This window comes from Petaurus breviceps, unplaced genomic scaffold (genome assembly GCF_028583685.1).
Source record: "Petaurus breviceps papuanus isolate PSGF00001 unplaced genomic scaffold, PetGlider_PUasm1.0 91041, whole genome shotgun sequence".
Taxonomy (NCBI): domain Eukaryota; kingdom Metazoa; phylum Chordata; class Mammalia; order Diprotodontia; family Petauridae; genus Petaurus; species Petaurus breviceps.
In genome coordinates this window covers 33,316,331-33,438,769 of record NW_027187400.1, presented here as the reverse complement: position 1 = coordinate 33,438,769, position 122,439 = coordinate 33,316,331, and the positions used below count along the sequence as shown (strand labels likewise).

Sequence of the window (122,439 nt, the reverse complement as noted above, 5' to 3'; positions counted from 1 at the left end):
AGAGAGAGACAGAGAGACAGAGAGACAGAGAGAGAGACACAGAGAGAGAGACAGAGAGAGAGACAGAGAGAAAGAGAGAGATTGGGGAGGAGCTGGAAGGGAAGAGTTGATGTTCACATCCTGTTGACCCAGTTGCTGCGCAGAGGGAAACAACAAAACTTTCTACAAGGCTCCCTAATTCCTGTCTACATACATCATCATGAGTGCCTTTGGTTTTAACAGTGCTTCACTGATAGCATTGTTCCTCAGCATTTCTTCCTGTGAGGAGCTAGTTGGCTTTGGGAAATTGATTGTGTTTGTTCTTCATTCTCAAAGAGGACCATAACACCAGGGAGATGATGATACAACTTGCAGTTGACTTTGATCTGAGTGAAGCAGGGCTGGGCAAGGTCACCAGCCTCACTTTTTCCTCCAGAGCCATGTGGGTCCAGTGACCAGATGTCCATCAGGATGACTGGAGATGGCCCAGGATGCAGTGAGAGCCCCTGGGCCATTGTTGTTGGGAAGTAGATATTGGAAGTGTTTTTTTAGCTAGTGCAGTCTCCTTGTTTTATATTGCTTTTCTGTCATAAGTAAATTGTCCTTTTCCACCTCTAGATATGCATATGAATGAACACAACTGGCTGGTCTGAGGGGAAGGAGATTCAGAGAGAGAGGGCTATGTTTAGTAGATGTGAATGCCAGGTAGGGTGTGAGAACTCAGATGTAGTGCTGGGCTTTTATAGACGTCTGTAGAGTCGATTACCTCCTTTAGAGGATCTTGAAAAGATTTGAGTCACCCCCCTCCCCAAGTTTCTGAGCTCATACATTGGTAACCTTTCAAATACTTCTGTGAGTTTAGTTAAAACAGGAAGGAAATGCTGATGAGTCCACAAACCAGTGGCCAGTCTCTAGGCTAACAAGATTAGTCAATTCTATGAAAATGCACCCTAGGAATCTGCTTGTTATAAGACTCTTTTGCCCAGTCAGTAAGGTTAACAAAGGGGACTTCTCTCAGAAGGGAAGTTTCTCTTTTATTCTCTCTGAAATCTAGACCTTCTACTCCCAGAGTTAGAATCTGCATTACTAGACTGGAAGACTTCACTTTCAAACAGCTCAATAGCCAGTGTGAGTTGTAGTGAAATATAAAATGAATCTGGATTCAGACAATGAGAGTTCAAATCCTGCCTCTTTGATATGTGTGACCTTAGGCAAGTCATTTCACCTCTGGGCCTCAATTTTCTCATCTATAAAATGAAAGGGTTGGATTTTATAATCTTGGGGTTTCCTTCCACCTCTGAATGTAGGATTCCATGAATCAGGGGGAAATACTGATGAAGTCACATAGTTGCAAGACTCCAAACTGTCATGATTAACAAAATTAACAAAGTTTGCGAAAATCTTCATTGAGAACCCACTTGTGACAAGGTTCATTTTCAGGCTGACCAGTGGGCAATACACAAATTCAAACAAGCAAACAAAAAAAAGAGGGAGGCCTCTAGCCTCTGACATTCTAGTTCATTGTAGAATTATAACCCTAGGATGCTAGAAGACCACAAAGTTCTCCTTCATTTTTAAATCTGTGATTCTATTGTAACCCATGCCCATGACTTGCCTTTTTATTTTTCTGAATGATGATTTCCCTTGTAGTCTTGGAATGATAGTTAATGTGGGGGAAGGAGGCTAGCAAAGCATTTTCTGATGATCCTGACACATGGGAGAGGCTGATTACCTTTCTCCTCCCACCTTGGGGAGTGCATCCTTGTGAGAGACAGTAAAATTAATGAGCTGCTGACTTCTTCCTTTTGTTGCCCTTGAGATAGATCTCCTGATTGCCCTCCTGGCCTGTGTCTGTGAGTGAATGGCAGCAGACATTGGACTGTGACTTTAGGACTTCCATGGGGTAAACTGGGACGCTTGGACTCTGGCTGTAGCAGAGCCTTCTGACATGGCTTCTGCCATCCAGAGCTCTTTTGGGTGAAGATTGAGGCTGCCAGAGACTAAATGTGGCAGAGCAGATTTTGAGCCTGGAACAGGAAGAGGAGGAACCCTACAGTAATAGGGAATGCCATGTGCCAGTTTTGTAAGTCTAGTTGGGCTGATGAGTGAGAACGGGAGATGGATTTCTGATGCTCTCTCCTCATCTCTCCCCTGTCACATTTTCTGCTGTGCTGTGCCATACCATACCATACTAATGTCGTGCCATGCTATGTGTAGCACCAATGCAATATTTACAGCTCCCATGATCACGATAAAGACCATGACTATAACTATCACATGACATTCGATGGCAAAATATACCAAACTCTCCAGACAGAGGATAGAACTGAAGCATTTATTTAGACACTAGAAAACCCAATCCCAAAACCAGTAAGTCGATTCCATCATAGTACCAAAGATATTCAGAAGTCATAATAACGCTGAGAGCCACAGCATCCTTCAGCCTTCCCACAAACCAACACAAGATCAATATTTACTCACAAATCTCTCTATCTCCTTAATGAGCTTCCTCTCTCCCCCAACAGTCTGGCTAGCTCTGACCAGCTTCCTGTAGACTCTACTTCCCTTCAGCAAACTTCTCCCATCACAGGTTCCACGTGGGAGCACCTGATTTATTACATTCAGCCTATTAGGGGAGCAAAGTTTATCTTCACAGCAGGGAAGCTTCCTGTGGGCACTGCTTCCCTTCAGCAAATTCTCTCCACCACAGGCTCCATGTGACCACATTCAGCCTATTAGGAGGCAGAGTTTACTTTCAAAGCAGAGGAGGTCTTCAAATTGCCCCCTAGGTCTATTAAAGGGCAGGGAAGATCTTCAAATTCCCATTCCCATTACACCATGCCATACCATACCATACTACTCTCTCCCACCCCCACTCTTATTCCACCCCCTGGTTTTTACTTCTTTCCATGAGCAGTAGAGTGAGTGGTTTGGGTATTTCCCTCACAGCTCAGAAGATCTGGGTGGACAAGTGGAAAATGGTTTATGAGATGGTTAAAGGTGGCTAGCTCCATGTGGGAGCATCTGATTATTTCCTTTCATTATTTCATTTCATTCAGTAAACCATGTGATCACAGTGTAAGGGTGGGGCTGGGTAATTTCTGCAGCCCCTTCCCATTTAACATAAGTGATAAGATGTGAAATCAGTCTCACTCATTGGCCTTGGACTAAATAGGAAAAGACTTTCATTTTGGAAGGATATCGCACAAGACTCATGTTCTAATAAGCTGAAGAAACTTGGTGGCTTCCCAGGGGTTGTCTGTCTATGAGGCAACTCGGGGGCACGGTGACCAGTGTCAGACTCAGGGTCAGGGAGACATGAGTTTGATTCTTGACTCAGACACTCACTAGTTCTGTGTCACATGTCTTCCTGTGAAATGGGAATAGTAATAGCAATTACCTCACAGGGTGGCTGTAAGGATCAAGTGAGACAAAGCATAGGATGCTTTGTAGATCTTAAGAGTACTACATAGGAGGGGTGGGATACTTGTGGAGAGGGTAACGGGTGGGGTGGATGGGGAGCTGGGAGACTAAGGGGTAGAGCTGTGCAGGGCGGGGATGCCACGGGGGAGCGGGGGCCAGGGACTGATCTCAGCCTGGAGTGGGACGGCGGCGGGGAGATGCCGGATTTGGGTGTCTGCGCTGGAGGAGCCCCGAGGGGCCTCGATGCTTCTCTGGAGCCAGGGGTCAGGCGGGGGGAGTCCGGGGAGGAGCAGCCCGGGCCAGAAGCCGGGGGTCAGGGTGGGCGTGTGCGGACTTCCCTCTAGCCGGGGTCCGGTGGAGCGGAAGGTCACTTAGCTGCTCTGGTCAGTGCTTGCCAAGCCCCCGCCTAGCGCACGGAAGGTGCCTAGTTAGGCTGATGAGTGAGAACCGGAGATGGTCTGCAGGGGGACCTTTGGAAGAAGGCGGGCTGTCCTGGGCCCTGAATCTGCCCCTGCTCGACCAGGCGATCGAGTCCGGGAACTGCCAGGAGCTGGGCGCGGGGGTCTATACGGCGTGAGTGATGTCCTTGGTGATGTCCTTGCTTTACCCATTTTTAAACAAGAAAAGTTAAGTTCGCACCTGCCAATGAGCATAAAATCCTACTTTTCAAACAGTACGTGCCTCATGCTGCTACCTCTCCTGCAGTACAGCTCCATGATGAAACACTCACATATCTCAATCAAGGACAGTTTGATGAAATCCGAGTGCTGGCCAACAGGAAACTTTGAGACCTTTCAGGGGTATTTCCAGCGGCGTTTCCGTGCCAGGCACATTCAGGATACTGAGCACCAGCAGCTTGAGGGCTGGAGATGGAACCAGCCAGGGGACAGAATCCTTGCTATTAGATACGCCAATGTTTGTAGACCAACTACAACTTCAACACAACTGAATCCTGTGGAGTTCCTTTGGGACCCTGCAAACAGGTCGTCTGGGTTTATTCAGGTACATTGTATCAACACAAAGTTCACTATGAGAAAACATGGTGGAGAAAAGGCTGGGCCATTCCCAGTTCAGATGACACTTTTGAGGAGAACGAGAATGGAACCCTTGCATTCAGCCAGCTGCCAGGATCAAAGTTTTCAAGCTCAAAGGTGCAGACAGCAAGCGAAAAACAGACAGGAAGAAAACGGAGAAGGAAGCCCTCATGGAAAGGAAAAATACTGACCTTCCTATGAGATAACTCCACTCATGGGTGTTCTCATGGCCTGAGATCACCTATGTCAGTCATTCCCCATCACCTGGCTTTAACCATTCCCATAGCAATTTTTCAGTTGAAGAAGGGAATGTTTCCCCAAGTCACCAGCCAGAACCACTTCATCCAATTGCAGATAACCTTCTGCCAACAATTAGCCCTCAGGAAACTCAACAGTGGTTACATCAAAACCCGTTCTTCCCCTCCTCATGGCTTCTCACAAACTTCTCAGGTGCAGATTTATTGATGTTAAACCAGAGACAACATTAACCAAATTTTTGACCCTACTGATGGAGTCTGACTCTTTTAATACCTCAGAAGGGTAGATGGTGAGGTCCAGGCTGACAATTCATTTTGGCTAGGAATCCTTAAGTTGAGGGAGTAACAGCAGCAAAAACATGGGAATGAATTCTTTCTTTGTGTGCCGTGCCATCTCTCTGGAAAAACTAACAACCATTGAGCTGACAGAGAAAATCACTCAGCTTTTCAGTATTTCCCCTTTTCAGATCAGTCAGATCTAGAAACAGGAATCCATGGGCTCATCAGTGATGAGATGATTCAGAATTTTCAGGAGGAAACTTGTTTTGTTCTGAACGCAATGAAAGATGAGATCAGTGATAGCTGCCCCACATTGAAATAGGAGGAGAGCGTCCCATGCTGGGGAGCTGCTGCTTCCTTTACCCCTTGGACACTCCCCCTCTTGTAGAGAGATATGGATAGAGAGTTGGAGGTCTTTTTTTGTTGTAGTTGTTTTTGGAGAGCAATTGGGGTTAAGTGACTTGCCCAAGGTCACATGGCTCATTTTTGTGTTAAGTGTCTGAGGCTGGATTTGAACTCAGGTCCTCCTGACTCCAGGGTTGGTGCTCTATTCACTGCACCACCTAGCCGCCCCCAGAGAGTTGGAGATCTTCAGGAACTTGCCTGATGGAGAGTGGGATGTGGGATGGTGCTATACTCCAGAGATGGAATACCAGCCTTATGTTCCTTGTCCCAGCTCTCTTACCACACAGATTCCTGTCTGGCATGAAAGTTCTGCAGCTATCTCTCAGTTACAATTTCTGAAATGTGTTGTTGTTGAATACTGATAGAAATGTCTTATCATTTATGTTTTATGTAGGGCATAATGATTATAGGAATTGTGTGACATTTAATTGAAAGATTAAATTTTATGATAATCTGAAGTCATGTAATTTGTTTCTAATATAGATAGAGCAAACAACTACCCAAAGTCAGAGATACAAACAATGAAATGTAAGTGCTCACTCACTCTTTTTATTTGGGGGGGGGGGCTTAGCTTTATTACATAATAATAAAGTTGGTGGGATTTGAGCACTGACTGTACTTCCCAAAGTTAAGTTTTTCCAGTGAAGTTATCACACCTTTCTTTTAACATCTTGGACTTTTTCCTCTTTCTACCCTGTGTCCTCATTCCTAGCGTAAGAGGAATTTTTGTTTATTTAGTGTTTTTGATTGCGTACATTTTCTTTGAGGCAATTTCGGTTAAATGACTTGCCCAGAGTCACACAGCTAGTAAATGTCAAGTATTTGAAGTTATATTTGCACTCAGGTCCTCCTGACTCCAGAGTCTGGGCTCTATCCATTGTACTGAATAGCCGCCCCTGACTTGGTAATTCCCACTTGAGTAGGAGCCCTAGACCTGGGTCAAGACTTGGGTTCTAATCCTTAGCTCAGCAGTAATTCACTCTGTTATGCTGGGCAACTTAATCCTTTTGGACCTTTCTTTCCTCATCTATAAAGTAAAGAATGTGAATAAAGTGATCTCCAAGGTCCTTTTTAGCTCCAAAATCTAGAATTCTATGATCCTATTTGTATTCACACCCTTCTCATATGTTCTTTTCCTACTTAAAAAATTATTGTGTCTGTGACTATGGGTATTCCTTCCTTGTTTTACATGTATGTTGTCAAGAATTCCCTTTAACAGATTGAGTTAGGGCTGAAGAAGACAACATTCAAAGATTCTGTATGGGTTTGGATTTGCATTTTTTTAAGCACTTGATAAAGCTTAATTGGTTTTTATGCAAAGGAAATTTTGTCCATTAAAGTTATCCTGCAACATAGTCTAATTCCTTTTAGTTTAAAACACATTGAAAATCTTTAAGGTAGAAGATTAAAAATGGTTTCTTGAGTAAAAACAAAACAAAACAAAAAGCAGCTATATAAAATGCTTATACAGGATGTCCCAAAAGTTTTAGTGTAGTTTTAAGGAATTAAAGCTTAATTTCTGTAGACCTCTATCTATCCATCCATCCATCCATCCATCCATCCATCCATCCATCAGAGGGGGTGCTTGGGGTGTCTATGTTTGTAACATCAGTTTGTAAAATCAATTTGTAAAACCAGTTTGTAAAATCACTTTCCCCCTCCCCCTAGCCTCAGAACATTAACTGTCCCTTCCCCCACCAGCACTCTGCCTAGCAACAATTCATGAACTGTTTATCTCCCCTTAGTATAATGGCCAGCTGCACCTATGAATCCTTAACGCATTATCTGTAAGTTAACTCCTCAGCCAATTAGACACATCCTGAATCCCCATTAGCCTTGGGTCCCAACATCCATCTTGTCAAACATGACACTGATGGGTGGCAGACTAGGCCAGACTAGGTCAGTCAGCCCTGACTGCTACCGTGTTTCCCCGATAATAAGACCTATCCCGAAAATAAGCCCTCCCCTTACTGTGTAAGATTCCTCTAAAATAAGCCCTCCCCCGAAAATAAGCCCTATTGAGATTGCTACTATAGTGAAGGTGATCCCCTGCTATACGCTACATTACGGTACCCTCTGTATGCACCGTCCCCCCCCCCCTTAAACGCACGCTGCGCTCCAAGCTGCATCCAATCAGAGCTGCAGCAGTGAGTGTGTCATCCTGTTCTTCCCCAGCGATTTGCTTGCTGGCGCCATTGAGAGCAGTGCCTCGGAGGAGAGCTGAGGCAGGACAACATAAGCCCTCTCCTGAAAATAAGCCCTCTGGTGTTTTTCTTTCCAAAAAAAATAAGACAGTGTCTTATTATCGGGGAAACACGGTAGCTGGCTTAGTGATGCTTCAGGCCTAAGGCCACACTTACAGGTAGCCCCTCCTTGGGCTATTTCCCAGTGAATCATGAGCAATATGCCTGCATAGTAGATAATTAAAGTGAATGTTCCTTTAAGCACTGACCACTCCCTAACTCCTCCCTAATCTCACCCTTACTCACCTAGTTAGCATAATTGACATCTGATTTACTATTGTAATATAAACTATACCTATGACTTCTTTAAGGTTGCAGGTTCCATAAGAACTCATGCCCTCTGTAAAGCGTAACAATAAACTTTTACCAACTTGACTCAGAATGCTTGAGCCTATGAATTCATTCCAGACTGCCCACTCAGGGACTCTGGTCATTGGAGCCCCTGTAACACTTATTCTTCCCTCGTCACATCCATCCATCCATCCATCCACCCATCCATCCACCCATCCATCCACCCATCCATCCACCCATCCATCCATCTATCCATCCATCTATCCATCCATCCATCTATCTATCTATCTATCTATCTATCTATCTATCTATCTATCTATCTATCTATCTATCTATCTATCTATCCATCCATCCATCCATCCATCCATCCATCCATCCATCTATCTATCTATCTGTCATATATGTAAATATAGGTAAATGCCTGTAATGGTAAGGAAAGTAATACTTTACTACTTGTTTTAGCTATTTGAATGCTTTTGAGCATCCTCTTTGATTGTATCAGTCGTTGTTGGAAACAATATACATTGTGTTGCCCTTAATAGGCCTAAGCTCACAGTGGGAGGAGCTTGCCAAAAGAGCAGAACAGGAAGGCTTCGACAGGAAAGAACCGAGCAGGTAAAAACTCGAGCTTAATCTGTGACCAAGCAGAACTGAGAGGGAGAATGTTTGTGATATCTGTGTGTGATATCTGGATCTGTGTTGCTTTCTCAAACAGAAGCTCTGTCTGTTCTGTATTGGTTTCTCAGACAGAAAGTGAATTGAGATGATCATGTTGGCAATGTGTGCAACTATTGTTGTAACTCTGTTAAGCTTAATGTGAGTAAATGTTGTGGCTCTGTTAAGCTTTGTCTTCCCAGAAACAGAAACTGCAAAGGGCTTGGAGTGGAATAGTTCCTGTGGGCTGAGATATATGGAACATAGAGCTGCCTTAGTGTGAATGCAGGCAAGAATCCAGACATGAGCTGGGATCGTGGAAGAGGATCCATGGGGTTTGGATGTTAGCCTTGAGTTAAGATGAAAGAAGACTTTACTTGGTTACTCAGTATTGACTGATGATATTGTAACTTGCTGTGGCCTGTGGATGATATTTGTACTTTCTGCTACCCTTTAAGGATGATTACCCCTTAAAGATGATTGGTTTAAGGATGATTGGAAGCCAGTCTTGAGTCAAGATGAAAGAAGACTTTACTTGGGTACTCTATATTGATTGAGGAGATTGTGACTTACTGAATGATATGTTTTGTTTAAGACTATGTAGCTACCTCAGTAATAAGTTATTATGTTATATTGTTGTGAATGTTGTGCTTTAGTTTCTTGAATATTTTGCTTTAGTTTTTTGCTGAATAAATAGAGAGTTCACTATACTATTCGATTAGATCCTTAAAGTTATTCACAGCAGCAGTCCTTAGGAGAGCTGCTCATGATTGGTTTTACAATGCCACAGTGTGATAAAAACAGTTTGGGGTCACCTTTCTTCATCTAATAGAATAACAGTCACTTAAACTTTCATGAACATCAATGGAGGATTATTTTCCCCAAACAACTCAATTCCTTTTTGACCCAAGCTATACATACCTAACCAGTTGACATTGAGCCTTTGTTTAAAGCTTTCCAGAAGGGGGAACCCCAGCCTCTCTTTGGACTCCCCAACACTTCTTTGCACTTCTTTGCAACTTCTTTGATCCAACTAAAGATCATGAGTTTTGCTACATTACCTGCCTTCTCTTTAATTCAGGTTGACAGACTATATATAGATTTAATATTTCATATTTGGATTCCATTTCATTCCCTAGATAAAATTTCAGCTCAATTTGAAGATGTGGATATGGTTATTATAACTGACGGTTGGAGGAGTGGGAATTAGTCTTTTAGAAAGGCTATCCTGTGCACACAACAAAGAGGTTCTGAAGAAATCACGGGGCTGCTGGCTCAAGTGGAGGACTATGATGGGTAACTGAGATATGGCATTTCATTGCTGGATAATCAGCATAGTGACACGCTGCCATCCTGTAGATTTAAGACAAACAGTAGATTGCTTGATTTTTGACTGCTTAGATGCCACAAGTGTCATAAGTGTCATGCTATGATTCTAAGTATTTGAGGAATTGACATAGAAGATGGTCAGACTTGTTCTGCTTGGACCCAGAGGGTAGAATTAGGGGAAGTAGATTGTAGAGAAATTGACAATAAGGGGAAAAAACCCTATCTCTTAATTAGAACTACCCAAAAGAAGAATGTATTGCTTTGAGAGGCATTGGGTTCCCCCTTACTGGAAGCCTTCCAGCAAAGGCTGGATGGCCACTTTGGGAGATAGTGTAGGGGAGATTCTTGTTCAAGCCGGCTGGAGTTGATGGTCTTTGAGGTCCCTGCAACTCAGAGATTCTCTGAATTAAGATGTTTCCAACAGAGGCAGTAGTAATCCAATTTGATTACTGGTGTCATAGAACCATAGATTTAGAAAGGAACCTTTGAGTCCTAATTTTATTGAATTTGCAGAACAAAAACTGAGGCCCAGAGAAATTAAGTAATTTGCTCAGGATCCATTGATTTAGTGTAATAGGTCTGAGTCTGGGAGCAATTTGAGATTGGCAGAAACACCTGCAGGAGGGGCCCCACATTAGTTGATCAACAAATCTTTGCTGGGTATCTACTATGTTATGTAAATCAGAGCTAGGTTTTCTGGGAGGTACAGGAAGAGAAGCATAAAATGAAACCCTTGCTTTCTTGGAGTTGACAGTTTCTCTTGGCAACACTATGAAACAATTAGAAAACAAGACATTTAGACTATAAATTCTTGGAAAACAGGAACTGTCTTACTTAATTTTATATCCTACTCAGCACTTACCCCAGAGCCCTACTTACTGAAGGCAGTCAACAAATGTTTTTTATTGAATAAATGAATGGGTTCCTGGCTTACTGGGGTACAGGTGGACCTCAGTTTCCTCTGTAAGAAAAGAGGGCTCAGGGGTGGCTAGGTGGCTAAGTGAATAGAGCACTGGCCCTGGAGTCAAGAGGACCTGAGCTCATATCTGACCTCAGACACTTGATACACTTACTAGTCATGTGACTTTGGGCAAGTCACTTAACCCCAATTGCCCTCCAAAAAAAAAAAGAGAAAAGAAAAGAGGGCTGGACTAGTTCTTTATGGTCCCTTCCAGCTCTGAGTGCTATGATCATTTTAAATTCTAGATAGAGGATGCCTTTAAGGCAGCTGGGGGAAAAAGTCAATCTCAATCTCAGACTTGGATCTTTTAACCTATGCCAGGGGTTATAGCCATGAGGAGGAAGGCCCTGTCAAGAGTGGGCTAGAGGCGGGGTAGCTAGGTGGTGCAGGGGATAGAGCACAGACTCTGGAGTCAGGAAGATCTGAGTTCAAATATAACTGCCGACCCTTACTTAATTGTGTGACTCTGGGCAAAGTCACTTAACCCCACTGTGGACTTCCTCCCCCCAAAAAAGATTGTGTTAGAGGAGTAGGGAGAACAATTAGAGTGCAAAGTGTTCCGGATTTGGAATCAGGAGACCAGGGTTTGGTTACTTGCTCTGGCTCTTCTACTTACTGTCTGTGTGACCGTGGGAAAAATAGCATTTCTAAGTTTGGAGATCATCCATCTCATCCAAATTCCTCATTTTACAGATGAGGAAACCGAGGCAGAGAGGTGACTGACCCAAGACTATTTTACTTTTATCTATTTAAGCCACATCGTTGCGAGAAAAGCACATTAATATAAAAATTTCTACAGAATTTCTACATAATTTTATTATATTATTATGAATGAATTACTATTATTATTAAACTTATGGAGAGGCCACGAGTCAAAACGCAATCCAAGAGTCTTCCCCTGGCTCATACTTATAGGCTGTGTTACCCTGGGCAAGTCATTTAATCTTTCCCTGCCCCAGGTTTCTCTAGAGACTGAAAGTTGCAGAGCAGATGGGCTGAGAGATTTTCTTTGACAGAGCTTCCCTAAACCAAAGAAATCGCAGGTCCAGTATGGAAATTTCAAAGGAAGAAAGGTGCCCAGGTCACTTAGCCATTTGCAGAGGTGAGACTAGCACCCTAGGCTCCGGACCCCAAAGCTGCCGGGCCTGCATTTATTTGTAATCTTGAAGAGGGAAGCTTTAGTTCTTTTCTACTGTTCATCCCCCAGAACCTTGGCCATCTGACTCTGCATGTGCAGAACCAGCGTAATTCTTCTCAAGGCAGGGGTGATTCGTCTTGGGAAGGGGAGGAGTGTGTCTTTTGCTTTCTGGATGATTCCTCAGAAGTGCTAACACAGCCACAGAGCCCTGAAAACAGCTGGGGACTTCCCGCACCGCCCCTTCGGGCTGCTGAGAGGGATCTATTTCGGTGAGGGGCGATCTACAGAAACTCTCGGCTGGTCTGGGAGAGATGGGTTAGCAGCTCCGCCTCTGAGTCCTCGGTGCATCGCTATGACGCGGCTCAGAGAGGTGCAGGGGAGATCCGCAAAGTGCAGGGAAGTTGACCTGCTGGGTCTCCAGGCTTTCGAAAGTTCCGGGACCTCTACGCTCTGCGGCACTTCTCCCCTTCCTCAACCATAGCGCCGGGACGGTGGGTCTTGCTGACACAAGGTGGGGGCGGGTGGCCCCTTGGTTAGCTTCTTTGCCGAGGCACCTGTACTCTCCTCGGGGTGGAGTCTCAAACCCGCCAGTGGCTGGGGATAGCTCAGCTTTGGTCAGAGGCAAGCTGGGGCGGACCGTGGCCGGGACAAAGAAAGGGCACACTAACCAAGCGAGCTCGGTGCTATGTCACCGTGTTATGTGCGGTGGTGGCCCGTGCCCAGCGGCCCGGGCAGGAGGCGGTGCGCCCTAGGGGCAGCGCTGTTAGCCTTGTTAGCGCTGCCGTGGCTGGGTGTCGCGCGCCCCAAGCTCGCTCGCCTGACCCAGGGACTCCGCCAGCTTGCTGGTACCAACGCATCCGTGCGCCCTGCCTCTAGTCTGGAGCTGGAGGGTGGCGACGACGGAGAGGCCATGAGGACCGTGTGGTGCGCCTCAGCGCAGCCCCAGGTCCTTCCTCAGCAGCCCAAAGAGCCACGCTTTCGCACCTTCCTCCGACACCGTCATTGTCGCTATTTCCCCCTGCTCAGAGACCACCCGGACAAATGTGGAGGTCGGGTGCGGCTGCTGCTGGCCGTCAAGTCGGCACCGGAGCACGGCGATCGGAGAGAGGCTGTAAGGCGCACGTGGGGCCGAGAGCTGACGGGCTCCGGCTCGGGCTCGGACGCTGCAGCCGTGCGCACCGTGTTCTTGCTGGGTAGAGGAGCGGCAGAAGAGGGGCCCAGCGGGGAGGCGCTTCGCCAGAGGCTGGAGCAGGAGGACCGGGCTCACGGGGATCTGCTGCGCTGGGACTTCGATGACACCTTCTATAACCTCACACTCAAGGCTGTCAACTTCCTGCGCTGGTTCCGGCGTCGCTGCCCCAGTGTGGAATTCGTATTCCAGGTAAGGGAGGGATCCCCATAGCGCCAGACAAGGGGCAGGCAGAAACTGGGCACTTGCCACCTGTTTGCTCTGCTCACAGTCCATTCCTCTGCCAGAGTGAGAGCCAGAATGAGGGAGGGGCTCGTCTTAGGGAGGGCCCGGGACTGGATTGGCAAAGGGCTGGGAAGGGATGGACAGGTGGACTGGGCATTAAAGATTACAGCCATATTAGCCTAGAGCAAGAATAGATGTTGGGAGATCATCTTGTCCATCCTCCTCGTTTTACAGAGAGGAAAATTGAAGACTGGAAGGACTTGTTCAAGGTCCTATGGCAAATTAGTGACGGAGCCAGTACTAAGACTCAGGTGGTGAAGAGTGGGGTGGAAGGGGTGGAACATCCAAGAGTTGAGAATGGATCAGGACTTGGGGAGGTTAGTGTCTGAGAGCTGGTGGAATGAGAGGAATAAACCGGTTGGAATACAGGGCAGAAAACTGAAGGATAACTCCTAATTTACAGAACTATGGGGATAATAGCAGGGCATAATGGAAAGAGAGGGATGAGGAACTAAGTGAGAGAGTGCTGTGCCCATTGGAGTCACGAAGGGGAGTTCAAATCCTGTCCCAGACACCTTTTAACTCTGTGAACCTGGGGATGTCCCTTAACCTCTCTCATGCTCGGTTTCCTCATTTGTAAAATGGAGAGGTAGGTGCTAATAATAATAGCAACTAACCCCCCAGGGTTGTTGTAAGGATCAAATGGGAAAATATATATTTGGTGCTTGGCAAACCTTAAGCAATGATCTATTAGGAGACTTGGATTTTGATGGCCTTACTGCCCTGTCCTACTTTTGTGATCTTCAAGTCACTTCTCTGTTGCCTCAGCTGTAAAATGAGGGAGTTTGGCTAGATTCCCTTTTAACATTGCTTCCAGTCCTCAGTTCTATGAACTCACGGAGTTCTGACTTTGTTCCATTTACTTGTCCCCTTCTCAGCTTCAATTTCCTTAGCTTTAGGAATTGGGATCATAATATTTTCTCTATTTCATAAAGATAGTGTGAGATGCACTTTACACTATACTATGTAGCCAACAAGCATTTATTAGGTATCTGCTGTGTGCCAACCACTGTGCTAAGTGCTGAAGATACAAAGGCAAAAGACAGTCCTTGCTCTCAAGGAACCCACAGACTAATAGGGGAGATGTGTAAATAACTAGCTTTATGCAAGATATCCACAAGGTAAGTGAAGGGTAATTTCAGAGAGAAGGTATTAGCTTCTGGAGGACCAGGAAAGACCTCTTGTGGAAGGTGGGATTTGAGCTGAGGCTTGAAGGAAGCCAGATTATTATTATTCTGATATATTATTTTTATTTTCATCTCATGTAATGCTCACAGCAACCCTTTGAGGTACCATAGAATGTCAGAGCTGGAAGGAATCTGAAAAATCCTCCAGGATAATCTACTCATTTTTTTAGGTGAAGTTAAAGCATAGACCAAGAGAATAGAAATTACTTGTTGTTGGTCTCCTGGCTGAGGGCAAATATTGGTATTCCCATTTGAATGGAAAGAAACTGAGGCTCTAAACAGCTCAACCAACAGCTGGAGTGACCCAGCTGGGACTTTAATCTGGATTTCTGATCCCCAGTCCAGCACCCCCCTACCCACTATATCATGCTGCAGGCACCATAGATTGAGAAGAAGAGGGAGAATGAAATAATAATAATAGATATTTGTATAGCTAATAATAATAATTTCTATTTGAATAGCACTTTAAGGTTTGCAAAATGTTTTACACATATTCTCCCATATGATTCTGCTGACCACCCTCATGTACAAAGATCAAGGGACCTCAAGTTTTGTAGGGTCAGGGGACAGCACAGTGTCTGGCACATTTGTTAATGTTGCACAGTCATTTCATTTGTGTCTGACTTTGTGACCCTATTTTGGGGGTCTTCTTGGCAAAGATAGTGGAGTGATTTGCCATTTCTTTCTCCAGCTCATTTTACAGAGGAGGAACTGAGACAAACAGGGATAAGTGACTTGTCCAGGGTCACACATGTAGTATGGGTCTGAGGCTGGATTTGAACTCATGAATATGTCTTCCTGATTCCAAGTCCACTGCTCTATGCACTGTTCCACATATGCCTGCCATATAGTAAATACTTAACTGGTTAAATAATTGCTTGATTAGAAGATCCTAAGGTGTTTTGTATTAATGGGGTGGCAGGGGAGAAGCCAGTATTGTTCTATGTTGAGATGAGCTGGGTCTATCCCCAGGGTGACGATGATGTGTTTGTACATCCTGCCAATTTGCTGGAATTTCTACGCTCCCGACAGGGCGACCCTAGGCTGCCTCAGCTCTTTGTTGGGGACGTGATTCGCCGGGCCTGGCCCATTCGCAACCAGCGCAGCAAGTATTACATCCCACCTGAGCTATTCAATCAGCCTTACCCGCCCTATGCTGGAGGTGGAGGCATCCTCATGGCAGCCTCGCTGGTTCGGCGCCTGCTGCCAGTCTCAGAGTATCTCCCCCTGTTCCCCATAGATGACGTCTTCCTGGGCATGTGCCTGAAGAGGCTTGGGGTGGTGCCTCAGGCTCACCCAGGCTTCCGTACTTTTGGCATTCACCGGGCGCGCACCAATCCCATGAACTGGGATCCCTGCTTCTACCGGGAATTGCTCATGGTGCACCAGCTGGGGCCCCCTGCCCTCATCAACATGTGGGAGGCCGTGCATAGCAAGGACCTGCATTGTGCCAAGACTGTCAGCTTCCTCTGAGTCTCTTCCCCCCCTCCCCAAAGGGAAGTCTCTCCATCCTACTTTGTCTCTACCTCAGTTCTTTGCAGGTCGAGTGTGACAACCAGTAGAATTACCGACTTCGGTGTCAGAGGATCTGGATTCCAAATCTCCCCTCTGATTTCTCCTGTGGGCCTGTGTTTCCACCAATAAGGGCTTGGACTAGAGTCTAGATCTGGGATCAAGGATCCTTTGATGCTGGCCCATTCTCCGGCCAGCTCTGATCCCAGCCCTTAAACGCCATAGACTAGGAAATACTTGCTTTGTAAAATCGTGCTTTGAAGGAGGAAGTGAATGTTTGTGACTCTGCCTCAGCACGGCTTTTTTCAGGATCTGGAAAAGACCAGGGCAGGATTAAATAGCAGATTAAATAGACCCTTCTATTAGGAAGCAGCATTGGGTAGCTGAATGAAAACTCTGTTTGGAAACTGAGGACCTGGTTTCCAATCTAGCTCTGCCACATACCTGCTGTGAGACTTTGGGAAAGTCCTTTTTTTCTGAGCCTCAGTTTCTGAGACACTAAATGGGATAGCAATATTTCCTCTGCCTACCTCATAGGAATTGAGAGGATCGAATGAGGTCATTGCGTGAGAAGTACTTTGATGCACAGAATGGATTATAAAGTCTTTCCTAGGCCCATGCCAAAAGGGCAGGGACTGAGATGCCCAAAACGCGATAGAAGATATCTATTGAGAACCTTCTCTTCAAACAGATGGATGAGACAGTTCTTCATCAGCCTGGCTTCCTTCCGCTCTAACTGGGGAGGTGTTCTTCCTCCAGGTTGCTATGGGCAGATAGAAAGTGGGCAGTTTTTCAATCACAGTAAAGCTGTCCTTTTGGTAGAAAAAGCTTAAAGGTACACCTGACATAGCTAACAGTCATTTCCCTCAGACAAGAACAGGCTATGTGCCCAGAGGGGAAGAGAGTTTGAATTCACTAGCACAGTTTGGTGATGCTGTCACAAATTGGTGATGGCTGAGTCTTTGTCTTAGGGCATGGCGCAGGATATCAAGAGTTAATCTTCTCCTCCCTTTCAACTGAAAAATCTAAACCGCAGTCTGCCAGAATTGTACAATAAATCAGGTTCTAGCCACTGATCTTATTTGCTTGGAGAATTCCCTGTCACCATGGTGGCAGGCATCCTGTGGTTTCAAACACACCCACTCCTGTGTTAGAAGCAGAGTTCTGGTGGCTATACCACAGGGTTGAAGAGAAAGCAGAAAATACACAAGAACGAATTCAACTTCCCCAAGTCCTCAGTGCCCTGCATTGTGCTTCGAGGCCTTCCTTAGTTGATTGGTTTTTAAAATGTTTTTTGTGGCTACCTTTTGTTTTTACAATACCCATTTTCTCAATGTATTCCTTCCTCATTTCTTTCCTAGAGACCTGTCCTTTATGACAAAGAATGAGAGAGGGGAAGTAGTTTGACAAAAGACACAAACAGAGCAACTGAGTCCTGTTATATACAGGACTGAAATCCTCCACCTTTACCAAGTATTTACATAGGGTTTCCCATGAAATTGTCTATGCCTTGGAGTTCGGACATTGGTTACAGTTCATACATTGAGAGACTCAGAGAGGGATCTTAAATTTAGTCCAGTCCCTTCAATTTCCAAATAGGGAAAGTGAGGTCTAGAGAAGTTAACAGCTTCCTGTTGCTGCCCCCTTTGCCTGAGAAGAGAGAACTAAGGTAAGTTTACAGCGGTGGCCTTTCTCCAAACCCCAGTCTTCCTAGCATCTCTCAGGCAGTTAGAAATGGAGGCAGGGAACAGCTTTATGGTCTTGAGGCAGAAGGGTCTTTAACATTTTTGTTTTATTTTCTCTTCTCTCTGGGTTTGAGTTTCCACATCTGAAAAACCAGGGTGTCTGAGGTGTCTTTTCACTTGCTATGATGCTGTCATCTCTAGTGCTTACTAATTGCTTGGTTATGGTCATCACCTCTGAATCTGAGTTCCCTTTTCTCTAAAATGAGGAAGTTGACTTTGATGACCTATAAAGTCTTTTCCCGATTCAAGTCTAGGATCCTATAAATAACTTCACCTTTCATGTGATTTTAATTCTTTAAGTGGGCTGGAAGAGCCAGATGGTTTCTCCCTAATTCTTCTGTAAGAGTACCCTGCTCCACAGGGATGGAGCCTGGGACTTTCTAAAGGACTGTGTCTCTCACCTGGGCAGTCCCAGGCAAAGAGCTGATGGAGGAATATTGCACAATTTTTGAGGCGGTCTTGATGGACTTTGGGGACTCTGTTTCCCCTTCAATCCCCAAACTGGAACAGAAGTAGAAGAGGTTTCCCAACTTGCCGCTAGTTGCAAAGGACCCGAGGAGCCCTTTTCTTGCAGTGGGTGCCATTTCTGAGAACCCAGCAACCCTGGGCCAAGAAGCCTGAAGAGAAACTTCTTGAATTTATGGTCATGCGAGAGAGGAAGGAAGCCCACATGAGGGACTGAGAAGAGTTTGGTCAGTTTTCTTTCCACTTGTAGTTAATGTCACCCATATAGCAAAGCAATATTTGCACCAGGCAGCTTTCATGACCTTTTAAGGTACTGAGAAAAAGAAGGGTGTTCATTCAGCAAGTGTTCCTCTTTTCTACTGATCTGGAACACTTTTGCAGAGTAAATGAATACAGACAGCTTTTAAATTAGCCATAAATTGGAATTTTAAAAAGCTGTTTTATAATTAGTTCAACTGGTTAGTAATTTTTATAGCTTCTTGGTTTCTTATGAGACTGTAAATTATGGGAGTAATAGGTCATGATTAAATTTAAAATTCATTATTTAACATTTGCCTTGCCTATTTTCATTGATTACATATTTGTGTGTTTTTCCTGTTGTTCAGTTCTATCTCTAACAAGGTATCATGATAAAGAGGGAGGCCTGGAAACCCCAGAGGCAGATTTGGCAGGTGGGTTGATGGTGAACGTTGGAAACTAATGGCCACTACCAACGTACAGATCTACAGGGAGATGTGTTGGTTAAGCAGAAGCAGCTGTCACACCTCACTTGCCAACCGTTGGTCTTCCAGGCATGTGAGGAGATGGCCCTTGTGAAAACAATGCCTTCTTCCTAAAAAAACATAGACCATCTGAAAATAAGATTGGGAAGGTGGGTTCACAGCCATCTTCAGCCACAAGGCTGAAGTTTCTGTGGATAAATAACTAAATACCAAGAGACTAAGTGACTTGGTTAAGTCCCAGGCATCTCCTCTGAGAATATGGTGGGACCTCAGAGTTGGGGAAGACCTTGGGGGCCCATCTAGTCTGATCTGCACCTGACTCTACAACCAAAAATACCCACCTTCTACAAGGAACCTTTCTCAGACTCCCTCAGGGCCAGTATCTTTCCTCTATTGATTATCTGAAGTTTATCTTGTCTCTAGCTTACTGTATGAGGTTTTTTGCATGTTGTCTCACACATTAGACTGTGAACTCCCCCACAGTAGGGATTATATTTTTGTCTTTCTTTGTATCGCTGCTTAGCATAGTGGTTGACACATAGTAGGTAGCTGTTGATAAATGCTTGTTGCCCTGACTTGACAGTATTTCCAATGACCCATTCCATTCTGCATAGCTCTGCTGGTTAGTAAGTTTTTCCTTTTAAAAAATCTGAATTTGAGATCTTTTCGACTTCTCCTTGTGCCTCATTCTGCCCTTTGAAGCTTGGGAGAGCAAATCTAAGTAAACCCTGTTTATTTTCATATCAAGTTTTCTCTTCCCCATGTCCCTCCCCCCACAAATATATGTAAACATAAACACGTAAATATATAAACATCTACATAATAGTAGTATAATAATTAAATTATATTAGCAATTGAATTAATATAATATTTTATATTTATAATATATAACATTTGCATATACAAAAGAGAACATAAGGAAATTTGAAAAAACAGATAAGGACAGCTTTAAAAGTAATCTGGTGAATTTATTACATACTTATTAAAAGCAAATTATACATAGTTTTGTTATTGTACAGTAAGTAGTATCTGACTCTTCCTGACCCCATTTATATACAAATACTATGAAAATATTATGTGTATCTATACACATATATACACATACACATACATACATACATAGTCTTACCACCCTATCAGAATATCAGCTTCTTTAAAAAAATAATATATTTTTAGTTTTCAACATTCACTTTTATAAGATTTTGAGTTTTACATTTTCTCCCTCTCCTCCTCCTCCCCCCTCCCAAGACAGCGTACAATCTGATATAGGCTCTACTCATACACTCACATTAAACGTTTCCACATTAGTCACGATGTAAAGACGATTAGAACTAATGGGAGGAACCACAAGAAAGAAGAAACAAAACAAAACAACCAAAGAAAAGGAGAGCAAATTGTGTGCTTCCATCTGCATCCAGACTCCAAAGTTCTTTCTCAGCCCGTGATTAGCATGTTCCATTGTGAGTCTTTTGGAATTGTCTCAGATCCTTGCATGGCTGAGAAGGGCCAAGTCTACCCAAGTCAGTCATGCACAATGTAGTGGCTGTTACCGGGTATAGTGCTCTCCTGGTTCTGCTCAGAATATAAGCTTCTCCAGGAATCAGGAAGTTGTTTCTTATTTTACATTTGCATCCTGCCCCCCCAGCACTTACCATTGACTTTTCAAGCTTTCTCACCATACCCAACCTGTTGCCCAGGTCTGGCGATTTTACCTTTGTAACATTTCCCCCAAACAACCCTTCTGACACTGATCCCTCCAGTACCCCCTCCTACCACAGGCCCTCATTATCTCTAATCTGGACTTTTTTTAAAAGGCAATCAGGGTTAAGTGACTTGTGCAGGGTGACACAACTAGTAGTGTCTGAGATTGGATTTGAACTCGGGTACTCCTGATTTCAGTATTGGTGCTCTATCCACTGAGCTGCCTAGCTGTCCCTCGACTCTGAACTATTGCAGTAGGCTGCTGGTTGGTTTGCCTGCCACAAATATCTTCCTGCTCTAGTCTATCTTCCATTCATTTGTCAAAATGATTTTCTTGCAGCTCAGTGACCATGTCACCCCCTTTCCCCTGACTCACTCAGTTATCTCCTGAGGCTCCCTATTACCTTGAGAATCAAATATAAACTCCTCCATTCCAAGCCCTTCATGACCTGCCCCCTACCTTTTCTAGTGTTCTTAAACTTTACACCCCCTTTCCCCCAATGAGCTTTGATCCAGTGACATCGACCCTTTTGGTGTTTCTCAAAGTAGACACTCCATCTCTAGGCACTGGGCATTTTTGCTGGCCTCCCCATGTCTTCAATGCTCTCTCTTCTCTGCCTATTGTCTTCTCTGGCTTCCTTCAAGTCCCAGATGAAACCCCACCTTGTATGAGAAGCCTTTCCCCTTTCCCAATCCTTCTTAATTCTAATGCCTTCCCTCTGTTATTCTACAGTGTACAGTGCACTGGGCCTGGAATCAGGAAGACCTGAGTTCAAATCTAGCTGCAGACACTTCCTAGCTGTGTGACCCTGGGCAAGTCACTTAACCCTGTTTACCTCAGTTTTCCCATCTGTAAAATGAGCTGGAGAAGGAAATGGCAAATCACTCTAGTCTTTGCTGGAAGTCCTGGATTTTGGCCTTGATGTTCCAAGGGGCTTTTATCTTGAGGTTTCTTTCAGGAAGTGACTGGTGGATTCTTTCTTTTTCCACTTTGACCCCTAGTTGCCAAGAAAATCTCAAATGGGGTCATGAACAGGCTGGGAACCTGCAAACTTTCAGTGCTCCCAAAGTATCTGATCGGGGCCATCTTTTTGTTGCCCCCTTGCACTCCAATCTGGGCTCTGCAAGTTCTGGGGTTTGGGTCTGAGCAAGTCCAGCGACTGAAGCATCGGCTCCTTTGGTCTGGGATTGCCGCCTGGATGGAGCTGAGATTTCACTACCGTGTTTCCCCGATAATAAGACCTATCCCGAAAATAAGCCCTCCCCTTACTGTGTAAGATTCCTCTAAAATAAGCCCTCCCCCGAAAATAAGCCCTATTGAGATTGCTACTGTAGTGAAGGTGATCCCCTGCGCTACACGCTACATTACAGTACCCTCTGTATGCACCGTCCCCGTCCCCCCCCCCCGCGAAACGCACGCTGCGCTCCGAGCTGCATCCAATCAGAGCTGCAGCAGTGAGCGCGTCATCCTGTTCTTCCCCAGTGATTTGCTTATTGAATAAAGGTACATTTTTTGGTTCACATTTACCTGTTTATTAAAATTGCTGTCAATGTTCATTAAAATAAGCCCTCCCTTGAAAATAAGCCCTCTGGTGTTTTTCTGTCCAAAAAAAATAATAAGACAGTGTCTTATTATCGGGGAAACACAGTATATTCTTATGGTCCCAGCGACACCGCTTCCTCCTTCTCAACTTCCTTCTTTCTCGGTTCCCCGCCTGGGCTTGTCTCCTTTTTACTCATCCCCGAATTGGTGACCCAGCAGTGGGCAGTGTTGGGCAGAGCCTGTTGTTGTTGTGGTGCCTGGCATGCAGCCCTTCCTCCCGGTGCTTTAGACTCCATCCACGTGTCCATATAGCTCCCCGCTCTCTCTGTGGGTCTGGGTTGGAGAGAAGACTATGACTTTTTCGGGACTTCCCCACCAGGATTTGGTTGTGTGTTTTCTAGGTCTGTTTGGGGGAGTTTTGTGGAAGGGAGCTTGGGTCTGTTGTGCCTCCAGGAAAACAACAGCGCAACGTACAACTCTCAAAGTTCTCCTGCGTGTGTGTGTGTTTTCCTAGTCTTCAGTTGGTTCTCTTCTTCGAACCTAAATATTTCAGTGAGTCTTTTATTTTGGCAACCCTATTGCTAGACCACTTTCCCAACCCTTCTCCACCCTCTAAAAAAAGGGGGGGGCAGCTAGGTGGCACAGTGAATAGGAGGACCTGAGTTCAAATGCAGCCTCAGACACTTGACACACTTACTAGCTGTGTGACCTTGGGCAAGTCACAACCCCAATTGCCTTGCCTTCCCCCCTCCAAAAAAAAACCAACCCCCAAAATAAAAACTTTTGTAATATAGTCAAGCAAAACAAATCGCCACACTGGCTGTCTGAAAATGCACGTCTCATTCTGAATCTTGAGTCCATTACCTGTCAGGAGTTGAGTAACATGCTTCATTACACAGAGGCAGTTTGTGGTGCAGTGGACAGAGTCCTAGGTCTGGAGTCAGAAAGACCTGAGTGAAATGCCCATGGCCTCATATACTAAGCCCCTGTATGTAATGTTTGGAAAATTACTGAATTCTTCCTGAACTCGTATGTGCCTAGCCAGGGGCCCCTCTCTTGTGATACAATAGTAAGACCAATCTTGCTGTATTTCCTGATAAGATGTCAGAATGACCCTGGGCAGAACATGGACGTCTGGGTCCCTCGATAAATCAGGGTAAGGCTATACAACTGTCCAGACCAAGGCCTGGCTGTAACAGACATGTTTATCTGCCATTGTCAAATTAACTTTACTCCCCACACCTGTTTTGTTATTTTTGGCTTTATATATTCCTCCCCTCCAATGGTCGAGGCAGCTCTCCTAAGGTTTCTTTGGGAGACTGTCGCTGGCCAGCTCAATAAACTGATGCTCAGAACAATTGACTGGGCTTGGGTCATTTCTCTCTATCGGTCTATTTCATGAGTTCCAGTCCAGAGTCAGACATTTCTGGCCATGGGACCTTGGGCAAATGACAACCTCTGGATGCCTATTTCCTCAACCCAAACTTGCAGATTATAATAGCACTGAACTCTCAGGGTTATTAAAGGACTGAGACATTTGTAAAAAAAAAAAAAAGTACTTAGCCCCAATGCCTGTTACAGAAAAGGTACTGTAACTATTCATTCCCCTCCCTCTTAATGCCTGGTCCTCTGGAGCCCCTGATGGTCATTATGTTATTCAGTTCTTCAGTCTTTCAAAGTTGTTTTTCTTTACATTGTTACTATATAAATTGTTCTCCTGTCTCTGCTCATTGTCCTTGGCCTTGGTGCATACGTTCCCCAAAACTATCCGTTTCTTATAATGACATGGTTACATCCATATTAATTTGTTCAGTTATTCCCCATTTCATGGATACTTCCCTAGTTTTATGGTGTTAACCCGGCTAGGCATCTCATTGGAAAGGTCAAGTGAATTTGGCATGTCATCTCAGTTAAGTGCCTTAAAGACATGCTTTCTGGGAAGCTTGGAGGCAATGCTTGTATTGAATACGTATTGTCACAGGCTCTCCATCAACATGAACCACCGACTGTGGCCCATGGGAAAAGGCAACTGTCTTGGGGTCGGGACGCGCAAGCTCGAGATTTGGCTCCAATGCATGCAATAGGCATTTCTTGGAACTCGGGAAACTCACTCTGTAAAATAGGTACTTGCACTCATGCCCTGGTAGGGTTTCGAGAAAAGCATTTTGTAAGCCTTAAAACCCTAAACAATTGTGATTAACATGGATAACCAGGGACAAGTTACTCTCTATTACTGCTTCCCTAGATCTATAAAATGGGGATAACTACAGGGTTGTGAAAACACAATTCTGGAGTTGCAGAGTGTTAGGCAAGAAGTGGTGTCCAATTTCTCTGTAGCAGGAGCTGTCTGCAGAATCTTTGATGATCTGGGTGGCTGGGAGGACGGCAGGGACTCAACTGGCCCCTTGTGACTAGGGCTGAGCTGAAATTGAGTAAGGAGTGGGGCAGAGGGTGGGGCTTGGGGACTCAAGTACTAGAATGGTGTTTCTCTGTAGTCTTTAAGAGGAAAGGAGGAAACATGGCTCCCACTCTCCTTTGGGTGATCTTTCCCCCCCAGTGCTTTTCCTCCTTCGGCCAAAAAGGAGAACAGTATCTTGCTCCCTCCTCAACCCCACCACCTCTCAATGGTATCTGGAGCACAAGCACATTCTGCATGAAAAAACAGAACAGTCTAGGTAGAACTGAGACTGGACTGTGGATTCCTGGCTGCCTTTTTATTTCCTGAGTACCAGTCAGTGACTAGCAATCCTAAGAAACGGGTATCTGCAGCTCTGGGCATCAGCCAGCTGGAGGGAGATTTATGTAACAGAGCAATTCTTGGGGATGACCTGTACCAGGACGATTTCACAGCTGAAGGACTGAAGAAAGTTGGTCCCTGACTGGACAGATCAGGACCTTGCTGAGTTGCTTGGCTAGGTATCCAAGGTAAATATGAAATATCTGCTCAGCAGTGCCACAAAGTGCCTTTGCATTCCAGGGGAAGTAGAATGAGTTATTTGAGATGTCTTATTTTCAGTATTAATGTTCTCTTGCAAGTCCTAGATCTTTATGTAGCTCATCTGTGGTGGAGGAAATAAAGTTGTCCCAGACCTGATTCTCACACTGTACCAAGGGTGCCTCTTCTGGAGGGAATCCTGTTACTCATGTTTTGATGGGACCATAGACACAAACATAAAACAATTTTGTTTTAGAGATTTCTATGGAGGGAATCAGGGATGGAGGCCAAGCTAGACAGAAAAACCTGGCCCTTTTCTTTGAGATTAACTTCTCTTCCTCCCCAACACAGAACTCCATTATATCTGAGACCAATTCCTTTGGGCATCCCCCCGGGCCATGAGGTACATTTCTTAAAAGAACAAATACATCATTTAATAAAAGAGCTGTATCAGACTTAACATAAATCAACCAGTCTTTCATGTTCAAAATGCATATAATGCTCAGGATTTATTTGCACTGGGATTTCCAACATTGTTCAAAGACAGCTGTTTCCCTGCTGAAGTCCTATAGGAAAATCTACACGTGATGTTTCTTTTAGTTACTGTGTCACTGATGGGCCATCTAAAACCTTGGCGAGGACATAGGAGAGTCAGTGCTGCAAACCCACCATCTTTTATTTTGCCTACCCACAGCCTCCTCATTCCCTTCACAGGATTTCTGCCCCTGGCCATAAGGCAGTGAGAGATCAACCCTCAAATTTGGTGGAATTTGTGTTAAAGACACATGAAAGAGAAACAAGAATATTTTTAAGAAACACCTAAATAGTATGGATTTAAAAGTGCCCAATAAGAGGAGACGGGCTGTTCTTTGAATTGATTTATTTCTTTTTGAAAGTAAATTGCATTTGCAAAAAAATGAGAACCTAATTCAGAACATCATGCTGAAGAACTCTTTTATAGGTAAGACTCTTTACCAAATGGGAAAGAGCTTAAATCCACTTTAATTTACAGCTTATATAGCACTATCTCTGCCTCTGTCTCTCTCATACATACATACACATATATACATACAAGTGTATATATAATATGTATATACACACACACATACATACTCTCACAATGTGTGATGGGGTGACATTTACCATAAGAACATTTCTAAAGCAAATTTTGTTAACTAAATAACTATAATCTAGCAATTTAAAATAAATACATTTCTGTATAAAGATTTAAACAATATGGTTTCAAAATGGAAACATAATTACAAAATCATATACAGTGCTAATATTAAGGTAACAAAACTGTACACTACAATTCTTATAAAGTGATGCATCTTTATATAAAAAACAAAGAGATTAATAGGCCAGTTATATTTCCTATTGGCGAACCCCAACTGAAGGTGAGAAGATGCTATAATTGATTATGCAAAAGATAAGTCTTTATAATGTACAATTCCTACATATGCAAACAGATGACTTTGTACAACATTGAGCTGATGTTGCTTGTACATTTGGTCAGTTATTTCTTGCCTTAGCAAAGATCTGAAGTTTTTGGAGGTTCTGCAGGAAAAGCCTGGGCTCATCTGAAGGTGCAAACTTTCTGTAGCAACACTAGCACTAATTTCTTCTTTTCCTAAGAAATTTTCATCTAATTTTTTAGGGTATTAGTGCTGAGTTAGGATAGATGTTATTCAACTGGAACAGGTCTAATTTAAGTGTAGTTTTTAATAACATAATTATTTTCTTAAACTCTTAGAATAAAAATATAAAACTTTATGAGGTGATCAATTAGTAAATAAATATGCTTAAGATGGGGAGAGATTGATCTTTAAATAGTCAAACAAAATTATAAATTGGTTATCATAACCATTTCCCTAAAATAAAAGCAAACAGAAAATTAGGATATTAAAAAGTTGCAAAATTACATTCAAAATTGCTACATCAAACTGTACTTAAAAGCTCTGTTGCAGAAAACTCAGAGGTATCATTCTCTGAAGAGTCAGTTACATGGAAAGAACCATATGCCTTCAAAGATACTATGATGGAGACACAACTTTTTCATGGATGAAAATCCATTTATGAAGCTAACATTTCCCGTTTGGATGTTTCACTTCTGAATGACATGACAGTTTATAGGGTTGCTTGACTCTTCTTCTGCTCCTTCAAAAACACAATTTCTGTAGGGAATCCTAAGAGGTGACCCAGGGCTCTGGCCGGAATCAACCATTACCAAGCAGTCCTTCCTGCCTAATGGCCGAACAGTTCAACTTCAGCCCAGCGGCCTGCTGATAACTTTTACCTGAATCTCCCTTGTTCCTCCCCACCAAAAAGAAAGTCATTCTTTGGGGAATGGAACTACTTAACTGTACTGTGAACACACAAGAGAACAGCTGCAAAACTCATCTGGGTGAAGGGTAAATGTTTCCTTCACTGAACCAAGATGAGACAGCTTAAAGAACAATTTGAAAGAACTTTAAAATATTAGAAAAAGCCAGCTGTCCTCTCTCTTTGAGACTAAAGTGATCACCACTAGAGTTGTGAAGACTCTGATACTACGATCTTGTTATAGACTGTTCAGTCTCATGTCTTATTTTTACACAAAATAAAATACCTTTATTTTAATGGAAAGCTTTGTGGTAATTTTTGCTTTCATGGTCTTATAATGAGTCAGTTTTAAAAGGTGTTACTTTACCAAAGAGGGGATTTACAAAGTTTCACAATTACTAAGGTAGTCAGAAGAAGAACGCCTCCCCCTGAGGCTCATGACTTTCCTTGTTTCATAGAAGCAAACCAAACCAAAAATGTTTGCTGTCATAGTATGTAAACTCATTCTTAATTAGCAATTTAAAAATCTCCAACAGGCTGCCACTGGTGATGAATTCATTTTGCCATTCTTTTCGGAAAGAATGAGTGTCATTTCCAGGGAAAAGCATGATTCTTTGATCTTACTATAGGATCTGGTGATGGCTTCTTTCTAGGTTCTTAATCTGTCAGACAGAAGATTGTCTATTTAAGAAACAGCTGTTTAAAAAAATGTCCAGGCAGAATACCCAGTCAGAAAAGTTACTTTAGTCAAATACTGGCTGGTTTTTTGTGGCTATTCCTTTATAAAGAAAGGGTCTCTGGCAATAGCCACTGAGAGGAAACCTGCTAGTTTACTGAGCTACTGTCAGAGGAGCGTGTCTGACAAATGAGTCACAGCACGTCAATTTGGAAAGCTTTTCCCTTCTTGTATTCAGCACATCTCGAAATAAATGTTTTAGTAATTAAAGAAAAGGGCTTCTGTCCTTGAGAGGTAAACTTCCTCTTAGAACTAGGGTACAGACATCAAGGGCATGGGATGACGGTCCCAAATTACTGTGTGTTAGGCTGCTTCATGAATACCAGATACATGTTTGTGTATGTCAGAACATCTTAGGGAAGACATTCTGTGACACGTTAGGACGTAACCAGCCCCAAATTTTACTTAATGTTTTCTAAAGAAGAGTCAGTTTGATTTAAATGTAGTCAGATGATCACATGATATCAACTAGAAAGCACTTTCATTATTTTTAAAAAAGGAATATTTACATATGTGATGACCTCAGAACTCCTCCTCCAAAAAGGGCATAATATGGATACAAGTCTTGTCCTAATATTTACATTTGGGGGACTGACTGTGCAGTCAGGACCAGGCATAACTCCGTTACCCACAGAGTATCACAGGTAGAAAGCTACTTGCAGAGTGATGCCCAGTTATGGGGTGCACTGATAGGTCCACTGATGGATCCTTGGTGGTTTTCTCCTGGTGATTTTCTTTCTTACTTTCACTTTCTGTGACAGCGAGAAATGTGTTGGTGGGTCACCCCACCTCACTACATCTGGCAGAAGATGAACAGACAAAGCCACAATAAAGAAAAAAGCACAACAGAATAAGTAGAAAGCATGGCTCTAATCTGACTCCGTCACCAACGCCATGCTGGGCCAGGGTCGGGAGGCAGCAAGGCTCTAATGCGCAAACAATGTCACTTTGGTTGTACCACACAGAGAGAAGCAGGTTTTGGTGGAGATCGGTTGGCAAAATGCACGTCATTTACTGTTAAGATTCTGAGAGCAACTAAAAAAGGATGTTGTTGTGACCCCATCCCTCTTTGGCTCCCTGTCCTACTGGTCAGCTGCTGCTAATGCCTTCACTTAAATGGCTGCTGATTCTGTTCTAAGACAATGGCAGAGGATTGGCCATCGGGAAAGTTGGGAGGCCACCAGGCCTCCGATGCTCTATATGTGAGACAGCTCCTCTGGGCAAGCACAGACACATCTCTACATAAGGACTGACCGAGGGATCGTAACTCAGGGGAGGCTACTTCTGCCATTCAGGAAGGAAGGACTGGATAGGGCCATGGCCACAAGGTGGATTTACAAGAAATGCTATGGAATCAGAAAACTTCCTCAGTCACTTATGGAGACAAGGGAAACAAAATACTTGTCATATGTCATCGTTTTGTATATGCCCTGCTAGTGCTTTTATTCAGGCCTCCTTTTGGGGTAGGGATCTTGCTTCCAAATTTGGATCCTGAAGTGCTCGATTTGGCCAGCACTGAGTCTACTGCTTTCCCTGCAGTGAAAACACACAGAAACGTTAAATACAGGCATAGGATTAAAATGGAGACTCTTATGCATGAACTGTATCCCAAAAAAGGCTGTAACTGCATACAATCTGACCAACTGAACCAATCACATGTAGGGCTGGGCAGGGCGCACTGAGATTTGTATGGATGGACAGAATCAGTCCAACAGGCCTGAATCCAAGTTGTGCCAATCATGTCAGAAGAGGGCTCCCCAGTCATCTGGCTGGCTGATTGGTGGGTAATGAGAAATGGAGAGCAGTCTGCATAAGCATCCAAACTGCTGGCAACAGGAATGGAAAGACCAAAGACTGAACAAACCAGGAGACAATAGAATTGAGTCACATTTGTCTTGTCATTAGGATTAAAAAACCAGCAGCCACAATTATATAAATAAATAATCACACTCTTCAGGCCTCCAATACCTGAATCATGAATTATGTTCATTCTAGGTATAATAAAAGGGCATCATCAAAGGTTTTCCTGCTCAGAAGAAATTAAAAACAAAACAAAACATTTCTTTAAATGGGTCACTTTGAACCAGCACATGCAAAAGCCATAATGAGGGCTATAAATTATGGAGCAGGCTTGTAAAAGGGTACTCCATGAATTCATGTTTTTAAATACACCTGCATAAGGACTCTACACACCCACACAAAGTCAAACATATTCAACCGAAACTGGTTCTGTAGGCCTTTAAAATGGCCATCACAGCCAGGCTGGCATACAGCCATTCACTCACACACTCTCCCAGGATGACTAAATGCCCCCATGCCTGGCCAGCCCCATGCTAAGAGTTGTAGAGAAGACAATGATACATAAGACATGGTCCCCTGCCCTCATGAAGTTTATGTAGAAAAGTACTGTATCATTGAGGAGCAGCTTGCTTTACAAAGCAGATTCTGATGAAAAAAAAAAAGAAAAAATCTGCTTGGTCCACACTCCCTTGGCAGAAATACCCTACCCAGCTGTGTGGCTTGTGTCTTCTGTAGGTAGTAGGCTTTGCGAAGATTCATTGTGCAGCCCGCCGGCCCTGTCAGGTGAGATTTCCAGGCCTGAAAATCACAGAAGATGGGAGAAATGAGTCACAGGGGCAGCAGAGCCCCGGGCTGCTGGGGGTAGTGCTCAGGGAGGCCCCAGTGTCACCAGGCTGAGGAGGGACAGCTTGTCCACAGCCCAACATGACAGTTGAGCACCTATGGAAAGTCTCCTTCACTAAGACCCCTCTATTATGAAACCCTCTTATGTCCTTGGTTTCAGAACACAGTGAAAAGAAACCGTTTCTTTCTGAGCAGTTCTTGTCCACATGTCATCCCATGAGCACTGGTGCTATATTATGGCGCTGCTTCACTGGGAGGCCAACACAGTCCTACCTGCTTTTGGCTGAGTGGTATGCACAATTCCAAACAAACAACCAATCAGTTTGAAAAGAAAACAGCTACTGTGAGCCATGATTGGTTGGTGAAGCAGAGAGGGTGTCCATGCAAAGTGAGCTAGACCTGGAGCTGGAGAACCTGGGCTAGACTAGACTCCGGCCACTGGTTAAGTCATTTCTACTCTCTGGGCCTTGGGGCTAACAGTCAAAGAGACCCCAAATCAAACAACTCAGAGGCACCACCCTGCACTTACTGAAATGGAAAAAAGTCACCAGAACCAATGTGAGTCAGCAGTACTGTGTCACAATGAAACAGGAACAAACTATTCTAGTAACAATTCAGGTGGATCTTAAAGAATTTGGGTCCTTTTGAATAGCACAATTCAGGTTACTGTATATACTTTAAAGTACTAAAACGCCATTTCCTTTAAAATGTTGCATCACTGGGGGCGGCTTGGTGGCAGGCACAGTGAATAGAGCACCAGCCCTGGAGTCAGGAGGACCTGAGTTCAAATCCGGCCTCAGACACTTGACACAATTACTAGCCTTGTGATTTTGGGCAAGTCACTTAACCCCAATTGCCCTCAAAAAAAAAACAACAAAAAAAGATTTTGGGGGTGGCTAGGTGGCACAGTGAATAGAACACCAGACAGGACCTGAGTTCAAATCCAGCCTCAGACAGTTAACACAAAAACTAGCCATGTGACCTTAGGCAAATCACTTAACCCCAACTGCCCTCCAAAAAAAAAAAAGCAAAAAAACCCCAACAAAATGTTGCATCACTGAGGCTTTTTCTAGCCTACCACAAATTTTGTAAAACTGTCAGGCACAGCTGCAAAATATATGTGCTTTTAAATTCCCATTCAGTAAACAACAGGGATTTTTTTTTTTTTGCCTTTTGGAAGGCAATTGGGGTTAAGTAACTTGCCCAAGGTTACATGGCTAGTTTTTTTTTTGTGTGTGTGGGTGTTAAGTGTCTGAGGCCAGAACCGAACTTGGGTCCTCCTGACTCTGGGGCTGGCGCTTTACTCGGTGTGCCACCTGGCCGCCCCCCCCGCCCTTTTCTAAGAGCTCCTTCTTTAAAAGAAGATTAAAAAACATTTAACTTAAAAAAAAAAGATAAAAAAACATTTAACTTTTCTAAAATTCAACTCAAGTCCTTAGCTTCTTTGTTATCTTTTTCTTAGATCTGTCTAGGTCTGAAAGGGGCATATTGACATCCTCAACTATTACAGTTTTGCTGTCTTATTTTCCTCTATAATTTAATTAGCTTTTCCTTTTAAGTACTTAGAAGTTATGTCATCTAGTGCATATATATGGATATATTCCACTACTTATATTTCCTTTAAGCATAATGTAGTTTCCCTGCTCATCTCTGTACTGTTGGCTTGAGATCAGGACTGCCACCTCTACTTTTCTGAATGTTCTTGAAGCAACACAAACTCTGCTCCAGTCTTTCATTTTAACTACATGAATTTTTATATTTCAAGTGTTTTTGCAAACAATATATCTTTGTATTTCATTCAGAAATTTAAGAAATTTACTCTGATATGTTCAATCAAAAGAACAGGAGTAATAGAGGTCATCAGGGAAATGTATAATAAGAAAACGTGAGTGGCAAGGCCCCAGAATAAAAGGTGGACAATTGGAGTGACTCACTCAAATTCTTGCGATGTCAAGAGAAATTAAAGAAGGGTCAGTATTGGGTGGGGTCCCTGTGGTGAACTCACAGGTCGACACAGACAAGAGTGGAATAGAAGAGACAGGCATGGAGGGGCTACCTTCTCATCAATGAAGATGCAGAAGTCCCTAAGATTACAGATCTAATTGAGTATTTGGGAGCTTCTCAATTATTCTGAATTAGTGAGGCATGATGGTACGGCAAACAGGCAGGTAATTCAGATGTACAATTCTGGAACCTTATTTCCAAGATTAAGTTTAGTTCTAGTGAGTAAGACCTTATCAGGATATAGGATTACTTTAGGGTTGAATGGAATAACTGTTCTTAAAGTCTAGATAAATTTATTCTGATTGGTCGGAGGCAAACTTTATACTATAATCATTCAGACTGTTTTTCAGACTGGTTACCTTAATTTCATTTAAAAATTAAGTATCATAAAGGCCAGAATTTGCTAGACTAATACTTAGACTCCTTACCTCCTCTCCTGGTGTAAAATTCTCATGACACAACGGACACCGGTTTGCAAGTTTTTCTGATCTGGCAGCTAAAATGACATAAAGTAAAATACTATTGAGTTAACTAGACAGAATGTTATCAGTTATATAGAGATAGCAATGGAAAGAAAGGCTAGGTAACCTCAGGCATTAACCCTCTCAGGAGTAGAGAAGACCTCTGTTTCCCAATCATACGTTCATTTTCCCAAGCACACTAAGCCCAGAGGAAAGACCACCATTACACCTTGCAAAGGACATGTGGATGTTACACAGGACTATCATCAAATAGAACGTTCAGGGCTGGTACGCAGGAGACAATAAATGCCTGCTGCATTTCGGACTGTATGAGATCTTGAGAGTGCACTGACTCTGTTTATTCTATGTTCATCACAGAACTTTTGAGGGAGCAGGGACATCAGAGAGGGGCCAAGATGCCTAGGGACACTGGTTACATACGGTTGCAAGCTTTGATTTTTATGTGTCTGGGCAGCTCTTCCTTTAAGACAGCTTCACTGCAGCGATGACACTTTCCAAACTCGTTTCTTCTGTCACACTCCGTTAGCAGGTGCTCTGTCAGGCTGGCTATCTCCACCACCTAGATACCAACAGAATCTGTCAGGAATCAGGGACAAGGACAAGGCCCTGCTGGGTTTAAGCTATTTCAGATCGAGTCAGGACCACCCTCTTGGCTTACATATGTGAGTGTATGAAGACACATGAACACATTATCTCTACATGTGTAACACATATAAATGAATGTGAGAAGGAAGCTCATCTTCTCTAACAACTAGTTATTCCTTCCATGTTCATGCTTAGACTCAGCCAACAAATACAAAGGATAAAAATCTCTCACCTTTTTTCATGCTGAAGAGTTATATATAAAAGGACATTTCAAAGGGGTGAGAAACAGAGAATGTAGGCTAGTGAGCACTTAGGGAATTCTTGAATGAAAAGGTGATTCTCAGATCCTTCTTTGGTTTGACATTATATTAGTAATATGTTGAATGTATACAAAGCTAAGTACGGCTTTCCATTTAGGATTTTTAAAGACTAAAACCATAGTAAATTTACACATTTCATTCAGAGGTGGTCTGATTTTTCTAAAAATGGAAACATTTGGAACATAAAACATTACCAAAGTATACCTAAGTTCAATATAGTGGTCTTACATACACATTCCCACCCTCCCTGAAATAACTAGGTTTTTAACTGGTTGACTGTTTCTAAGCAATTCAGAAGCTGCCACAGAACCATTGTTGGGAAAGTGGTTGATATAAACTTGTTACAGGAAGTCTCAAGTTGCTATAGGCAAAGGTTATACTGGAAAGTAAGCCTAACTACTGTTTAGCATACGCAAGCACAACATCCTCTGGAAACAACGATCACAAGAAGGTAGGTCTAAAAAGTCCTTAGGTTGTTTCTGAAGTACAGTTTGCCTTGTGGCATCATCCCTGGAGAGCTGCAAAGGATGGATCTCAGCTTTCATATAGTCCAGCCCTTTCATTTTACAGCTGAGAAAACTTTAGTCCAGGAAGGCTGAGACCTGTCCAAGGTCACACAGGTAACAGCTCCCAGAGACAGGACTCTGATCATCAATTTCAATAAATAAATAAATGACATGAAGCAAAGACATCAAAATAGCTACAAACATGGGCCAAACAGAGTCTCTGCTACCTTCACAGGGCTGTTTGACATTGAGAGGATGAGGAGGTACAAGGGTATGGAGAGCAGCTCTGCTGCCCTCAGGGAGTTGCTCCCCAGGGCAGACACTAGAGGAATGAGGGTCACTGGTAGCCTGACCTATCAGAACCCAAGAAATGATTCTGAGGGATTATAGAGCTATTTTCTTGGCCTAGCACAAACCAAAGCCCAAGAGACCTGTGTGGGCCAATCTAATTTTCAAAATTCTCTAAGGAAGGAAACATTTTTCCTCTAAAGAGCTCCAGTGTTTGGTTCCTCACAGCCGAGTTTAGTGCCTATTAGAGAAGAGGAGTAAGGACTGCATCTGCCATTTGTTCAACTAAATATTTTTTTAACAGGACTAAAGCACAGGGAAAAAGACTGTGCAATGAAAAGAGCACCGGATTTGGAGTAAGGAACATAAGGAGAGACAGGTTCAAATCCCTGGGTCAGTAGTTACTACTTGGGTAACCCTGGGCAAGTAATCTCATGGGGCCTCAGTTTCCTCATCTGTAAAACTGGACAAGAGGGACTCCTTATAATGTCCCTTTCAGTTCCAAATCCCAAGGGTGCTCATGTTCCATTCCTTCCATCATTACTGAAAAGAAACCAGACTGTTCTGGTGGTTTCATTAATAATTAGGTTATCAAATTCTGGCTTTTCTCCTAAGGACTTCTTTCTTGTTAAATGGGGCCTCAGCTTCTTTTCTGCCTTTCTTTGCCTTCTCATGAACTCTGAATAAATGATGCTCAGATGGGAACTGTGTTAAGTAGAATGCATGACCTGCTTGCAGTGTTCACATCTGGTCAACATGGGACAATGCTTCCAGTAGTGGAGATCCAAACCTTCTTCTGTGAATGAGTCATCTCTTTCCCCACAAAAGATGCAAAGACTAAAATAAACCAGGAAAAGAAATATGGATGAAGAATCTGTATGTTAACATTCATCCACCCTTAATTCTCTTAAATTTAATAATTCAATACAACAAAAGTCAATAAAGTGCCTCCTATGTACAGGACACTCTTCTACACAAACCACAGTCCTTGTCCTCAAGGAGCTTAGATTTCACTAGGCATATAGAAGACATACACAGGTAAGTGAACACATCCTGATCTGTAGAGGGAGCTGGCATTAACAAGCTGGGCTAATGGGAGGTGGCACTTGGGCGGGTCACAGCTAGAGAGGCACTGCACACACGCCAGGCTACAGGTCGTTAGGTGAAGGTCCTGAGTCTGGGGAGAGACTCTCACATATGGGAAGCATCTCCTAGTCCAGTTTGGAATAGAAGAGTAAATGGGGAGTGACATGAAATAAGGCTAGAAAGGTAGGGAGACTGTGGGAGGCCTCAAATACCAGGTTGAGGAAGTCTGTAACTGCCTACTATGTTCCAGGCACTGTGCTAACTGCTAGGGATACAGAAAGTCAAAAGTTAGTCCCTGCCCTTGAGGAGCTGACAACCTAATGGGATCCTAGAGGCAACAGGGAGTCACTGAAAGTGTTTTTTTTTTTTTAACGGGGGTGGCACAATCAGATCTATACTTCATTCTGGACCCTGGAGGATGGATTGTGGTGGAGAGACTAGAGGCAGGGAGACCAGCTGGGAAGTTATTACTGAGGTTCAGATGAGAAATGATGAGGGCTTGAATTAGGGTGTTAGCTGTCTGAGAAGACAGATGTGAGAAGTGTTGAGGAAACAGTCAAAAGCATTTGGCAGCTAGCCTAGACATAAGGGAAAGGTCTTTGTTGTCTAGGGGTGGCCTCAGCACAGTCTCTTGGTACATTTGCCACACAATGCTGACACTGTGACTTTCAATTTGTACATAGAAAAGGCTGGTCCAGAAGGCAGGTTGTTGTCCTTACTGGAATTACAGAAGCATCAGAGATTCCAAGAGAATTCCTGGGCTGGGCTGGGAGGTTGGGGGTTGAGTTCAGTAGCCTTTGAGGGCCCTCCAAAATCAGAGATTTGATGACTCCAGAAAGGAAGAGTGAAGCACTGGAATTCTGACAATGTTTGAATGAGCCTGGCCAAGTCATGTGACTTCTGAGATGACTCAGTCTCTTAATCTATAAAAGGGGGTCATGATACTGCCTTCCCAAGGGCTGTTCTAAGGAAAACTTTTTAGACATTTAAGTATCCCAATCATGTGAGTTACTGTGATTGTATCACAGGACAGATCACAAGAGAAATCTTGTCACAGGAAGGATAAGTGGGGCCCTAATTTCCAGGTTTCTTTAGATTTCACTATGGCTATTTTGCATTCAGAAATAATCCTGCTACTTCATAACAGTTTGAGTTTTTAAAAGCAACTCCCTGATTGTTTGTAATGGAAGGGGAATAAATAAAAACATCATGACTTGTGCACTCTTAATACTGACTCAAGAAGAGAATTTTTCTGTTCCTTTCAGCTACTGAAAATGGGTTCAATAAACTACAACTGAACAATTAAGAGGGAATTTTTTACACGCTGTTTTATGTCATCACTGCTGCATTCTGAGTAACCTAAAATAGAGCTTTCCATGACTTTACTCACTAATCCAAATAATTTGCAACGGAAGCACGATCATCGGGCATGTCTGGAGCATTAGGGTGAATTGCTTTCCTCTGGGGGTCATCTGCAGAAATGCACAAAAGAAAAGTGACTGAAGTAAAGAGATTCATTTCAACATTTCTTTTTCATAACTGCCACGATCAGTTTGGTTGGAAATGTTCTTTTATCAATGTTTCTGACATTCAACATGCACAGGACCTATGGAAAGTAAAGTGGGCATCCCATGGAATGTTGTAAAAGAGAAAACAAACATGAGGTCATTCAAAGGCCTCATTCAGCAGTGTTTCCTCTGTGCAGGCGGCACGATTCACCTTCTACACACCTTGGTTCTTCATCTTTCTTGGGTCGCTTTCTTTGTCCTAAGACAGAAAAAACAGAAAGGTCAAAGTTTGGCTAAACATGGGTCAATTCTTTGATGATGAGCCCAGTATCCTGCCAAAGGGACATTTTTAGGTTATGGTCTAGGTAAGACCCATGTATTCTGAGAGACAAAGTATGGCAAAAACATAATTTGTATCAGAGGCAAGTGACCTATAGAACCGAGCTAAGTTTTAGTGGTCTGATCCTAGCCCCCATGTCAAATGGATCCTGTTCTCTTCTCCCCTTTCCCTCTTTCTTTTCTCTATTCCCATTTTAGTTCTCTATTGCTTGAGTTTGTCAATGAATTTAATGGGAAATGATTTTGAGTCCTAATGACAGCAGATGAGAAAAAAGAGAATCCTACCAAATGGAATTTGATAGAAAAATTAAAAATTACTTAGTTACATAGTACTAAATTAAAAAAAAATCATATAGAGAGGGATATAGTTTTAGGTTCAGGTACTTCTGAACCCCAGCCCTAACCCCTGACCATCAATCCTTCTTTCTTTTCTGTTTACCCCCCTATAATCACGGGAAACACTTCACTTATTTTACTTCTCCCCACACCTATCAGTGAAACATTCTAAATACTGATATCTTTTATAAGACCTCTCAGATAATAAGACTATCTTACAATACTTTTAGGTTGAACTCAACTAATAAACATCAAGCGTTTACCATATACAAGGTTCAAATAAAAAATGTTATCAAAGCAACATCTTAATTATATTTTTAAATATATTTTTATTTCATTAATATTTCCCAATTACAATAAGAAAATTTTTAACATTCATTTTTAAAAATCCTGACTTCTAAATTCTCTCCCCACCTCCTGCCCAATCCCTTCTTGAGATCCCATGCAATTTGATAATGATTATATACATGAATTCATGAAAATCTTATTTCCATATTAGCCACACAACATCTTAGTTATAGAGATCAATTGATACTATTGATGATTGCTTCATCAATTAGCTGATTCATAAAATTTTGTATTTAATAGAATCTGCCATTAACTTGACAAGCAAAGTATTTATGGGTTCTCTTCTGGAAATTGCCATTTGTTTTGTTATAGAGAATTAGATATCAGATTTTTAAAATTAGATATTATAATAGCATTCACTAAATTGAGATGGCATTTTTAAAACCTCTCTCCCCTTCCATCTCTTTTTTCCCCTTAAACTTACTATCTAGAGTTGGACTTGCTAGTGGTGTCCAGGGTCCTTTTTCTCTGCCATGGCACCTGGGTTGAAAATGCTGCTGACCCTTGTGACTCCACATATATAAAGAATCATGTTTTTTCTTATTCTTTTTACAAGAAACTCTTTCTCTTAAGGAACTTAATGAGTGAAACATGACAGTGTCTATGGCATTGGTTTAAACTACAGAAGGAATGAAGATTTGCATAGCACGTGATCCCACATATTACATCTGTGCTGCTGGTTCTCTCCAACATAATTTCAATTATCTGGCTCAATTAGAATGTTTACTCTGAACTTTCTTTCTAATATGGATTTAAATAAAATCTTAGTATTATAACTGATTCTGAAATTTCTGCAGGCAGAAAAGTATCCTCTGAATTATGGAAAAGAGAAAAGCCTCCTGCCACCACTGATCCTATGGGAAGAAGATAACTTCTCTCCACTTACACATAAACCCCCTAGTGGGTTTCTCTCTGAAAATTCACAACAACTCAGACTCTAATTCCTAAGCTGGACAACTAGACTATTTCACCAGTCATTTTTATTATCCAATGGGAAATGTTTATTTTAATGCATTTCATAAAAAAAAAAATCAGAGCCTTAGGAGAATTAAAGCCGCCACCTGAGCCATGTGTCTATGTGAAGAGGAAAAGCTAGGCAGGCGTGTGTGTGTGCAGGGTAACTAAGAGGCCAGGGCTGAGTGTTTCGGGGTATCCAAGAGACAGACCTTTCCAATTTGAGCTTCTGCCTGAATCTCTCTCAATGCCGCCAGCTGCACCTGCAGAACCTTGATTTCTTCTTTCTTTTGTTTTTCTGCTTCTTCTGTTGCTCCTTTTTTTTGAGCCTGTTAAAAAACCATGAAAGCGTTTGCAGCGCTGACTCAGGATACAGGACGCAATCACTACATATAAAAATGGCTTCTCACTTTTGACGACATTCTCTTAGACTAATGATGCATTCAGAGTGAGAAGCAAATTCTGCAGTTTAACTTGAAAAGGAAAACATTTCAAAACACACCAAATGGCCAGTATCTCGTATGTGGCCTCTAACTTAGCTCCTACATTTTTTTCCAGCTGTAGACTCATGTTCCTCCTATTTGTTTTTTGTAACTGGAAGACTAGGTGGGGATCTTCAAAACTGACCCTGACATCCGCTGCTGGGGCTCTGCCGTCTATCTTTGCAAATGCCTCAAAAAGCGTCTTGTAGAGAACGTTCTTGCGAGTGTTGCCGTCGTCGGCAGGCAGGTACTCCAGAATTAGTGTCCGATGCTTCTTATACATGTCCAAAATAATCTTAATAGCAATTTCTCGTATTTCGTAGATTCTGTGCTCTAGAGCACTCACTGAAAACTAAAAACAGAGGACAGGTTTACAATGAAGGGACACTGCAGGTTCTCCTCACTTTGAAGCTGGGCTCCCTAGACCTCCAGTCTTGTCCTCCCGATCTACCTGCAGAACACTGCTAGTGAAACATAGCTCTGCACATGAGCCCCCTGTTCAAAGTCCTTGAGTGGCTCCCCACAGACTGTACAACAGAGTCCAGTCTCTGTGGTTTGGCATTCAAGAGTCTTCACAATGTAACTCCAATTTATTTCTGACTTCTGTGTTATATGAGCCCTCTGACTCGGTCAAACAGCTTACTCATTATTCTCTGAAAACGTCATGCGCACTCCCCAAATCTTCGCCTCTGCCCATACCATCATCCTCTCTTCTTGCATACCTTTTTTGGACTTATCTAAGTCCTACCTGCAAATCAAAACCCAGGATTCAACCTTGCTTTCCAATCTGAGGCCTTCCTTCCTCCTTCCCCTGCCCCTCCCATCAGCCTACGATAATCACTCCTCTTTCCTCTAACTTCCTGCGGCACTTTCTGGGCAGTCAGAACCCAGCTGGCACAAGCCACCTGGTCCAGGTCTTCATCTTTATATAAAACAGCAATAAATGTTTTGAGGGACTCGTGCTCTGGGTAAGAGATGGATGAGCATCTCTCTCCTCTGGGGTCTTTTCTGATCAAACAACCCACTGAGCAGCAGCAGCAGCAGAAGCTGCAGTGCTGCAGAGGGCTCTTACCCGCATCACATTGTCGACAGTAAATCCAGAGTTTTCAGTCCCCAGGTCTTTTAACAACCGTGCTAGCAAGTCTGCCTGACTCATTGCCAGATGAGTTGAAGAATTCTGTTTTAATGGTTGAACTAAGTAAGTTGGAATAATTTGGAGGGGCTTTATTTCCTTACACAGAGCCAGTTCCTAAAAAAGAAGGGCATAATTTGTTAACTCTACTAAGAAATCCTAGATATGATTTAACATCGATTTAGAAGAACTTTTGTGATATAATACCACCCAATAAAGATGAGAGAAATAGAAAATTAAATAGTTTGTGAGGAAATCAGATGATTAAGGTCCAGAAGCTTACTATTATAATCCAATTAAAAAAGCTCAAACTCTAAGTGTAATAATTGAAATCTTGATCATTTCAGGATTTATTTTATCACTTAGGGTATGGGGACATGAATATTTAATGGAAAATTTCAACTTTTTTTGTTTCTATCATTGATTGTTCTCATAAAATCAATTTAATAAATGCTAATAAATTTAAACTATAGCAGTTTTATTGATAGTATTCTTATCATTTAGGCATTAAATGCCAATGGGGATAGTTGTGGTGTGGGTTTGTACTCAGCTTAGTATGAGTACTAATAGGATAAGTAAAATTAAAAGTATTAGTCATGTATAAACATGGACAAAAATCTAAGTATTACCATGTATGCTACTTCCATTTATATTTGTAATAATCATTATTTTGTAAAGAAAGAAAATTCATTTCAACAGACATTTATTAAAAGCCCATTATATGCAAGGTATTTTCTTAGGCACTGGGATTACAAAGATGAAAAATCATGCTGACCTTGGCCTCCTGAGACTTGTGAGCTGATGAATAATTAAACAACCATAATACATACCAGTTAGAAAGTTATCAGGCACATAGGAGAGTTAGGTGGTATGAGAGATTCAAAGGTGAGAATATCACTTTTTGCTTGTGATCAGAGAAGGCAGAATTTGAACCATGAAGGAAAAAGACTTCAGCAGGCAGAGATTAGGGGATGGTCCATTCCCAGAAAGGAAAGTCATTGAGGGAAGAGAGGGTAAGGAGAGATCAGATGTGTCTGAAGTATTAGTAGGTGACAAAGAACATGCTGTGAAGCAAGGTGGGCTGGGGTAGGGAAAACCCTGAGTACAGAGCTCAGGAACAGATATTTAATGTAGCAGGCAATGGTCTTTGAGCAGGAGCAAGTCATGACTGGAGTGGTTTGTCAGAATTGTGATCTTAGGGATAGACTATGAATAGAGATGGGAGAAATTTAAGGTAAGGCTCCTGGGTAGGAGGCTATTATAAGAGGAGGGGAGAGACTGAAATAGGGCGGTAGCAGTGAGAGAGGCAAGGCAGGGATGGACTCATGAGATACTAGGAAGCAGAAGCAGTGTTGGATATGGGGGTGAAGCAGAGAGAAGAATCAAGGAACACTGGAGGCTTTGAGCCTGGGTAACTGGAAAGGTCACGTGTTGTCACCACACACAGAGAACTTAGGCAGGGATGCACATTTTATAAGTTATACCTAGGCACTACGGTGGTGGAGTGTTAAAAACTGGCTAGTTATAAAAAATCAATGTTGAACTTTTTTTCCTCTTTTATGTTTTTGGCTTCATTAAAACGCAGGTTATTTTTTCTCCTCCTTTTAAAGTGAATGTTACATGCCCTGATTTTAAAACAATAGCTGTATTTATTTTCTCAATCCCTTTCAAGTATATAGCTACAAGCCTATTCTCTATAGGGGTAAACAGTGCCCTAAGATAATAGGCACCTCTGGAATAAAACTAACAAGCTCCCACAGTTTTCTTAACTTGTAAGTCAAAAAAATCTAGAGTAAAAATCTTTTTTCCCTTTGCCCAAAGACTGGAAGTGAGCCACAGTAAATAATCAAAAGTCAATGCCTCAAGTGGTGCCCTCCTGGGAAGGTGCTTAAACCTTGCGCACACAGGAGCAGCTGCTCAATTTTCTCACATCCTTTGGAGAAAACAGCCTGTAATCCTCCAGTACTTGGGCAGAAATCACTCTCAGCCAGGAGAAAAACAAGCAATGTGCTGTCTGATTGGACTGACTGATTGATCATGTATTTTATTTCTGATGCAGTTTTATCTTGAGACTTGTTGTGAGTTTGCTAATGGGACTGGGCCAAATGGATAATTAAAGAAAAGGAAGATAATTTTTGTGCTGCTAAAAGCAGACTGTGTGCCAGAATCATGGCTCCTTCTGGGTTTGTGCCTTTGCCTCTGTTTTTCTATTCCCCCACTCAGTGCCCCACAGGCTGATGATGGCAGGCCCCATCAAAGCCTCACAGCCCACTCACAGCTGCTGAAAGGAGCACAGGTCAGTTTCTCTTGGTTACAGCATGCAGCTGCTTACAGCAGAAATGCTCAAAGGTAAACACTGAGACAGTTTTGAGAGTCACCTCTGAGTCACAGGAGGTTTTTACCTGAATAAAGTTTGATGTTATGATGCGGAGGCGAGCAGACGAGTCCCCAGTTCTAGTCAGCAGATTGGGAAGAGTCTTCTCCACAGCGAGGGTGGTTTCTGGCTTACCAAGCTTATGCTTAGGAATGTATTGTGTGATGATCATCTTTAATAATTTCAGTGATGCTTGAAAGACCTTGGGAAAACAACAACATCAACTGGAGACATGCACACAAACTGCAACAGAAGACCCACGGTCCAGCTATTCAGGAGTTTGCTTCCATTCAACAAGTGGGCGCTAAGCAGGGTCTTGTGCACTGGGGACGCAAGGACCAAAATGAAAGGGCTTTGTCTCTCCAGGAGCTTTCATCCATTGGGAGAAGCTGGGGAGAACACGTCCGTGGAAAAGCCAACATCAATATTTATAAAGCAAATCTCAAATGGTAGCAGGCATGGAAAGGGGAGCCCTAACAAGAACACAGGGAACCAATCAAGGCCTTCAGGGAGATGGTGCTGTGAAGTGGAGCCTTGGGCTCCAAGAGAGGGTCTGGGGAGAAGAAGCGCAGGGGCAGGGGGTGACCTGTGCAAAGGCGAGGGGATGGGAAATGGAAGGCGGGGTTTGGCATCTATGGCAAAGGGGGACATTTCAGTAAAGGCTACGGATTGTCCAGAGGGCTGAAGACAGTCAAGAACCAACAGCACTAAAGGGCCCCTCCCCCTCCCTAAATCCCTATACTGTTTTTCTTGGTGAGCTACAAGAACATTCTTTATGTGCTTAAATGCTGTTTCCCAAGGAAAGGCAAACCCTTCTGGCGGGGGGAGGGTCACTTATCTGGACTCAAAAGAGTTTCAGCACTATCTCAAAAAGTCACTCATCTTTCATATGACACAGGTTTCACGAAAATAAAAATACAAGCCGACTGTCACGCCATTATGCCTGAAACACATTTTTGTAAACTATTAAATGAAATCTGCTTCCAGGCAGCATGGAGAAAACCCAAACTGTCTTGATGTTGTTGTCCAACTCAAGATTAAAGAGCACTTCAGAAAAAGGCAGCTTCCCGCTCTTTTTACTTAGAATTAAAGGACATTATCATTCATCTATTTTTCTTACTGCATGGAGTTCACTGGTTCCAGAGCAGCCTAATTCTCACTTGTGCGATTACTCTGGAGTTCAGGAAAAAAACTATCCATTTACACATTGTTCAGTTTGGCGTGGTATCTGTTACGCAATTACATCAAGAAGGTGGGTGCCTGTTTGCCTGGCATTAGAGAGTACAGTTACTCACTGAAGGCACGAGGTCCTTGATGGCTCTTCTTATTAGAAAGATAGCGGCTCTGAGAAGGCTCTTTAGATCATCCTTTGGGGTCCCGACAGGTATAGTCATCAGCTTGTTATACAACGAGAGCAATGTATCTTCTCGGTATGACCAGGTCTTAGAATAAGCTCCAGCAACCTAATGCAAAGAAAAATTCTCATTTTTTACATAAAACGGAAAATTAAAATTGCTGGTTACCTCTATAGCTTAATACTATCTGAGGTTTCTTTTTGTTTATTAAAAAAATATTTGGAGTAGGAGGTTTTAAAATGAATGAATCACTTAAAGCCTGGAAACATCTATCATAAAATTACTATAAGTATGTATATTGAAGAAAAATAATGTAAAATAGGAAAAAACAAATGAAATGAAAAACTTTGCTGGTAAAAAAAATCAGCCTGGGAAAAACTCAATCAAGAGAAGTATCTTAGAAGACAAGAACCTACAAAAATCCAAGAAGACCCTTTCTAAAGGGAGAAAGCCTGTTTTTTTTTCTTTTTTAATCTGGGTGATATGAGTACAGTTAACATGTTTTTACTACTAGCTCTGTTGATAATACTTTTTTTTTTGGAGGGGAGAAGGCAAGGCAATTGGGGTTAAGTGACTTGCCCAGGGTCACACAGCTAGTAAGTGTCTGAGGTCAGATTTGAACTCAGGAAGATGATCCTTCCTGACTCCAGGCCCAGCACCCTATGTACTATGGTGCCACCTTAAATTTTAGTTTTAATATCTGATAATTTAATGTATTTTGTAATTAAAACCTTTCCATTCACTAAGGGATTTTATAAGTCAAATCACCATTCAGATGACTAATACCAAGCTTTGCGAGCATTTATTTTTTTACCAGAGTTTCTCCCAGCACTTCAATGGCAGAACTGGCCTCTCTCAATGCTTTCTCAGTCAGCGGCTCTGGCTCTCCTGCAATACTGCCTTTTGGAACCAGACTGACATCTTCTTCAACCTTCTCTGGTTCCACACAGGTTTCTCCTTGTTGCTTAAGAACAGCTGGAAGAGGTCTTTCATCATAAGGCAATAAATCAGCCTGAAAGTGAATGAAAATAAGATTATTTTGAGCGTCTCATGTCCTCTGATCTTCCGCTCTTAGGTTTCTCCCCATTCCCTCACGCTCAGCTTCAGTGCTCTCTGAACACAGGTTATATCTAAGCAATGTCAGTTTAAGCCATACCTGATGTAGGGTTTATCAACATTACTACACTGGAACAATTCAATACACATATGACTCTTACTTTAACTTGGAAAACATAGATTATGGCTCTATGTACTTTCTATATGTAACCAATTTCTTCCTGAATTATTATTTATTTACCACTAAAAGTATAAGTTCAACAAGAGATTAAATCACTAAAGCAGTGTCAAAGTAAAACAAATTCGTTGATATTGACAAAGTCTCCATTATTTTATTGTTATGTCAAGTGAAGTCTATGCTTGGAGGGGTCATTCAGTCATTTTTCAGTCATGTTCAACTCTCTGTGACCCCATTTGGAGTTTTCTCGTCAAAGATATTGGAGTGATTTGCCATTTCCTTCTCCAACTCATTTTACAGATGAGGAACTGAGGCAAACAAGGTGAAATGACTTGCCCAGGGTCACACAGCTAGTAAGTGTCTGAGGTCAGATTTGAACTGGGGAAGATAAGTCTCCCTCATTCCAAGCTGATCGCTCTATCTACTATACCTAGATCTAGCCTGTATGCTTGGTGATATACAATAATTCTCAACATATTCATTTACTCGGTAGTCTAAAGTTCCCATTTAAAGAAGGAAACCAGATGTTAGACAGCTTTCAATTTTATTAAATAAAGTTGTTTATTAAAAGTCTACTACACGTAGCTTTGGTCATGTCATTTCTTTCTTTCTTTTCGCTTTTTGGAGGTCAATTGGGGTTAAGTGACTTGCCCAAGGTCACATGGCTAATAAGTGTTAAGTGTATGAGGCTGGATTTGAACTCAGGTCCTCCTGACTCCAGGGTTGGTGCTCTATTAACTGCACCACCTAGCCGCCCCGGTCATGTCATTTCTTTTAGTACTCCAAAGATTTAGGACCGAAATACTTAGGTAGCTCATGTTTTCAAATTAATTCCTATTTGTAAAACAAATCAGACATTTGTTTGCATCAAATGCATATACAACCTATGATGTGTATTTAATGGAAAATATTATCTACATGGTAAATATAAATATATTGTATATCATGTTAGATAATATATAAATATCAAATATAAATAAATATAAATATAGTAAGTATAATTATAGTAAAGAAGATGGATGATGGGATCACATGCTAAGTGTGAAAGGACTGAAAATCACATGGTCCAATCCCTTTATTTTACATGTGAGGAAATGGAGGACTAAAGAAATAAAGTAACTTGCCAGGCATTCAGTAGCAGAGCCAGGATTTGAACCCAGGCTCTCTGTCTACAAGTCAGAGCTCTTTCTCCTATACAGGTGATACAGATCAGTATTAAAGACCAAAGGGAAGTTCAGAGTGAAGTCCAAAGGTGGACATGGAAGGTGATCCTTCTTTTTGACCAGGAGAAAAGCTTCTGTTTCAGAGCACACGCTGGCCCAGGGCCTGGCACATAGTAGGTGCTTAGTAATACTTGGTAAATGATTCACGCTATGGACTAAAGGAGATGCACTTGAAAGCTGGGGGCAGAGGGAGGAGAAAGAGAGTCTCTGTGGTATTGGTGATCAAGTCTGAATGAAATTTGGCCTGATTACTCCTTTGGGTCTATGCAGAGCAATTCTGGCTTTAAGCTACTTACATTGATCTTAGAAAGAGAATCTGAGGCTGACAGCTGGCCCACAGTGGCTTGCTGTTTAGGGGGAACATTCAGAGAACTGTGAAGCTGAGTTTTGGCCTGGGGGAATGCTTCCACATAGGGTTTTTCTCCTGTTCGCTCCTCCCGGTGCTGTGGTGACCGGACAGATTTCTGCAGGCAGGGGCTGCCAGAACGCACCACAGACGCAAGGGGAAAATCAAAAGGCTTTCGAATCTAGAAAGAGAAACAGGAACCTTTAGCTTAAAAATATTTTTTTCTTCACTACATAACAAACGTCTTAGCAGCTCTGAGACTAAACCCTCAAGCACACAGCACATGTTAGGAGCTAGTGTTTTTGCACTGAAGATGATCTGGGTGTGTACATCACATGCCAACACAACTGTGTCCTCGTTGTGCTGGCCATACACATGGAAGCATATAAGCATCTAGAACATAAAATGATTAATCTGACTAAATCACAAGCCTCTCATAAGCATAGAATGGAGGCTCTTTAGTTAGCTGTGCACCTCTCTGCTTTTCCCCTCCCACACAGTGTAGGTGCTCAGGGCCAGGGACTATGTCTTGTGTGTCTCTGTATCTTCACAGAGCCATAAGCGTAATAGGTATTTTTAAAAAAAATGTATGTCAAGTGAATGAACGAGTATTTTCTTAAATATCTGTGTTAAAATATGTTTACAGACCATGTGTGAGGCTTCTCCCCATCAGCCTTCAAGTTGCTTGTCCTACAAGTGGCGTAAAACCTGATCTGTCCTTTGGTGAAGTGACTTACCATCTCAGCGTCTAGCAGATTGTGGAGCTCCAGCTGCTGGTACACTTTGGTGCGATACTGCTCCATCTGCTGTTTCTTCTCTTTGGCAAGGTCATAGTCTTCTTTCTCCACAGCACAGCGCTTTTCCACATCGTACCTGCCAAGACGCTCCCCAACCTGAAAGGAAGAAATTTCACTTTCATTTCACTGAAGTGATATAGGACTTGAGATTGTCTATTTGCAAATGTTGGCTGTATTGAGAAGGTAAAAAAATTATTTTATTCTACTGACTTTTTTTTTTTGGCGGGGGGAAGATGAGGTAACTGGGATTAAGTGACTTGCCCAAGGTCACACACAGTAAATGTCCAGTGTCTGAGGCCAGATTTGAAGTCAGGTTCTCCTGACTCCAGGGCTGGTGTTCTATCCACTAGGCCACCCAGATGCCCATTTACTGCCTAAATTTCATCTTTAACTTACATTATCCTCTAATTTTTAAAGCAATCGGGGTTAACTAACTTGCTCAAGGTACACGGCCAGTTATTTCTGGGTGTGGTGCTGAGTATCTGAGCCTGGGATTCGATCTCTATCCTCTAATTTTTAAATTATTCTTTCTTACAATGCCCAGAAACAAAATAATGAAGTATCTTAGTATCATAGGCTGACATACAATCCAACTCCTAGGCGTTGGATGTTCTATTTTTGTTAAGAAGTTTTTACTTGCCTTGCTAAGTGATGTGGCTTTTTTTTATATGCCCATATCAATGCATGAGGGTCAAGCCTAGCTAGAGGTATGCTAACCAGCTTTGATTATTTGAATTCAAGAAGGACTCTAACACTTAACAGCTGTATGAGCCTTAGAAAAAGTCACTTAACCTCTGTATGCCTCCGTTTCCTTCTCTGTAAAATGGAGATCACAACAGCACCTTTCTCCCAAGGTTCAGTTGTAAATCACAGTTGTAAAGCAATTCGTTAGTCTATACTGTTTAGCACACAGGGGGCGCCATGGAGGTGCTACCTATTGTCATCATTACAATTGTTTCCCTCCCACTCAATCTACCTTCTGCAGATCAGCAATGGCCTGTTTCAGTTTCTTGGCGTGATCATAGCGCTCTTTCTGGACGGCTTCTCGTTTCTTCTCATCTAACCTGCGGATTATCTGTGCAACTTCTGGATCCTGGTACATATCAAAGGCTAAATCATCCAGAGGAGAAATATAGTCAGGTTTCCTGAAGGAAAAACAGCAAATATTAAAAAAAATAATTTAAATAATTCAACAAGCATTATTTATTAAATATTCTATAAAAGTACTTCGTGTACTGGAAAGTGTCAGATATGTATGACTTATCACAGCTTTAGGGAATACAAAAGCAGTATAAAAACATGGTCTCCACTTTCAAGGAGTCTACTGTAATCTTGGGAAGCCAAGGATAACTTAAATGAATTAGAGAATAATATATACAAATAATTGCTAAATTGGGTGGCATAGGCTATAAAGTATTAAAGGAAGTCAGAGGCATAGGGGTTTTAATATATTTCGTATCTTTTAGCAACCCAATCAAGTCATGTTCCTGAGAAATACTGCTATATATCTCCTTCTCCATCTAGAGTGATGTAAATGGTTGCCACACAGTCAGATTCTTACCACAAAACCAATTCAGCTGCGGCTAAATCTCTGCCACAAGTGAAACTCCATGGTGTAGTGGAAAGAACATAAGATCTGGAGTCAGAAGACTTGCCCCTTATTAGCTGTGTGACCTTAGGCAAGTTGACCTGATAATAACAACAGAGGCCTATTGTCATCCCAGAGCACATAGCCAAGACATAAAGAGAACCTCTGAAGACTTATCAAAATGCAGGGCAACTACCCATTTTTGGTGATTCTTACAGGCACAAATGACACAAATGACAAAGCAGAAGGAATCTAACAAGTACTGGCCATCATTATCAAGTCTTGAGCAAGAAAATGAAGATAACAGAGAACAGACTGTGGTTTCTTCAAAGTTGTCCACTGGAATCAAGAGACATAAAAAGAAAAATTGATTTGGAAAGTGAAGAGTTGGCTCAGAATGTGGTATCTGACAGTGGGATTTGGACTTCTGGACCACAGCTTAAAATAAAGCTATGACAGACTCCTGGCCAAAGAAGGAATACAGCTGACAAAGACTGGGGATAATGTATTTTCCTGAAGTGTTGAAAAGAACTTTAAACTAAAAAGGATGGGAGGCGGAGACAACTGTCTGTGTATATCTTCCAAGCTAAATACCAAAGACAATAGTTAGGAGGGATTAGTAGTTAAGGCAGTCAGGAATTCAAGGGAAACAAAAACCAAGGAAGGATCTAGTAATAAACTCATGGCCTCAAATGTTTATATACAAATGGTGCACTTAGGAACTGAGCAAAAGGAATTAGCAAGGAGAAAAAATTGACCTTATAGGTATCAGAGAGTTGTCTAGATAAAAACCGTGATACTGTAGATGGGGATACATTAACCCTAAGAAATCACGTGTATAAAAGGGGGTGGGGTGAAGTAGCATTATATATTAGGGTTAGATTTTGAAGAAATCCAGGAGTGCAAGGGAGGAAGGATGGTAGAAAACATCTGAATAAAGGTCAGCAATGGTGGAAGAAACAAAAGACTACAGACCATGTCTAAATAGAAAGAGGCAATAAATGAGAAGCCTGGGAAATGGATCACACATCTGGTGCAGGAGCAAGATCCAATCATGAAGAAACCCTTCGATCATCTAAACATCTGCTGGAGCACTCTTTCTCTGCCCAAAGCGGAGCAGCTAACTTCCTGACCTGCTCTAAGGTTTGAGGAATCAACAAGAGGGCATTTTCTTCTGCATTTGATACTACTAGAGAGGAACTAGTTGCTTGGTTGTAAAGGACAGGAGCCTTGGGGGAAAGTGACCACTCCATCCGAGCATTGTGACAGAAGAGAAAAAAGTTGTTCAGAGTCTGAAAGCCATCCCAAACTTGGGGAAAAGAGATTTCAAAGGGCCCATAAGGATAGAGAAGATCTCACGTATCATATTCCTGCAGGGAAAATTAGTCAAAGAAGAACGGGAAACTGACAAAAAGGAAATTCTGAAAGAAAAAGGCATTTGTCTCAAGACGTTCATATGGATGATGCAGATATAAGGCTAACCAATTGAGATTTACTAAAAGAAATGTGCAAAAGGTGGAAGCAAACTCAGGTAATAGGATAAACAGAAAACTGTGCCAAAGTCCTGTAAATGTAATGTTAGGAATGGTGAAGCTCAGAATGAACTGATGCCATCAGGAAGGTAAAGGCAACGAGAAGGTTTTTTGTTGTTTTGTTTTAAAATCTACACTGGGAAGAAAGGGAGGATGCAGAAGAGTTCATAGAACCAAGGCTTGGAGTGGTCAGGTCAGTGATAACCAATAACATAGAGAAGTTTATTCACTTTGGTTTTCATTGTGTGCTGCAAATGACAGAACCAAATTCACTAATGGGAAACGGACACCAAAGGATGATTGAGGAAGTAGCAACTGAATGCCTTGTTACCTTTGATAAATTCAGATCATTTTGTCCAAACAAACTACATCCTTGTGTGCTGAAAGGAAAGAAAAGAATGAAAGAAAGGGAGAGAGAAGGAGGGGAGCAAAGAAGAAAGATAGGCAGGAAGGAAGGAGACTGAAAGAAGAAAAGAAGAGAAAGGGAAAAAAGAAAGAAGGAAAAAACACAAACATTTATTAAGTGTTTGCTGTATACCAGGTACTGTGCTAAGTGCTGGCAATGCCATGGTAACAACATGGTAGCAGTTTTGATTACTGAGTTTTTGTCTGGAATATTTGAAAGATCATGGAAAATGGGAGAGGTACTACAAGACTGGAGAAGAGCAAATGTTCTCCTGATTTTCAAAAAAGAGAAAACAAAAGAGTCTCCAAACTATAGACTAGTGAGCTTGACTTTGATTTCTGAGTATGCAAAGGCTCATTAAAGAGATATTTAGGAGATGTCTAGGAAGGAAACCATGATGACAAAGAGTGAACAGGGCTTCATCCAGCACAGGTCCCTTGAGTCTAACCATATTTCCTTTTTTTGACCATTATTAAACTAGTAGCTTGAGTTCACCTTGATTTTAGCAAGGTTCCTGATAAAGGGTTTCAGACTCTTCTTGTGGCAAAGATGGGGAGAGGAGGACTGGCTGTTAATACGAATGGATGTATTCAAGGCCCACTGCTGTCCCTGTGGCAGGAGGTCTCCAGAGCAGTGTCTCAGGACTTGGTGCTGATCTGGGCTCTTCCACATCTGTGTCAACGACTTGGACAAAGGCAGACATGGCGAACTCAGCCAAGAGGCAGAAGACACAGGGCTGTAAGGGATGGCTAACACACTAGATGACTGAGTCAGGATCCAAAAAGTTTTTGGTAGATTAGAGCACTGAGCAGATTCAAATGAGAAGAAATTCAATAGATATAAATGCAAAGGATTACATCTATGTTAAAAGAAAATCAACTTCCCAAGTCCAGGCTTGGACAGGCAGAGTCTGAAAGCAGTTGGTTTGAAAGGGATCATCTGCACCTCTGAGTAGACTGCAAACTGAAAATGGGTTAGGAGAGAGGGGCCTGAGGCTACAGAGAGGCACAACTTCCAGGAAGAAGGAGGTGATAGTCTGTCCTCTGCCCTGGCCAGACTGCATCTCAGATGTCGCATTCAGCTCTGGGCACACTGTTTAAGAAGGACACTGAGAACTTGGAGACCATCATTGGTGGAAGGTAACTAGGATGGTGAAGAGCCTGGAGTCCAAGTCATGTGAGCATCAACTGAAGGAACCAGGAGTGACTCTGAGAGCATGTGACACGCATGTCTAAGGACAGAAAGGGCTGTTGTGTGGAAGAAGGGTTCAATATTTTGTCTGGTCTTGGATGCAAAAAAAACAAACTTAGGCCTGATGTCACAAATAAACTTCCTAGAAATTGGAGTTATCCCAGAAGAGAAAGGGCTGCCCTGGGACAAGGAACATTCCCTCTCCTTGGAGGACTTTAAGTAAAGGTTGGATGGCTGTCATTGTTGGGTCCATCACAGGGAGGATTCCTTTCAGATATAGGTGGGATTTCATGACTTCTGTGGTCCTTCCCAAATTTAAAATCCCAAGATTCTGGAATTATCACAAAGCTCATCTTCACTGAATCTCTGAGACTAGAGAAAACCACTAGGGTTAGGGGCCAGGAAAAGAGGGCCAGGTGGGGAGTTTCCTTCTTCAGAATATTTGTGACTTGTCCTGCACCTCAGCCTACACTTTGTACTTGTGGATAAATGGCCTTGGGACAGTTGCCTGTCACTACTGAATCCCTAAATCACAGGCAGAAAAGTAGACCAGGGAGATGGGGGTGGCAAATCCTAGGGAGTAGTAACAATAAAACAGTCTGGACTTCTCTGGGTTGTTTGACTGTATATCTTTAACTTCTTAGCGGTACCTGATACATTCAATTGTCCAGATAGAAGAACAATATAAGGTCATCTTTGAAAGGGTAATACAATATGTTTCTTTTTTAATTCCTGACCTTAATCTGTAAATATATTTATGACAATCCAATTATTGGCTTATTGAGAACTGAGGAGACTATAGGGCACACAAAACCAGGATTCTAAGAAAATGATTCCTATTTCTGTAATAGTTCCAGCTTCCTGGGAAAACAGTTACACAGTCATCTTCCTAAAGGGCAATATTCTTACCCAAGATATGATCCATCTAATCCTGATTCCTCTGAACTCTGTCCAAGATAATGGTCAATCAACTTTTCTCTGGAGCTCTTTGGAGACAAGAAAAATTTCTTTTTAATATCATAGAAGATAGCATGCTAAAAACAGAGAAACTATGTTTTCAAGACAGCATCACTTAATGCCCTGAGAATTCAGAATGGCTCACTGTCCCTTGTTTATTGGAGAAAGAGCCAGAAACGCCAGATGAAAGAAAAACTTCATTATTAACACAGGAGTTAAAACTGGCCACCTAATAGTAAATTTTGTTGGTTTTTTTTTTTTTGCATGACAGTTTGATTACACTTTTTTTTTCAAGAAACACTTTCATTTAGAAATATTTTTTTTTTCCTTTGGAGTTTTACTTCCCAAACTTACAATATTGCTTTCATCACTGTAGTCTGCAGGGTCCCCGATGATATTAACTGCCACTAAAGCAACCTAAAATAAATTCAAAACAACAGAAATTAAACACAAAGGGTATGAGGCATTTTGGTCCTTTCAAAACAAACTACCATTCTGTACTTTTACTTTTCTCTAATTACACATAAGTGACTATTAAAAAGCTGAATGTAAAAGACTAACTTTTTCATCTGCCAAAAGCCAGAATGCTTAATATATAAAATGACTGCTCATGCTGTAGGTTGGATATAAAATAATATTATATTATTAAAAATAAATTTAATGAACTTTCAAAATTCCAATTTAGTGGGGAAAGGAAGGAGAAAGAACAAAGTAAAAAATGCACAGCAGAGAACAAAAGAAAATTTACAAGGAAGGAAGGAAAAGATTGACAGCTCTGAATACAATGTGTATTATTTATTATATAGGCTTTCTTGAAATGGAAATTTACTGTCGTATAATTTGAATCCTCTCATGTTCTGCTGTGCACATGGCAATGTTTTTTTCTTTTCTTATTTTCTATTTAAATTTATAATGTTACTTTTTATTTTCTTATTGTGTATTTAAGTTTAAAATAAATTAATAAAAATAAAACCATTTCAATTTCATTTAGGAAAAGAAAAACTGAAACACAAAATAACAAAAACCTTGGTCTCCACAGTAGACAGGGCCCAAGCTGGGCTGTTACAATTCTTTCTACCTTGTCTTTAATGCTAATAATATATCATTCATGTTTTAAAAAATCTTAGACTCCTATCAGTCACAGATTTCAATATTCTAAGGATTTGTGGCTACATTGGTATGGATCATTCCTCTATCCTGATTATGCCTCTGGGTTTTAGGAAGTGGTTGTTGTAGCTGAAAAGCTTCTAACCTGGAGGCCTGCTCAAGAGTGAGAAGCTGCTATTAATTTTGCTAAGCTGGGTCTCAGATAACAACATACATCCCACTGCTGGGCCCTGACTCAAAGTATTTCCAGCTTGGGAAGCCCTGTCAGGGTCCTGAACTTTGTAGGCAGTCTTTGAGAATGTAAGGTCACCTCCAGACCACATCAATTTCAAAGGTATTTTGCAGAGAAAAGCAATAGTAATGAAAAGCCTAGAGTTTTACTAATTATTTGGAAATGTGTGGATGAAACTTGCTAAAACCATGTTAATTAGAATATGTTTTAAAACAGATATGAAAATAGTTAATCCCCTAAGCTAAGTATTCAAGTCATATCTCTAAGCCAGAGGGAACCACTCAAGGGAATCATAAACAGCCCTGATTTCCCAGGAAACCATTCTCAATGCTTTGAAAGTGGCAAAACCTGATGCTTTTAGTCTCTTGCCATAGAGCTTGCTTAGGAAAGTAAAACAAGTGACCCATGTTTTACAATTCTGGCTCAATTTTGTTATTCTATATAGATATAGTCAAAACGCTTATTGATGTGTTCAAGAAGCCGGTGTGTCACTTGTGACAAGGAGGGATATGGGTATGTGTGGTAAATCTTTGTAACCATTTACTCACACAGGGTTGGGTTAAAATCCATTTCCATCATCAATTTGCAAGAGAGGAAACTGTTAAGAATAAGAAGTCAGGGGGTACTGATGGGATTCTAGAACAATCTATAATTTACAAATAATGCTTTCAATTTTTGACCAGGACAATCATTTCATAGAAGTTTGGTGAAGTTTAAATTCAGTTTGAGATTCTTTTATCAAAGATGCTATATTTAAGGAAAATATGGAAGAGTTTGCTTTGAAAATCAAATCATGTCCTTCATACCCCAAAGAATATGAACAGTTCTCAAAAGAAGAATCACAAACTATTAATAACCATATGAAAGAATGCTCCAATTGACCAATTAGAAGAGAAATGTAAATTGAAACTACTATAAGATTTTATTTTAGACCTAGCAAATTGGTAAAAGACGATAAAAGTTGGAAATAGTTGATGTAGGAGGAGCTAGGGGAAGGTAGGCACATTGGTGGCTCATGGCCAGCAGAACTGTAAATCAATATAACAACTTTGGAGAGTAATCTGGAATCGTGCCATCAAAATGACTGAAACGGGGCGGCCAGGTAGCACAGCAAGTAAGAGCACCAGCTCCAGGGTTGGGACGACCTGGAGATCGAATCCCGGGCTCGGACACTCAGCACCACACCCAGAAATAACTGGCCATGTAACCTCGAGCAAGTTACTTAACCCCGATTGCTTAAAAAAAAAAAATAAAAAAAAATGACTTAAACGTGCATATCCTCTGACTCAGAAATCTCATTACGAGGCATATGCCCCCCAACCCCAGGAGTCATTGACAAGGAGAAAGGTTACATACACTCCAAAATATTTAGAGCAACACTTTTTGTAGTAGCTGAGAATTGTAAACAAAGTTTAGCCCACTGTTAAACAAACTGTGATACATGAACATAATGGTATATTACTGTGCTGTAAGAAATGATGAACACAACACAGAGAATCATGAATTACTGCATTACTTCACACACAGTGAAATAAGCAAGTCAAGGAAACAATAAACAATGACTACAACAACGTAAATGGAAAAAACCCACCACAACAAAACAATCAAAAGTGAATGTAGCAAAATTACAAGAACCAAGCATGGCCCCAAAGAAGAGATCTGAGAAGACCACACCTGTGTAACACAGCATGTTTTCCGACTTTGGTGATGGATGGATGGATCAGTGTTGTTGATTATTTAAAAAATGTTATTGTTACATAGAAAGGCTCTTTGGGGAGAAGGGGAGGAAGGATACTTCAGAGGAATTTTGATGATATAAAAGCAAAAGGTACAAAAAATTATTTTTAAAAAAGAAAAAGAAATCACAATATGGTATCTTGACCATACTAGGCAAAAAATTTTAAAAAGGTATTAAAGCTAGGGAAGAAGATCGATTAATCTTACCTGGTTATACAAGTTGTACCTATTGACATGATTTTTATGAAAAATCAGCTTGAGAAATTGTCCTACGGCATCCACATAAACTGATTTTAGTTCTCGAGCCTTACATCCTGTCTTTTCATTGTCACAGAGAGACACATAACTGCAAGGATCAAACAAAATTAAAGAATTTTATTTCTATAAGATGCACAATTAAGTAAATGGTTCCTTTGTTCCTACTGGATTCTCAGGTTAAAAACCAAACCAAATACCCAATGCAGTAAAAACTGGGGAAAAAAAAGAATCACCATATATGGATGAGTAACTGATTATTGTCTGGAGCCACAGACTTCTTAGGGAAAAGCTCTACCTCTAAAAAGCCAAATGAAAACCAGCACTAAAAGCACAGCAATGTGGCTTAAATATTCTAACAGCGCATATGAATAAACTGACAATGTTATGTCAATATGAACCCAGTTGGCAGTTCATACCAAGAGTCAATCTATATTTTATGTAGCATCAGAAACACATTCTTGAGTAATGATTCAGCTTTTAGGAATTATGTTCTTTCTATATGCACAGCTACTGCTTATTCATGAATAGGGAATGAACTATCTGAATAAACCAAACCTTATTTCCATGATTATTAAAAGCACAAAAAACAGGTACTAAAGCTCTATGTCTAAGAAATAATGTGAATTTTGACATAGGGAGAAATTCAGATCATAAGACTAACTAAAGTTAAGAATTAACTTTGTACTTTCATTCTCACCCAAGTCTTCGAAACCGCTCTGCTTGGTATGGTGCAAAGTATTCGGGCAAACTGTCGCTAATGTAGAACTCAATTTTACTGGAAATCATATACTGATGAGCAAGTAACTGAAGTTTTCGAACTCGGCATCTCTCCACCATCTGAAGGACAATTTCTTGGGGAAACTGGCAAAATCTGAAAGAGAATGTTTCTTCTTTGAACTTTCACTGCAAATTAAGTTTGCATTTATAGACCTGCCTTCTAGATTGCCACTTGACTTGAGAATTTTCAGTGAAACATTCTGAAATCCCTAACTTCCTAACTATGCAAAGTATGTCGGGATTAAAAGATTCCATCCAGGAGTGAATGCCCTCTAAAGGATGTCATGATGATTGGTTGAAGGAACTGCGTAAGGTTAGCTCAGAGTAGAAGAGATCTGAATCTGAAGGGCTGTTTCCATGGAAGAAAGGTTAGAGTTGTTCTTGGTCTGAGGGCCAAACTAGGAGCAAAATGGAAAAGCCACAAAAACACAACAGAATGGGCTTTTACTCCTTGGGATAGCTCTCCTGAACTTGCAGAGTTAACTCTGTCCCAATCTTGGGGGACTTCATTGAAGAATACTTTCCCCTGCCTTCCTGAGACATGTTCAACCTCAGGGAATTTGCCTATGTTGAAGTCAGGGGGCCACTGGGACACACTTAGCTGAGACTCAGTGGTAAACAAGCAGTATGCATTTTATGTAGGTAAATGTTCTAGAGTCAAGGCAAGTCTAGGTATTGCCCACCTTAAGAAAACACCCTATCAACTTACAAAACATATAAACGGAGAGAGCTCTGGTATTATAATTTGTTCATTAGTTTCAGTCATGACTGACTCCTTGTGATCTCATCTTCTTGGCAGAGACAATGGAGTGGTTTGCCATTTCCATTTCCAACTCATTTTATAGATGAGGAAACTAAGGCAAACAGAGTGAAGTGACTTGCCCAGGGTCACACAGCTAGTAAGTGGCTGAAACCAGATTCGAACTCAAGAGAAGTCTTCCTGACTTCAAGTTGGGTGCTCTATCCACTGTACCATCTAGCTGCCCTATCATCAGGAGGAGTCCTTTCTATGGTAGGGTCTCTCATGTATATAAGTGGCTTTAAAAACCCAAACAAGTTCTTAGCGGAAAGCTAAAGAGTTGGATGTCCAGCTGGCTCCTGTCAACATTAGGCCACAGTAACTGACAAACTTTGACTCAGCAATCATTATTACATGCCAATTGAGCATCAAGTATAGTGAAGACCTTGGGAATGCAAATGCAGAGATAACAGACCCTTTAATGCAGGTGAAGATGGTACACAAAGAACCTATGAGCCAAGGGCAAGAGAGGGTTAGGTAAAGTACGGCACTAACACTTAATGGCTCTGAGATGTCAGCTGGCTGGGGTCTCTGTTCACTGATGGAGAACACAGTCCAAAACCCCCTACCCTAGCCCCTTAGAAGATGATCTTCCTACGGTGCTATGGCTGTGACTTTTATCACTAGCCTTTCTGCTTTCAGCTAGGCTGGCTCCCATGTGACAGATACACAATCTGTCTCAGCTGACCAAGTCTAGACTGAGGCTTGGTAAGAGCAAAGAGAGCACGGGCCCCAATGACAGAGTCTTTAAGAGCCCAGGATAATCTTGGAACTACCGAAAAATGCCAGAGGAAGACTTTAGTGAGGGACAAAAAAGTGATTCAATTTAAAACAAGTCAACTTGTACTCAACTTTTTAACATGACATATGCTTGTATGAATCATTTTAACATATCAAATGCAGGAATTTCCATTTAGATTTGGGAAACAAATCTTATTCCTCTGATGGTAACAAAGCTGGTCAGATACACCCAAGAACAGAGAAGAGGTCAACTGTACAAATAGTACGAGATATTATAAAGATGACATTAGTCATAGAAAAAAGACCTCTCTTGGACAAAAAGTAACCCAGAAAGAGGACTTAAGATTTCAGGAACAGACTGAAGTCAGAGGCTGTGATAGTAATGGCAATTAAAGATTCCCCTGTATTGGCTTGGTTTTCAAATTGATTGTGTTAAAACCCAGAGTTTGTTAATCCCACCTGTGGGATGGGCTTGTTGATGTGAAAAGAAAGTCCTGAACTGGGAGGAGCTGGTGAGGTAGATTTGGAGAGACACTAGAGAGAGGCAGAAGATCTTTTTGGAAGCAGCACCTCGTGGAGAGAGAGAGACTAAGAGAATTGCTGGTGGCCGCTTTGAATTGCCCTGGACTTTTGAGACCTGCCCCCTGAGCTGCCAAGGACTGAGGAGACATGGCTGTTTTGCTGGTACTTTGTCTGTCTGTTTTGATGTCATTTTGCCAGATTTGTCCACTGGTGAAAGACTGTCCTTTTGTTGAAGAAGTCCTGGAACCTGGCTGTTCGCTAAGAAGGCCTGCGACTGTCCTGCAGACAGAGAGTGAATACTGTCCACTGGTGAGGGACAGTACTGTTGTTGCAGGGGTCTGGAGACTGTCCTGCAGACAGAATGAATACTGTCCACTGGTGAGGGACAGTGCTGTTGTTGCAGGGGTCTGGGAGCCTTTCTGTTGGTTCAGAAGCCCTGAAGAAGGATTTTCTTGTTGTATGTTTACAGAAATCCTGGGAGAGGGCTTTGCTAATGTGTTCAGGGGTTCTAGGACTGTTCTACAGACAGAGGATAAATTCATGAAGGGACTGGCAATGTATCTTATGGCCTTGCTAAGCCTTGTCTCTCCAGGAACTAAGATTGCTGAGAACTTGCCTCGTGTCAAGATGAAGAAAAGACCTCCATTTGGGTATTAAGTGCTGTGTTTAAACTTGATGTAACTCTGGGGTAGATTCAATTGTGATCCAGGGGTGGGGAACTTTTGACCTTTTAGTGTTCTATGGTTGAGCAAATGAATGTATTTTACTTATGTTTGGAAACTAATCTCCATTTGAGAAGAGGGGCTTTGTGGTGGACTTAATTAAGGTATAGCCTAGGGGTGGAGAAGTATTTAGAACAGAGACTTTGTAATTGATTGAATGATTGGAAGGTCCTGGGGTGGGGTAGTACTTGGAGATTATTTAATCACACTTAGTAAATGCTGTATTTTGAATGATGTCATGTTTTGATCTTCTCTGTTCTGGGTTTGTTACTGAATAAAATAGAGAGCACCTATGCTGGTATTTTGAACCTGGGAAGTTGCCTTTGCTTGGTATTACATTACAGAGGCTTGGTAGTAGGATAAGGAATACTTACATAGGTTTTAAGATACAGTTGAAATACATCTATCATTAGGTGGGGTGTTATTTAAAGGTAGGCAGGTTACTATCACTTAAAGTGCAGTGGAGGTGGGTCTTATGATCACTTCACAGATTCTTGATCATTTAATTTACAATCAAATTAGGGGCCTAGAATTCAAGATAACACACACTATCCCTAAGTAACAGAATGTTGTTACCTCACCCTCCATTTCTTTTTCATTCACCTTGGTGATCTCCATCCATTAACAGTTGGTGCATGGACCATTAATTCTTTTGCACTGAAACCATCTTCATGTCCAGATGAACTGACGACTACAAACCCAATCTTGTGTGGCATTCTGTACAGTTGGGCTGTTCATAAAAATAAAAGAGATTTTTTTAAAGTAAAAGAACCTATAGAAATATCAGAATCATGACAATATTTGTTATTAATTCGTATCATGACTTAATTTAGACATGAGTAATTCAGCCTGATTTCAGGAAAACAAAATTAAAATAAGTCTCATGAATTGTTTTCTTCAAAATAGTTTCTAAACATTATCTTTTCATCAATCTATTTCTATAGACTGCTTTAACTTTATTATACAAGGTAGTGTTATTTTTTGCTTTATCTTTTCTAAAGTTAAAAAAGTTACATGGGCTATATAAGGAGAAAAGATAATCTAATCAATGGGACAATTGTTTACCAAAGGAAAAAGTGAGAGTAGAGAAGAAAAAAGTAGGAAAGCAGGGATCAATCAGAAATCTAGCCTAAAAATTTATTGAACTTAATTTCACTGAATAATTATTCAATTTTCAATGTGTTTGGAGGGCAAAGAAGCATCCATGAGTAAAATCTCATCACAAGCAGGCAGTGAATTTAAATCTAGATTCTTAATATTAAACGCAAATATATATATGAAATTACCTGGTGGTTTTCTGTTAATCCTAACAAAGATAAGATCATTGGAAGCAGCATGGTATAATGGAGTGCTCAACTTGGAGGCAGGAAGACTTGCCTTCAAACTCAGCCTCTAAAACACTTCTTAGTTTTGTGTTTTGCCGACGGGCATTTAATATCTAAGCTTCCTCATCTGTAAAATGGGAATAGTGTCTGTAGTGCCTCCCTCAGAGTGTTGTTATAGGGCTTAAATGAAGTCATGTTAAGTCAAGCACTCTTCAAAAGTTAAGCTGTGTAAACAGCAGTTATTATTGCTGTTAGCTATGTGACCTTCACTTGGCCAAGCCTCAGTTTCTTCACCTGTAAAATGGCACCGTCGTCTATTCTGACAGGCTGTTGTAAAGCTCCAATAACAATGCATATTCAGGTGCTTTATAAGATTATAGAGCACTGTATGAGAGTGAGGTAATGATCTGGCACTGGGGATGTTTACTGGACTGCGTGAATACTAGTAAATGAAAACCAGACTGCGAACCATTATTAAAGATCTAGTCAGTTATTCTTACTGCCATGCATGCTAATGATGCTCTGTGATACTCCACAAGGTTCAATCTTGCTGGCATGAGGCCTCCTGCTGCCAGCACAGATCCCAATCTCTCAGCCTTCAGTACTGGTTGCTGGCCCTCCTTCTGATCAGCCTCTGACTCTGGCTGGGCTGACCTTCAGACAGAGGGTGCTACACCCACAATCAAAGCTTGTCCAGCCTGCCTGGACCTGCCACAGCTAGTTCTCCACTGGCATAGCCTTCAGAGTCCAAAGGCAGCACCATGCTGAGGCAATTAATGTAGCATGAAGTGAGAGTATTCATTTTTTCTTTATTTTTAGTTTTAAAAACACTATCCTTTCCTCCACCCTTCTCCCCACTCACAGAGAAGAGAAGTATGATGCCCCTCATACACATGAAACATGCATGCAAAACACTTTTCTACATTAGCCTAGTATAGAACAACTTTAGCCGAGGACAATAATGATGATAAGGGTGTTGTTGATAACGCTATACAAAACTTACTACAGGATGTCATAAAAAAAAAAAAAAGCATGGCGAACATGTCCAGCCAAACCACAGCAAGGAAAGGGGGCATTAAGGAAATCAGCAATGACCCGGTTTTAGAAAATGCTCAGTACCCGAGAACGAGGAAGGTTATCACTGAAAAATGTTATTAGTAATGACTAAAGATTTGAAGTCACCCATTAAAACAAGACTTCAGCATTTCTGAATCCAAGTCCCCTCGGGATGCCTCCTCACCTTCTGGAAGTGACTCAATGTTCTGAGAAGCTATGGTATCAAAATGTAAATTTTAGTAGGTCGTCTCTACAAGATGGCAGACCAGGTGGTATGTCTGTCCTCTGAGGACCAGCTGGGGGGAGACCATGTGGTGACTTTTTTTCTACCCAACCATAACATCTAACTGTCTACTAAAGTTGTATGTATGTGTGTGAGAGTATGTGTGCTATATGTGTATGCATAGCATGCACACATGAGATGTATATGTGAACACATATAGCATGTATTATGTGTGTATACGTGTATGTAGTATGTATTTGTATGAGTGTGTGTGTGTGTGGTGGCATAGGGGATGTAGACTTTGGAATGGGAATTGATGGAGCAGACATATTACTGAAACTGGGTTTTTCAAAATTATTAGAGAATTCTGGGGGCAGCTAGGTGGTGCAGTGAATAGAGCACCGGCCCTGGAGTCAGGAGGACCTGAGTCCAAATCTGACTTCAGACACTTAACACACACACACACACACACACACACACACACACACACACACACTCTAGCTGTGTGACCCTGGGCAAGTCACTTAACCCCAAACTGCCCTCCAAAAAAAAAAAAAACTATTAGAGAGTTCTGAAGTGGAAAAACCCATCAAAATAGAAATCCCACATTGATAGGACATGCTGTGGTTGCTAAAGTGCTTTACCTACCTTTTCTAATTTGACCCTCTGAAGTGGAGAAAAGAAGGCTCTATTACTAATTTACCAATGAAGAAAGTGTGACTTGGAGAGGCTAAGAAACCCAGGAATGGCTACATAGTGTGTGGTCAGCTATGGAGCCCAGACTTGTTTCCAGACCTGCAGACTCCAAAGCCAATTCTTTTCCCCCTCACTTGTCCACTTACACTTTTTTAGAACCTTTTCAGCAACACTGTTATTATAACTAATCATCTGAAAGCATCATCCGCTTCTCATCCTGACACATCTAACAATGTCCATATTATATACCCAAGAGCCCTCTTTTTGTGAGTCGCCCAAGCACTGCAGGGATTACTTGGGCAGTAATTATATCCACAACTAGAAGAAGTAAAGCTGTTTTTACAGGCCAGAAAAAAATGCCATAAGCATTCAGTGAGAGCCCAAGTTTTGCTAAATAGTTATTAGAATGGACATCCAGCCCAAAGGGCCTGCTGAGTCCCATGCAACCACATGTATGCCTGTTATATTACTCAGCAATATTCCTAAGTAACCAGTGTCAGATTCTCCCTGGGCATTTCTATTAAGCCGCCGCAGTAGTAATAGTACCCAGTGGTAACAAACAATTTTTTTCTTTATGTAAAGTCTACTTTATGCATTTGGTTTTACCTGTATGGCTAGAGATCAATTTAGCAACAAATGACAAGGTAGAAGAAAAACAAAACCTATTTCCATGTTTTCTTTTCAAGAAAATTTAAATTTTGCACAAGGAAACATCAATACTTTAGTATCAAGCAATTTTATGTACTCAAAGAAATTGAAAAATCTATAGCCCAAATCTCCAAAGGCTCCATAACCTAACAAAGGTGAGATAAGAGGAGCTGTTTTCTACAAAAATGAAAGGGCTGGTTAGGATCTGGAGCTGAAAACAGAATCTGTGACAACTTACATGCAATTCTAATTTAGTACAAGGTACGTGTTTGCCTAGAAGAAATTCAAGGATGCATGAAAAGGAAAAGAAAATTGATTCTATACACCCTGAATGAATTTGGAGCGTGCCACTCAAGCAGGTATGAGATTGGAGCACCTATGGCTCTATGGGCAAGTGACCAAAGTGCGACCTGAAAGCTTTCACTTTCATATCACCCTGTGAATCGCTCCAGCCCCTCTTGATTACTTCTGGTGCCACTGGGAGGGTCAAATGAGAAGCTGCCAACACAAGGCCTGGTAGGAGGGCTTTTCTGCTAAAGCAGAAGATGAGGGCCCTAAGCCCCCCACATACTTTTCCGGCTTGGGATACATCTTGTTACTCACTTCAAGAAGCTGCACTTGGCCCGAGTGGGTGATAAGCCTTCTACTGATATGCAATGCCTGCATGCCCTGGACATGGGTTCTTAACCTGGGATCTGTGATCTTTTTTAAAGAAGTATTTTGGTAACTATTTTGAGAGAACTGGTTTCCTTTGTAATCCTATGCATTTCTGGTAGTTAAAAACATGATTCAGAGGGGTCCAAAGACTTCCCCACTGTCAAAAAGGCACAAAAAAGGTTAAGAAGTCCTGCTTTAGGAGATGGTTTTCTGAGCTGTGGTGACCAAAGGAGATAAACCATCCCTCCATAACCAACCCCCGATGAGTCTCTGTGCCATGCTAGGCTGGTTCTAGGACAAGATACAAACACTGTTCACTGAAGGCTCCTCCTTGAAGCCTCTTCAGATGACTGAGAACTGCCAGAGTTTGGCCTTCAAGCATGCCATGAGACACCAGAGGTGCAGACATCAGTGGAGGACATAGCCCCCAGGGTCTAGGAAGGAAAATACTCTGCAAACCTTTGGTCCTCCAAAGACAAGAGTGCACATCCTCACTAGCCCCAGATGGGAGGGAGACACTCCCAGTTCTCTCTTAAATTCTGCTTCTTCAAATAGGGGGAATACCAGGAAACCCTGAGAGAAAGTCAATGTCCTCCAGCTCCCATGTCAATAACAGTTTAGGTTTTACCAAGCCCCTTCTTCATAACTACCCTGTGAGGCAGGTACTACAGATATAAAAGTGAGCATTTTACGACTCAAGAAATTGAGGCTCTGATTGTTCCTTAGGATCAAAGACTTAGAAGTGGAAGGGGCCTTAGAGAAAGGACATCAATTCTAACACCTTCATTTTACAGATAAAGAAACTGAGGCATAGAGTTAATTACTTGCCCAGGGTCACACAACCCATACATGTCTAACGCAGGACTGAAGCCAGGGCCCTACCTAATACACCAGCACAGCTAACAAGGGTCTGGGGCAGGATTCATCTCCTGACTCTGTATCTGGTGCATTTCCCACTTTCCGACATTACTTCTCAGTCACCCTTTGGTTCCTTAGTAAAAGAGCTTAATGCAAGAGCTATATAATAATAACAGCTCACATTTGTAAACACTTAGGGGTATACAAGGTGTGAGGAATATTGCATAAGTATTTTAAATCCCATTTTACAGATAAAGAAACTAAATGTCCAAGAGAGGAAGCCTTCCTCACAGTCACATAGTACCTGGTGAGTGAGTTAAATGGCAGACATTCGGGGCCTGGAATTCAGATCTCCTAATTTCAAAACTTACATTCTTCCCCTACTACAATGAAGTATCTGGACCTCATTTGTTGTTGAAGTTGTCTTGTCTGACTCTCCATGACCCCATTTGGGGTTTTCTTGGCAAAGATACTGGAGTGATTTGCCATTTCCTTCACCAGTTCATTTTACAGATAAGGAAACTGAGGCAAACAGGGTGCAGTGACTTGCCTAGGGTCACACAGCTACTAAAGTGTCTGAGGTCTAATTTGAACTCAAGATGAGGCTTCTAGATTCCAAGCCCAGGGCTTTACTCATGATGGTGCCACCTAGCTGCCCTATCTGTCCTTCCCTGATGAGTTCTATTTATAAGCCCCTCAAAGAAGCTCAAAATCTGAGTGCCCTGGGGCATGTCCTTTCCATGACTGAGTTCTTCTCAGGTCATCTGAAGTTGGAGCAGATGACTTCAGAGATCCCTTCTAGCTCCAGACCATATGAGGCACAGAGGCAGAGGGATATCAGTGACCTTGAAGGCATTCTTTAGGACAATCTTCTCATTGTGAGGCTGAGGAAAAGGAGTTTCCTAGAAGTGACCTGGCAGTGGAATTTGGACTTGTCCTCTGGCTTCCAAAACCTTACACTCTCTTCTGCTATCCCACAGGCCTCTGAGGGTATCAAATAACTGGGATGAAACAGAAGCAGAGGATTTTGGTGCTGGGGTGGGGGGGGGTGTCTTAGAGATGAGCTGGTTCAGCTCCTTCATTTACCCATGAGGGAACAGGTCCAGAGAAGGCTCTACCACCAACTAGCAGCAGAAATACTCTCAGGATGAAGGCTCCTGACTCCTTCAAAACACCATTGGGAACTCTCATTGGAGACTCACTGGTAGAGCTGAAAGGCCCCACAAAGACCAAGCTCGCACCACTCATTTTGTAAATGGAGAAACTGGCCCAGGCTGAGGGAGGGCTTGGTTCAAGGTCCCACTACTAACCACCAGGAGAGTAGGGCCAGACCCTGGGTTTCTGCAGCCTGGCAGAACTGAATTGGCCCGGAATTCAGTCTCAGGAGGATCTCTGCTCCAATCCCTGCTAGGTCACATACTACCCATGTAGTTCTGGCCAAGTCACTTCCCCTCTCTGGCCTTAATTTTCCTAATGTGTTAAATGAGAGGGTTGGCCTAGATCACAGATTTAGACCTGGAAAGGACTCTGAAATCCAACCTCCTTATCTGACAGATGAGGACACTGGAGGCCGAGGGAGCCGATGTGATCTGCCCAAGGTCACTGAAGGGTTCAGAGTCGGGGCCTCTCACTCCAAAGCCAGCACACTTTTCATTGGCTTGTCCTGAAGTCACTCAGGTCCCTTCTAGCTCTAAATTCTCTGAAGAGTGGCAAGAGCCCTGAACCAACCTTGAACTAGAATTTCTAGTAGCTTGGAGTCCTGGCCCAAAGGTACCTGGTGGCTCAGTGGATAGAGTGCCAGACCCGGAGTCAGGAAGTCCTGAGTTCAAATTCAGCCTCAGACACTTACTGGTCGTGTGACTCTGGGCAACTTATTTAATCTTTGGTTGCCTCAGTTTCCTGCACTGTAAAATGAGGATAGTAAGAGCACCGATCTCCTAGGGCTGTTGCCAGGATTAAATGAGATAATAACTGCAAAGTGCTCAGCATGGTGTCTGGCACATAGAGGCCACTTATTTAATAAATGCTTGTTCCAAATATAACCTATATGTGATTGCTTACCATCTCAGGAAAGGGGGAAAAAGGAGAGAGAGGGAAAGGGGGAGGGAGGGAGGAAGAGAGAGTATTTAGAATGCAAAACTTAAAAAAACTGTTTAAAGAATTTTTAAAAACATGTAATCATAGAGGAAATTTATCTATATATTTTTCAAAAAGATAATAAATATTTGTTTATTGGTTCCCTTCCCCCTTTCCTTGGCTCTGCCACTAAATTGTACAGTAATGTTATCTTGGCTCAGTCAACTCCTCAATGGGCCTGTTTTCCTATCTGTAAGATGAGGTGGTTGAAATCACACAGAGGACTTTAGGGGTCCAAATTCCCTGTCACCTTACAATAGTTCCTTTCCTCTCCCTGGGCCTCAGTTTTCCTATCTGCAAAAGGAGAAGTAGGAATCACTCCTGAGTCGATCTCGGTTGACGTTCCTGACCTACCACTAGCTTCCTAGTCTTTCCTTAAAAGTTTCTGTAAAAGAGGTTCCCTCCCCTTTACAGATCTTTTCCTCTGTAAAAGACTTAGGTAAAAGTAGATAATCTATAATTCAATATGACTTCCAGGCTAGGGCACTTATCTCTGTTACTTACACAGCTTTAACTATTGACTGCTGAACTGTGTATGTGTTGGGGGAGGTCAGGGAGGCAGAGGGGGGGGAATAGGGGGTCTCCAAAGCTTCCCTCACCTCCATTAATCCAAGGTTCTTGGGCATCCTCAGCCCAAACAGGCATGGGGTGGGGCCACCTCTACCTGACAATCTCTGGCCCTAAGCTGCTGCCAGGCCAAGGCCTTCTTCCTCCACACATTGTTCCCACTGCTTGACTACAGAGACATTCGGGGCTGGATGGGGTGGAGGGTGACAGGCAGAGGAGAGACCATCTCCAACTCAGGCCAGCTCTGGGCCTGGATGACTCCAGCCCAGGTCTCATTCCATCAGCCCACTTTACATGGGACAGCACCACCAGGTCCTCAGGGAGGAAGGGGTAGGTGGAGGGTTTGGGGGTGAGGATGGGGATCAGGCAAGCAGGCCCACCACGGGGTCAGAAATGGTCCTAACATTCCTTCCAGATGGACAAAGCCATGAAACCACGTAACTGCCCGGCTAGGGCTCATGCCACCAGCCCCCTGCACACTCATTAACTCTGGTCATGGCCCGGCCCGGGACTGAATAACGAGGGTCACTCCCCAGCGGAGGGGAGTGGGGGGGGGGGTTGGGCAGGCGGGACCCGGTTGGGGCTCCGATGGTCTTTAAGGCCTCTTCCAGGACAGCCTAGGATCCAGAATGCCTCCCAGACCAGGGCCCCAGCCTGCCCTTTCCCCTCCCCCCCACCCCACTTCATCGGGGAATGGAAAGGGATTGGGCCGGGTCAGGCAGGGCCGGAAAGGGCTCCACATGGTCATGACGGGGTCTCTATCAGCTCTGATGATCAATGACCCCCCTCTCCCCCTCCCCTAGCCAAGCTCCCAGAAGATAATGGGGGGAAGGGCGGGGCAGGGAGGGCTAGACTGGGGCTCCACATGGTCTCGGGGGTTCCCAGCAGCTCTGACAACCCATGACGCCCATCTCTCCCCTACCCCGGCTGGATCCCCACCGCTGGGGATGGGGGGAAGAAGGAGGAGGGGGCAGGCGGGGAGGGGCGGGGTCTCCTAGGGCCGGTCCCGGCGGCGTAAGGGAGAGAGGCTCGGCCGGGAGGGGGGGGGGGGCAGGGTAAGAGGGTCCTTTTAACGTCTCTCTCCCCAACCACCTACTCAGCAGCAGCAGCCGCGGCCGCCGCTCCCGTCCGCCGAGCGCAGGCGTAGGCCCCGCCGCCGCCTCCTTGGCCGCCCACGGCGGCCCGGCACCGGTACGTCGAAGCGGCAGCCGCCGCCACCTCCGCCCATCGCCTGGGCCAGCGCCGAGGCTCTCATGACAACCGAGCCGCGGCCTGGCGGGCGGGGGCCCCGGTGCGCACGCGCCTGCCCACGCTCCTCCCTTGCCTTCCTCCCCTCCCCGGCCTCTCCAGCCGTGCACCTGCGCAGAGGTGACGAAACTCTCCGGCGCCTTCTGGGGAGTGTAGTTTCCTTCCTTTCCTCTCGGCTCTCTGGGCCTACTCTGCAGCTGCGCAGAAGGTACCAAACCGCAGAGTCTTCTGGGTAATGTAGTTTCTCCCCGGAGGGAACGGTGACTTGCTTTTAGTTGTTTTGCTCGTAGTTGCAGGAGCCCCGATCCCCTTGGGTGGTCTGGCTGCTTACGGTAGCTGGGTTCGGACCGCTCGGACGAGCAGTCCTCCGCCTCGACCCCGAGAAAGGTGTTCCTGCAGAGGTCTGCAATGTCCAAGAGGCCCCGGACCTTCAAGCTGCGGGCGCTCCACAGCCAGGACAAATACGGGGTGGCGGGAAAGAACTGCCAGGAAGTGTTGCTGAAAGGATGTCAGAAATTTCAGGTCCTCCAGCTGCGCCCCCTTTTTCCGTCTCTTTCTCCTTACTCTCGCCCCCCTCCGGCCTCGAGAAGCTCGGGGGGCACCCCCTTCTTTGCCTCCGAGGCCGTTCTCGCTGCACCAGCCTCTGACCCCCGACGGGGCGGTCCTGGGCTTGGGGAGGAGGCGGGAGCTACTGCTCGCAGGCAGATGGGAGTCACAGCTGCCATTCCTGGGGCCGGGGGTTAGGGTGGGGGGAGGGAGGAGAGGGGAGGCGGCTCTTGGCCGGCGCATCCCGGGAGCCTCGGAGCTGTTTTGCACCCTGGATGATCACAGTCGGCCGGGCTCTGAGCAGCTCAGGCCCCCTGCAGACCTCCTTGAGGTTCGCCCCACATGCAGGCTCCCGAGAGGGGCAGATCTTGTGTCCGGTGGCAGGAGGCTGGGCATGCCCATCCCCGGGGCCGCAGATGATATACAACAGTCCCCTTCATTCCTGCCTGCTTAGACTGTAATACCCAGACTGGCTAGACCACTCGCTCGAGGCTGGGCTCTGGTGGAATCATTTAGCATTGCCTAAACAATTCCTTATAGCTAATTAGACCTGAGTTTAGATCTTGCCTCTGACGATGTGTGACCCCGAGCAAGGCACTTAAACTCTTTCCGTTTCCTCCTTTGTAAAATGGAGATAATAATTGCGCCTACCTCTCAGTGAGCAGTCCCGAGTATGTAAAGCCCTTGGGCACCCGGGATAAAATGCCAGGTAAATAAGTGCCAGTTATGCTGCTATTGTTCTCAGTTTCCTTGGGGGCCTTTGGGGTCCCCTCCAGCTTTAGACCTTTGAGTTTTAATACACTGATAGACAATAACAGCTAGCACTTATAAACGTCTAGTTTTGCAAAGTGCTTACCATATCCGGTTTGATCAAAGTCCTAGCCACTCATCTTAAGCGAAGAGGAAAAAGAAGCAGAGATACTTGAATGAAGTACCAAGAATAGAATTCGAATTAAGGCAGTTCTGACTTCACCAGCCCTCTCTTCCGTGCAACATCCACCTTGGGGGGTAGATGCAATTCATAATAGCTAAGAGTTATTTATAATGTAGTGTTCTAAGATTTGTAGAATGCTTCACATAGCTTGTTTAGTGCTCATAACAAACCTGTGTGTTAGGAGCGATTATTATTCATATTTTGCAGATGAGGAAACTGAGGCACAGAGCTATTAAATGACTTACCCAGATTCTCTTGGCTAGCAAATGCCTGAGGTAGGATTTGAACTTTGGCCTTCGGAACACCTTGTAGGCTAGCTTCAGCAGTACCTAGTGAGTGATTTATTTCCCTCCCTTGATTTTCGGGGCTGAGGCCCTGGACAGGTATAAAATGCTTTTTTATTTTTTCCGGAAGCATGATTTAGAGCTAGAAGGGTTTTTGGAGTTGGTCTAGTCTTGGTAGTATCATATTCAGATAGAAAGTGGGCCACTCAACTGTATATAAGGATCCACAAGGGCATTTTAACATTTGTTGTTCTTCAGTCATGTCTCAACTCTTTGACCTCATTTGGGGTTTTCTTAGTGGTTTGCCATTTCTTTCTCAAGCTCATTTTACAGGTGAGGAAACTGAGGCAAACTGATAAGTGACTTGTCCAGGGACACACAGTAAGTGTCTGATGCTGGATTTGAACTCAAGTTTTCCTGACTTCAGGCCCCATGCCCTATGCACTTCACCTCCTAGCTGCCCACATATTAGCATTGTCTGTGTTCTATTGCATTTTAATTTACTTTGTTAAATGATTTTCAATTACATTTTAATCTGGTTCAGGTTGTACTTTCCCACTTTAGGTCTCTCATGTTTGACACCTCTGATCTAGTCCAATCCTCTTTTATTTTAAGGAGGAGGGTAGGTAGTTCAATTCAATAAACATTTTTTAAGTGCTTATGCTAGGCCCTGGAGTCTCAAAGACCCATATGAAACAGCCCCTACCCTCTGGGAGCTTATGTTGTCTTGGAGGAGGGGATCAACATAGACACACAGATAAGAAAACACAAATTATATGCAAACTGAAGACAAAGTATTTTAAGGGCCACTCACAATTGGGGACTTGAGCTCAGCCTTGAAGGGAGTTGGGAATTCCAAGAGACAGATCAGAGCAGGAGAACATTCATTCCAGGCACGTGCATGTTACTCTGTTCTTTGGGTATGGGTGGGGTGTGTGTGTGTGTGTGTGTGTGTGTGTGCGCTCGCGTGCATGTGCTCTCGTGCGTGCGCGGGTGCTCGAGGAGCTCGACTTTCCTCACAAGAAGAGGCTGGACTACATGACCTCTGAGGTCCCTTCCAGTTCTATAGCCATGGATCCTAAGTCATCAAACCTCCTTGTGCTTCACTTCCCTCATCAGTAAAATGAAGGGGTGCATTAAATGACCTCTGAAATTGCCATGCCAGCTCTAGCTCTGGGAGCCTATAATCTACCTAGGCTACTATGTGGTATGAAATTCTAGAGGTAGCTATGTGACCTTGAGCAAGTCACTCAGCGCAGTTACCTTATCTGTGAAATGGGAATGTCAAACCTGACTGAATTGCCTCCCTCCGAGTATTTTCTTTTGTTTTAAAAACATTTTACTTTCCTTTGCTCATTTCTATGTGATTATTGCAGATAGAAACTTCAATTCCCACCCCACTTCCCCTTTGCTTTTGGGTAGGATTGCATGCTAGGGATCTAAGTAAATAAAACTACTTTTGTTTTTCTCACACTTCTCCCTTCTTGCCTAATCAACAGCTTCCTATTTCTGGCTGCCGCCTTTGTTTGTACGAAGATGGCACCGAGCTCACCGAAGGCTACTTCCAGAGCCTCCCTGACAACACCGAACTCATGCTTCTGACCCCTGGGCAGGCCTGGCAGGGCTGTAAGTAGTAGTCTGTACAGATTCTTGGGTATCAATGAAATAGATAAGACTTGGGATGGTCATGCAGTGAGGATTCCCAGGTTTCAGTCAAATGTGGGAGGAAGTCACTTTCAGGTAAGACAAGGTTATGTGTTAGTTACTCTTAGTAACCTTGTATCAGAACTGGTTCTACCTATAATCAGGGGGCCCAAGAACTGTATTTGCCATGCCCATTACTTAAAAAATCTTTTCAAAGAGGAGATGGACTAGACACTTTGTTACCCTCAAGTTGCATTCCATGTTGGAATTCAGATATAATGCTAATCTTTATTCAGCACTTCCTTATATCTGTGCCTTTATGAACCTTATGGGTCCAAAGAACAGTGTTTGGCACATAGTAAGCAGGTAATAAATGCCATCTTCTTTCCTTCCTTTCTTCCTATCCTTTCCTTGAACTAGGAGCTCTGGAATTTGGCTAGAATATTCCTGGGTGTTTTCATTTCAGGAGGTGATCAGTGGATTCTTTCATTTTCTGTTTTACCCTCTGGTTCTAGAATATCAGGGCAATTTTCCTTGATAATTTCTTGAAAGATGATATCTGGGCTCTTTTTTTGATCTTGGCTTGCAGGAAGACCAATAATTTTTAAATTATCTCTTCTGAATCTATTTTTCAGGCCAGTTGTTTTTCTGGTGAGATGTTTCACATAGTATTCTATTTTTTTGTCATTCTTTTGGTTTTGTTTTAATGTTTGTTGATGTTTTGTAGAGTCATTAGCTTCCACTTGCTCAATTGTAACTTTTTTTTTTGGAGAGGGGAAGGCAGGGCAATTGGGGTTAAGTGACTTGTCCAAGGTCCCAAGGTTAGTAAGTATTAAGTGTCTTAGGCTGGATTTGAACTCAGGTCCTCTTGAGTCCAGGGCTGTTGCTGTATTCACTGTGCCACTTAGCCGCCCTCAATTCTAATTTTTAAGGAATTATTTTCTTCAGTGAGCTTTTGTATCTCATCTTCCGTTTGGCCAAGTCTACTTTTTAAGGATTTCTTTTCTTCAGTGAATTTTTTGTGTCTCATTTTCCATTTGGCCAATTCTACTCTTTCTTCCTTTCTTCCTTCCTTCCTTCCTTCCTTCGTCTCTCTCTCTCTCTCTCTCCCCCTCCCTCCCCCTTCCTTCCTTCTTTCCTTTCTAGTCTTTCCATCTTGTCTTTCCATCTATCTATCTATCTGAAAAACAAAATATATCAAAAGAAGGGATTATCTGTCTATCCATGGGCAGCTATTTGGTGTAGTGGATAGAGTGCTGACTTTGGAGTCAGGAAGACCTGAATTCACATCTGGCCTTAGACGCTTACTAGCTGTGTGTCCCTGGGCAAGTCACTTTACCTTGTTTGCCTCAGTTTCCTCATCTGTCAAATGAGCTAGAGAAGGAAATAGCAAACTACTCCAGTAGCTGGGTCAAGAAAACCCGAACTGGGGTCTCAAAGAGTTGGACATGACTAAACAAAATCTATCTTTCTACTCATCCATCCATCCATCTTTCTTTCTTTTTTTTTTTTAAGCAATTGGGGTTAAGTAACTTGCTCAAGGTTACATGGCCAGGTGTTTCTGGTTGGGTGCTAAGTGTCTGAGCCCAGATTCAATCCCAGGTCATCCTGATTCTGGGGACATTGCTCTTACTCACTGTGTTACCTGGCTGCTCCCATCCATATTCCTATAGTTGACTAAAGTAGTCATCCTTTGGTGTGATAACTAAAGTAGTAGATTCAGAATAGGGCTCCTCCTCCTCCACAACTTAATACCTTACTAGTTCAGTTTCACAGATGACACAGAACAAAATAAAACAAAAAAAAATTTTAAAGTAACATTTACTTAATTGGTATTTCTGCTAAATCCCATGATAGGATTTTTAAAAACATGGAATCAGTAGGATATTTCCCTGCAGTGTTTTTACTATTTGCAGTGATCACTTTTTTGTCTCCAAGGAAGTCATAAAACATGCAATACATAAATTTTGCAAATGAATTTTTTAAAATTTAAAGGAACCATCAGCTGGCTCCTGGATCTCTAATAGGCTGTTTGACAATGATTAGAATATATAAATTTTACAAAATAAATATTAAACAGTTATTTTGGCAAAGCAGCAAGTTTTATTATCTATCGATCTGTCTGTCTGTCTGTCTGTCTATCTGTCTCTCTACCTATCTACCTATATCTATCTATCTATCTGTCTATCTATCTATCTATCTAGTCAGGGATCAAAGAGCAACCGCCAGTAATCATAATCCCACAGCAGAGACACTTGGTATAGAGATAAAATGCCGAACCTGGACGGAGAAGAGACTTGCTTTTGAGTCTTATTTCCAGCATCTTCAGTGTGATCCTAGGTAAGATACTTCCTCTTTTAAGGCATGGTTCCTCACATATAAAAGAGGGATAACAACACTTGCTCTTGCTCTTTGGCTGTTCAGTCATTTTGGTTGTGTCTGACTCTTTGTGACCTCCTTTTTTGTGTTTTCTTGGTGTAGCAGCAAGCACCCCAAGCGTCCTCAGGGTTTGCAGCTACCACAGGTTCTTGGATCTGCTTTGTTAAAGGAAAGCAACTCAAAATGGGTTAACAAGCTTACTTTAATCAGTCAGACATATATCGTTTACCTTGTTCAGGGGAAAAAGGTCAGCACCCCAAACTTCAAAATATACAGACAGAATTATCAAGACATTAACAGATCAAGTAGACAGCTTTCCAAACTGTCCAACCATTACATCCATACCCAGTCAACATCTGGGTTTCCACATCTGGGTTTTTCAAAGCCGGGGGACTCTCAACAACGGCTTCCCAGAATTCAGATCAAATCACAGAACACTTCTCAAAGTGAGTCCCAAAACAAAGCTCCCCATCAGGGCTTATATAGCCTTCTCCTGGCTCAGAGAATGTAACAACCTTATTGACTCACTGGCCAATCAAGAAGTATCTACTGAAAAACAAGCCTCCCACCCCAGGCTTCAGGTGCACATTAGCCTAGGGGCAGGGAAGATCTTTAAGTTTGCATTTCCATTACATTCGGCCCCAAGATCTTTCATGCCCATAGCATAGTCAATTTACTTTTGAATTAGCTCTGAACATTTCTTAGATCACATTTTCAAAGTACAGAACTAAAGTTACCAAAGTGGCCACTGGCCCTTAAACAAACACAAAGTACATTCTTAGGTTACATTTTCAAGGTACAGAACTAAAGTTACCAAAGTGGCCACTGGGCCTTAAACAAACACAAAGTACACAGCATTATCACTTCAATTCAGAACAAGAGTTCAAATAAAGTTCTGGGGGGAGGGGAGTGTCCTTCCCCTCACACAGCTCCAGCCCCAGCTTCCAAGCACAGAGAGGGGGCTGGGCAACAAAACCAACAAGGTGGGGTCCCTGGGGATCCAAGGCACTTCATCCCACCCACCATAGTCACAAGTCCATCCTCCCCCTGGGTCCCAAACTGTGGGATGCAGCCAGGAAACACATTCAGTGCCCCTGCTTTGCTGCTCAGTTCTTATCTTTTCCTGTGGCTGAATTCCGAACTCCTGGGCTCCTTCTCCTCCCGCAGGCGGCAGCCGCTCCTGGCTTCTGCCCAGGTCCCGATGCAGGCAGCTCACCATTCCTGCTCTCAGCTCAGCGAAGTCTGCAGGAAGGCCACTCTTCTCTCCTGGTCCATGGCTCCACAGAGTCACAGCTACCACAACTGGGAAACAAACGATTATCCCAGCCCCCATACTTTCCTTTTACTCTGCAGATCCTGCTCACAGCGCCATTTTGTAGCAGCAAGCACCCCAGTGTCCCCAGGGTGCCTGCTCACACAGGTTCTTGGATCTGCTTTGTTAAAGGAAAGCAACTCAAAATGGGTTAACAAGCTTACTTTAATCAGTCAGACATATATCGTTTACCTTGTTCAGGGGAAAAAGGTCAGCACCCCAAACTTCAAAATATACAGACAGAATTATCAAGACATTAACAGATCAAGTAGACAGATTTCCAAACTGTCCAACCATTACATCCATACCCAGTCAACATCTGGGTTTCCACATTCTGGGTTTTTCAAAGCCGGGGGACTCTCAACAACGGCTTCCCAGAATTCAGATCAAATCACAGAACACTTCTCAAAGTGAGTCCCAAAACAAAGCTCCCCATCAGGGCTTATATAGCCTTCTCCTGGCTCAGAGAATGTAACAACCTTATTGACTCACTGGCCAATCAAGAAGTATCTACTGAAAAACAAGCCTCCCACCCCAGGCTTCAGGTGCACATTAGCCTAGGGGCAGGGAAGATCTTTAAGTTTGCATTTCCATTACACTTGGCAAAAATACTAAGTAGAGTGGTTTCTCCTTTCCTTCTCTCTCTCTCTCTTTTTACAGTGAGGAAACAGGCAAACAGGGTTAAGTGACTTGTCCAGGATTACATAGCTAGTAAGTGTCTAAAGCCAAATTTGAACTCATGAAGACATGAATCTTTCTGATTCCAAGTCCAGTGGGTTGTAAATGAAATAACAGATATGTGTTCTGTAAATCCTAAACCCCTATATAATCAAGGTGGGTGGGTATAATGGAGAGAGTGAAAGATTCATCATCTGAGGACCTGGGTTCAAATCCTAGCCTTTCTACTTTCTATGGCTTGGGAAAATCACTTCACCTCTAGGTCTGTTTCTTCATTCATAAAATGAGGCAGTTGAACTAAATGGCCTTTCAGGTCTAAATTTCTGGCTCTATGAATTGCTAGCTATTATCTCCATTCAAGGATCAATAAGTTTTTTCTGCCTCCCATCTGATCTCTGTTAATGAGTACTTTCCTTTAAAAGAAAATGTGATTTTTCTTCTCTTGAATTTCGGTTGTGTGGACCTTTGCATAAAGGAGAATTATGTTTAATGAGAATTATGTTTACTAATGTATCCTAAAAATAATTGGGTCATAGAGCTGGAGCTTTGGGTAGAAGGGACTTTGGGGGTCATCTCATCCAACCCTCTCAGACTGAGAGAGGTTGACAGGTTACGCAGTGACAGAACCCAGGATTTCATCCCAGTGGAAAGGACCTGAATTCAAATCCTGATTCTCATTCTCACTACTTGTATGACCCATTCTCTAGGCCTCAGTTTGTCGTTCCATGAAATAAAATAGTTGAACTCAGTAACTGGAGGTCTTTTATGGCTCTAAGTCAATGATATTGAATCTTCTGAATTCAAACCCGGCACTGGGTACTCCGGACCACAGTCTCCATCAGGAGAAGAGCTGTCTCCTCCATGGGGCATGGGGGCACTTCTTTACTAGAAGAGGAGGAGGAGGAGGAGAGAGAAGGAGAGGGGACAGGTCAAGAAAGGAGCTCTAAAATACCTTATGGGTGTCTGCATCTCAAGGGAGGCATCGTTTGTTTAGTGTCCTAGGGCTGGCCAGCTTGAGGGGCAGGATGTGAGCCCCGCTTCTGGGCTTCTGCTGCCTCTTCTAGAGCAGGCTGCCAGACAATGGAATGACTGTGATGTCATACCGGGAGGGCGGCCAAGCTCTGGGACACTGGTCCGGCCCCCTCCGTCCTTGACATGGGTAAATGCTGTCAGGGGCTGCAGAGACATCTATCTCTGGTAGGCCCCTTTGTTTCCTTCTAGGCTGTTGTTCTTCTTTGGCAGAATTGTTGTTACCCTTAAGAGTTATTAAGTGCTAAACTTAAAAAAAATAGTTCAACAAGAGAGCTGTGAAAGAGATGGTGTGGGTATTAAGACTCTCAAGGGAAGGCAAAATGACTTGGGTTGATTTGTGCTGAGCGAGAGAGGGCCAAACGGAGACAATGGATCCATTTAGGTGGGCTAGAATGAATGATGCTTTTATTGAATAATAATTATAACTAGCCTTTGCATAGCACCTACTATGTGCCAGACTTGTGCTAAATGCTTATCCTGGGAAGTCAGTGCTGTTATAATCCCCATTTTATAGCTAGAGAAACTGAGGCAAACAGAGGTTACATGATTTGCTCAAGGTCACACAGCTAGATTTGAACTCGAGCTTTCCTGACTCAAGACCCAGCACTCTATGCACTATAGGGCTACCTAATTGCTTTGAAAGACCACAGGTCCTTTCTCAAAGCACATTTCTTGTCTCATTTAACCCTCACAAGGACCCTGTGAGGTATAAAGGGCAGCTGTGAGAGATAAAGAAGCCTTGAGGGCAGAGATTGTCTCATTTTTGTTCCTCTGTCCCTAGCCCCTGGCATGGTGCTCCTGGTACGTAATAGACATGTAATTAAATACTCATTTGATGTAACAGTGTATTCAAGGTTACACAGATTCAGAGTCAGGACCAGGGTCAGGGGCTTTACATCCAGAAAGCACCTTCAAGACCATCTAGTCTAGGGTTGGAAACCTTTGGCAGCCTGCGGAAACCTCTAGACTCCTTTTCAGAATAATTTTCTTCAATGCATAAAGTAAAATACATCAGATACAAAGGAAACCAATTACATTGAAATACTGCTATCAAAATATTGAAAATGGAATATTCAAGGACCCCAGGCTAAGAACTACTGATATAGTCTGGCCCCAACCTTAGAGACCATCTAGTTATTTTAAAGAGGAGAAAACTAGGACTAAGAGAAATAATTTTTCATATATATGTACACATATACATACACATGTATGTGTGTGTGTGTATATATATATATATATATATACACACATACACACACACTCACATATACATGTAGATGGAGCAGTGGATTGAGGGCCTGACCTGGAGTAGTTAGGAGGGCTCTTCTTCCTGAATTCAGATCCAGCCTTAGATACTTACTGGCTGTGTGACCCTGAACAAGTCACTTAACCCTATTTGCCTCAGTTTCCTCATGTCAATTGAGCTGGAGAAGGAAAAGGCAAATCACTCAAGGATCTTTGCCAAGAAAATTGCAAATGGGGTCATGAAGAATTGGACATGACTGAAACAAGTGAACTACAACAAAATATATCAAAAGAAGGGATTATATACTCGTCAAAAATATATAACCTCCTTGAGGGAAAGGACTTTTTCCTTTTCTTTGTATGTCCAGCACGATGCATTATAGTGAAGTCTTATTTTGACACTTGTTGAATTGAATTGCCAAGGATGTAGAACCTGAAGGGACTTTTAGATCCTGTCTCGTCCAAGCCCCTCATTTTATAGGTAAATTAGTAACAGAGTATGAGAATTTGCTGTCCTATCTTCTGGTGTGAGCTATCTCTCAAGAACCCCTTGTCTTGACTCTCAGTCCAGAGCTCTTTGCATATGACCGTGGCCCTGGAGATGATCTCCCATCTCCACTGATGAAAACAGATTTAACCTGGAGTTATACAATTAGAAGCTCTCTGAGGCCAGAGACTGCTGCTGCTTTTTCTGTATGCTCTCATACTTAGCACAGCACACATCACTGTCACTTACATACTTGTTAACTTCCTGACCATCTGGTTCGGTGCCTGTGATAGTAATGGCAATTAAAGATTCCCCTGTATTGGCTTGGTTTTCAAATTGATTGTGTTAAAACCCAGAGCTTGTTAATCACACCTGTGGGTTGGACTTGTTGATGTGAAAAGAAAGTCCTGAACTGGGAGGAGCTGGTGACATAGATTTGGAGAGACAAGAGAGAGGCAAAAGAACTTTTTGGAAGCAGCACCCACGTGGAGGCAGAGAGAGAGACTGAGAAGGATTGCTGGGAGCCACTTTGAATCGCCCTGGACTTTTGAGACCTGCCCCCTGAGCTGCCAAGGACTGAGGAGACATGGCTGTTTTGCTGGTACTTTGTCTGTCTGTTTTGATGTTGTTTTGCCAGATTTGTCCACTGGTGAAAGACAGTCCTCCTGTTGAAGAAGTCCTGGAACCTGGCGTTTGGTTAAGAAGCCCTGAGACTGTCCTGCAGCCAGAGAGTGAATACTATCCACTGGCGAAGGACAGTGCTGTTGTTGCAGGGATCTGGGAACCTTTCTGTTGGTTCAGAAGCCCTGAAGAAGGATTTTCTTGTTGTATGTTTACAGAAATCCTGGGAGAGGGTTTTGCTAATGTTTTCAGGGGTTCTAGGACTGTTCTACAGACAGAGGATGAATTAATGAAGGGACTGGCAATGTATCTTGTGGCCTTGCTAAGCCTCGTCTCCCCAGGAACTAAGATTGCTGAGAACTTGCCTCGTGTCAAGATGAAGAAAAGACCTCCATTTGGGTATTAAGTGCTGTGCTTAAACTTGATGTAACTCTGGGGTAGATTCAATTGTGATCCAGGGGTGGGGAACTTTTGACCTTTTTGTGTTCTATGGTTGAACAAGTGAATGTACTTTACTTATGTTTGGAAACTAATCTCCATTTGAGAAGAGGGGCTTTGTGGTGCACTTAATTAAGGTATAGCCTAGGGGTGGAGTAGTATTTAGAACAGGGACTTTGTAATTGATTGAATGATTGGAAGGTCCTGGGGTGGGGTAGTACTTGGAGATTATTTAATCACACTTAGTAAATGCTGTATTTGGAATGATGTCATGTTTTGATCTTCTCTGTTCTTGGTTTGTCACTGAATAAAATGGAGAGCGCCTATGCTGGTATTCTGAACCTTGGGAAGTTGCCTTTCCTTGGTGTTACAGTACAGTGCCTGGAGCTGAGTAGTCGCTTACCAAAATGCCCGTTGAATTGTATTAAAACAGGAGAGATTTCGATGACAGGAGTTGGGAGGTTGGGATATCTCACTTGGTGTGGCCTCTCTTCTGCAGAGCTCTAAAAGCGGGACAGAACCCTTGGTATTGTATCGGTGAAGTCAGTCATGCCCAGAAAGAGGGCATATGGGACTCCTGCGGTCCCTTCCAATTTCGTCTATAAAATGGGGATGATAACAGCACCTGCCTCCTGGGGTTATTGTGAAGATGAGTGCGGTAGCATCTGTCAAGTGCTTTGCTAAATGCTTTGTTCTTTTTCAGCTGTGTCCCACTCTTTGTGCCTCCATCTGGGGTTTTCTTGGCAAAGATTTGCCATTTCCTTCTCCAGCTCATTTGACAGCTGAGGAAATTGAGGCAAATAGGATTAAGTGACTTGCCTAGGGTCACACAGCTAATAAAGTGTCCAAGCCCAGATTTGAACTCAGATCTTTCTGAGTCCTGACCTGGTACTCTATCCACTGTGTCTCCGAGCTGCCCTATGTAAATGCTAGCTAGTTATTATTCTGTGATTTCATCCACAAATGTCTTCAGAGCCATGGACCCAGCATGTGCCCCTGCCTGCTGGGAATTTGTGTTGCATAGTCTTATATAATGCATGCCTTTTTTATTTCTAGTGTTCTAGGGGTTTGGGGGTTTTTTTTTTTTTTGGTTCTAATTCTATTTTAAATTTTACTGATGTCTTTTGTTTTTACCTCAGGCATTTCTTGATATGCCTTCCTTCTATTTTGAATCATCACTTTTAACGTTCCTCTTCCAAAATAAAGGCCAAATAACAACAGTTTTTAACAACGGAAATAGTTGAACCAAACCATCATGGTGCAGTAGAAGAAGCCTTGGTTCAGAAGTCAGAGAACTTGAGTTCAAATCTTACCTTTGGTCCTTACTACTTTTGTGACCTTGGATAAGTCTCTTAAATTCATTGGGCCTTAATTTCTTCACCTGTCAAAGGGGGTTGGACCAAATGGTCACCAAAGGCCTTTTTGGCTCTATTTCTGTGACTCCATGACCCACCAGTAGCATGACCACATCTGAGAGCACACCCATATCCTTTCCCTTACCTCTTTACTGAAAGGAGGATGGCATGATTCATCACTTATTCTCTGGCCCTAAGATTGATCTTAGAGTCTGTGATTGCCTTTTGGTATGATTTTTATTTGTTGTTATTTTATCATTCTTCTCTTTCTCTTTTCTTCACCCTGCATCAGTTCACTCATCTCTGCTCGGCATTTGTTTAGAGGGTTCAAAGTCAAATTAACAGGCTGTTGGCTTCATCTAGATGAGGAGGCACCTTGAAGACAAGATTTGTTTCCTTCCACCTATATGCAGTAAGATCCTGAAAGCCAAGACTGGCCTCTGCTCATTCTCAGGACAAAACCCACTTCCCCATGAAATAGTGGCTAGAATGGAAGGGAGAACGAATCATTTGCATTAAATGGGACTAATAACTCCTACCTCTCAGTAGTTGGGGAGTCTTAATTATTTGTAAAACAAACACTTGAAAAACTTTGGGATGGAGGATGTAAGAAAGTACAGCATCTCATGAAAGCAGCAATAAAAGCTAATGGTTCCTGTCATGTACCAGAGTTAGCTTTTTCCATATTGTGCCTTTCAAAGCAGCTCAGTTGGGTGGATGAGAAACTGTAGTTAATTTCAGGATAAGAATATAATGAAGAAAATTACTTTCCTCTCCCCTAAATGTGAGCTAAGTTACTATGGGAATCAGGAGTTCTGAAATGACAGCTCTGATGTCTTGAAAATCCTGAAAGCCTTTTAGGATTCCACGGTGGCCTTCATGGTGAAGTCTAGAATGAGTGACCTTATAAAGTGCTTCTTGCATGCTGTTTGTTTTTCCTTCTTGGTGGCAGATATCAGTGACATCCATCGCTTTCTCACCATATTCTACCAGCCGCAGGCGGACGTCATTCAGGCAGCTCAGAAACTGCTCTCTGATGAGCGGGCTCCCTTGAGGCAGAAGCTTCTTGCCGACTTTCTTCACAACATTAATGAAAACATCCAGGCAGAAACCCGAGAGGAGGATGGGCCGTGGTTTGAAGGCATGTTCTGGGTTATTGCTTCCTCCAAGGGTCGGTTTATTAACTATCTTGTGATATGGGAGTGGAAGGTGCTCCCCCGAGCCAGGATGTTGAGTCCTGTCTTGATTATCCAAGCAAACTGGACCAAAAAGAGACTGGTATGTAATTTGTGGTTCAAGGAAAAGGTTGCTGGATTTGGAGTTAGGGGCCTGGTTTCAGATTTTGGTTCTCCCACTTACTAGCTATGTAACCTTGGGCAAATCAGTTTATCTCTCTCAGTTTTCCCCATCTGTAAAAGGAGGGGGTTGTCCTTGGTGCCCTTTCAGATCAGATCCAACGAACATACTTCTCTGGGGCTTGTTTGGGCTGCCCTCCTTCTGTACTGGACTGAGAACTATGGACAGGATGTTCACAGTAACTGAGCTTGTTGGGTTACTTGGGGGGGGACCTTATGGAAGTCCTACTTTTCACCTTGGTTGTTTTTCACATATAAAGCGTGAAGTTAAGAGGCAGTGTGGTACAGTGGCAGGAATTATTGATCTGGAATCAGAAGGTTCAAATCTCCTGATGGCTACTGTCTACCTGGGTGACCTTGGACAAATCATTTAACTTTTTTGAGGCTTGCTTGTGTGAAGCTTGTAAGGGGGTGGGACTATTTAGCCTTTAAAGTTCCTTCCATCTTCAAACTTGTGGTCCTGTGATTAAAATATATGATGGGATCTCAGATTCCATGCATCATCAACAGGGGAAACTTCCTTCCTAATGCAGATTGCCATGCTTGTTTATTTCTCAGATTACTCCTGGGGTGTCAATTAAAGGGGTGATCAGATCATTGATTTAAAGCTGAAAGGGACCTTTGAGATACTTTAATCCAACACTCTTCATTTTAAATATGAGCGAACAGAGATTCAGGGACATTAAGTGACTTGGCCACAGTCACACAGCTAGTAGATATAAGGGGAAGAATTTGAACCAAGGTGTTCCTAACTCCAAGCTCAGTATTCCTTCCACTGTGCTCTGCTGCTTGTCTAAGTGTGTAGGTATCACCTGAATGATGTTCTTACTAGGAGAATGAATGTATAGACCTGAATATGTGGACTTGCAGGTGGAGGACCTAATCCTCTTGCTTCCCAAGAGCCCAAAGTTTAGTGGATGGTGCTGTCTTTGTGTGTGCTAATGAGCCAAAGACTTATTATGATGTGCTTTTAAGAACTGCATTCTCTGCTACTAAGCTAATGATAAGGGTTTCTGTATCATTGTGGGACTCACTTTTCAGTCAGAGAACCTGGGTTCAAATCTTGTTTCTGTTACCACCTGGTGTCTAATAATAATATAATATGTGTGTTTGTGTGTATATATATATATATATATATATATACACACATATATATAATATATGTATATATTATATACACACTCATATATATGTGTATACATATATGTATGTGTATAGATAGATAGATAAAATATGTATCTTACTATGTGTCAAGTACCAAGCTAAGCACCCTACACAAAGTACCCCAATTTTCCTCATTTTACAGAGAGGGAAACTGAGACTGAGTCTAAGTGACTTGCCCAGGGTCACATAGCTAGAAAGTGTCTGAGGCCACATTTACACTCAGGTCTTCCTGACTTCAGGCCTGGTGTTCTCTGTACTGTTTCACCTAGCTCCCTTGGGGCCTCAGTTTCCTCACCTGAAAAAATAAAGGGGTTGAACTACATGGACTCTAAAGTCCTTTCTAGCTCCAAATTTATGATCATATAATCTTATTTCTCAAAATTCAGGCAGTTTGTCAGGATGGGGTCTTAGAAGTCTTGGCTAAGCAAAACCCACAGGGATAATAAACATTTTGGTTAAGAGAACAGGGCCATGCAGTCTGAATCTGCAATAGGATGCTGTTAGGCATTCTTGTCCTTTGCCGTTGGGAAAGATCTTTCTGTTACATTGCTGTGTTCCATGTTGGTATCCTCTCTTTCTTTCCAGGTTTGGAGTCTCGGTTTAGGAGTAAGTCTAGCTATTTGAGATACAGCTGTGAGAGCCGTATACGGAGTTATCTGAAAGAGGTGAGCGTCCGTTCAAAGCCGGGTTTGTTGGCTGGCCAGATCCCTACTGTGTTGTGAGATGAACCCTATGGGATGGATCCCAATCCAGGAGGCTCCTGTGGGATTGCTTCCCATGGTGCTGGGCCCTGCTTTGGCCAGGTGCTCAGCTGACTCTTCTGCAGCTTTGAAGATGTTGAGGAAGAACACTTGTCCTCCATTATTTCAGAATCTCAGTATGTTATAGTGGTAGGGATGCTGTCTCTGGAGCTGGAAGACCAGGGTTCAAATCTTGCCTCCTGGACCTTGGGTAAATGGCTTAACATCCCTGGGCCTCAGTTTCCTCATCTCTAAAATTAGTGAGTTGTATTAGATTCTATCTTGAAGTTTTGCCATCTATGATCTTATGGATCAGTGGAGGGAGTGCTGGACGGGAAGCCTTAGTTCCTCATGTGCAATATAAGAGATTTAGACCTCTAAGTTTCCATTGAATTCTAAAGCTATAAATGGTGAGTGTTTAGAACTTAACTGTAAATAAAAAACTGTAAAAATGACTCATAGGCTCATGAACTTGGGCCTAAAAGTGTCACAGAGATCTAGTACTTTTACAGATAAGGAAACTGAGGCCCAGCAGATGAAATGACTTGCTCAAAGCGACACAGATGACTCTGCCAGTTCAGTGGCAGGGCTGCGATTTGAACCTAGAAGATTTCTGTAGAATCTTTTAGTTATAGAGATCTTCTATTTTTCTGTTATTTTTGAGCCAGCTTAGGTGGTTTAGTGGGTAGAAAGTTGGACCTGGACTCAAGAAGACCTGAGTTCAGCCTCTGCCTCTGATGCTTAACAGTTGTATGTGACAAGTCATTTAACCTCTCTGTGCCTCAGTTTCCTTATCTGTAAAATGGGATTAATAGCAAGCACCTGACTCTTAAGGTTGTTGTGAGGATAAACTGAGTGCTTTATAAATAGTAAAATCCTATATAAATGCTAACTATTATTATTTATTATTATTCTTCTTGAGATTTTTTTTTTTTGAGGGGGAGGAGGAGGGTACTCAGGGTTAAGTGATTTGTCCAGGGTCACAAAGCTAGTAAGTATCTGAGACCAGATTTAAACTCAGGTCCTCCTGACTTGAGGCCTAGTGCCCTATCCACTGAGCCACCTAGCTGCCCTTCCTGAGGTATGATCATTTAGCTAGGTGGCTCAGTGAATAGAGCACCAGCTCTGGAGTCAGGAGGACCTGAGTTCAAATCCGGTCTCAGACACTTAACACAAAAGTAGCCATGTGACCTTGGGCAAGTCACTTAACCCCAACTGCCCTACCTTCCCTCCTCCAAAAAGCAAAAAAAAAAAAAAAAAAAAAACAACCTCCAAAACTATACCTAAAAAAAATTATGATCATAAAATCATGGATTTAAAGCTAGAAGAGACCTGGGAGGTCATTTAGTCCAACCTCTCATTTTACAGATGAGGATTAGAAAGTTCCAGTGACTTGTACCACTTAACTCATAGCTAAGGTCACATGTGCTCTAGAATGTCCTTCAGACTCTAAAAAAGGTGAGGGCAAAATAGAGGGTGCATTTTCATGGAGTTGTAAAGGAAGGATTCCTTCTGCTCAGGCCTTGTTAAGTGTCTGAACAGATTTTGCATTGTTTTCACTGGGGGAAGAATGTTACCTTTTCAGACCTGCAAAATGACAGCTGGTGCTATTGTTTCCAGGGGGCCGGAATCTCCATTTTCTCTTCCCGTATCTTCCTACCCATTCTGCCCTGGCTGACCATAACATCTGTGGTGCTCTATAGCATTGAAGAATCCACTTCTTGGGACAGAACAAGGGCATAGGACAGCTGCAGGCTTGTCACCCATTTCCTCTGGGTCAAGCCCAATCAAAGCCATCTCCCAGTGAAAACAAGAACTCTCAAAAGGCTCTCAGGTTGATGATATGTACGTGCCCTGTTTGCACTTGGCCTAATAGGAAGGTAGTATGATACTCCCATGGAGACAGGGCCTGTCAATAACCCTGGATAGATGTTCCAGTAAATAAAGAAGCCTGGGCTCTATTCTCATTTTTATTTTTGAAAGCGTAGGCTTGTCGTCTTGTCTCTTGCATCTGTCCCCTTCTCGCTTACACCACAAACATCCCAAGTCATCACTGCCTCTGGCCTAGACCCTTGGAAGACCCTCTACATGGATCTCTGCATCCAGTCTCTCCCTTCTCCAATTCAACCTCCAAACTACTCCCAAAGAATGGATCTGACCATGTCACCCACTGTTCAACAAGCTACAGGTGCTCCCTTCTGCCTCCAATAGAAATCTTCTGCTTGGCATTTAAAGCTCCTCTGACCCTTGCCTTTCTTTCTAGGCTGATTCTCTCTCTTCCTCCTACACTTAGTGCTACTGCCAAATTGGCCTGTTACTTTTTCCTATAAATGACATTTAGGGCAGCTAGGTGGCACCATAGTGCATAGAGTGCTGGGCCTGGAGTAAGGAAGACTCATCTTCTTGAGTTCAAATCCAGCCTCAGACACTAGTTGTGTGACCCTGAACAAATCATTTAACCCTGTTTGCCTCAGTTTCTTCATCTGTAAAATGATCTGGAGAAGGAAATGGCAAGCCACTCTAGCATCTTTACCAAGAAAACCCCAGATGGGGCCATGAAGAGTCAGACATGACTGAAACAACTGTACAATAAAAGCCATTACATTTCTAACCTTCCTACTCAGATTACACTCCTGCCTCACCTATACCTCTTGTACCCCCTAGTCCTGTCCAGGCCCAGTTTATATGCCACCTCCTTTGAGAAGCCTTTCCTGATTATCTCTCTACCTTCCTTGGTTAATGTCCTGTGCCAATTTGCTGTGAATTTGTTTTGTATCTATTTACCTAACTGGTGACTGTATTGTATCCTTGAAACATCAACCTGGCATTTGAAAAAAAAAAATTGGGTTGGATCTGTCATTTCATTGATGCCAGAAATTCCCAGTGAGGAAATTCCTTATACCAATACATCTTCTATGTAGCTTTATATGCTTAGAGAATTGCTTGGACCAGCTTGATCAGGGTCACATAGCCACTGTGTCATAGGCAGGACTTGAAACAAGCTTTTCTAATGATGAAGCTAGCTCTTTTATTCCTATACCCCAGGCACCTCTTATCCCATGGCTAATTTGTTTATTGATTAGTTGAAAGCCTCGACACTTTAGCAGGTCCACCTGAAAAAACGTGTTCCATCTGTCAGATAGAAGCAAAGGATCTGTGTCATGTCTTGTATGATAAATCCTTTGGTCTTCTCTCTTCTTATAGGTGAATGCTCATGCCTCCACCCTCGATCCCCAGCCTCGAGAAGAGTATCTGAAAATCATCAGCCAAATGTGTGAGAAACTGAAATCGGTGCACTACAATGGCAGCTACTTTGATAGGAGAGACAAAGGGAGAAAGCGTCTTTGTACAGCAGAAGGCTGGTTCTCTTGTCAGGTGAGTGGTGGGGCTTTCACTCAAGAGTGAGCAGCTGTTGCTAATGGGACCAGACCTCAGGATCTCAGTCTGCTCTTATCCTGAAGGGTCTCTAAGTCTTGATCCAGGGTTGTAGGGAACCAGATTGGGAAGTATATGGAAGCCCTTAGCGTTTTAGTTAGAAAGTTTTTGGATCCTCCACTTTTCCACTTAGAATCCCAGAATCTCAGAGATAGAAGGGATCTCAGAGGCCATCTAGTCCAATCTGCACCTGTGAGATCCTCTGCTACAACACCCCCAACAAGTGGTCATCCAAACATCTGTGGGGCCTGAACTGCTGAGTTTCCTAAAGAAAGGGACAATTGGTGTTAAATAGAGGTCTGATTGTTAGGAACTTTAAATGTCAGACAGAGGAGTTTGCATGGAAGGGGAATAAAAGGGAGAGCTTGCCGTGACTTTGGTTCTTTAAGAAGTAAGAAAGGGAGATTAACCACAACTGCATGGCATTGCCAGTATAGACCCAATCCAGTGTCCTGTAACAGAATGCTTAATGGACCTGGAGAGGAAGTATCCAGGATGATAGATGTTGAGGTAGGAGGGACCTTAGAGGTTATCCAATCCAACTCTCTCATTTTAGAGATGACACTGAAGCGCAGAACTCGGTTCCTCTGATTCCAATTCAGTTTTCTTTCTCCCCTTCTATGGCATGCTACAGGGATCTGTCCTTGGTCCTGATGAAGTGGAGCATCTAGGAGGGATATTGACGAAGTGGAGCATCTAGGAAGGATATTGATGGAGTGGAGCTTGAGGAGGCTAGTGAGGACTCTAGAAATCATGTCATAGAAGGAGTTTTGGGTTAAGTGGGAGAAGGCTGCTTTTTTTCTCAGTATAAGATAAACTCCCTAATAATTAAAGCTGTACAAAAATGGTAGGTAGTGACCAATCAAACTTGAAATGGAGACTAGATGACCAATAAAGCAATTGAAAACATTTTACTGAGACCCTCTTATAAGCCAGACTCTGGGTAGGGCATCCATCAACACAAAGGCAAAAGAAACAGTTCCTACCTTTAAGAAACTTAGTAACCAATAGGGTAAACAAAGTGAAGGTGTAGATGAGATAGATACAAGATAACTTTTGGTGGGGATCCAGTAAGGCAGGGGGAAGGGGAACTAGGAACAACATCATGTACAAGGGAACATTTGAGGTGAACCTTGGGAATGAGGGATTCTAACACACAGAGGATAGTATACAGTGAATTTCAGGCACTGAAAACAGCCAATGCAAAGGCCTGGAAATGGGAAATGGAGTGTCTCCTTCGAGTAAGAAGAACTTTTATTAGAGAGGTGATAAAAGGGATTCTTACTCCATTATAGATAGGACTAGCTGGGCATGGAGGTCCTTTGTGACTCTGAGGTTCTATAAGAAAGCTGCTTCTTTGCATTTTGGTTACTGCATGATAATAGGAATCATTTATGTTGTTCTGGGGGCAGCTAGGTGGCGCCATAGTGCACAGAACACTGAGCTTGGAATTAGGAAGACTCATTTTCCTAAACTCCAATCTGGCCCTAGACAGTTCATAGCTGTGTGACCCTGGGCAAGTCACTTCACCCTGTTTGCCTCAGTTTCCTTATCTGTAAACGAGCTGAAGGAGGAGATTGCAAACTATTTCAGTATCTTTGCCTAGAAAACCCCAAATAGGGGTTTTTCAGTCAGGAAATGACTGAAATGTAGTTCCAGGGTTCAGTTCTGGGCTTGGATTTTGAGTGTCAGTGAAATCCCAACTAGATGGTGGGATCAGAAACAATCTACGTACTAGAAATGTACTAGCATTCTTTTCCATGTGGATCAAAGTTTATTTTAATTATCTTAAAAATGATTATACATATTATATATTATTATATGTCTTCTGCTTATTATTATATACATATATATTATGTTGTTAAATTGTTTCAGTCATATCCAACACCATTTGGGGTTTTCTTGGCAGAGATACCGAAGTGGTTTGTCCATTTCCTTCTCTAGCTCATTTTACATATGAGGAAACTGAGGTAAACAGGATTAAATGACTTACCCAGGGTCACACTGCCAGTGTCTGAAACCAGATTTGAACTCAAGTCTTCTTGACCCCGTGCTCAGCACTTTATCCACTGTTCCACCTAGTTTCCCTGTCTATATGTTATATGTTATTATATATTTATGTCAGGATCTTGAAACAAGGTTGCTTGGGTTTGGGTGGAGGGGGAGTGTTTCATATGCAAATCAACCACTTCTGTGGCCTCTTCCATTTTTCTTCTGCAGTAGGTCTGGCAGATTTCATCTGGCATGGTGGTGATGAGGTCCTAGGGCTTTTGCTAATGTCTTGTCCCTGCTGCAAGTGGCACTTTTTGCCATTTATAAATTACAAATTGAATTTCTAGCATAATCCACCTCCTGAAGGGTGGCCTTCCTATAGTTTCTAAGTGGTTCAAGCAGCAGGTGGCCCGATGTTCAGTCTTCAGTCAGTGTCCAAGCAAGGGAAGGGACATAAAAGACTTCCTGCTGCAACAGTGTCTTTGGGGAGACTGCAGTTTTTCTCATCTTCTTTGTTGTTTATGTAGATGATTGTAAACAGCTCTGACCATAAAGACATCTTTCCTACTGTTCAACATTTCTGTATTGAGTGTTTACTAGGAAGGCAGCATGCCAGAAGAGGGAGTCTTGATTCAGAAAAACCTAAGTTCCACCTTTGACACTTAGTGGCTGAGTTTCTCTGGCCACCTTGCCTAACCTCTCATTTGCCCCTAGGATGCTCTCTAAAGCTGTAAGATGTAAAGAAGGTGGTGACGTACATTGGCAGAGGGAGTTTCCTCACTCAAGAGTCCCCCCCCACCCCCGCCAATGAAATCGGACTCTCTAATCCCTAACCTTCTGAAGCTGAGGTATTAGAAGGAGTTGCGGATATACATCTGAGGAGGGAGTGTGTACACCAGAAGTTCCCTCCTTTGATGACTGCAAAAGTCCGGAGTCCCGTACAAAGCATTGCTTTATAATTCTGATGATCAGAGATGTCGAAGTTCAGAAAAAGAAAGATTTTGGGGAAATCAGAGAAAGCTTTGTTTTGGGCTGGATCTTAATAAATTTAAATTTTAGAATTTTAGAATTTAGAGCCAATGAGCAAGGGAGGGTAGTCCAGGAGGAGGAAGCAGACATGCACAAAAGCATGGGAACCACAGGGAAGAGGATGATGCATTTTAACATTGTCTTCTACTCTTTCCTCATCGCCATCTCATCCATTGAAGAGATGTGTGCTGCATAAAAAGAGTTCCTGGACCAGAAACAACTTCTTTGTACTTCCTTTGTCTTCGCCATGTTTGCTAAAACAGTTACAGCATCACAGACCTTGAGAATGGGAAGGGACCTCAGCAGCCAGCTAGTCCAACCCATACATGATAGGAATCACTATAATATCTCTGATAAGTGGTCATTGAGCCTTGACTTGAAAGACCTTAAAGACACGTGGTGCGGTGGGATTCTAGCCCTGGTTTTGCCACTGACTAGCTGGGGGATGTGGGATAAATCACCTCCCTCTTTTAACTTCATTCTCTAATTCCATATAATGAAGGGTTGGATTAAAATTCAGGGCTTCTTAAGCTTTTCACTTGAGACCCCTTCAGCACTTCTTAAACTGGGTCAAGACCCTATATTAAAAAGTGCTGAATTCGATGACCTCTGAGGTCCCTTCTATCTCTGACCTTCTGTGACTGTGTGAAATGAAGACATTTTTTGAGGTGCTGAGGATATGAAGATGGGAACTTGGTCAACATGCATTTATTAAATGCTGATTCTGTGCTGTGGCCCTATGCTATGCTTCGGGGACTCAAAGAATGATGAAAATGACGTTGTCCCTGCCTGTCAGGGCCTGCCAATTTAATGAGAGAGGATAGAGAGAGAGAGATAGGTAAATGTATGGAGAGATAGATAGATGGAGAAATAGGTAAATGAATGGATGAATGGATAGATGGATAGGTAGAGAGAGAGAAGAGAGGAGGGAGAGAGAAGAGAGAAAGGAAGGAGAGGGAGAGAGAGAGTGGAATAGGGAGATAGACAGACACACACACACATGTCCCAATTAGTGTGAACAATAGATTTCCTAAAGTAATTGCAGTATTTTGGTACTTAGTATTGTCACTACCTATTTCCACTGAGTTTGAACCAGATATCTCATTTTACACAGTTAAAACTTCAAATAGTGTAAATTCAAGTACATTTGGCCACTTGAAGGAATTCATTATTTAAACTAGTCAGGATGTGGCTGTGTAACATTTTAAAATTTCTTATTATGTGCCAGGCACTGTGCTAAGGGATGAGACCCACAAATAATTTTGAAGACAAGTTAGAATGTAATAATGCATAATGCATAGGTCACTTCTACAGCTAGAATCATAGTAGGTACTTCCAATAGATGTTTAGTGATAGATTAAATCAGAAAGGTAGAAAATTTACTTTGTGCATAAAAATGTAAGAAACATTCTGGATGGAGAATTCCTTCCTTCCTTCCTTCCTTCCTTCCTTCCTTCCTTCCTTCCTTCCTTCCTTCCTCCCTCCCTCCCTCCCTCCCTCCCTCCCTCCCTCCCTCCCTCCCTCCTTCCCTCCTTCCTTCCTTCCTTCCTTCCTTCCTTCCTCCCTTCCTTCCTTCCTTCTTTCAGCAAGCATGCATTAAGTGCTTACTTTTTTCCAAGAGCCAGGGTAGGGCTTCAAAGACAAAAACATTTCCTGCCCTCAAGGACTTTGCTTAATTTTACACTGGCACTTCCTAATATGTCATATTTCAGTCTAGTCTTACAGACTCTGGGCCTGCCCAGATAGAAAATGTAAGAGACATACTTAGGCAATAGATTTGTTATTCCAAGAGTATTTTTTAGGCACCTACTATGTTCCTAGAAAAAGCTTATGGGTTCTGAGCAAAATCAGTGAATTCTTTAAGCACAGTTAGAGTTCCTGTGGTCCAGGGGGTTAGTGGTTCAAGGCTGTGCGGGAGGGAATCCTGCCATCAGGAAAATGCTTCTAGAAGCAACTACTAATTAGGGACTAAAACTATCACTGTGTGTAGAGAGGCTGCTGGTGTTTTCTTTTTTTATTTTGGCCTCAAAAAGTAGTTTTTTTTAACTGATAAGCATTTATATCCTCCATTTCCATTTGGAAAAAGAAAAAGGAAAAACCAAACCAAACCCTTGTAACAAATATGCCCAATCAAGCAAAAGAAATACACATATTAGTCATATCCAAAAAGATCTCTTCTCCTACCTCTTAAGTCCATCCCCTCTTGGTTAGGAGGCATGTCTAGCTTTTCAGTTTATATTATTGTGAGCTTATTTCCCCCTTCCAAAGGAAGCCATCTCCCATTTTGGCATAAAATCCCAATGGGATAATAGAATTCATTTTTTTTACAGAAATTTGTTTGATTCACACTCTTTGATGGAGGGGCAGTGAATTCACTGGAGTTTAAATCTACTTGTCTCCCATTCTGCTATTTTAGGGTCCTTTCGACTTGGATGCTTGTTTGTCTAAACACTCCATCAACCCCTATAGCAACCGGGAAAGTAGAATTCTCTTCAGCACTTGGAACCTAGATCACAAGTAAGTAAAACCAGGAATCTTCAGTGCCATTCATGTATCCAGAGCCAAGTGACCCAACCAAGAAAGCAGCATGTCTGCTGTGGTTTCACTGATATTGGGAACTCCTTCGTAAGGGAACTTCCATTACCAATACCTTGCTGTCTTAGAGAGTTGCCTGGAACATAAAAGTGAAGTGAATGACTTGCCCAAAGTAAAATAGTCCCCATATGTCAGAGTTAGAATTTAAACTCACATCAATCTGGCTCCTTCAAGGCCAGCTCTTTATTCTTTATGCCAGTGGTGTCAAACTCATATAGAAATGGGGATCACTCAACCATCCCTAAGAATCCCTACAGGCCACATATTGACTTCGAAAACTGCCTATTAATATCATCTGTATTCTATTGTATTTTTATTAATTTTGTCAAATATTTTCCAATTAAATTTTAGTCTGGTTGGGGTCACACCCTGGGCCAAATGTTTGACACCTATGTACTTACTTTACTGGGCTTCTGTTAATTAACCTTATCCAGAGTATCTAGTAACTTATCAAGATGCTTAATTTATAGTGATTGATTATGGCAGCAAATCAAGGGACAGTGCTGGTGCAGAGATGTAGGTCAGTAGGACAGTGGGTCAAGTACTTGACTTGGAGACAAAAGACCTGAGTTTGAATCCTGGCTCTGACACTGACAAAGTCTGGAGAAGACAAGATTCAGGGGCCATGGTGGTTATTTTCAAATATTTAAAAAGCTGTCATGTGGGGAAGGGATTGGATTTGTTCTGTTTGGCCTCAGAGGGCAGATCCGAGAAAAATGATGTGAAGTTACAAAGAGGGCTATTTGGGCTCAATTTCAAGAAAAAAAAAAGCTTTGTAAAGATGAGAACTGCCCCAAAGTGGATTAGGCTGCCTTGAGAAGTGATGGCTTCCCCTTTGATGGAGGAGTTCAAGCGAGGTTAGATGCATGGTGTGGTGGAGTGGGAGTAAAAAGTGAGCTAGTTCTTGACCTTAAGTAGTTTATATTCTATTGGTGAAGAAAGGACAACACATTTACAGGTAAGTTGGTATAGGTTGTATAATAAATGGCATAGCTAGGTAGTGCAGTGGATAGAGTCAGGAAGACCAGAATTCGAATCTGGCCTCAGACACTTACTAGTTGTGTGACCTTGGGCAAGTCACTTCACCCTGTTTGCCTCCGTTTCCTCATCTGTAAAATGAGCTGGGAAAGGAATTGGCAAACCATTCCAGTATCTTTGCCAAGAAAATCCCAAATGGGGTCATGAAGAGCCAGACATGAAACGACTGAACAACGACAAAGAAATGTGAACCATTAATTAAATAGCACTTAATATGGTATAGTGAATAGAGAGCTGACTATGAGGTCAAGACCTGGGTTCAAGTCTCAAACCCAGGTCTCACCTCTGGTAAATACCAGCAGTGTGACCCTGGGCATATCACTTAATCTCTTAGTGCTCTAGGCTTCTCTCTAAAGAGATGCTAAATTTTAGAGAGAGAGCTGACTTGGGAATTATCACCACCAGAGAGGTTGTAAAACCTGCCCTTATCCTTATCACTTATGCCGGGCACTGGACTAGGGAAATAAGGAGGGAAGAGCATTTATTAAGTGCTTATTAGGCACTAGAGGCAGTGGGAGCTAGATAGAAACCTTCCCTTGCCTTGCCTTCCCATTGTACTAAGCACTTAAAAAATATTACCTTGGACAAAGATAAAAATGAAGCAGTCCCTTCATTCTCTTTCTTTTACATTTAATTTTTTTTTTACTTTTCTACTCAATTACATGTAAACAAAAAAATTTAACATTCATGTTTTCAAATTTTGAATTTCAAATTCTCTCCCTCCCTGTCCTCCCTTTTCCTTTGATATAGATTGTTTTACAGAGAAAGAAAGAGGCTTAAATCGGAGAAAAAGCAAGCGTTTATTAAGTCACCTTCTTTCTCATTTTTTTCATTGATTCCCTTGATATTCTTGACCTTTTGTTAATATTTTTTCTAGCTCCACAAAATAACTTTTTTGGTAACGTGTCCAATATTATTCTTTTCCTTTTCTTTCTTTTTTTTTTTTTAGAGGGCAATTGGGGTTATGTGACTTACCTAAGGTCACATGGCTAGTTTTTGTGTTAAGTGTCTGAGGCCGGATTTGAACTCAGGAACTCCTGACTCCAGGGCCGGTACTCTATTCACTGCGCCACCTAGCCGCCCCTCCAATATTCTTCTTAATGTGAAACAAACAAAAATATAAATTCATCTCTAGGGAGTATGGGAGGAGAGCGCTAGAAACTGGAAAGCAGGGGAGGGAGGATCCAGGAAAGGCTTTTGGAAGGAAGTAGTACCTGAGCTATGTTTTAAGGAAGAACCTATTAGAAATGAATTTAGGTTTAATGTTTTGGCTTGTCCTCAAATGAGTAAGTAAAAAACAGGTCATTTGGATGTTCTTTTGGTTTGAGGAGGGAAATTGCTCACTTTCTGAGAGCCAATAACTAACTCATCTTTTCTTGCAGAATAGAAAAGAAACGCACTATTGTGCCGACCCTGGCTGAAGCTGTTGCCGAGCAAAATGGCAAAGAAGTAGACTGGGAGTATTTCTACAGCCTGCTTTTTACCTCCGATAATCTCAAATTGGTGCATATTGCCTGCCATAAGAAAAGTTGTCATAACCTCAGCTGTGATGAAACCAGGATTTACAAACCCAAGAAGAAGGTTGTCAGGAAACGTGCTGCCCGCAGACGTTAGTGATGTCTGTCTGTCCCATAGCTCTCCTACGTTTTAGAGCCAGGAGGGGACTTGGAAATCATTGGCTCCATTCCCCTTGTTTTACAGAGAAAGAAACAGGCTCAAATAGGAGAGGCAAGTGTTCATTAAGTGCCTACTATATATCATTCTCTGTCCTGGTGCTGGGGATGGATACAAAGACAAAAATGAAACATTTCCTGCCCTCAGTGAACTTATATTTATCAGAGGAGGAGAAGCAACATAGGTGCAGAAAATGATATTCAAAGTATCTACAAAGTAAATGGAGACAATTTCTGTTTTGGGAAGAAGGATTAGTGACAATTGGCATTAGGAAAATCTTCCCTTAGGAAGTGCCAGTTGAGCTGAGTTTAGAGGATGCTAGAGATTCTGAAAGACGGTGGTAAGGAAGGAGTGTGGTCTGTGCACAGTGGACAGCCACTGGAAAGCCAGGGAACCTACCTCCTGTACATATCTGACTGTGCCTTAATGTAGGGCCTCTGTAAAGGGGCAGCTTTCCATCTGTCTCTGGCTAATTCCGAGCTTACAAATGTATGTCTGTTTCTGTCTTTGTGTTGTTGTTCAGTCATGTCCAACTTTCTGTGACCCCATTTGGGTTTTCTTGGCAAAGATCCTGCCATTTCCTTTTTCAGCTCATTTTACAGATGAGTAAACTGAGGCAAACAGGGTTAAGTGACTTGCCCAGGGTCACACAGTAAGTTTTGAACTCAGGAAGATGAGTCTTCTTGACTTCAGGCCCAGCACTCTATTTACTATGTCCCTGAGCTACCCCATGTCTCTGTGTATATACATATATATGTATACATAGGTGTGTATGTGTATGCACACACATATATATCCATTCAGAGTGACCAGGAAGACTTTGGTTCAAATGCCACCTCTGACACACCCTGGCTATGTAACCCTGGGCATGGGACTCAACTCGTGCTCTAAACAACTGTCTAAATGGCTGAGAAGTTGCTGACCTTCATTGGTGGAGGGGGTTTCTTCACCTGGAAGTTCCCCATATGAATGGAACAATATCAGTCCCTATCCCTTTTCTCTGTCTCTAGATCTGAGACTTGATAGCTATGAAGCCGCTCTAGATAGAGTCCTTTCCATTACTTTTTTTCTCCTCAGTCTCCCAATTTCTGTTGATTTCTAGGTCTTTCCCCCTTGGTCATGTTGTTAGTTCTGCTATTAGAGAACAGATTGTTGGGCACTCAGCATGAAATAATAGTTTCTAGCTATGAGAAAATGGTGCTTTGTGAACTAAGGAACTTTCTTCCCTCTGTCATTTATCCTGTATTTTGTTGACTCAAGGCATATTTTCCATAGTAAAAAATAGTCATCCTTGCTTTTTGTAGTTCTAGCTTGTGGGATATAGGTTGTTTAAACAGGCAGGTTGAGTCTCTGAGCCATTGGGGGACATCATTCAGTTTTGTGAACCTTATGCATGAACTCTCACTAAGCTATGAGTGGGCTGGTGGTGGTGGTAGAGGGGGTATGTGAGTGTGTGTGTGTGTGTGTGTGTGTGTTTGAAGAAGGAAATGGACATGGATTCTGGTCACGAAGTATCAATTTTATAGTACTGGGTTAGAGAGTGAATTTTAATTTTAACTTAGTTTGTTTTTCCTGTGCCAAAATCTCTTGTTATCTGAGATGATGCAAGTCATCTTCCTGAAGCATACATGTTGAATTAAGAAAAAAACCAACATCACTTCAAATTGTAAATAAACACTTATTAAATGTTTACTGTGTTCTGAAAGGCAGGGCAGCCTGGAGTCAGGATGCCTCATCTTCATGAGCTCAGATCTAAGTGTCAGACACTTAGTAGCTGTGTGACCCTGGGCAAGTCACTTCACCGCCTCAGTTTCCTCATCTGTAAAATGAGCTGGAGAAGGAAATGACAAACTGCTCCAGTGTCTCTGCCAAGAAAACCCCAAATGGGGCCACCAAGAGTTAAGATACAGCTGAAATGAGTAAACAACAAATGTTCTGGGCACTAGGGTCAAGCGCCTATTACATCTGAGGTTTGAATGAATGAGTCTTCCTGACTCCAGAGGGGTTTCTCTATGCACTGTGGCTTCACCTAGCGGCTGAAAGGCACAGACATTTTCAACCTTTTCTTTCTTCAAGCTTCCCACATCACTCCGTCCTCAATTCTCTCCTTGATTCACTGAAAGAAAATGAGGTCATTCATTGAGAGATCCCTCCACCCGTTCTTCATCTGCCAGTACCCCGACATCGTGTCCTGCTATCTCCTCCTTCACTCCAGCCTCCGGGGAGGTGGCCCTTCTGTTTGCCAAGACCAGCCCCTCTGCATATACCTGCCATCTTACCCTCTCCCATCTTCTTTAGCAGACTGCCCATATAGTCAACTCCACTCTCTCTGTAATCTTCCAGCTATCCATTATCTACTGTCCTTCCTTGCTACCCACAAACAAACCTGTTTCCTCTGTCCTGAGGCAGCTAGGTGATTGGGCTTGGAGTCAGAAGAACCTGGATTCCGATCTGGTCTCAGATGTTTACTAGCTCTGTGACTGGGCAAATCGCTTAACCTCTGTTTGCCTCAGTTTCTTTAACTGTAAAATGGGGGGAGGACCAAATGAGATAATATTTGTTAGTGCAGTTCCTGACACTGTGGTCCTTTTTACCTTCACACCCCGCTACCTTGACTGGATCCTACCGTGCCCACCATATTCCTGTATTCTCCTTTCCTTGTCAGTTACACTCCTTGAAAATGCCATCCACGCTTGATCTCTCTCTTCCCCTCATGTTCTTCTAAACCTTCTGGACTCTGGCTTCCTGAAATTGTCATTAAATGAAACTGCTCTCTCCAAAGTTACCAGTGATCTCTTAATTGGTCAATTTAATTTCTCAATCTTTCTTGACCTCTTTAAAGCCTCTAATGTTGTTGACCACCTTCTGATCCTGGATATATGCTCTTTCCTCTCTGGGTTTTCATGACTGCTCTCTCTTGGCTGTCTTCCTATCTCTCTGACCCACTACTATGGGCGTGCCCTGCAGCTCTGTCTTGGGCTCTCCTTTTTTATATCTGTAGTATAGGGCAGCTAAGTGGCACTTCAGTGCATATAGTGCTGGGTCCAGTCTCAAACTGACCAGCTGGGTGATCCTGGGCAAGTCACTTAACCCTGTAAAATAAGCTGGAGGAGGAAACGGCAAACCACTCCAGTATCTTTGCCAAGAAAACCCCAAATAGGGTCATGAAGTTGGACATAATGGAGAAAAATGACTGAAACTGTCAGCTCAGTGACCTCATCAACTCGGAGATTCAATTACCATCTCTATACAGATGATTCCCAGATCTGTTTATCCAGCCCTAGTCTGTCTCCTGAGCTATCACCAGTTGTGTTTAACACTTCAAACTGGATGTCCTGTAGGCATTGAAAGGTTCACATTACCAAAACAGAACTCATCTTTACCCCCTCAACTCTGCCCTCTGCCCCTAACACTCCTTTATGAATTTACCTATTACTATTTAAGAAAAATTATAGGTTTTTTCCAATCAGCAAAAATCTCTCTCCCTGCCCCTAAATTGAGAATGAAAGAAAAACAAAAGTCATTATAAATATTTATAATCAAGTAAAACAAATGTCCACATTGGCCATGTCTAAAAACATGTATCTCATTCTGCACTCTGAGTCTTTCTCTGTCACGATGTGGGAAACATGCTTCATCATTAGTCCTCTGGAATTGTGGTTGCAGATTATACCGATCAGAATTCCTAATTCTTTTGAAATTATTTTTCTTTACCATATTGTTATTCTCCTGGTTTTGTTCATTTCACTCTGCATCATTTCATGTAAGTCTTTCCAGGTTTCTCTGAAAATCTTCATCATTTCTTATAGCACAGTAGTAGTATTCCATCCCCTTTATATACCAAAGCTTGTTCAGACATTCTCCAATTTATGGGTGCCCTCTCAAATTCCCATTCCATGCTACCTCAAAAAGAGCTACAAATATTTTTGTATAGTCTCAGAGTTTGCTAATCTGTCCCTTAATCTATCTTCCCTCTAATTCTTCCCTCTTTTTCTCCTTTCAGGAGGTAGCTGGTGGATTCTTTCTACTTTGCCTTTCTGTTCTAAGACATCTGGACAGTTTTCTTTACAAAATTTCTTGAAATACAATGTCTAGGATCTTTGGTCATGGCATTCAGGTAGTGCAATTGTTTTAAAAATTTTTTTTAATCATCAATCTGTTATTTTAATCATCAGTCAGTTGTTTTTGCTATGAGATACCTCCCATTTCTATTTTTCCAGACTTTGTTTTAATATTTTGGTTGTCTGATGGAGTTATTGGCTTCTGTTGGGTCCATTCCATTTTAATTTTTAAGGAGTTTGTTGCTTGGGCAAGGTTTTCTACCTCTTGTACCAATCTGTTAATTCCTTTTCTATTTTTTTCTTCCATAGTTTTCACTTTCCAGTTTTTTTTCTCAAGCACTCTCATTTCATTGACAAAAACATCTTTTTAGCTTTTTTTTTTTTTTAAGCAATTGGGGTTAAGTAACTTGCTCAAGGTTACACGGCCAGTTATTTCTAGGTGTGGTGCTAAGTATCTGAGCCCGGATTTGATCCCCAGGTCATCCCAACACTGGAGCCGGTGCTCTTACTCTCTGAGCCACCTGGCCACCCCTAAGCAATTGGGGTCAAGTAACTTGCTCAAGGTTACATGGCCAGGTGTTTCTGGGTGGGTGCTAAGTGTCTGAGCCTGGATTCGATCCCCGGGTCATCCCAACACTGGAGCCAGTGCTCCTACTCGCTGTGCTACCTGGCCGCCCCTCTTTTTAGCTCTTTTAAAAACACTTTATCTCTTCCAAGAATTCTAGTTGAATTTATGCTCATGTTCTGTTTTTCTTTGAGACTTTGCTTGTAATATTTTTATAGTCATTCTTTTTTTCTGGATTTGTGTCTTGAGTGTCCCTGTCACCATAGTAGCTTTTCATGGTGGTTTTTTTGTTTATTTATTTCCAGTCTGAGCTGATCCTATTGCTGCTTTTTTGGGGGAATTGAGAGTTATTTCAGAATTTTGGAGACAGCTCAGATGGGAAACTTGGTGAACTTTCAGTCCTCCTTAAATAGTCTGATTGAGGATACAGTCTGATTGCTTTTCCCCTGGTCTTCATGCTACAAGTTACTGGCCTGGGTTTGGGTCTGAGCAAAATAGCTGCTGGACTCAGCCTCTCTATCCAACAGCTAGGAAGTCTTTCTGGTTCAGAGTGACAGAATTACAGGCTTCCCTTTGGTCTGGGATTCCCTCCCTAGGTATTCCTTTGCAGGCTTCAGACCAGGCTAAAAGCCAGAACTGAGATCAGCTCTGCACCACATTGCCAATGCTTGCTTCTGGACCTGTTCCTCTCTGTGCTTGTGTGTGTGTAGGGTGGGGGGGGGGGGGAGCAGATCCCTTCCTGAGTCTATCCTGCATCTGTGACCCAAAACTGGATAGTAGGTGCAAAGCTCCAGATGGCACCTGTCCTTGTCAAGGTACCCCAGGAAGGGTCTGGGATCTCCTCTTACCCTCTGTGGTTGCTAGAACCTTCCATGCTCCTGGCTAGACCCCATCCCCAGTGTTGGCAGGGGTGGGGGAGTTCACTGTACTGCTTCCTGTTCATTTGATATCTTGACTTCACCCTACCCTTACCCATTACTACTGAGGGCCCTACCATCCTCCGAGTCATCTAGGTTCAAAACCTTAGTGTTGTCTTCACCTCCTGTCTTACTCACCCCATATACTCAATTATCCCTACAACATCTCCTATACCTCTCTTCCCATGCACAAAGCCACCACCTTAATTTGGGCCCTCCCATTACCTCTTACCTGTACTATTATTATGGCCTTCTAAATTGTCTTCCCTAGCTCAAGTCTTTCCCCACTCTCATCCATCCTTCACTCAGTGATTTCCCTAAACCATGCATAGGTCTGACCATGTCACTCTCCCCACCTTGATGAACTCTATTGGTTCCATTATTTCTGGGAATAAATACAAAGTTCTTTTGCATTGAATGCTCGACAAGTTGATTCCATTCCAGACATCTCGCATTCTCTCCACAGACCCTATGATCCAGCCATTGTGGTCTACTTGACAACGTTCCATCATTCGTATCTCTGCTTTGGGCTGGCTCTTTTGTATGCTTGGAATACACTTCATCTTGATTTGACTTTCTTAATCTCTGCCTTCTCCCCAGCTCAATGACCACCTCACCACAGTGGCCTTTCCTGTTCTTCCCATTGCTCGTCACCCCCATGTTACCTTCCATCTAGCATGTATTTATCTTATATGGTTTGCTTCATGTATGTTGTCTCCCCTATTAGACTTAAGCCCCCTGGGGACAGGGAAGGATGTTTTGTGGTTAGTTTTGGGCAGCACAGTTTAGGAGGGACATTGATAAGCTATGGAGAATCTAGAGAAGGGCAAACAGAATGTGGAAGATCCTCAGGTCCATGCCATGTGAATGTCTGTTTGCAGAAAGGGGGATGCTTAGCTGAAAGACGATTCAGGGGGCATATCAGGCTTCAAGTACTTGAAATACTGTTTTATGTTAGATAGATTGGATGTGTTCTGTTTGTCCCTAGTGGGCAGAACTAGGGGCAATGGATGTAAGTGCCAAAGAATCAAATTCAGGGGTGTCAGGGAAAAACTTCCTAATAACAAGAGCTTTGCTAAAGTAGAAAGCAATGCTAAAGTACTCTATTGTCCAAGGTAGTGCTTCACTCTTTTGTGGTCTTCAAGATAAGACCAGAGGACCACATTTCAGGCAGATGACTAGCAAGGCCACCACATTCCAGCTCTGAAATTCTGTGACTTAAATATCTGTGGCAATGGGGAATCTGAAAAAATGTGAACAAATGAAATTGAAACAATTGAAAACTAAAGCTTTTAGCAAAATCAACATGAATTAAAATCCAACAGGCATGAAAACTTGCCAGTTGATGTTCTATTGTGTCCAGCCTCAACATTGGGCTAACAAGTAAGCAAACAGGATTGTGAATGTTGATATGTGATTCAATTACCTCATTTTACAATTCGGAAAGTGACTTGCCCAAAATGAACCAATCAAGTATGAAATGCCTAATGTGTAGCCAAACACCATGTTAGGTGCTGGGGCTACAAATATGATGACTAAGACAATCCACACTTACAAATAACATATTTCTAATAGGGAAAACATGTGGCAGAGCTGGGATTCTAACATAGGTCCACAGACTCTAAATCTGGGGGAAGCAGATTGATGAAATGAGAATGCTACCCTTGGTAATGGGGAAAGACAGGTTAAAGTTTGACCGCTGTCTAATGGTGACACTTTTAATACCTGTGACACTGCAAGTCATTGCCTTGCTAAGTCTTGGTTTCTTTTCCTGTTAAAAAGAATATCTAGAGTATCTAACCCTCATTTATTTCGAGGATCAGTTGAGTTTAATTATTTAAGATGCATTGCAAACCTTAAAACACTCAATGTCATTATTTCACCAAAGATAATTTCCAGGGAAAAAACCAGAGGTTCAGATAATGTACAAACTGAATGGGCAGGCTCTGACAGCCGGAGTTCTTTGGCATAGTTCTGTCATCTAACATTGTTTCCAAAAAGTTTTATCTTCATTTGGTAACACAAGCCTCCTCGTCAGTTCCTGATAGTGGAATGAAAGCAGTAGTTGAAATGCTCATGTCCTATGATAATTGCTACAGGAATATTCAACCAAGTAAATTTTTTTTGCAATACATTTTTATACGTTGGTTAATATATTTAATAAAGAAAATGTCTCAAAAAGTTTTTATTTTGTACCTTATTAAAACCTGGAAACATCATACATTCACTTGATGTAGTCTTGTTCCAGAATAATTCTGAATTCGCTGATTTAGAACTACTCAGATTAGAAACATTTTCTAAAAATTTCCTTTGTGAAGTTACTGGTTTAGGTGAAGATTTTATTCCTAAGTATAAAACTAATGTCTTTGTGCACCTTCTCCTTGCTGCCTCCCTGATCTTCCCCCTTCTCCAATACTCCATGAAGTCTAGTCTGGCCACCCTTTGACCCTATAGTATTTACCTGGACTGCTCCCTCCCTGGGTACTTGTGCACCTTCTGGGTGACCCTACTTGTATTACCTTTCATGCCTTGATTTCCCCAACCAACTTGTCCTTGTGGGGCACAGACTACTTTGTATCCTCTATGGGGCATCGGCACTATACACACAATGTGCAAATACTGGTTGCCCTAGAAGCTCAAAGGAGGGCTGCTATCAATGATTCTGCCTGAAGCTCCCATCTTAAGCCTAGTCAAGTATCTTAGCAACTTGGTGCACTTAATCAGAGGCAAAGCACGTACTTAGCAGGACTGTGATTGAAGAACTTAAAACATTCCCAAGTAAATCTGGGTGGAAAAGCACTGGATTCATTTGAGAACAAATTTAACTCAGGGCTATATTTCAAATGGGAAAAAAAAAAACAAACCCCACCAAGTTTTTGCAAGTGTGGCTATGGACCAACATGATGGACAATGACATTACCATTTGAAGTTAAAAATTACAAATGAACATGAATATATAATTTTTTCAATATAACTTTTTTTTTAATTGAAACAGCAATAATAATGAGCAGTACTGGTGGGTAACATTCTGATTTAATTAAAAAAAGTACATAGAAACTAATAGAGCAAACACAAAATTCTAAAATTTTGAGGCAACTCAATTACCACCAGTGAGGGGTGTTATGATTAATAGTCAAGTTCATGCAGTAATCTCAAACTGTAAATTATTTTCCCAAGCTTTCATAATATGAATGGATTATAAGCAACATGTCCATGTTATTAAATGTATTGTAGTTCATTGACCAATAAATCACAGAATTATTTGGAGTAAGTGAAGGTCACATCTCCTAATGGGAAAATGATCAAATTAAAAAGAAACTGACTGCTGGGGAAAAAAATATGTCAACTAGGGCAAATATTTTGAACTGCATATGACATGAAGTCGAAAAATTTCTCTTCATTTTAATTTGCTATTAAACTACTCTACAAATGAAGCTGGGGAAGTAATTAGAGTATATTCAACATTATTTACTATTTTTTCACTTGTAACAACTTACACAAAGATATATTGGATAAAAAGGAAAAAAAGTCCCCATAATGTTGAAAAATAAATGGGGCTATTTCCTTTTAAGTGGAAATCTACTTTTATTCCAGTCTCCTTGTCCGAGGTTGTTGAATGGGTTCAGGAGCCTTAACACTAGTTAAACCCTTAGGAGAAAGAATTAAGTGCTTGGTCTTTAGTCAAGTAATTGCTCTCTCCATTAATGGGTCAAATTATTTCTGGAAGGAATAATACTGTCCACTTAGGGCCAAAATCAAAGCTTCTTAAAATATAATTGTAAAAAAAAAATATTTTCTAGTGTTCAAGGCTTCCTTTGCAAACTTAACTTAAAACATCAATGGTAACCACGAGTCCATATGTATATGGAAATAACAAAAGTACAAAATTCATTCAGAGGTGAATTTATCAGGTGACCTATAGGAATCATCAAATAACCCGGACTGGTAGTAGAACAGAAGCTTGCTTATACATTGCAAAAACAAATTTTAGATGCCATTTTTATATTTATAAATGTGCCATCCTTTCTGAGCCCCACTGGGCTTACTCAAAGCATAATTTATCATAAAAAATAATATACCTACTTTACTAGAAGGTATAGTCATCTCAGGAAGTTGGAGTTGCCATGGTTAAGAACAAAGCAATGTGAAATTTTCTGTCCAATCATCCCCCAAAAGAAAAAAATAGGAGCTTTACAATGTCCAAGTTCACTTCAATGAGTTTCCCACAGTGGCTTTAGAAACTTAGCAAGTAGGAATAGCAAAATGACCGTAGCTTACTTTTTAAGCTAGGAAGCTCCCACGGGGATAGATTTTATATTGACACTGACATGTGGCAGCTAGAATCATTTGTAATAGCATGACATTGGTAACTGTCCTTAATGTATAAAAAATAGAGATATAATTTTATAATGTTTTTATTAAATATTTACATTTCTGCATCATCATCATCATCATCTTTGGCTCTGAAGTGCATTTTTCTGAATTCCCGTCTGCTCATTGAAGGACAAGGTGGAGAAACTGGCGGAAGGTCCTTGGGGAAAAGAATAAGATATGGAATGTTAATGAAAATTATTGTTCCCACCCAGAATTCCACATTCTCTCCTTGCTCTGACTTCTTAGAATCCCTATCAAGCACTGCCTCCTCCATAAAGTCTATTGACTTCCCACTTCCTGTACACCTTTCCCTTCCCCAATCACTTTGTGTCCCTCCAACAGAGAGCAAGTTGTAGACAGGGCTGATCATCTTTCATCTCTATGTCAATAATGGGGAGCACAGAGCCTGGCACATAAACATCTATGGGTTTGGAAGTTCCCTCCACTGATGTCAATCCCAACCCACCCATGTATTCCATCCTGGGCAGCTCCTGCCCACAGCCATAAGATGGCCAATATACTAAAGAAGTATCTAGCAGAGACAAGAAGTTACTTGTTGCGTGAATACATTTCATCCACTTTGACTTATCCTTGCTAGTTTAACCATGACTTGGGAAACTTAGGAACACTGTTCCCACATCGAATGCCAGATCTGAAGTTGGAAGGGACCTCCAGAATCCAGCCCTGTCATTCTTACAGATGAAGAGAGTGATTTCTCAGAAAGTGGCAGAGCTGGATGTGAACCTGGGTCTGGAGCCTCCATGCTCAGTAATCTTTCCACTCTAACACACTGCCTCTACACCTCATTGTTTTTAAAGGGAAAAGAGAACAAATGACTTATTCTTACTTGCATGAGCTCGACATTTCCAAAGAATCGATCCACTGGCAATGGCTGATTGCTATCTTCGTCTAAAAAGATGCTACTGTCTATGTGAGAAGGTGTCTTCTGGGGATCTGCCTCTGCCCCAGCTTCCCCGAGCAGCATAGCACCACGCTTACACACGTCTTCCTCTACCAGATTTTCTTTATATTTTGAGAGGGTCAAGTCATTTTCAGTCTTTACTAAGCAACTGTTCCCCACATCTCTGGAGTGACCATGATGAGAAAGACCATTCTCATTCCTCTCTATTTGCTGTTCACAAATCTTAGAAGTATTAGCTTCATGACTTGCTGGCAATGCTTTGTGCTCAGCACACTCCAAAGGCTCATTCTCACTGGAGGTTTCAGATGCTGTTTTTGGCAAAGAAGTTTTATCCTTTTTGGTTGTTAGTTCTTGTAATTCTGACTTGATGAAGCCATCTTTTTCATACTTGAGTGTCTTGGAAGTACGTCTCTCAGTTGCTTTGTGTGATGAAGCCTGTCAAGAAAGATGAGCTTAAGGAGAAACCAGTGATACCTATGGGACCTAAGATGGTTTTTTGTTTATTTCACGTTAGGGGTCAGAATGGTTTGCTTCAACATCTTAAACACTATGAAGGATATAAACTGACAACTCTAAAAGAGAGTTCTTTTACTTTAATACTACTATAGACATATCTGGCCAAAGACCCAAATTCTACTATGGCTATTACACTTCTGGATAATTTACCTAGGTAAATGGATATGTCTTACTATATAAACAGACAGAGAAAAGTCATGACTACACCATAATCTTCCTATCTTGGGGGTCATCAGATCATGGTTCTAGTATATTTATTAAAGACCTTTCATCTTACAGATGAAAGAACAGGCCCAGAGAGATGAAATGTCTCGCCCAATGTCACATAGGTAATTAGAGGCAGGATTTGGATCCAGGCCCTCTGACTGCAGCCAAGGCTCTTTCCACTATAACATGCTGCCCCACAAACTCCACTTTTCTTATACCTGTTAATTCAGTAATTTGAAAAGGAGGGTAACAGATCTGCTATCATAATTGAAGATATCTTACATTCCATATGTCCTATAACAACAGTGAGGCCTCCAATCCAACAAGAACAAAGGGATTAAAGTAAAAAACGGTTGATTTGGTGGCATTTTCTACTGACTCCCTCTACTTTTCCCAAAAAGGCTATTAGGAATGAATTGTAGAACAAAATATAGTAAAGCTCTCACTGGATTGCACTTTGTACATTCTATATCACAGGAAGAATGACAAAGGAGAGGAGAGGCTGAGGAAGTGGGTCCATGACTAATGATCATGACTCCTCAGTAAACATTAAGTGTAAAAATTATTGATCAGGGGTGGCCAGGTAGCACAGCGAGTAAGAGCACCAGCCCCAGAGTCGGGATGACCTGGGATCGAATCTGGGCTCAGACACTTAGCACCCACCCAGAAACACCTGGCCGTGTAACCTTGAGCAAGTTACTTAACCCCAATTGCTTAAAAAAAATTTTTTTTTGTTCAGAAAAAGTATCTCTTGGGTATCAGCTCTAACACTTACATTTGCTTTTCTCCTAAGCCTACTCTCCTTTTTGGAATTAACAATCATTAAAAATTACTCAGAATGATGTATCTGAAAAGTGTAAAATAAGTCCATGTGAAACCAGATTGTTAAGCTCTTCAGAGACTGAATGAATGAACACCACCTTACCAAACACACTGTTTTTGTAGATCTGGAAACATCCAATTCTTGAGCTGAGGCAGCTCTGGTTACTGGGCAGTTTCTGCTCCTTAGGCGTGCTGAAGAGCGCACCCCGTCTGCAAGCTAAATCAGATATGGAGAAATCAGGGAAGGACTGGGGGAGTGCTGAGAACACAAGAGACAATCAAGGAGTCTGAGGAAAGTAGTAAAACTTGGACTTATGTAACAAACATGATTTGAAGGGCCAAAAAGGGTTTTTAAAATGATGGGAAAAAAGTGGAAAAAAAAAATGCAAGATCTTAAAGCAAATGCTATGTCATCAAAAAAGTCAAGGGTTCTGTAATTCATATCTATTTCAAGATAATAACAAGCATTTTGTTAATTGCCTACTAAGTACCAGGCACTGTGCTAAGCACTGGGGATAAAAAGAATGTCAAAAAGCCAGTCCTTGCCCTCAGGGAGGTCATAGTCTAATGGTGAGAGACAACCTGTAGACAACTAGATACATACAAGATATGTAAAGGGTAAACTGGAGGTCATCTCAGAAAGGTGGTGAGAACCTTTCTGGGATTGGGGAGGGCTTTGAGATGGGAGACTCTGAAAGGCCTGCAAAAGGAAGGATTTGAACACTGCTGTGAAGCCATTTTCCCTTTTGTCATGGTGCTGGCATTAGACACATCTAAGTATCTACTGTGTACCAAGCATCACCACAGGTGCTAGAGGTCCAAGCACAGAGAATGAAACGATCCCTACTCACAATGAATACGAATTCTAAGAGTAATGTCAGATACAGTGATCAGAAAACACCCTTAGAAAGAAGAAATTGGAAGCACAGAAAATACAGTTCAGAAGAACTTTCCTGAAAACAAAAATACTAATTGACTCTAAATTTAAATGCTTTTAAGATAATTTTAATTTATTAAGTATAGACTATGTGCAAAGCACTGTACTAGATGGTGGGGTTACAAAGACCAAAACCAACCTAGTACCTGACCTCAAGGAGCTTCCTTCTACTTTAGGAAAGAATGAGAATATTATCCCTCAAAAAGTAGAATGCTTCTTATAATTCTAGGAGTTTAGAACCCTTAGTCCTTCACCTGAATTTTCCAAGAAACTATCATAAAGAATTCCAATACATTGAGTCATTTTTCAGTTGTGTCTGACTTCTCTAACTGATTTAGTGTTTTCTTGGCAAAGACATTGGAGTGGTTTGCCATTTCCCCCTCCAGTTATATTATAGATGAGGAAACTGAGGCAAAGAGGGTTAAGTGACTTGCCCAGGGTCACAAATCTAGTGTATGAGGCTGGGTTTGAACTCACAAAGAGGAGTCTACCTGACTCAAGGTCCACCACTCTATTCAAGGCCTCACCTCTAGGCTAAAACATACCAAGTAGGAGGGGCTTAAGTTTTTCCTTAAACTTCGATTCAGTAGCTAAAACTCCTAACATAAGTTAACATGGAAAAAGTCTTGAGTTCTTATCTTCCAAAGAATGAAAAAGGTAAAAATTATATGTGGAAACAGTATTAGTTTATTTCATTTTGTCAAACTAATTCCAATCTAATAAATTTAAGAGCTCCATAAACCTTAATTTAAGAGATTGGTTCAAGACATTGGTGGAAAGGGGGACTGTAATAAAGCCTTACGGTATGAAATGTTTCTTTTTTTAAAGGCAGACTGGAAATAAGGAAAATAAAACCTGAAGAGTAAGAAACATTAAATGGAGAAACTAAAGGGAAAGGTTATAAGCTGTTTCCAAGAGAAGCCAGAAATGGGATGTCAATCTGCTCCACAGGCATTTAGGACTAGTGCTTCCCCCAATATCATCGCCAGTTTATGCTATTTATTTCTTGTTTGCACACAGTTGTCTCCCCATTAGACCATGAGGCTCTGGAGCCCTGGCAGGAGCTGTTTGGTTTTGTTTATATCTCCCTGGCATGTAGCATATGTAGCCTGGCACATATGAAGTATTCCAGAGATGCTTAATAAATGCTTGTTGACTAACTGTACTAAGTACAAGAAAAACCCACAAATGGGAGGGGGTGTGAATAGGGTGATGTTTAAAAAAAAAAAAGCAATTTCTCAACTTTTCCACCTGTATCATATGGGTACAGGAATCCAGAGGCTATAACAACTATTCAACCCATCAAAAGACTGAGAGGAAAGGAGGAAAGAAAACCTTCTATGATGTATGGAAGGGCAAGGTAACAGACCACATGACGTGCAGCTCAGGGTGCTTTTCAGAATTCCTAAACCACTGTAAATCAAACACAGCTGAAGTTTACTGAGGACTGTGCTTGTACCTCCCTAAATCATGACAACATTACAGAACGGTTGGGATGACAACATTCCCTGGCAATGGGCGAATGAACACAAACTGATGCCAAGTCTCCATTAACATCTTTTCTCATGAGTAACCATAATAAATACGTTGACCTAAAAATACTTAGGTATCAATTTCACTTCTAAATCTGATTTTTTATTTACTGAAGTCTGGTCAATAAGCAAACATATTAGGGAGCATAAAAACCCTTAATGTAAGAGCTACATGTCCTTGTCAATGTTTTTAAGATAATTTATGAGTCCAGAAGAGTACTTGGCCCTTTAGCCTGAGCTTTTATTATCTACAGGAAGCATTGTTTCACAAATGTTTCACCAATCTTCTTGTCTGATAATTTCAGGGCTTTGGTAGAATATTCCTGGGTCCTTCTGCTAATGATACTGCTGAAGTCTGGTAAAGTAGTTGATTCAAATAAGAACTCCAGCACAGACTATGCTGTATGTATTTCACATGTCTTTTTTCTAGTATTATCTGAGCTGAGTTCCAATCTTTTCTTAGGGATGTTTATTTCCAAATATTACTTCACATCTTATTCTTAGGGGGATCAAAGAAGGCTGAGTGGATTTCAACAAGCCACCTATCTGTCATCTTGGGAGGCAGATCAATGAATGTCTCACGCCTTTGTTTCATCATTTATAAAATGGATGTTAGGCTTGGGACTGCATGATCTTTAGTGCCTTTCTCATCTCTACCCTAATTCCAATGTATTAAGTTTTCTCTCCTTAGATGGCAGTGCTCTCTGGACAGTGAAAACAGAGGAATGACTACTGATCTTTTCTTAACTGGTACAGGATGTGGCCTCTTGGTGGGTAATACATTCTCAAATCAGTGAATCTGTGAACTAATCAATGCATATCCTCCAGTAGTAAAGGTGACAATGTCTCCCTGCCTTCTCAGTTCCTTGCAATTAATCCAGTGGTCAGGAGGATGGGTGTGCACCCTGCTATGCATAGTTCTCTCAATATCCCATGGCTACTGTGCCCAAGGGTGCGTAATCAGTCTGTCATCATCCCTTGCTTACCTCCTTTTCTGGTCCCACATCTCTTTGATGGTATCCTTTATGCCAGCTCCTGGTAACGTGCTGCTGTTTACTCACACCTACCATGTGTGTGGGGCCTTTGGGGGACCCACAACTTTACTTCTCCGATGGCTGTGCTATTATTCCATGACCCATAGCTCTACTGCATCACCACATACATTTATTTGTTACAACCTATGCTCAAGCCTCTTAGGTTGTTAAGTTATCAACTCTTATTACTCGGTATACCAATACATAGTATCGTTTGCATAACTGAACTGAAATTTCTCCCAGCCCTCTCAACACTGTAAATCACTACCAGTTAAAATGGAGATGCCTCTTAGGGAAATCCCTATTTCCAATTCTACTGGAAATAATACTTAGTATTTATGGTGTTTGGAGATTTATAAAGCACTTTACCCTCAACTACCCTGTGACAAGTAGTTAGTAAAAGTATATTTTTATAAAGAAACTGGGATTCAGAAATGTTAAATAATTAATCAATGTCACAGAGCTAGTAAGTGGCAGAGCCATGATGTGAATCCTCTGGTTTAATTAAAATCAATGTTCTTTCTATGCTCCACCTCTTTCCCTCACTGCTGCCCTGTCTGGGAGACCACATATTTTGCAGTGAAGGTTTCAAGAAGAGTTTGGAGTAAAACTATGAAAACTTCAGTTTTACAAATATTCACCGAGTGCTTACTATGTGAGAGGCACTGCCAGGATGCTGAGCACCCAGACAGAAGAGGGAGAAGGTTGGAGACAAAAAGGCCCAGTAGGAGAGTGAGCATTTACTTAGCTGAAAGGTTTGTTGTTCAGTTGTACCTGACTATGTGACTTCATTTGGGGCTTTCTTGGCAGAGATCCCGAAGTGCTTTGCCATTTCCTTTCTCCAGCTCATTTTACAGACGAGTAAACTGAGGCAAACAGGATGAAGTGACTTGCCCAGGATCACACAGTTAGGAAATGTCTGAGGCTGGATTTGAACTCAGGAAGATGAGTCCTCCTGATTCGAGGGGAGGGGACTCTATCCATACTTTACCAACTAGCTGCCCCAAGCTGAAAGTTTTACAGAGAGATTATTTGAACCTCACAACAACCATGTGAACAATAAGTACCACAGGCAGTATTTATCCTCGTTTTATAGAAGAAACATATAGGAAAAAAATATTAAAAGTAACTTGCCCAAGGTCACACAACAAGTGACTGACATAGATGGGGTGTGTACTTAAATTTCTCTGGACTCCAAAACCAGCACTTTATTTATAAGACCCCACTGCCTCTATGGGTCACAGATTTAGATCTAGAAGGGGCCAGAGAGTTCATGTAGCCCAAACTTCTGCTTCTCATAAACAAACGAAGGCACAGAGATCATGGGATTATAGATTTAGAAGAAAGGGGCCCTTAGTGAGTTCTACACTCTCATTTTACATGAGGAACTTTAAGTTTGAGGTTAAGTATATGGTAGTAGATGGGAAGTATATGACAGAGACAGGGTTAGGTTCAGTGACTTATCCAAGGTCACACAACAGAATATGACAGATATTGATTTGATTCAGGTCCTCTGCCTTCACATTCAATCCTCTTTCTACCATGTTTTGGATTATAGTTTGATTGATTCAACAAGCATTTAGTGACATCAAGTAGTGTGTAAGGTGTTGGTTACAATGACAAAACTGAAATCAGCCTCTGAGAAGAAATTAAAGCTATCTATAATCATGCTCTAAGTCACTATTGATTAGGGCAGTGCAAATCAAAACAACTCATCTTACATACCACATCTCACCAGTAAGATTGGCTAACAAGGCAAAACAGGAAAATGATAAATGCTGGAGAAGATGTGGGAAAATTGGAACACTAATGCATTGTTGGTGGAACTGGAACTAATCCAACAATTCTGGAGAGCAATTTGGAACTATGCCCAAAGGGCTATAAAAATGTGCATAACCTTTGACACAGCAATAGGACTTCTAGGGCTGTATCCTAAAGAGATCATACAAGTTGAAGGAGGACACGTATGTACAAAAACATTTATAGCAGCTCTTTTTGTGGTAGCAAAGGATTGGAAATCAAGGAAATGCCCATCAATTGGGGAATGGCTAAACAAGTTGTGGTATATGAATGTTATAGAATACTACTGCGCTATAAGAAATGAGTAGACAGACTTCATAATTACCTGGAGAGACTTATATAAACTGATGCTGAGAGAAGCAGAACCAGAAGAATACTGTACACAATTACAGATACATTGTATCTGTGATGACTGACTTTGATAAATTAGGCTCACCTCAGCAATGCAAGGTTATAAGAAAACTCCCAAGGGCTCATGATGGAAAAGGCTATCCACATCCAGAAAAAGATTTATGGAGTCGGAACGCAGACTGAAGCAAACTACTTGCTCTCTCTTTTTTGCTTTGTTTTGTTCCTTCTTTCTCCCTGTTCATTCCATTGGTTATAATCCTTCTTTACAACTTGACTAATGTTTAAGGTGAAGGTATTTGTAGAACCTATATTGGATCACATGTCGCCATGAAGGGGGAGGAGGGAGGAGAAAATTTAGAACTCAAAAGCTTGCAGAACTGAATGTTGTAAACTAAAAGTAAATAAATAAATTAATTAAAAAAAAAAGAAATCAGACTCTGAACTCAAAGAGCTGACATTCTCCTAGGGGAAACATACAGATAAATACTGGACCCAGAAACAAAAAAACAAAGCCAACCCCTCCCACAATTTGTGTATATGTATGCAGGTGGGTTCATTTAGGCTAACAACTTGGGGGAGGTCAATCAGTCATATATTAGGTGCCTACTATGGGCCAGGCACTGTGCTTAGCACTGAGGATACAAGATAGGATCAAGATAGTCCCTCTTCTCAAAGAGTTAACAGTTTAATGGAATTTTCCTATAGTTAAATTTGGAAGTAGACTTGAAAAAAATTCTCCAAGTCAAGCACCTGGCTTAGAGGGTGCAATCTGGGGAATTACTGGAAGAATTCATTACACGGAGTAAGGGGGAGGGAAAAGCCACAGCGGTGTGACCCCAGAGTGACTTAATACCACCTTAGGTCCCGAGAGCCATGGCCAGGGCCCAGAGATGGCTGGAGAGGTGCGCCTGGGACCCCAGGGCAGGTGAGCATCCTTCATCCTGCCCTATCTGACCTAGCCTGGACAAAGAGCCCCGAAGGGGGGCAGACCCCTCCCCGTGGGGGCGTGGCCTAAGCTGATGGACCCGCCCCCATGGAAACACTCAAACAGGCGTGGCCTGAACTGAGAAACACCTCTTCCCCCTCCTTGGGCGTGGCCTAGAGAGACACGTGGGGTGGCAGGCGTGGCCTAGCGCTCTCGGGGCCTGCCTAGCCCGGCAGAGGAGGGGTTCTTAGGTGCCGTCCTGAGACACTATCCTTCCGCCTAGGCGGTCTGGTGGGCGTGGCTTGGGCGGAGGGATCCCGGCCCCACACCAGCTCCCGGCCCGGGACAATGGGCTCGCGTCACAGGCCGCGTCCCAGGCGGCGGGGTCCACCTTCCTCGCCCCAGCCCCTCCGCTCCCCGGGCTCCCTGCCCCTCTCCCCGTCCGGACGTCGCGGGCCGCCCTCCAACGCCGGGGCCACGGGGCGGCGTTCCCTCACCTTCCGGCTCCTCATGAGTCTGAGGCGCCGCCGCCACCGCGGCGTCCTCAGCTCCCGGGGCTAACGCTCTCTTGCGCACCTGACCCGCGACCCGGTTAGACACCAGTCCCGGGCCGCCGCGTCGTCCGACGTCTGCCACTGCCGCCGCCAATCAGGAGGCGGTGCCGCCGGGCCACGTGACCCAAACACGTTCGGCTCCCCCAACTGAGAGGAGGCGGCCTGGGCTTCACGCGGCCGGGAGGGGGGCGGGACTTAGCAGCGCGGCGCGGGGGGAGGGGAGAAGGGCGGGGTTTGCGCGAGCGCACATGTCACCATGCTAGTGAGGGGCGTGCGCGTGCGCGGGCACTTTGTGTCCGCCATGTTTAGACGTGGTTGGAATAAGTCATCCCGAGCTTGGGGGAAGATACAGAGCCAATGAATGAACCAGGAGGTGACCCAAGGTTGTTAGATAGATGATCATGGGGTCATGGATTTAGAAATGGAGGGCACCTTAGGGGACATCTATCCCAACGCTCCTGTTTTGCGGATAAGAAAACAGGTTAGGGGCGGCTAGGTGGCAGTGAATAAAGCACCGGCCCTGGAGTCAGGAGGAGCTGAGTTCAAATCTTGCCTCAGAGACTTAACACAAAACTAGATGTGTGACCTTGGGCAAGTCACTTAACCCCACTTGCCCTGCCCTCCCGCTCAAAAAAAAAAAGAAAACAGGTTAAGTGACTTGCCCAAGGTCACCCCGCTAGATCTGGGATTTGAACTCTGGTCCCATAGTATCCTGCAGTGTTGGGGGCTGACAAATGGAGACTTGATATGGACCATTACTGACCCATGTTGTAACTTGGTTAAGTCACAGAATCTCTAGTTTGGAAGGGACCTTAGTGACCATCAACATCCAACTCTTCCAACTCATACCTGAAAAAACAATTCCTTCTATGACATAGTTTGGTTTATTCTGCGACAAAGAGGTTAGCTTTGTGCTGGAGGCTGCTGGGTGATGCAATGGATAGTGGGTGAAGGCCTGAGTTAAATTTTGGCCTCTGTCACATATTAGTGGAGTGACCTTGGGCAAGTCACTTAACTGCTGTTTGGCTGAGTTTCCTCAACGGTAAAATGGGGATAATGATAATTCCTGCCTCCACAGTTGTTGTGAGCATGGATGGCCTATGAGATAATAACTATAAAGTGCTTAGCATGGTGTCTGGCGCATAGTAAATACTATATGAATATTAGTCATTGTATTATTTTTTTATTACCTCCCGGGGTAGGTGGGGATCAAAATGAGATAATATTTAGAAAGTATTTTTCATAGTTCTTGGAATATAATAAGCACTATGCATATGTTAGCTATTAATATTACTAGCTTTTACCAATTTAAAAACCCTGTGAAAAGGGGAAATATGTGATTAGTCTCGCATAATCTGATCTGAATGAAGTCCTACAGGCTCTTTGAGAGCACTGCTTTCTAGATGGCCACTAAACTTCCAGTATTTTTCCAGAAACCAAAGGCAAAATTCCCACCTTATATTGGCATATTCTATTTCTTTTTTTTTTTTTTTTTTAATTGGGACTTTTTCCTCTTCAGGGCTATAGTACTTCTGTTCCCCACTTTCTTTAAGATGTCTTTGACAAGAAATTATCAATCAAACCTGACAGTTCTTTCCTTGTCTGATGATAGAGCTCGTCTGGGCCAGGTGACTCGAATTCATCAAGGGCATGTCTCTCTCCACTGTCTCCATATTTTTTTTTGAGTATCAACTCTCTACTAGATATTTTTTTGTTCTCTTTCCAGCCAAAAGGTAGCAGAATAGAGGTGATAGAATGGGAAAACAGAGGGGAATGGAGGGCTTTAAGGTTTTGGAGAGGATGGAGAATAGATCCTGGAAAAGCACAGGGAGAGATAAAAAGAAAGCTTCAACAATATTTTAAGTGCCTCAAGCACTGAGTGCATGGAGGCTGATGGGGCTGCTGGGTTGGGAAGCCAGGGTCTCCTGTGGTACATCCATGTAAGTGTTGCGGTTCCTACGTATACAGGCAGTGCTTGGGAAGAAGAGGAAGAAGCTTGGCCCTGAAATCCTTTCAAAAAGAGGGTGAGTGGTCTGGGGGCTTCGGCTGTGGATGAGAGCCAGAGCCATGTGAAGAGTGTGATCTAGCCAGGTGCAGTGGGGTGTGCGGAGGGGCATGAGCCCCTGGTAGGGTCTGGAAGCATCAGCAGGAGTCAAGTGAACCATCAGTGATTCACTTTCTTACTATAGTGAGAGCTTTTCTCTCTCTTGGGGTAGCAGTATGGCAGGGAAGAGAACACTACTGCAGGTTAAAGGAACTGGGGTGTGTAGTCTTAGTTCAAGGACTGGCTTTCTGTGTGACCCTGGGCAAGTCATTCCTTTTTGGGTCCCCATTTTCTTATCAGTAAGAAGAGGGATGGGCGCTAGGTGGTGCCATAGTGTGCAGAGTCCAGGCCTGGAATCAGGAAGACTCATCTTGCTTAGTTCAAATATGGCCTCAGATACTTACCAGCTGGGTGACCCTGGGCAAGTCACTTCACCCTCTCTGCCTCAGTTTCCTGATTAGTAAAATAAGCTGGAGAAAGGAAATGACAAACCCCTCCAGTGTCTCTGCCAAAAAAAAAACCCAAATGGGGTCAGGAAGAGTTGGAGATGACTGAAAACTGCTGAACAGCAGCACTAAGAAAAGGGGTAGAGAGACAGGGTAGCACAGAGGATAGAGACCTGGCCATGAAGTCAGGCAGACCTGGGTTCAGATTCTACCTGTGACCCATACTAGTGGGGTGATCCTGGCCAAGTTACTTTTTTTGCTCTAGACAACTCATTCAGACTATACCGATGCAGTCACAGGTCCAGTCCTTATTTTTGACCCCAGCAAGGGGGGCGAGGTTGGCTCACCAAGGCCTCTTCCAGTTCTGAAATTCTTTGACTTGGATGGTAAATGAATCTGCATAGTTTTGGGGGTTTGAAATTCACATCCAAGATTTGGAAGCTTTGGATCCAAAAGAATTTTCTTGCCCCTGACAGGATGCAAATTGGGCAGCTAATAGAATTAGTGAGCTTGGCATGAGTTCTGTCCTAATTCCTCTGTGCCCCAACTTAAACCTATTTCCTCGTGCCTTGTCCTCATTAGAGCAGTAGAACAGCTGGTCACCTTTACTTTTAATGGAGATTAGCCTCCTGCTGGGGTTGAATTGTTTCATGTTCCCTCCCCACCTCTGATTCTCCTCTTGCCCAAACCATCCTGTGTGAGGTCGGTGATGTAGGATGTTAGCCACCTCCCTTGAATCTCATTTCCAAACTCTCAGCAGTGGCCCAGGTACTCAGTGACCAGTTCAATGAGGTGCTTACAAAGCTAAGAGACTGCTTTTTGTCTTTTAAAGATTCTGAGTCACAAAGACCTGAGTTCAAATCCTGGCTCAGACTCTTGCAAGCTGGGTGACCCTGGGTTATCCTCTCTCAGCCACAATTTCCCCATCTGTGTAATAGAGATACTGGAAAAGGATGTTGTGAGCAGATGAGAGAATATACAGGAAGAACTTTGTAATCATTAAAGTGCTATATTAATGATAAATTAAGTGCTATATTAATGTTAGTATCAATTAATTATGAGGTAGTATTGTTGATTACAAAAAATGAAATATAGCCTTTCCACAAAACACTCTAGGTAAAGTCAGTAATGATAATGGCAGCAGCAAAGATAGTGATAATAGACATTAATTAGGGCTTTAAGGATGGCAAAGTGCTTTACATACATTAGCTCATTTGGCCTCAGTTTCCTCATCCGTTAAATGAGAGGGCTGGACTAGATTGCTTCTGAGGTCCCTTCTAGCTCACAGTCTGCTAAGCTGTGTGCCTCATAACAGTTCTGTGGGGTAGGCGCTATTATTAGCTCCCTTTTTACAGATGAGGAAAAAGAGGTTAAGAGGTTAAGTGGTTCCGTAGCTAATAAGAAATGGACAGAATTTGATCCTGGGTCTCTCCTGATTTCTACTCCCTCATTCTGGGCTACAGGATGTCTGGGTTAGAGAAAAACATGGTGGACCAGCACTTTTTTGTGTTCTGAATAATTCCAGAATCTTCCTACATAGGACCTTCTGTGCCACTTTCTTCCTCTACCTTTCCTTCTCCGAAAACCCATCACACAATTCACTAATCTCATCTATATAACGCGAACTTCCTTAAGATGTGTGGTTCAAATAAATAGACATACTAGACATACAGCAGACTACATATTGTGTGTTTGAAGTCAATGGAAATGATCTTTCTCTTCCTTTCCTCCCTCCATCCCTCCCTCCTTCCCTTCCTTCCTTCCTTCCTTCCTTCCTTCCTTCCTTCCTTCCTTC

At 42.4% G+C, this 122,439-nt stretch overlaps 4 protein-coding genes and 1 pseudogene across 7 annotated transcripts; 3 read left to right on the top strand and 2 right to left on the bottom strand.

Moving 5' to 3' along the window:
• Positions 1–6: 6 nt before the first annotated feature.
• LOC138154590 (alpha-globin transcription factor CP2 pseudogene) lies at positions 7–4,642 on the top strand (annotated as a pseudogene).
• Positions 4,643–12,298: 7,656 nt separating this feature from the next.
• On the top strand, positions 12,299–18,924 carry LOC138153952 (UDP-GlcNAc:betaGal beta-1,3-N-acetylglucosaminyltransferase 7-like). The gene is made up of 2 exons (XM_069078370.1): positions 12,299–13,374; positions 15,627–18,924. The coding sequence occupies exons 1-2, from the start codon at positions 12,679–12,681 to the stop codon at positions 16,125–16,127; spliced, it is 1,197 nt and encodes a 398-aa protein (XP_068934471.1). The 5' UTR covers positions 12,299–12,678; the 3' UTR covers positions 16,128–18,924.
• Positions 18,925–26,140: 7,216 nt separating this feature from the next.
• Positions 26,141–70,909, bottom strand: CEP104 (centrosomal protein 104). Of its 3 annotated transcripts, none has more exons than XM_069079267.1 (22): positions 70,771–70,909; positions 61,850–61,976; positions 58,383–58,556; positions 57,635–57,773; positions 54,706–54,768; positions 54,304–54,380; positions 49,654–49,822; positions 48,618–48,773; positions 47,831–48,061; positions 45,892–46,089; positions 45,018–45,185; positions 43,751–43,924; positions 41,289–41,465; positions 40,362–40,568; positions 39,947–40,063; positions 37,980–38,016; positions 37,640–37,721; positions 35,892–36,000; positions 33,885–34,023; positions 33,411–33,478; positions 30,843–30,933; positions 26,141–29,868 (listed from the first exon to the last, which is right to left on the bottom strand). In XM_069079267.1, exons 2-22 carry the CDS (start codon positions 61,960–61,962, stop codon positions 29,747–29,749), a joined length of 2,811 nt encoding a protein of 936 aa, XP_068935368.1. In that variant the 5' UTR covers positions 61,963–61,976; positions 70,771–70,909; the 3' UTR covers positions 26,141–29,746. The 3 variants fall into 3 exon arrangements, with proteins under 3 accessions (XP_068935368.1, XP_068935367.1, XP_068935369.1); XM_069079266.1 differs by lacking the exon at positions 70,771–70,909 and adding an exon at positions 70,509–70,672; XM_069079268.1 differs by lacking the exon at positions 70,771–70,909 and having other exon boundaries at positions 61,828–61,962.
• Positions 70,910–71,044: 135 nt separating this feature from the next.
• DFFB (DNA fragmentation factor subunit beta) lies at positions 71,045–106,364 on the top strand. 2 transcript variants are annotated; one of them, XM_069079269.1, is made up of 7 exons: positions 71,045–71,182; positions 73,924–74,050; positions 84,568–84,756; positions 86,720–86,799; positions 90,079–90,249; positions 95,747–95,847; positions 98,346–106,364. In XM_069079269.1, the coding sequence occupies exons 1-7, from the start codon at positions 71,069–71,071 to the stop codon at positions 98,575–98,577; spliced, it is 1,014 nt and encodes a 337-aa protein (XP_068935370.1). In that variant the 5' UTR covers positions 71,045–71,068; the 3' UTR covers positions 98,578–106,364. The 2 variants fall into 2 exon arrangements, with proteins under 2 accessions (XP_068935370.1, XP_068935371.1); XM_069079270.1 differs by lacking the exon at positions 84,568–84,756.
• Positions 106,365–107,194: 830 nt separating this feature from the next.
• On the bottom strand, positions 107,195–118,285 carry CUNH1orf174 (chromosome unknown C1orf174 homolog). The gene is made up of 4 exons (XM_069079272.1): positions 118,098–118,285; positions 111,125–111,238; positions 109,402–109,911; positions 107,195–108,711 (listed from the first exon to the last, which is right to left on the bottom strand). Exons 1-4 carry the CDS (start codon positions 118,110–118,112, stop codon positions 108,607–108,609), a joined length of 744 nt encoding a protein of 247 aa, XP_068935373.1. The 5' UTR covers positions 118,113–118,285; the 3' UTR covers positions 107,195–108,606.
• Between the last annotated feature and the right edge of the window lie 4,154 nt (positions 118,286–122,439).

Bases quoted from the DNA above. Each gene is read 5' to 3' on its own strand.
- LOC138153952 (XM_069078370.1), top strand. From the start codon at position 12,679: ATGTCACCGTGTTATGTGCGGTGGTGGCCCGTGCCCAGCGGCCCGGGC. The intron at 13,375-15,626 runs GTAAGGGAGGGA...GTCTATCCCCAG, and splicing joins GTGTGGAATTCGTATTCCAG to GGTGACGATGATGTGTTTGT.
- DFFB (XM_069079269.1), top strand. From the start codon at position 71,069: ATGTCCAAGAGGCCCCGGACCTTCAAGCTGCGGGCGCTCCACAGCCAG. The intron at 84,757-86,719 runs GCATGTTCTGGG...CTTTCTTTCCAG, and splicing joins GGATGGGCCGTGGTTTGAAG to GTTTGGAGTCTCGGTTTAGG. The intron at 95,848-98,345 runs GTAAGTAAAACC...CTTTTCTTGCAG, and splicing joins ACTTGGAACCTAGATCACAA to AATAGAAAAGAAACGCACTA.
- CEP104 (XM_069079267.1), bottom strand. From the start codon at position 61,962: ATGCCACACAAGATTGGGTTTGTAGTCGTCAGTTCATCTGGACATGAA. The intron at 58,557-61,849 runs GTGAATGAAAAA...ATTCTCTTTCAG, and splicing joins AATGGATGGAGATCACCAAG to ATTTTGCCAGTTTCCCCAAG. The intron at 45,186-45,891 runs GTAAAAAAATAA...TCTTTGCATTAG, and splicing joins AAGTGCTGGGAGAAACTCTG to GTTGCTGGAGCTTATTCTAA.
- CUNH1orf174 (XM_069079272.1), bottom strand. The intron at 109,912-111,124 runs GTAAGGTGGTGT...CTTTCTTGACAG, and splicing joins CTACAAAAACAGTGTGTTTG to GCTTCATCACACAAAGCAAC. The intron at 108,712-109,401 runs GTAAGAATAAGT...CTTTTCCCCAAG, and splicing joins GAAATGTCGAGCTCATGCAA to GACCTTCCGCCAGTTTCTCC.